Below are 144,179 nucleotides of genomic sequence, written 5' to 3' on the forward strand. Positions count from 1 at the left end.
ATCAGATGGCAGAAGGAAAGTGATAGATCTTTGATAGAGGAGTTGAATGGAAAGGGTGACCGGGGGTATGTGAATGAAGCGGTGCCAAGGAGCGATCCGAAGCAGAGGGAATAAATGCACGAAGAAAGGAAATAAGAAGAATTGGGTGGGTGCAGTGTGGTGGCAGTGATATTGATGAAGAGGAGGGTGGTGGTCTCGCCCCGCCCCCCTTGGGACCGCCCCTCGAATAAAAAACTGGCATCTTTTGTGGCGCCGGCCAATGCCGTGAGCCGTGGCGACTGTCGAGTGGCACAGCAGAGGCCAAGGAAATTAACAATAAGCGTGTCGCGGTGTATCTTGACTGTCAGCAGCAGCAGCAGAGCGTCGACTGCCCGCCCTCCTAATAATCCCCGTAACTTTTCTAATCGCGTCGCGGTGTACCGCCGTGGTTGTCGTGGCCAGGGTGGGAGGGGGTAAAATGGCAGCGACCGCCTCAGTCATTCCGCGGTGTCCGTGGTCTTCGCGACTCCACCTCGACTAGCAGCTCTTGTGATCGCGCGTGTCTCCATCAACCACGTGTCGCGACCCGCGGCATGTGACCTCCGAACCGCCACCCGATGGACTGTGCCGAGCGCGACTGCAGGCTGCGCCAGTGCACCGCCACCGACTTCTCCATAGCCGCCATCATGGCCCGACCCGACACGCGACCCGAGGATGACGACGACGACGACCGCGACTCCACCTCCGGACGCGATCTGACCGCCACCGTCACCGCCCCCACCTCGCCCCCAACCAACAACAATAACAACTTCCCCTCCGTCTCAGGTCAGTACAACTAGTCAGTCTACTATCTTATCAGTATTTTGTGAAACACGTGGTCACTTAGTTGAAATGAATTCAATATTTATTTTGTCAACTCTGCAATAAATTCATGTAGCCCTACGGTACTACTAAACAGATTCCACAATATTATGGAGAGATTCACATCATTATTAATAGATTTTACGATGTCAATCATTGTTCGAAAAATTTCCCAACGAGACCTGCAATAATATAAGGAAACAGTGGATTGATAAGAACTCAGTTTTTATCATTACATTCTCTTAGATATGTCTTGTGGTGTATGGGCCCATCTTGAATTTGAAGATGTTACATATCAAATCTTTTCGTTTCGATCAAAATGTGGGATCCGACAGATAGTCTGATGTAGCCACAGAACCCTAATTTATGACTCCAGTCCATGAAGGTGATCTCCTTTATCTTCTTCAGGTGAATAATTATAAATCTATTATTGATAAGAACTATGATCATGAGATATCCTGTAAGGAGGGACAATCAGTAGAAGTAGAAGTAAACTTAATAGTAGTAGTAAATAGTAATAGTAGTAGTAAAGTAGTATCTCTATAAATCAGAGTAGTTTTGTTTGAGTAGATTTTCTAGTAGCTTCTTTGAAGATGGAAGGGAGGATCCTCAATTCTATTTATTGATGAAATTTGAAAATTAATTGCTTTTAATAAGATTCATTCTAGGTACTGTGGTTGACAATATTGCCTGGCCTAATATTGGAAACTGTTCACTGGACAGGATAACATTAACATAATATTATAATACAATGAATGATCACAACATTTGAAGTGAATTTTCCATTTCCAAAATCAAAGAGAGCTTAATTTATTGTGATGTCTTACACCCAAAAGTGATTAAATGAAACTTATTACTAATCTATGGAACTAATTCTAGAATCAATAAATTATTTATTGGTTTTAAAAAGGACACTCGAGAGTTACATTCCTTAAAGTTCAAGAAATTATAATAATGCTCCAAATATTGCATTCCACTAATAATTCACTCAATAGGCTACTCTCATCAGTCATTACACTTGAAGCATGTGAGCACGATAAAGTGATAGAAAGGAGTGTCTGATGGATGAGTATGATGAATAACTGAGTTGTAATGATGAAAAATCTATTTTATTTTGATAGAAAAAAGACATAAGGACATTCATATACATTTATGCATAAACTGGAATACTTACAAGAAAATTCACAATAAGAACGTCAATACGTGACGACAACGTGAATCGACTTCTTTTTAAGTTATAATGAAGCTAGTACTTCAAAAAAGTGTTATCTTTGATAAGTGTTAGGAGGACTGTTCTATATCGATGATGGAAAGCTCATTTATATCGATTCAAGCTACAAGACAAACTATATTGATGAAATATAAATACATATTATTTGATTCATATTTTTAAATATTTAAACTCTGATTAGTTATCTATATATACATACGTGAACTATAGATACACATAAGATCTTAAAGTTTATTAACATTTTATCTATTATTCATTCATTTATGATATGCCTATCTATGTGGCTGTTCACGTTCATACTTTTCAAATTCAATGAAATGTAAGAGCTTCCAATCCTTTCCAAATGTGCCCAATTTTTCGTGAATTTGATGGACAAGGTATATGGAAAGAATTGAGGATTTTTCGTTCGTGAATTGTATTCAATTCACATAGAATTCCTAAAATTGGATAGGATGAGCATGGTTGCAGAATCCAAAACAACCGAGTAATTTAGCAATAACTTGGATATTGCAAGTGGGCCTATTTCAAGAGAATTTCATCGCTCTTGCACATATGTATCTTCTTATCTAATTGATTTTCTAATCTTTATTAATATCTCACAGAACAATAAGTTGATGAGCTTTAAAGGCTTATTCAAGCTCTGGAGATAGCCTTCTGAAAAGTTTTAGACTCTTATTACATACATCAGAATATTAATCAGAATTTTAATCATGATCCCAGATAAATTACCATAGTGATAATATTGCATAGTACTCTTGATCTCAACAATGTTGAAACAGTACCTTCCTTACAGTTACGATTTCAATGAATTATTGATACGCGAATCATTATAAATGAAAAATAAGCGAATTATTGATTCCCCTCTGCCTAGAACCACATTATTGAGTAATTTGAAATTTGAATGTTTCCATATTTAGATAAAGATTACAATATTATTGTAAATTGATATTTTGTGATGTATACAATCATTGGTATTCAATAGAAGCATAGAAGCATATCCCACAAAAGTAAGTTTATTTTTGCGGGTGCTCGTCATCAGAGCATTTCTTCCATCTTTATTCATGGAAGAAATTACGAATTAAATTGAATAGCTTATCAACCCAATAATTGAGTAAAACTATAAAACAAACAGTAGTCTTTAAACTCGCAATCAATAAGATAATATAATATATGAGTCTACATTGATGTTTCTACTAGAAAATCAGTTCAAAATAGGTTATGAGAGTGATAGTAATAAGAATATTGATTGACAGAATATCAATTATTACAGGCTTTTGGCTTTTTAAAAGGCCAACAGTCTCTGTTGAAATAAATAATGACACATATTACTTTTTCTATGTCTTTTCCATACGTTTAGGCCGTTTCACCTTTTTAGTTTTGAGTAAAAAATGAGTGGGGATGGTTAAAATCTTCTCAAGAAAATAAAGTTTATGAAAATAATTTCAAGGGAATAATGTTTCATATTCAATCAAGAGTATGTTAAGTACTTCAAGAAGAGGGAGATAATTAGATCTTCCCAAGGAGCATTTACATTGATAACTAACTGACAACTTGTTGAAATTGAACAGTCAGTTGATAGTGATATAATAATCAATATTGGAAAAATCTATTGATTAATAATAAATAATTTTAATGAGTTATAATGTAATTGAATAATCAATTCAATATAGTTAAATATATGATATTATTGATATGCAGAATACTCTTTTAGCTCTCCTAATATAATAATAATACACTGTTAACTGTTACTGTGAATAAATAACATGGAACGAGTATCGGTGAGAAATCCGGATTCAATGAATACGGTACTCAAAAATTCGAAATAGATTTTGAAGACAATCCAATAGAAATTGAGATAAAGTTAAAAAGCAATTTACACTAAAACATACATCTTTTCTCTTTTAAATCTGCATTTATGTGTACTGAATTAAACTTTGGAATAGTTACTGAATAGTATATTTATAACGTGTTGCCCTGCTGGATATGGATGTGGATAGGTGGAGTTCACCTATTCATAAAGTGGAATGAATAGTCAACCCATCAAAAAATCACACCAATTTGAACACGAGCTGCATTCAATTTCATAGTACTGTAGTGATATGATGAGAAAGGAAACATTATGTAACGCCCCCGGCAACAAATATTAGTTCAGGCACATTCGTCATTCGAGTGAAGATTATGTTGAGGGCTATTGTTGTTGATGTAGAAGCACTCAATGTTTAATATCAATCAGTTGTTCTATTAAGTACGGCGTTCAATGGGAACTTATAGGCGTGACTCGGCATTCTGTGCAGGACTGTGCCTTTCGGCTTGCCTACCAAGTAAGCCCGGCTATTATTTAATTCCAATAATACCTGGGTACTGTATAATACCCGGGTACGCAGTGTGAGCAGACCGTACAATACAACACCCGTCCACTGGAACCTATACATACAAGCCGACAATACTAACAATAGTAGAGCCAGATGGTTGATATATCTAATTGAGGAAACCATTGTTGTGTTCATCAGAAGGCTCTGTGTAAGTGGTTATAATAATATTATATTGCGTTGAATGTGGTGAAGAGAGGAGTCTACTGGGGAATGAAATATGTATTAGCCAAGTGCGTTGATCACGCTATTCTCAGATGAGACTGGCATTGGGAAGAATAGTAAGGAGAAGGAACGCACAATTTACAAGAAGTTAAGAAAAGGAGGAAAAGCGTATTGTTGCGGAGTTTGGTGTGTGGATAAGACACTTGTTGCCGCAGTGGCAGCAGGCAGCAGACGTGTTTTGTGGTCGCATCTTTTGAATTTCATCCAACCAACAGCCGAAACTATACAACGTCCAAATTTGCTATATATTTGCACCTTCCATGTTCCATATGTGTTCCGTTTCCATCAACCACTTTGAAGGATTAGTTTTTCAAGTTTATCTTGTTTGGATTACAATCTACTCAATTCACTCATATAATTATGATTGAAATCACTCTACTGTATTATTCAACAGAACCTTCCTGATTATTCATTCTAAAATTGGTGGTACATTATTCAATTAATAGATCAGTATGTTATGTAACTAGAAAATCGAATATTTCTCACTAATTATCATGCAGGTGAAATTAGAAATCGTATTTATTGGATTGAAATCTGATTCGAGATGCGCAGAGTCAATCATTTGTTAGATGAAACTTATTACAAGAAGAGTTTAGCAGAACTATAATATGTATTGTTATTCATTAGAGCTCTATAATATTTATTATTTGAATTTCAAGAATTCTCTTTATTGTAATATTGGCGTATGAAGGAGGCTCCTTTTTCCTTTTATATTATCCTTGAAAAGCACAATTTCCAAAAACCTTGTATATACGTAATCAACCTTGTATAATCAGGACTCTCAGATGTTGCAGGAGGAATTAGACAGGTTGAATGAATGAAGTGAGAGAAACAATCTGGCACTAAACGTAAAAAAATGTAAATTCATTGTTTTCACTAGGCAGCAGCTGACAAATCATTTATACAAGCATCTTGAGAGAGTCAATGTGATGAAGGATTTGGGTGTCAACATTGTCTCCACCCTTACCTACAGAGATCACATTAATTACATAGTTGATAATTCAAATAGGATGATGGACTTTATCATGAGAAATGTTAAACACTTCACAGATATTGATTCAATATAATTAATTTACAGCTTCAATCGAGGAGCTGTATCTGACTATGGTGAGAAGTATTGTGCAGTTATTTGGAGTCCATATTTAGAGGTAGTAGTATCGAACGCATACAAAATAAATTTCTAAAATTCGTATATAATGAAGAGTATGAACATTCATGCCCGTATGACTATTCTATGTTGTGTCTGAGAGTCAGTTTTGGAATTATGTAATTGAAGAACAGACCAGATTTATATAATTAATTGTACTCTCCGAAATATTAAATAACCATTTAGACCTCCCAAACATAACTCTTTAGTATATTTGTTCCATCAAAATAGATCTAGATTTAATAAGTGTTTTGATTTGGATAGAATATAATTATAATTTACATTTATAATTTACAATTTTAGAGAAAAATGCAAACAAGCTCTTAAATTCTAGATACTTAAGCTGGGTTTACACCAAAGTTATTAACATTTGTTAATAACTTAATCCTTATAGATTCTATTTGATTGAACGGAATTTGACAAACACATGTTCATCATGTGTATGATAAGTTATGTTCAATCTAATAGAATCTATCAGGATTAAGTTATTAACATTTTGTTAATAACTTTGGTGTAAACGGAGCTTAAATCAATTTTGCAAGTCGAAATACTTTAGTTTCATTTATTTTCTTATTCTTAGAATAGGCTTACTACCTACTTCATTTTGTATTACTAATGTTTGTTCCCGACTATTCATTGGTATTTTTCTCTTTTCTTTCTTATTAATTTAGTTCTGTTTGTGTAATAGATGAATTTTCAATGATTTTGGAAAAAAATTGTTTAGAAAGTTTGTTTTAGAAAAAAATGTCTAGCTCCTATATATTGTATTCTTCTATTGATGTAAGTAACAAATGAATAAAATAAATAATTACCTGATTTCATCAATCTGGAGAGCTTATAGTCTCCACTAATTGATATAATAAAGATTCATAAGCATTTCATAGAAAATACTCATACTAGAATTAATTGATAATCACTACATTCATGTGTACTGAATTAAACTTTGGAATAGTTACTGAATAGTATATTTATAACGTGTTGCCCTGCTGGATATGGATGTGGATAGGTGGAGTTCACCTATTCATAAAGTGGAATGAATAGTCAACCCATCAAAAAATCACACCAATTTGAACACGAGCTGCATTCAATTTCATAGTACTGTAGTGATATGATGAGAAAGGAAACATTATGTAACGCCCCCGGCAACAAATATTAGTTCAGGCACATTCGTCATTCGAGTGAAGATTATGTTGAGGGCTATTGTTGTTGATGTAGAAGCACTCAATGTTTAATATCAATCAGTTGTTCTATTAAGTACGGCGTTCAATGGGAACTTATAGGCGTGACTCGGCATTCTGTGCAGGACTGTGCCTTTCGGCTTGCCTACCAAGTAAGCCCGGCTATTATTTAATTCCAATAATACCTGGGTACTGTATAATACCCGGGTACGCAGTGTGAGCAGACCGTACAATACAACACCCGTCCACTGGAACCTATACATACAAGCCGACAATACTAACAATATTAGAGCCAGATGGTTGATATATCTAATTGAGGAAACCATTGTTGTGTTCATCAGAAGGCTCTGTGTAAGTGGTTATAATAATATTATATTGCGTTGAATGTGGTGAAGAGAGGAGTCTGCTGGGGAATGAAATATGTATTAGCCAAGTGCGTTGATCACGCTATTCTCAGATGAGACTGGCATTGGGAAGAATAGTAAGGAGAAGGAACGCACAATTTACAAGAAGTTAAGAAAAGGAGGAAAAGCGTATTGTTGCGGAGTTTGGTGTGTGGATAAGACACTTGTTGCCGGAGTGGCAGCAGGCAGCAGACGTGTTTTGTGGTCGCATCTTTTGAATTTCATGCAACCAACAGCCGAAACTATACAACGTCCAAATTTGCTATATATTTGCACCTTCCATGTTCCATATGTGTTCCGTTTCCATCAACCACTTTGAAGGATTAGTTTTTCAAGTTTATCTTGTTTGGATTACAATCTACTCAATTCACTCATATAATTATGATTGAAATCACTCTACTGTATTATTCAACAGAACCTTCCTGATTATTCATTCTAAAATTGGTGGTACATTATTCAATTAATAGATCAGTATGTTATGTAACTAGAAAATCGAATATTTCTCACTAATTATCATGCAGGTGAAATTAGAAATCGTATTTATTGGATTGAAATCTGATTCGAGATGCAGAGTCAATCATTTGTTAGATGAAACTTATTACAAGAAGAGTTTAGCAGAACTATAATATGTATTGTTATACATTAGAGCTCTATAATATTTATTATTTGAATTTCAAGAATTCTCTTTACTGTAATATTGGCGTATGAAGGAGGCTCCTTTTTCCTTTTATATTATCCTTGAAAAGCACAATTTCCAAAAACCTTGTATATACGTAATCAACCTTGTATAATCAGGACTCTCAGATGTTGCAGGAGGAATTAGACAGGTTGAATGAATGAAGTTAGAGAAACAATCTGGCACTAAACGTGAAAAAATGTAAATTCATTGTTTTCACTATGCAGCAGCTGACAAATCATTTATACAAGCATCTTGAGAGAGTCAATGTGATGAAGGATTTGGGTGTCAACATTGTCTCCACCCTTACCTACAGAGATCACATTAATTACATAGTTGATAATTCAAATAGGATGATGGACTTTATCATGAGAAATGTTAAACACTTCACAGATATTGATTCAATATAATTAATTTACAGCTTCAATCGAGGAGCTGTATCTGACTATGGTGAGAAGTATTGTGCAGTTATTTGGAGTCCATATTTAGAGGTAGTAGTATCGAACGCATACAAAATAAATTTCTAAAATTCGTATATAATGAAGAGTATGAACATTCATGCCCGTATGACTATTCTATGAGGTGTCTGAGAGTCAGTTTTGGAATTATGTAATTGAAGAACAGACCAGATTTATATAATTAATTGTACTCTCCGAAATATTAAATAACCATTTAGACCTCCCAAACATAACTCTTTAGTATATTTGTTCCATCAAAATAGATCTAGATTTAATAAGTGTTTTGATTTGGATAGAATATAATTATAATTTCACATAACTTTGCATTTGAAATTCCCAAACTCAATTCGATTTACTTTATGGTGGAGTAGAATAAACTGGTACTGATACTAAATCCTCATTATGATAGTGTCATTGTCATTTGAAAGTTGACAATATTATCGATATACTTATGATGTTTCATAATCGACTATTTTAATATGAACATATCTAAAACATATTGATTGACACCCTTCTGTGTGTCTTCTGATGATGTTGATGGATAATCGTAAAATGCTTTCTTACCAACTCTTCAACGTTACACGTTGCAAATCTTTCTTTAATACTTATTTTTTGGCTCATTATGGAATTATTCATTATAGAATATTTGGATAACTCTTTAACCTAATATTATCATCATTTTAGAATGAATTGTTGGTGTTTGGGATAGGTCTACTTGAATTCATTGCTTTCTATATTATAGAGCAGTGGTCGCCAAACAGTCGATCGCGAGCTACCGGTAGCTCGTGGGGTAGTTTTTGGTAGCTCACAGAAACGCTCGTGCAAAAGAATGTCGTCCAGTTTGAATATATACACTTTCCCAGTCTGAAGAAAATCAATGACGAGAAAAATCCTCCACAGCACCGCAGCAATAACCAAGAATATGTTACAATTTTTTCAGACTTGAGACAACAGTTCGATCAAAGATTTTAAAAGCATAATTATCAAATTTGGTACAATTCATCAACTCTCTTTTCTAGAGATCTATTCAGAAGATTTTGCAGTTTGTGTTGTATAACATTTTGGTGGAGATCAGGCTTCAGTTGAAATGGAGTTTGTGGATTTTCAAAATGATCTGTCTCTCAGATCACAGCCTCAAGTCCCCAAAGAAAAATATCCAAATATTATTCAAGTTGCATTGAGGTTGAAAGGTATGTTCAGCTCTACCTACTTGTGAGAAGCATCTTTTCAAGTATTAAATTCATAAAAAATCGATATAGGAACAGACTGACTGATGAACAATTGGACAACTGCATCAGAATGGCGGCTACAACGTACACTCCAAACATCAAGAAAATACTTGATGACCAAAAACAGTTCCACTGCTCTCATTGAAATGTACCTTTCAACTTCTGTTATACTTTTTGCTATGAGATGAGTAGATTACAACACTAGAAATGTATCTTTATAGGCAAGAAAATTGTGAAAATTTCATTTTGAGTAACGTACTTTCTTCAGTCTAATATTCCTTGGTAGCTCACTAGAAGATTTATAAATGCTATATTCTAGCTCACAGGCTCATAAGTTTGGCGACCATTGTTATAGAGATATGCTGTCGACGAACTGCATTGTTGTTGGCGATCACTCAGCCGAATGATTGTTTCTAGGCTATCAACCACAGTATTTAGCTCAACTGTCACCAAACACCATTTAATTAAATTTATCGACATCCAGTTGGCTTCCTTCATTCATTAATCCTATTGCTGACTCTGCTATTGCACTATCACTCCTTCATTTGAAGTCATTGATCCGGTTTTGAGTGGCAGGTCAAGTTGTTCACGTGTCAAATCAAAGTACAAGTTTCCATTGAATTCCGAAACACCAGGCGTTTCAGGGAGTTCAAAAATTTTACTAGATCGACATTTTTGCCAATTACGAGCATGTCTGAACAGCCGTCGTGGAAGTTTTTTGTCCTTAGAAAAGTTCAAAGGCATGTTCGATCAACTTATTTTGGTTGTAGTTGGACAAAGACAGACGACAAGTATCAGCTAAGTCATGACTAGTTTAGCTCAAGCTAGCCAGGCGGTCAGCATACCTTCTGTGGAATGCTGAGAACGAGGCTCGACACTCTTTGGAAGCCATTACCCACTTCATTTGTCGTTGGGTTAAAATTAACGACGGCCCGATGTAGGATTAGAGCAATGAACGAGCAGCTAACACTGATTATCATGGCTTAATGAGGTAGAAAAACTGCTAGTGAAAATTGTCAATAGATATCAATAATATTTTGTTGTCAAAGAATCGAAATATAGTGACATTCTATTTACGTTTTTATCTCAACAAATACAGTTCGATGTTTATACCCAGTATTGATCTAGTTGATAGCTGTTTCCAAAATTCAGAACGCCAATCTTTGTAAATAAGAATTTCTCTGGATGACACAAACACATGAGCTTACTGAAAAAGTTCTGAACATCACATGCCATAATCACTTGAAAGACACTTTTAACTTTTTCATTGAAAACCTTTTAAATAAGATGATATTTCATTCTTATAATAATTATGTGATATTCTGCTATAACGTCATTTGGCTTAATGAAGATGACTCTATTGTCCAATCAAATATTACCAATCTCACCTTCTAATAGGAATAATTCTTAACAGAATCCTTGTCAGATTCGCGCCTTGCATGGCTAATTGAATAGAAGTAGATCTTCGAATTCAAAATCTGTTTAGAATGCATTTTCATAACTAATGATTTTATCAATTTGTTCGTGAGCTGTGTAGAGTCTCATCTGCCCCTAACCCTCCTATCCAGTGGATTAGCCATTAATTGCACATCTCTTTCTTCTGTTGTTTTGTGAAATTTCTATAAGGAAATAATTTTTGATTCAAAGATCTGAACAATTCCACTTGTTCACACATGTCAAGTCGTACATGGAAAGATGAATTGTCTTATAATTTTATAATTCACTACACACTCAGAAAAGGAAGAGCCGAAGTGAGAATGAATCAGAGGAAATTGTTGATATCGAGAATATAGATTCAATGTGAATTCATACTAGATGTGGATGTTAATGTTTCTCGAATTAGGAGCTGAAATGAATTACAGCAAACAATAATTCGCATGAATGTAGTCTTCTATGTACAATGGGAGGAAATAATAGGGTTAGAATTCCCAGATAGTAGCATATCCATCGATATCTTGTGTATGGTATCGAATTAACCAAATTCTGACACGTTGAAGCTCTCCTGCTGCTTGAAAATTAGTCAACGATCAAAGAGTTGTTGCTCTGGCAAAGACAGCCTCTATTCCATCTCACCGCCCGCCCATCAATAATGAAATACGTGATCACACCTCACTGCTCTCTGTAATCAGACTCCGTGCTGTTGCTCGTCCCAAATTATCGGTATCGTGTGAAAACCTATAACACAAGTCAAAAAAGTGAGACAATCTTCTTGTTTTCTTGACAATTCTTCTTGTTTTCTTGTTCAGAAATCATCCTATTCCCATGTATGAGAACACACATTGACGCAATTGAGCTACCAACAACATCCTACGACATTTTAAAAACATGGGATTGAAATAGGATTGGAGTAGTGCGAATAAAGCTCGAATCTTTGAAAATATATTGAATATATTGTTGTATATACATTATGTGTTGTATGGTTTACCCCAAATCTCTAAAAATGTGACTGGATTCAATTATCAATCCTTCATGTGCTTATTTTTCAATGTAGTGAATGGCTGAACCTTTGTAGGAAAAATTGAATTGGAATTTGAGAGGGAGCAGTATTGTAAATTCTTCCTTAGAGCTTATATGTGAATGTTCAATAATTGTTTCCTAGATCTCAAGACCGAAGTTTCATTATAGATTGTCTTATTCTCAAAAATGCTCTAAGCCAAATTCACCTGTTTTTGTAGACGACTACAAAATATCAAAATATACTTTGAAAATTATTCACACTCACTCTAGTTGAATAATATGATAATTCCCAACACTGCACTCATAAATAATATTATACTGATTGGAATTTTAGAAGGTTTCATTCTCATACTAGATGGTATTTTTGAATAAGGGAGAAATTAATTTCAAATATTAGCTTGGTTACCTTTTCAATTGTTATAGATGTCAATCTTGAGAAAATATTTTAGAGAATATCGTGTTCCAATTAAGAATCAATGAAATAACTGTTATGCAATGAAGCCATGAAACTGTCAGTGTTCTCCATTCTACAATTTGTGCACGTACATTTCGCTATACTCATGCGTTCCACAGCATCACATGTGTCACTTTTGCAGTCATGTTTGCAAGAATTATTCCATCAAGATAATTGGATAGAGAGAGAACTGTGATAAAACGGTGGTGATAAGGGAGCAGACGTGGAAGTGGGAGGTGGAAAAGGAAGAGAAGGAAGCAGACCAAATGAGAAACGACTAAATAAATGTACGTAAAAGTGCATTATAAATAAGAAGGACCATTTATCCAATCGACAGACGGGCACGAAGATAAGGACTTCCATCCCTAAACAACAATAGGTGATAAATAAACACAGATCTGATGACCAATTATGTATTGCTCCTTCACCGTGAGCGTCCGCTTCATGTCGCTATAGCTATATAAATAAAACGATAAATAGTCGGGATTGATCGCTCGCTTGATGCTAGTCGAGTGTTACCTCAAGTCGTTGCACTTGGTCCACTTGCTGCTTCATGCTTTTTGCTGTTCTGCTATTGTGATTCATGTGACCCTTCGACTGTTTCTATCATTGTATGGCATTCCAAATTATAATCCTATATTTACCAGTACAGTATGTAATATGTAAACTTCTTCTTCTGTATTCAGCCTAATGATTAATCTGACGCCCACTGACACCAAGTGGGTCTAGCGTTTCTTAAATTCGAATAGTGTCACGATTATTTCTTTTATGAATTCGAAAAATGCCACCTTATGAAAGAAACGCCTTCTGAACTGCCTTTCTTGCAATCACCAGCTCATAGATTTGTGTAGTTTCCACATTCAAAAAGCTTAACACTCTTTAGGTTATACTTTGGATAATACTCAAGATAATAAATTGATCCATTGATTATGCGATAATAATAAATAAATCAATCAATAAATAATACGTTAAAAAATATTGTATAAATATCTTTTTAGTAGTATTATATTATATTACTAATATAATGTATTAATATTGTATTATTCATGCCTAGAATATTATAAGATCATTCGTGTAAATTATTATGATCTTACAGGAAGAGTGGAATCTGATCTGATTTATTTTAAGCCCAATACGACTGATAAATACTACAGATTTACCGTACTTCATCTACTGTATGAGATTATAAAGATTTACTGATGAATAAAATAGCTTTTCACTGGAGACCATAAATTATTTTCTACATCCAATACCTCTCTGAAATACACAACAGCTAAAAATAAGTATAGTGATGAAATCGGAATTGGGAATTTGCTGTGAGGTTGAATTGAAATATCGAGCTATTTTATAATTGAGAGTGTTTGTTCCAATTCGAAATTATTTTTGGATGATGGATATGGAGAATACATGGATAAATATATTATTCAATTTATATGTATAGTAGAATGATGATTTCTATACAGCGTATGAAAACACAATCATATTGGAATCAATCTCGTGACAGAGGGAAAAATCACGATAGACCGGTAAAGGTGTCGTGATTCGATGAAATTTATTGAGGTTGCATGACTGAATAGAATAGGCAATATCATATCCTGATTCACAGCATTCAGTTGAAAGATACGGATTTTATTGATAAAAAATACTGACAATGAGTTTGCAGTAACTATATGTCTGACTGTAAAGTTGAAATAAAATTATGATGAATTACGCAATTTATTAAGTGAATATTATTTTTTATAGTTGGATCATATGAAAAGCCCAGGGAAAAATTTCAATTCAGGCGAACAATTTTAACCTAGTCGAATTCTATCCATAAAATTAAATTCATCATCCTAGCTCTATTCCATTTCATAGGCATACTTGTCTATTGAATTTTATAAGTTTTATTGAAGCTCCTGCGTATGTTTCTTGGAGAGTCAGAGAATACTGAGTTTCAATTTCATTTTCTGTTCTCATTTTCAGTATCATCTATTAATGTATGTACGATATCTTGTTACATTGATCTTCTCTATTCTTTTTATGCTACGGTTTTTATTCCATTGATCACAGAACTTAAGTTTCAGATGTTTGAAAATGTGAGTTTTTGAATGGCTTTTGATGTTCGCAGATGTGTCGATATCGGCAGCATCCCGGAGGAGAAGGTGTAGTCCTGTTGAGTTTAAAAGGGACCGGGAGACACCTCCTGAGATATCTTCGTCGACTCCCTGTGAAGAGCCAATACCAAACCCCTTGCTCCAGGAACGGTGCAATTGTGAAGAGCTGAGAAACGTCACTTGTCAGCTCGAAACTAAGGACCTTTGGGATAAGTTCAACGAATTAGGAACTGAAATGATCATCACAAAGACTGGCAGGTGAGAATCATTGCACTCTATTTCTTGTGATAATGGATTTTCTCCCACTTTTCTATACAGTTGGCTGTATAGAAAAACAGTTAGCTGTTAGTTGACAGAATATACTGTAGTATTCTTATGAACCACTTTCTGCAAACAAGATAAGAAGATATACGAAAATATCCAGTACAGATCAGAAATCAGTACATGAGGAACTGTGAAATTGAGGAACTCCTTGAATATCATATTTCCTACTAATGAACACTAATATGGCAAATAAACTAAACTAAAATTCATATATATATATATATATATATATATATATATATATTATATATATATATATATATATATATAAGCGAGTTTATTTTACAGCTCCAGCCGGTTCTCGCATCCCATCTGCCATTTATTGCGATTATTCCAGTCTCCCTGGACCAGATTTCTATTCCTCATACACGTATACACCTGTTTGTTCCACAGTTCGGGCGGTCTACCTCTCCCTCTTTTTCCAGGTGGATCCCAATTCAGTATCTTTTTGGGCCACCTCTCATCTCTCATCCTCTGTGCATGTCCTAACCATACAAGGCGCTTCTTTTCAATCTGCTCCACTGTTGTGTCCAGTTTCCCTATTCTGTTCCTTATCTCCGTATTCCTCACTCGATCCATCCTTGAAACACAACAACTCCGGCGCAAGAAATCCATTTCCACAGCATTTATTCTTTGAGTGTCTCGTTTTGTTAATTCCCATGTTTCAGAGCCAGAGAGCAATATACTCTGTACAATGGAATCATACATTTCTATTTCTGTGGGGTTTGTAATATTTTTGGACCAAAGTATGGAATTTAATGTTTGTGTTGCCTGCCTGGCCTGTCCAATTCTACTTGTGATCTCTCTTTTGCAATTGCTCTCTGATGATATTACGCTGCCCAGGTATTCATATATTTATATTCATCACATTGCATCACCTTATGATCTCTAACTTGTAGATCCTTAGCTATACCTCCTGAGACAAGGTTTTTGGTTTTCTTGAAATTTATTTTCATTCCATTTCCTTCATAAGAATCAGCAAGCTTCCTGATCATGTAATGAATATCATGTTCATCACCAGCCTTTATTACTTGATCATCAGCGAACAAGAGTGAGTAAATATATTCGTTATTTATTGGGATACCCATACATTTACATTTCCTTTTCCATTCTTGTAATATATCCTCAAGGAAGATTTTGAACAGGGTTGGAGAGAGGCAACAGCCTTGACGTACGCCCTTATTTGTACCAAATGGTTTTGACACTCTGTTTCCGATTTTTATAACATTTTCTTGGTCCTTGAAAATTTCTTTGACAGCAGAAATATAATGTTCGTTAATAGCTGATTTGTCTAGAATAAAAAAAAATTCATCATTTTATAAAATCAATCTCCATAAATATTCTATTGCAATCTCAGTATCAATAGTTCAGTTTATTTATTGAAGATTCTATTCAATATAGATTATTTAATGAGGATGAGAAAGTAGCTTCATCAAGGTTAAGCTTTTCGGCTCGATATAGAATAGGATAGAATAGCATAAAGCTTTATTAACAATCTACTCTCATAAGATCAGGATACACATTTTCATGACAGTTTCCTTGTATGGCGCAGTTACATATGCCATCATTACTAGTTGGGGATTCTATGATATAATAAAGGATAGAATCGGCTTATACATGTAGGGAATGGGAAATTCACGAATGACGAATTCACGAATGACGCATCATCACGTCTGAACTACTTGACTGATTAACTTGAAATTTTGCATATTGATTCTTAATTTATCGAGCATGGTTATAGGCCTATTACCATTCTTCAAAATTCCAGTAGGTCAAGTTTTCAGTTTGTCATGTTTCGATAAGACCCTTGCGGAGCACGGGTTACCAGCTATTTATTTATAAAAATTTCGACCTCAAGAGAAACTATTGCGTGAGCGTGAGTGGGAATTGGAAATAACGCGTTGACTCCTTTCAATCATTGTAAGGACTTGAATAATAGGCTAGCCGTCGGTTGATTTGAATGAGATAGGAAATGTTGGCAGTAGTAACTGATTGACGGACTGGAATGACGTGAAAAAGTGAATTATCGACAGATGGAGAAAGTCTCGCTCACCTATCCTTCGAAATCAACAGGCACGAAGATATTCGTCGCTCATGCACCTCTCCCACTCATTTTCTTCTATTTCTGTCAAATCCAAACGATACGAATGTAGCTTCAAAGGAACATCTGGTTTTTCACAGGTATCGTAATGAATTATAAAGATTCCCAAAGCCACCTGCGAAAGCCATGGACATTGCTGCATAATATTCCAATATATGAGTCTCTGTGATTGACAAATTGATTAAAGCTGAATATCTTCTACTGAATCTTACTGAATACTTTAATATAGGGAAAGTTCGCTATTTCCTTGATCAAAGCTCTTTGTTTGTTGTCAGTAAATAATGTTGAATAAGGAGTTTCTATGACATTTGAAAATTGATTGAATTGATCAACAAATTGATTATTGATATTTTTATATACCGATTCAGAGTACAACTTGAAAATAAACGAGAAAAATAAAACTATGAAAATGAAATAAAATACGAGAAACTTGTCTTTCAATCATTGTAAGGACTTGAATGATAGGCTAGCCGTCGGTTGATTTGAATGAGATAGGAAATGTTGGCAGTAGTAACTGATTGACGGACTGGAATGACGTGAAAAAGTGAATTACAATTTATACAACTTGAGACATGGTTCATGTCATACATACTGGACTTGACAAATACACCAAGAAAAAATATAGCTCCACTTTTAGTGTATCTAGAGCCCTCAAATGACTATAGTTGAAGATTCCAACTATAGTATATTGAAGTATGTAGCTGAATAATAATGATGCAGTGTAATAGAAAGCATATTAATATCATAACCATCATCAGTACAAATTAATTCTACACAGATTTGATGGACACATTGATTTTGAATCAATCGTGTTATATTGTTCCGATCCTTGTGCTATTTCCTTGTTATTCATTTTTGAAATTATAAGAATTTGACGAGAGTACAAGAATTGACGAAATCATAATTATAATTTCGAGTCACTTCCTTCCATCACTCCCAGCATTTCCAGTCACCAGTATCAAACAAGTAAAATAATACAAATTTATACGTTTATTCCTGGGTGAGTAGAGATTCTGTGTACGTATTAGGGGCTCTTCATACTTTCAATTTTGAGCGATTGATACTTAGTAGCCTTCGGTAGAGATGTGCATCAGCCTCGATGCTTATTATAATTATTAGATGCTTATTATAGCAATGATATACGATGTTTATTATCATTGCAATGTTCTATAATAATGCTTCAATTGAGGATCCTCAATAATTGATATGAGGATCCTCATAGTTGTAAATTATAAATTATCTTGTACTTCATTGATATCCAAATCGGAAATCCTGTTCTAAACAGTAGGATGAGAATAACTGTAATATTGCAAAACGGATAAAATGACATATTTATGTGATCTTCATTGATGAGGAAAAACGTTGAGAGTTCCATCGAGTAAAACGCAAGAGGGTAGGTGATAAGATGAATAGATCAATAGGTGGATGAGTGGATGGACGTTCTGAGCAAAAGGGAGCTCGTTATAAGGCTAACTAGAAAGAGGGAAACGCAATAGTCGCTGCTGAGAAACAGAGTGGAAATTGTAGAATTGAATTTATAGTGGAGGGGTGAATCGAGAGATTTATTTAATAGTCAAATGTAAAGTTGAAGAGGGATGCAAACTATGAGAGTTAGTAGGGGCTGAGTAAGGAAAGGAAGCGAGGATCGTACAATGGAAAATGGATGGGATATATATTTATTAAATGGAAGTTGGAGAGGGATGAAAGAGATGGGAAAGCGGTAGAAAATAGGAAGTGTGTGAAAATGGATAGGTTGCGAACGGAAAAGTTGGAGAAAGAAGGTGAGGAAATGGATGTTGCAGGGTTGCGGTGTGTTGAATCGATGGCGGGATGTTATTAGGCGAAACAGTTTACACGCTGATAAAGAAGTTGAACCCTTGGCGGCCTCGGTCACTTTGATCGTGAAATGATGGGCGGGCGGAGGCGGACCCACCCTCCAGTCGTCCAGCCCACACCCAGCTCTGCTCGGATGCGAACAAAGATAACGCCACTTGGATCGAGTATTTATTCTGGGCCAAGCAGATCGCCGCTGCCCGATAGAGATGCTCGCCGCGATCTGTTAAGACCCGCATTACCGTATTTCTCCAATTCACACGGGCCAAACTAGCTCAACACCCGCCAACATCCACGTTATTCGATACGCTCTTTAGTCTCCTTATCACCCGCCTCTCCTCCAGCACTGAACAATGTTATCATCGGCGATTTGTCTCTACAACAAATCGATGTTGGCCAGAGAGCGAGTTCAGTATCATAAATATTGAAAATATGAGAATGAGTGCGAATAAATTGTGAAGACCGTTATCAAAATTCATCCCGTAATATACTAAAATGGAAGAAAACTACCTAATACTAGAGGAAAGCACTTGTTTCTGGCAAAAATTCACTCAATTCTTCGCAACTATTGTAATAGTTCTGAACAAATAAATCTGGATAATTCAGTTAACGACTGAAAATAATTACTCCAGAGAGATCGATAGTTTAGAAAGTGCTTGATAGGTGTGTGATCAATATTCATTAAAGTATTTTCGTTCGTAATCTAACTCGACCCAGGTCGTAAGGGGTGCCTAAGGGTTGCTACAGCCCCCGCTTGTTGATGTCTAATTTGTACTAGATAGAATTATACTTTTTAATACAAATTGACGATACTTTATAATACAAAAATTGACATAGACGGTATGTCCCGGATGTGACCCCCTGTCCATACCTTGACTTAATCCTGAAATTTTAGTTATTGTTGATTATATCAATAGTTTGATCATTGATTTGAAAAAATGTACAATGAACTATAGATATAGTTATTTAATGATAGTTGTATATGCAAGCTGCAAAAGTATGCATATCGATCGCTTCTGATAAATTTTTTACGCCAATTTCTCTCTCACTTCCTTAAAATTGTGAAAAAATTGACGAAAGGAGAAGTTGAGCAGCAACCTCGTAACGTTGTTAATTTCGAGAAGTTTGGTAACTATCTCAGTAAGTGAAGTCACGATAGGAGGAGAAAAGTTAGTGCGTTAGCCAAGTTTGTGAAATATTCCACCGCCAGTGAAGTCTTTCGCCAAGTAAAGAGCCACAGTCCGTTTAGCAACGCGTTTGCAAGTTGGTTTGCAGCTCTCTCTCACAACGTTAAACGTAGACTATGGATTTTTTCAAACCGCCCTGCTTTTTTCCATTGTTTCCACCCTCTTTATCGGTTAGTCCCTTTTCATTCTCTGTCGGTTATCTTTCTCTGTCGTTGTAGTTCTTTCCTTGGAAACGTTGTTTCTGTTTTTTCGGTGTGTTGCGTCGCATAGGTGTGGAGGCAGTGCCTGCCACCGGCCATGTACATAATTCAAAAGTGTTGTCCCTCCCTGCCACCGCCCGCGCGGAATTCAGCTCCCGTTGCTGGGCAACCCCCTCTCAGGGGGCTTGAATGCCGTCTCGGGCGCCCTCTCTCTTCACAGTAGTCAGCCGCCGGTAATCTGTTCGCTGTATGCTGGCTAATAGAATCACTCTGCTTAAACTGCTAGCAACTGGTCCCGGAATATTGAGGCTCGATGCTCAACCCTCACCACACCATTCTTCTATTCCCCATCTGCCAGACGTCCGTCAAACGACACAATTCATCTGCCAATCAACGCAGCGCGTTCGGGGAATACACACCACGCCACGCCACGCCACGCCACATCACCATTAAACCAAACTTGTCCTCCGCCAGAAACTCACGACAAGATCAATCAGATCGTTTAACTTGTAAATAGACGTTGCCCAATAGGAACAGGTTGAGTGCCAAGGGTATTACATGATGTCGCTTTTCCTCCATCAATCTGGTTAAGAATACACGATTACGACCCACCAAGCAAAGCTGTCCAATAAATAAGCTCAGCCCAACATTCCAGTTTTTTCTCGTACAAGCAAACAAGTCAATTAACAAACGATGTTTGTCCGAATTATTCAATTTGAATTCGTCCCATGAGTAGTTGAGAAATAATTGTGCAGTTAACATTACACTAAAGATACTGTTCGAATGGACCTTTGTGAATTATGCTACACTGGACTTCTCGAAAACCAGAATGTGTAGGTTTTCTCAATCAGATAACTTTGAATTAGGGATGAGATTTTGATATACAGGCAAAAAAAAAATTCACTGACTTTCACTTATATGAAAATTCCCCTCTCATGGAAAAAATGCGGACAGCGGTGGCTCAGTCACATAAGGTACTATCATTTATCACTATTTCATTTTCTGATTGAAAAAAAAACCATCGGTTCAAAGTCTACCAAACGCGATGATTCCAGGCACAGTCGGAATATGTGAAATAAAATAATTGAAGGATGGAAGATGAAAATGATAGAGCCTGAGGTTTTAGTGAACATTGCAACTTTAAATGAATATGAGGATTTCTAGCTGTATATGTGAGCATTTGAAACCACATAGACAAAATGTCACGCGAGATCACTGAATTTCTATACAGATCCCAAAATATAGATTCTTCTTCATTCATTGTTTTAGAGAGAATGTGACTAATGGATTACCTTTCAAATGTCATTCAGAAATATTACACCATTTTTCTTCTATGCAGTTGAATTTTTTCCAAGAACTGACTAGATCTGCGAATCAGTGAATGAGTGGAAACTTTTGTTGACATGTGGTGCAGAATATTAGATTGGAGGATATTCGCCTGTTAATGCTCGGATGAGGAGTTCTATTGAGATTAGAGGTGCAGTTAGCTAACAATAAGATGAGTGTCGTTGGCGGCCATGACTGCGACAGGGAGATTAGAAATAACTTTGCTGGCGCATAAATCCCTCGTCAAATTAGGAGGCTTCACAGCGGCGGCAGCAGCCAGCTGATAAAGTGCGTCGAGGAAATTTGTCTTCCAATCTTCTGCCTAGCAACGCACCACTTCAAAGCAAATCACTCGTTTCCGCAGCTCACCAGGATGTAAGCCTTGTTTCAGCTGCCCCTCTCCTGGTCTCCAATAATTAATCACCTGAATTTCAAAGAGAACTCTTGATTGATATGCTGAGCTGAAGTGCTACTCGCTCATTATGCGAGAGAAACTGGTAATTAAATTGTTGGCACTGAATCTCTCACTGTTATATCTGGGAATAAACAACTACGAGTAAAAAATAGTAACGAGAGAGACTTTTATAAAATAAGTGCTTTTATCCATTTGCATAAAATTGGATCATTTATTCCAAACACATTCTTAATACAGCATCAACATACAGCTCATGAACATAATAATCTGGAGATTGAAGAAAGTACATACATTCAGTCATTCATAGCCTGCATTAGAAAAGTAAATTGAATTATAGAGGTACCTCTCAATCAAAACACCCTCACTTTATATACTTTTTAATACTGCTTACACATACCTTACATTTTCGTGGAAATTAAATTTTATTGAAAATTTTAATGAACATTAATTATTTTTCCAGTTCATTCGAAAATTAGGTTAACTGTAAATACACTGCTTGCTTCTACTGTAGAAGCCAGCTGTGACATTGTGAGAAGGAGAAACCGCTTGGGAAAATTGAAAAACAAATAACTTAAATAAGGTACTACAGTTATTTTCAATAAAAATAGAATTACGATTTCTTGTGGTGCAAGAGAACAGGACTTACATTATGAAAAGGACTCCTGTGATAAAATACATGCTGAATGATAATACAGTACTGTATAACTATTGATGAATCTTATGATTCAAACTCCCATCAAATTAAAAAGTAATACAAATTTTAATAGCAATCCCTTATTATTGGCCATATTCTCTTTGTGACTAGTAATATTCCACTTATAAGTAATATAACAGATAAAGCAAATGATATTATTTGATTTTTCCCTGGCTTCATTACAAAATTATGGAGAAGTGGAGACAAAACTGTAATCGATTATTGCCAATTCTTGTCAATACTGGTTCATATTGATGACTCAAGTGCCAATAATGATGGATCAGCCAACAAACTCATTAGTGCACAAGCTACATACGCTATAGGCTGTATTGAAATTTCATTGCAGTTTGAAGTGGTCTCGAATATTCCGGGCTGTAGACTCAACTACAAGAATATAATTATGACTGTTCAAGCTTGTTAGAATGATGAAACGTCTATTTTCGAAATAATTTTTACAATTGGCGTATGGCGTATCACTGGAGAGTTTTATTTAGCACGTTTCGTTGTGGCTGTTGAGTGCTTTTTCAAAGAGACTGAAGTGATTTCATAGCTGTAAGCAGAGTGCAGCAGCCGTAGCTACATTAGTTTCGCTCAATAAATTGTCTATTAATACAAGCTATATAAAATATAATCATATAGACAACATTAAAATGAGCATCGGGAGGTATGTCAGATAAGGAGATCTGATAAACAGAGGATTGGTAGGCGGGCCCGTGAAACGGAAAACATTGAGAAAAAGAGGTACGGACATAAACGGACGTGGATTGAGAAGAAACCAGAGCGAGAGAGAAGTATAGTGTGTGAAGAGGTCGAAAGGTTAGTACTTTTGTTGATGGGGAGGGGGTGGCGGTAATATGTGCAAGGAAGAGTGTTGGTTCCGTGTTGAGCCGTAGGAGAGCGCTGAAGTCGCGTTTCGAACGTTCAACTAATTATTACAACCCTCCCTTGCTTGGTTGCCGTCCTACCCTTCTCCCTATCCGCTCAAATAATGGAGCTTAACAGTGAATTGTGCTCAGAATAATAAAAAGCAAAAGACTCGAACCGGCAGGCGTACATAACTTTAGCTACACTCTTCCGTCGCATGTGTTGTTATAAACATTTCTACAATATTAATAGCCGTGAAATCCTGAAAAGTGATTTACTATCAATTAATCGAGATATTCGTTTGTATAGTTGGATAAGTGCTTTGATAATTAGCCACGGATAAATGAGTTGCCCCCTCCACCCTAACTACCCCACTCTTACCCCACCATAACTACCTTGGCCAGTCAAGGGGAAAATTGGAAAGTAAGATGAATTGTATGTTGGTAATTGCGCCTTTTGAGTACTTTTTGAGTACTTTTGAGTACCTTTTGAGTACAACATGAAATAAAACACAGCATCAACAAAGAGCTTATGATAAAAGTTAATGAATGATTAATTATGCAAGACATTATAAAAAAGTCAAGCTGCTCCTATCTCGTATGACCCGATGCTCGGGGCCCAGGAATCAGCATCAAAAGGATATTAATAAAAGGGCATACGTTGTAGAAATGTGATTATGAAATTTTTAACATTGAATAATCCTTTGATTTGGATTTTGCTGTTTATTATATATAAAACAGAGATATGATAACTCGATATTGTTTTCGGAGGAGAACCGCCATTAGAATTCACTGACATTTTTTCTAGACTTCATTTCAGTTTTCTTTTTTCAGACTTCATATCGGGGACCGAGCTTCGCTCTGGAGTACAAAAGCATAAAAAATTTATTACGGAAGAAGGAATTATAATAACATTCATAGTTCATACAGAAATGTTCTATCTGATCACAGTAAATTGAGATTAATCCCTAGAGGAGTGCAAAAATTTCCCTCATAAAGGCCCGGTTGCACAAAAGCCAGTTAAATTTTAATCCTGATTAATTTCACGTGAACCAAATCAGAGAAGACCATTTCAAAAAAATTGATCTACTACTGGAATTAATCAGGATTGAAAATAACCCGGCTTTTTGCAACCGGCACTAATTACCTGATTGAATGATTACAAAAGTTCAACAGCTGAGTCATAATTTTGACACAGTCCACCACACATGAACTCGCTCACTCACTTCCATCACCAACAGACGACGAAATAATCATTATCAGCTGTTTTTCCAAGGATGGATAATAATTATCCTTTAAATGTCCTTCAGCGAGTTTTCCCAGGGATGAGACCTAGTGCAATCAAATCTTTATATTATAAACCTACTATGTTCTGAATTTCGGGAGAATCGTTAGAGCCGTTTTCGAGATCCGGTGAATAGGCTACAAACAAATAAACAGAAGTTGCTCGTTTAATAGTGTAGGATTATAACAATTGAATTTCAATTTTGAACCCATTAGATATTTTTTGGGTTCAGTGTCTTGCAGGTTCAATAGAAATTGAATTTGTCTATGCCAATGAAACTTACAATGTTGCAAGCTGGAGGAGCCAAATTATCGCTGAATTATTCCACAAGTTAATCCATTTTTTTAGAAAATTGCTTCCTACTGTTGTAGTGGTTATTTGGTGTATGAATAAACATAATTTGAGCATGAAAACCACTAACTATAGCAATTGTTCTGTTATTAAAGGGTTATTCCTTGTTCGTGGAATTTACATTATGTAGCACATGTGCATATCTGGAATATTTGCTTTACCATGTGAAAGCATTCTTCATGCACTCTATGCAATTTTTTCCAATTGCTAAAATGTAAATCTAAAGCTAATTCTGTTATTCCAATATGCAAGAAATGTTTCCACATGATGTGTGATGATATCCAATGATGGAAGTGCATGAATACATTGAACCCAATATAATCTCTTGAAGCATGATACTTAAGACAGTTTAAACTACAACCGTTATATCAAGCAGAGTGAAAAATTAATGATACACTTATTTGTGCTGACACAAATACAGTTACTGAGATTCATGATAGTTTTACTTGAGTTATGTCCTCGATTATTCTAATATTTTTAAAACTGGTGATTTCCAGTTGTTTCAGTATGGCCAGAAAATAGTAGAAAATCCTCATGCTATTTTTGTGTAATGTCACTGTAATTGTTTCTGTGAGCAATCTAATGCAGAAATGCAGTCAGCTAAATTCTGAAAAGCTCTCACACAAATTATTTTCATTCTCCAATTTGACAGCCGTCAGGAGACATCACTGTCGAAGTAATAACATGTTGAATAGGTTCTAGAAAATAGGCTCAATTAGGTTACTTCTGGTTATTGCTTATGGCCGCCATGATGAATAAACAACGTGTCATGTCATGTAGGCGCTAGTTGATGGCATGTCAAAATATGGGAAAAAACAGTAATTTTTTCGAGAATAGTGTCATCCATATCTGACAACCGACGTGCAAGCTCATTGTAATTGTCGTTACTTCATAAAATTCCTTTTTCATGAACAGGAACAATAAAAACGACGATACGAATCGTGTGGAACACAATATTGTTTCCATTCCAGAAATTAAATTGTCTATGATTGAAGTCAAAGTGACTATGTTCACCAGAAGTGAGTACAGTATGCAACAACAATAGATAAAAGTAGGTTAAATTGGATTGCAGTGAGTTAAAAGTAGGCTGAAAGTTCATGATTGTCTGAATTATAAAAGTTTATTCATAATATTATTCCAAATGTAACAATTTGAATTAAATTACATCACCACATTTATATATTCCACATTTTTATTCGTAAATAATGAAGATATAAGCACATTATGAGAAAACGTTGAAAATGTTATCAATAGTCTTCTGCTATGATTGGTTTATATCAATGATAATGATGAAACAATAATAACAATAATCATCTCAAATTTTGTTAGTCTCTTGAACTTGCAGAGCTTGCACTCTTATTTAGAATTATATTAATTCTCTAGCTAATATGAACAAATCAAGCTTTTGTGAGTATTCCTTATTGAGAAATAAAATAAACATAAACTCGAAAAATGAACTATCATGTTTAGTGCAAAATGGATTATTAGAAAGGTTGCATGGCTTCAATTCTACTAGTTTTTCGGCCGTGACCCAAATTTGTCGACGATAGTCCTAGATGATCATGAGTAGCGATAATGATGAAGTCATCTAGATCTTTTTGGAGCTGGCGATAATGACTCATTGAGGAAAAAGGAAAATGGGATGGAAGAGAAAGATAGAAGAGTGCAAGAGTGCAAGGTACAAAGCTGAGATTGGTTGATCGAGGACAAAAAACCGAGATGGATTCAGAGTGGAATAGAAAAAGAAATACTGCAGAGTAAGGAGCACATTGAGTGAAAAAGAATACCAGATACTCTTTAATGTAGGAGGAAGAGAGAAAAAGTACGATGGTAAGAGAATGATCAATCAGTCGGTTGTTTGACAGAGAAGTACAGTAAGAGGAGCAGTGACTCCTTTCTTCTCTTTACAGTTGAGTGGTTTTAAAAGACTGTTTAATTTTTCAGAAATGTAATATACAAAATAATGACAGCGGGACGTTCCGTAACCACAGTTTGTTTACGACCCATTAAGGTGGTCGGGGGGTGAGGAGGCAAGGAGGAGTGAAAAGAGAGAATGAGTATGAGAGACGTGTTTCATTTCGATTTCAGTATCTGAATCACGAAATCTGCAATGGTTGGTAGGACGGTGAGCGGATATCGACGCGGCGGTGGGGGTGGGGGAGTCTCCTATTATCAGGCACACTTTATCTATTTGTCGGTGCCCGCCCGATAGAGGTGAAAAGCAGCCATGCCCATGAGAAGCAGCGATTGCAATTGAAATATTGACCACGTAATAAAACGAAGAGCAAGAGGAGACGACGACGCCACAGTCAAAAAGAATAAAACTCGGGTACTTAGCAGAAGTAGAAGAAAAAGAAGAGCTCGATAGATGTTTATCTTGGTTGTGTTGTTCGAGATAGACTCGAGCGAGCTCAGCGGCCCGCATTTGAAGCAGCTCATCACAACAAAATACTATTTCACATTCGTGTCCGTATCTTTTACCAATCGTTTCTTGAACTGTTCAATCGGCGCTTGTAGCATCTCTGATTTCTCACCGTCGTTTCTGTTTGGCGCCGCCTCACTTCGTGTTCAACGCACCATCTCCAACTTTACTTGCATTCTTCTTATCTTCAGCCATCTCAACTTGTCCGTCGATTCGACGAGAAATGAGGAAACTAGCGAATTATGACTTTTGTAAGTTCACTAAATATTGCTGTTTCTCGTACGCTGGACGGTGTCCAGCTCCAAGTTGGAACGTTTTCGCTCCAATATTGGTGAAGTACAGTATATTAGTTTATATCTTCTCATGTTATCTGGCTATATGCTATTCGTTTCAAGTTTAGTGGTGTGGATCTTTTTACCTGTTTCCATGACTTTAAGACTTCAACTCAAGTGCATACGACGAAAGGTGTTCGCTTACGTCACTTTCAAGAAATTCAAAATTTCTTTATGAGATTCATTTTTACTTTCCTTGCCCTATTACCATAGGTAAGGAAAGTATTGCTTTCCGAAAAAATTAAGGTACCTTAATTTCTAAATTTCTATACGTTTCAAAGTCCCCTGAGTCCAAAAAAATGGTTTTTGCGTATTGGTCTGTGTATGTGTATGTGTATGTGTGTGTGTGTGTGTGTGTGTGTGTGTGTGGTGTGTGTGTGTGTGTGTGTGTGTGTGTGTGTGTGTGTACACGATATCTCATCTCACAATTAACGGAATGACTTGAAATTTGGAACTTAAGCTCAAAAACGGCTCCAACGATTTCGATTAAATTTATACCAAAAATAGTAATCGATAAGCTCTATCAACTGCCACAAGTCTCATATCTGTAAAAATTTCAGGAGCTCCGCCCCATCTATGCAAAGTTCGATATTAGATTCCCAATTATCAGGCTTAAGATAAAATTTAAATAAAAACTTTTGAGTGGAAATGATCAAGCATGAAAATCTCTACAATTAATGTTCAGTAACATTTTCACCTAAAATTGATAATAAGCACGAAATTCGAGAAAATGTTATTATTTCAATTATTGCAAACTGTTGGCAACTGTTGATTCTATTAAATGATTCACTATGAAGAGATAGCAGAGGGGGCGCGACAGTCGAGACCGACGACATTCGAGGCCTGCGACAGTAGAGGACTGTTTTACAGTCCTCTACGGTCGTAGGCCTCGACTGTCGGGAGTGTACGAAAATTAGAGTGGCCTCAACTGTCGCCTAACGCAGGCGACATTTGAGGCCTCTTTTTCAGGTGTCCTCTACCGTCGATGGCCTCGAATGTCGCCGGTCTCTACCGTCGCTGGTCTCAACTGTCGCAGGACTCTTCTGTCGTTTGCCTGGTTTGACATCGACCCATAGCAGACCACGTATGTCTCCAGCGTTATTGTCCTGTCACCAGCTGGCTCAGATCTTTGTTTATAAGTAGACTTGAGTTGCGCGTGCACACTAGCGTCAGGTGATCATTTTCATAACGGCAAGGAAAGTTGTGTGAGTGCGCCACACCAAATTTTTATATTACGAATCTACACTCATTTCTCAACAAAGTACAGAGCTGGAAAATGACATGGTTCTATTTCTTATTTTTCTCCATTAAAACACTTTTTATCAGCATCTATAGTTTTCTTGTTATTGGATACTATTGCTCTCAAAAACGAGAATCAAATAATGTGTTTGGTCCAATAAACTTCACTAGCTTTGAGAGCACAATAGATCTAAACGGACATGGAGTAGTGGTGGCTCGACTGGTCGGTTGTTCGATGTTCATCTGTGAAAAACACCTGCTCAGTGCTCAGGCCGGCCGCCGATACGAAATGTAGAATTTATGATTGCGCTTTCCGCTTATGAAGCGAGCTCGGAGCGGTGGCTTTCGCACGTTTTTCATATCGCTCCCCTCACCTGAAAAACACCCTTCCAGCAACAGACCCTCCACCCTCTACCCTTCTCAGCCATCACTTCTTTACACCTCCGTTTACTGGAATCGTCGCTACGTGAGAGAGCGTAGATAGTGCTGCAGGGTATGCTCAGCTGCTGAAGTCAACCTAGACATTGGCTCTCCTCCTCAAACCCTCACTGAGCCTGCCTGCCCCTCAGCTTCAGCTAGATTGATAGCGATAAATTCTCCGCTGAAGTGCCCCTTCCACATTGCCAACCCTTTCGCTTCCCTTTACCGTCCCATAAACAATGGCGGATTTTCGCGCCGTCGCTTTTTTTACAAATTGCTTTTAATTTTCGCAGATGACCATACAAGAATGTTCAGACAAGCAATGCGACTCCCTTCTCAATACCAGGCTGCTCGCTTTGAGTTTATACTAGTCCTGCCTTTCAGCTCTGATTACATTACCAAATAGTCACAAATTCAATTCCTATTATTGTCTACAATTTCTCGGAAGAAGACAGAAAGGCTCTAATTTCCAGTTCCATGAAGTAGAGCAGTTTTCAGATTGAATGTGAATTATTTTTTTCTAGCAATATTCATTAGAATGTAATATTAAAGCTGGGATGGATGATCACATCGTATATATATATATATATATATATATATATATATATATATATATATATTATTATTCTCTGTATTGGATGGATTTCACGATACTCCTATTATAGGAATCTTCAGCACAAACCTTTTGTTTCTGTTTATGTTTATTTCTGGTAGTCTGCTTGATTATGAGACCCAATTAGTTGATTAATTGACTGGATTTTTGTCTAAATCGACTGTAATAGATACTATGTATGTAGCAGAGAAAATCTGATAACCTGAGATGATGGACGTTAGTAATATTCCTACATTCCTTGTGATCGAGAACTTATGAAAGACTAATTTTTGGGTGGGTCGATAAGAGATAGACAATCAATTAGTTCTTTTGAAGATAACTTCTAGAGAAACAACCTTCCCGAACACTTGCTGATAAACTGGTAGATTTGAATAGCAATTTCACGCCGCAAATGTAAGTTATTGGTGATGTAAATTGCAGCGTCCTCAATTCTCGGTAGACTTGACTGAGCGGGCGGGCGATTGTCGGGGGTGTCAATAATTGTGATGAGAAATGCGGCCTGGACGAAATTAGATTTGGCCGCCCCGAGGCTTCTTGCAACACGTGTCTGAACACCGCCACCCCCCACCCGTCCACCGACAACTCCTCCCGCCACCCGCCAAATCGCTTTCAAGACAGACGCGCGTCGTTCATTTCCAAAAGCTGGAAACAAGCGCCCTCCAATGCAGTTTATTAGGTTAGACTGCTTGTTTCCCATTCAGTCAATTCTACTCCAACCGACGCTAATCGAACGTATTTATCATTGCATGTACTCTTGACACAGTCCCACGCAATTTATTCGTTTGTAATCATCTGGTGGTTATGGGGTCTAAGGGCTCCATTCATAAACAACTATTGAGAATCTTTGTAGAGTGGAGCGCTTAAGGAACCTATTAGAATCGTCAATCAAGCAACTAGAATCGTGCTGTTTGGTTTCTGTTAATTTTTTCTTGGCAATTAAAGCATGGTCAACTAGGAAAGTTTCTTAATAATATTGTAATAAATACAGTTACAAAAGTCTTATAGATGGGAGTAATGATCTTTCTTCGCGCCTTCAAGAAATGCATGGCCTCTAATGAAAAACATCTATTTTACAGTGTATATTTTACTCTTATAGGGTAATGGACAATGCATCCTGCTAAAGAGCGAAAAAATCTCAGCGCTTCTGAGACGCCCGTATAGTTGGGGCCTATTAGAATAGAATAGAATAATATCAACACCCAGTCCAGGAAAGAAAGATTCGGTCATTGTGAATTGTGTTGGACAAGGCTGTCTGAACAACGTATTTAATATCACAATATATTTTGTCTGTGTGGGTGCACCGTGCCCTAACGTAATTCTAATACACTCGATTAAGGATTAATCTTGCGTTCGATCAGACGCTATAACTAATTTAAAGCTGATAGCTTTTATATGCGGCTGTTGTTGCTACGAGGGGCTGAGCTCCTTCAGCAGAGAGATCCACTTGGAGCGCCGCGCTTCTTATTGCAGTGGATGAATTTGTTGCAGTCAGAGCAGCTAGAAAACTCCTCAGGCAAATCTCTGTTCCGCTCTCAATGAATCACGTCCACTACAAAGCGCTTGCTCCACCTCCAACTCTACTAATTCATAAAATATTGAGTAGCCACGATACTGATGGTTTCAATAAATGTTGAAATAATAGTATGAAAATAATTACATGACGAAAAGACATGTTGCTAGTTGAAAAATTTGATGTGTTGGTCACCTATTCAAAGATAGATCTCTATTTGAACAGCAATTATTTTGTTAAGGACATTACGAAAATGGGAAGACATCGATGTCATTCTTTATACATGATATTTCTACACGTGTCAGTCATCAATATTCATGATGCTGTCATCACACAGTACTCAGCCCTTCAAACTTTTATCAAGCAGAAAATATTAAAAATTTTGATCTGAAACGGGGGGAAGAAGATTATAGACCCAGTCTGATACCATTGGAAATGGCTGTTGAAATACAGGATTTCCACAATACAAATTCACTTCTCAACTATTTCTAACTGGACCTATTCCATTTTTAGCTTCAAAAACTAGACTAGAGATGAAAAATGTGAAGGTTCATCTACGTAATAACGGAATTTATCTCTACAGCTTGGCGAGTATAAAAAGTTGGCAGTTGAAGATGGGGAAGGATAGATGTGAAATGAAGGCGCGATAAGAGTCGGCAGAATACAGAATTGGACGAGTCGCAGTTGTTGATGTGCGGCACTTGAGCGAAGTAGGGTAACTACTCATCGACCCTTAAAACTTGTGTCGGATGAGCACAAGTGCTGTACTTTGCCATTTTCGTTCCGCTCTGAAAAAACAGCATCAGTTGCAAGTAACCGACAAGCTTCGCCATGAAGTGCTAGCAAAAGCTTGAAGGGAGTCTGGAGATGAGCAGCGCTGCTCCTTCTTGATGCCAGCCCATTTCCGACATCCCATAGCAGCCTGGTCGGCAGTGTCGTAAACCGCCCGTTCTCAGTTTGAAGAGCTTCTCGCCGAAGCTGTAAAGTTCGCTGCATAAAACATGCGTTCTTACAGGTGATACTATGCCCCCACCTAGTGCCTGCTGATGTTGAGCAGGCTCTTACTAAACTGCCAAAAAGTCAGCCATAAGCCGAGAACTCATGCTTTCAACTGAGTTCCACTTTGAGAGCTTTTTTGCAAGTGAAATTGATTCATGAGGAAATTCAATATTACTTGGATCAATTATTAGAGGAAGAGTTGGACTGATTAATCAAGTCTCAAGATAAGTTGGTTATAGGGAAAATAAGAAAAATTGTTTTCGGCAGATCATACAACTTTTTCTAGCTGTGTGAAATAGCAGTGAAAGTTTCAGGTTACTAAGTGATAATTTATCAAGCTTAACATCGATTCAATGCTAGAAACAATAATGAAGAAACATGGATCACAGCTCATAATCATTAATGTAGGAAGAGCAGAATAATAATTGATCATGTAGTAGCAAAACGTCAAATTAGGAGAAGATAGGCTATATTGTTTATTTTTCTCATGACGATGAATCAATGAAAAAATGGTATTGAAAAGTGAATATGGTTCAGTCATGATCCCTATCGATGAATACTTTATAATTCATCATCACTCACCTAATATATACTTAAACACCTTATGCAGAGTTTTGATTATATCGAAATTGCTGTTATAATTTCTCCAATCTTATAAGCTGTAGTTTAGACAGTACGTTTGTTCAGTTTAGAATATATTATTTCTGAGGTTCAATCTTGTAACTTGAATTTTTTCTCGGATAAAAGTTGATAAGTGACGTTGCAAAACATTTCAAAAATTGTTTATGAGTAACCCAAAGTTTATTTTTTATATTGAGACTACGGATCATGAATTTCAAGAATCAACGCTCAAACCTGAAAAGTTATTTTGGATGTTTTAAGAACAAGGGCGCGAAAACATCGACCACAAATTTCAATTCGAGTGAAAGTTGGTGAGGGTGAGTTACAATTCCAATGAAAGAGGACAGTGGAGTGTGGCAACTTGGAAGTAGCCGATTTTGATTATTGGGCGATGTAACTCGACTGCTGACGGCTAACGTGCGCGTTTTTTGGCTTGTTAATGGGCGAAGAGAAGGGACCTACAGATAGACTGAGTTTAAAGTTTACGTTATGCATGGATCCTTTCCTTTGAGCCGTCAACTTCTCACCAGGTCTTCTTGTCGGTTTGGCAGGGCGCCCGTGCTTGGCGGTGGAGGCTTCTTTTTGACAACATTTTTGGATGGGGGAGGAGTGAGGGTGTCATCGTAGCTCTGCTTTGAAGCGAGTCGTCGCAAGTAATTGTGCGTCGCGTCTAATTACGTTGTTACCAGACGGGTGCTACTCCAAATGACGGCCACACTCCTCCCTCCAAATTACCGGACCACACGCCTTCCTAATAGCACCCTCTCCCTCACTCATCTCTATCTACAGTTTTTTGTCTCGTATTATTTGCCAGCGCCCGCGCTACCACCATGAAATAATTAATCCGTGTTTATTTCGGCTGCCATCAATCAGTTCACCTTATGCGTAACTAAACGCGGCTGCACGCTATGCGCTTCCAACTATCATTTTTCTTCTCGAATAAAAGTCTAGAAATTCTTCTTCACCAAGCTTCATGACATTTGTCTGTCTATCACTGGTGGTGCAAACCTATTACTATCAAGCTCTGCTGAGAATTCTTTTTGGAAATAATATGATATTGGGGAAAGAACTGAGGAAGCATGTAGGCTTGTTAAATTGGAAGTGAATATTTATTATCAGTCTTATTTAGTTGTCCAATTTTCCAATAATAAATATTATCTACTCCTATTCACAATAAGGAATATGCATATTGTACAAAGAGTATTGAGCACTTCGCTAACACTAATTTTGAGTGAGCAAATATGAATAAGTATTTTTCAAATTAATGGAACGCAATTCCAGTAATGGTATAATACAGTCAAAATACAGTATTTAATAACACAAGTACATATTAAGCCCATCATTGCTGCTCTTTTACAGTAATTTTCACAGCCATATTGAATTATTGACAATAAGTTCTCGAAATGTATGCAGCTATCATGTAGAAGTTGGTGTATCTTCCATGGTTCTAAATTTTCTTAGATAACATTATTTTCTTTTTTCAAGTGATGAATAAAATATTTCTAATTCATTTAGTTAATAAAATCCGTCCAAATTCAAAATCTATAGTTTGCATGTTAATTTTGAAGTAAAATTTTAAAGAAATTAGGTGTGAATACCAATTTTAATTTTATTTGTGTCATCACCTGAATTTAGGAGAAAAAATATCACAATACCAATGCTATTACATCAGGCTCATTTTCAAAATGAATGAATAAAAATTAGCAGGTATTCATTTTGTAATGTGTTTAATTTACAATTTAGCTGATTATAGCTCTTCAGATCTCAATATGAAGTATATTCGGTGAAGAGTTTGCCGTGAGGGAAGTTGTGGGATGTGGTTGCTATTCTCAATGCACTGACAGAGTTAAATCCGTACGTCTAGCCCACTAAGCTTACACTGTGTTGAATTCTTCTTCAAACAAAGGATCCTTGTTGGTTACAGAAATTTCTCACGTTTCATACAAAATAATTATTCCAATGTATTATTTCGAGTTTCACAAAAGATTTTCACAGAAATCTCTTACTTTCTTGTTACAGACGAATGTTCCCCACGTTGCGAGTATCGTTCTGTGGACTTCAGCCGGACCAAAGGTACGCGGTTCTAATGGACATAGTGCCGGTGGATAATAAACGGTACCGCTACGCCTACCATAAATCGTCATGGCTGGTGGCGGGCAAGGCGGACCCCCCCGCCCCCTGCCGCCTCTACATGCACCCCGACTCCCCCTTCACCGGCGAGCAGCTCAGGAAGCAGGTTGTCTCCTTCGAGAAGGTCAAGCTCACCAACAACGAAATGGACAAACTTGGACATGTAAGTTTCAATTCCTCATTCTCTGATGAGGTGGTATACAATAATTTCTCTTCAAAATCAAAATAACTTACATTGCAGTTGCAGAATAAACTACATTATGATGGTAAAAATGCAGGGGTCTCTTGTGAGGTTCATTTTGAACTATTTCCATGTTCTCAAATATCCAAATACCTTGGATCTAAGTTGATCAAGGATCTGAAAATAATGTCATCTTATGTATTTAAGAAACAGTTCTGATCTCACTAACAGCATCACTTCAAATTATTCCAGTAGTCTGTCAGAATGAAACATTCTGATGTTGTATTGATCAGATAAGCTTTCAAACATAATTTTTTTCAGTTTTATCTTTCCTCCTTTCGTATCCAATCTTAATCAATCGGAGAGTTTAGATTCTCTTTCTTACAACATATCAGTGTGATTCTCAAATTGCGATTCTTAGTTCTTCCTATTCGAATAGCAATCATTAGATGATGATGATTCTGTGAAGATTTCCAATGAATATCATCACTTTAATAATAGGACTCATATCATCTACTTCTGAGCGGCGTTGAAAGAGATTGAAAGATTTTATTGATTGTACAGTACAAATGTTATTCAAGAAAATGAAGATTAATATCTCATATTTAGTATTTTCCTGATATTTTTCAATAACAACTATAGATTATTAGATAATCATTTCAACAGAAATTACATCAGAGAATAACGGAAAGTTTTGAAAAGAAACACGTCCAACATTTCAACAGCAAAGGAAATCGCATTGGGAAGGGTCGGTTTAGAGAAGCCTTAACATTCATGCTGCAGGGTAAATATGGGCAATGCCAGTTTATAAAGCCGGAAAAGCCGAAGGGACAGAAAGCTATTGGGAAATACAGCGATACGGTTTCACGTGTGTGCAGTATGTGGCTCTTTAGCGTAACAGCAGTGAGCAGAAATAGAAGTGGAGGAAAGCTAGCAGTTGCTGAGTTATAGTGTACATGTGGGATGGTGCAAGATGGCCAAGTGCAGCATCAGATCCTGTAGCGTCGCTAAGTTTCCTTTTTTATCGGTGACCGACGGTTAGGACGGCGCTCGAACGGCCCCACGGCTAAACACTATTTCCGAATTTTATATTCGCCGAAACTGGAAACAGTTTGTGATCTCTCTTTCATCCTGCATTTGATACATCCACAAGTCATACATATGGATAAACAGTAAAATTTTATGTTTAGCAACATCTCCGCTGTGCTACCGCAGGGAAACAGACGATCGGTGCCTATCTCCATATTTCCCCTCAGAATGCTCCCTCTCCCCCCACCTTTCAGCCCTCCTCCAACAGGGGGCAGCTTGCGGCACATAACCTCGTCTCTTTAGTATTTTTACATATGCGCCTCAAAAAGAAAATACTATAAAGGCTGATGACGGGCAAGGCGGACCCCCCCGCCCCCTGCCGCCTCTACATGCACCCCGACTCCCCCTTCACCGGCGAGCAGCTCAGGAAGCAGGTTGTCTCCTTCGAGAAGGTCAAGCTCACCAACAACGAAATGGACAAACTTGGACATGTAAGTTTCAATTCCTCATTCTCTGATGAGGTGGTATACAATAATTTCTCTTCAAAATCAAAATAACTTACATTGCAGTTGCAGAATAAACTACATTATGATGGTAAAAATGCAGGGGTCTCTTGTGAGGTTCATTTTGAACTATTTCCATGTTCTCAAATATCCAAATACCTTGGATCTAAGTTGATCAAGGATCTGAAAATAATGTCATCTTATGTATTTAAGAAACAGTTCTGATCTCACTAACAGCATCACTTCAAATTATTCCAGTAGTCTGTCAGAATGAAACTTTCTGATGTTGTATTGATCAGATAAGCTTTCAAACATAATTTTTTTCAGTTTTATCTTTCCTCCTTTTGTATCCAATCTTAATCAATCGGAGAGTTTAGATTCTCTTTCTTACAACATATCAGTGTGATTCTCAAATTGCGATTCTTAGTTCTTCCTATTCGAATAGCAATCATTAGATGATGATGATTCTGTGAAGATTTCCAATGAATATCATCACTTTAATAATAGGACTCATATCATCTACTTCTGAGCGGCGTTGAAAGAGATTGAAAGATTTTATTGATTGTACAGTACAAAAGTTATTCAAGAAAATGAAGATTAATATCTCATATTTAGTATTTTCCTGATATTTTTCAATAACAACTATAGATTATTAGATAATCATTTCAACAGAAATTACATCAGAGAATAACGGAAAGTTTTGAAAAGAAACACGTCCAACATTTCAACAGCAAAGGAAATCGCATTGGGAAGGGTCGGTTTAGAGAAGCCTTAACATTCATGCTGCAGGGTAAATATGGGCAATGCCAGTTTATAAAGCCGGAAAAGCCGAAGGGACAGAAAGCTATTGGGAAATACAGCGATACGGTTTCACGTGTGTGCAGTATGTGGCTCTTTAGCGTAACAGCAGTGAGCAGAAATAGAAGTGGAGGAAAGCTAGCAGTTGCTGAGTTATAGTGTACATGTGGGATGGTGCAAGATGGCCAAGTGCAGCATCAGATCCTGTAGCGTCGCTAAGTTTCCTTTTTTATCGGTGACCGACGGTTAGGACGGCGCTCGAACGGCCCCACGGCTAAACACTATTTCCGAATTTTATATTCGCCGAAACTGGAAACAGTTTGTGATCTCTCTTTCATCCTGCATTTGATACATCCACAAGTCATACATATGGATAAACAGTAAAATTTTATGTTTAGCAACATCTCCGCTGTGCTACCGCAGGGAAACAGACGATCGGTGCCTATCTCCATATTTCCCCTCAGAATGCTCCCTCTCCCCCCACCTTTCAGCCCTCCTCCAACAGGGGGCAGCTTGCGGCACATAACCTCGTCTCTTTAGTATTTTTACATATGCGCCTCAAAAAGAAAATACTATAAAGGCTGATGACGGTGTGCGCGTGGCTTTCCATTCCAGCCAATAGCAGACCACAACACAAATAAGAATAAGGAAAGCGATCGATCATGAATGCACCACTCAAGTGTAGACAACTGCTCTTACCACCAGTCATGCTCACATTCCGCTCAGTTCATTCCCACCATGATGATTCAACATCCATTCTCGTTCATTCATCAACACTAACACAATATTGAATTTTCCAACTCGATAGGTACTTTTCTAGAAATTCCTTTTATTCTTTGAAATCCTATATAAATATTTCGACAGTTTGTAGTAAAATCCACTGATCAAGGAATAATGATCAATAGATAAATCCTCTATCATCAAAGTCGAAGTATAGCATACTCAGTAATTGATCTATCTGGATATTATGATTGTAGTTTGAATAAATTTTTGCTTCTTCGAAATTGACCATTTATCCCATCAATAAATGGATTATGCCCGATATTGTAAATTAATGCGAGTTGCTTGCAAATTCAAGTAAATCCTGCAGTCCATTTTCTAATTATTATTCGGACAGAATATAAGAATCGTAACCTTGGAAGTTTTTAAATTCAGTTCGGAAGTAAATCACACCAAAAATTTTCAAATTAGGTTGATAATTGTTCCAAATATGTTCAATTTGGTGATTCAACAAGCAAAGGATTATTCACATAATATCATTATAAGCCTTAAAAATAGTGTACTATACGCCAAGGGAATCAGAATTAATAATCTCATAGAATCTAAAACCTACAATAATGAACTCCAACTAGAATGAACTTGATAAAAAGCTAGATTGGATTAATTCGATTTATTTTTTGTTCTATTCGATTCTCCGATAAAGACTGCTTAGTATAGTAAGAAACTAATACTGTAGTAATACATCCAGTGATCACATAATACGAGTGGTTGCTGTTTGTTGATAAGCCTCTAGAGTAAATATCAGAGACACTGTAGAGATTAACCATACTTTTAGTGGTTTCTATTCCTTCTATATCAACTAGGCATGCTATAGAAACTAGATATTTTTATCTCTGCTTCCTAAACTATAATTTTTATTATAAGAAATCTACAGTTTACCAATTTTGATTTTCATCATATTATATGTTCTCAGATTCTCCACTATTCATGAGTCCTTCAATCAACCACGTTACAGTTACAACTTACACCATACTATGAAAATTATAGGAGTAGTGATGAAACTGTTCTAATTGTATTGTATTGTGTTGACAGCTGGTGTTGAACTCGATGCACAAGTACCAACCTCGCATCCACCTGGTGAAGCGACCCGAGCATTTGGTCTCCACAGCCATCACCGACCTCGAGGCTGAGGAGTACAAGACGTTTGTCTACCCCGAGTCTATATTCACCGCTGTCACCGCCTATCAGAACCAGTTGGTCAGTACATCAATCAATCACCCATCATTAACGTGCATCGAAGTAAAACTAACTTATAATTACTTGTATCAGTCTACATTCATTACATTATTAAATCTAAAATGGTGATTAGAGGAACAAAAGTTGTTTGTGATACGGAACATCACACTATCATCGTTCCACCTATTCTCTTCATATCATTGTTTTGGAACAGAACACAGAAGAGGTAAATTTTGGTGTGAGAGAATTTAGAAAAATGGTTGAGAAAACAACTCAAGGTACTTGAGAAAAGAATTGGATATGCATAAAAAACATAAAGAACTTGTAGTATGTGTAGTCAGAAAAAACTTCTATTCTGTATTCTGTTGTATACTTCTGTATTCTGAGAAGTCTATTTTTTGAAGGAAATGATAACGAAGTGTTGGGATCTATGATTCTTTCATCTGTTTGTATGGGTAAATTCATCACTCCAGTGTAAATGATTGTCACGAAAAATTTGCTGAATACGACATATATATAAAATATAAAGATGGGATAGCCAGTTAATAGCCCTGACCTTGATAATTGACCACGCATGTTGACAAGCTCATGTGAGAAGCCTCTTGCATACTCTATTGCGTTCCCTGTTATGCGGATCTTGAGAGAAAGGGATTTTGTTCCAATTTAAAGCATATGAGAAATAGCAAATGCTATTGAATTATCTCAAGCAAATGTGGAATTCATTCGAAGATATAAAAATGAAACAACTAGTGGATAGGAAGGGTAATCGAATAGAAAGTGGATGGATACCAAAGGACAACGAAAAGCTATAATTTCTCAGATCGTAACTGAACCAGACGATGAGTTCTCGTACTTATTTTCAGCAGTCACTAATTGATTGTGAAAGCAAGAAGATGGTGATGATGGCACTGAAGGTGACACAACTTGCTGCTCCCATATTATAACTCTGTGAGATACAAGAAGCCAGCAGCAGAAGTCCACCGGAGCTTGCTTCCTCTTTTCGCACTCAAATATTCACAGTTGGAGTTTAGAGCATTGTCAGGCGTCTCACGACGACGGAATCCTTTGTGACGGTCGACTGTTAATGGCGTTGTAATTTTCACCGGACGTAAATTATATTTTAATTGGTGACGGAAAGCTGGCTGTTACATCGCGTAAGCCGCAGCTAACCTACAATTATTTTTGTCTTTTACGCACGCCCTAAACACTGGTTACACGACGGAAGTAACGCATCTCTTTGTGCTATCAACGAACGCTGTCCCCATGATTTCACTCCTCTTCAACATCCTACCATTCTCACTTCTGATGTCCTTGTTGCTTTCCCACTCACCTCTATAAAATAGCCTACTTCAGATATCATCTCCAAAAATGGTAGTCATGAAACGAGAGCTCTCATCCGTCACCTGGAGACAATGACGATTTTTAAAGGTGCTATTTGTTGACGATCTGTGAATTTTCACTTCTGAAAATCATTATTGAAACGGTTAACTCAACATAAGTACACCTACCAGGAAGCTTCAATGGTATGTGTCGGGTGATTTTTGGTCCGATTGATTTTTATAGCACACAATATTATAGCTTGTGTACCCTATGATCACCATAACACTTTTGAACCGCCTCAGTCAAATAGACGTATGGCCCATATATTAAATGATCAAGATGTACCAAGCTATTGTTCGATGAAACTATCCTATGTGTCCTACGTGGGAAAAGAAAAGACCACATAGCCTGAACTCCAATGGATATAATGCTTTCTTATTTTCGAAGTTTTCATGACAAGATCTTCATTTTTTATGACCCTTACAAATATTCACTTGTAATCTACTATCTATTCAATACAATTCAAATTATTTTCCACATTCGTTCAATCGTAGAGTCTAAAAATCTAGAGTGTAGATTGAGATTGCGTCCTAGGCTTACTTTTCTTTTGACTAACCTCGTGAAAAGAGTGTGCAGATTTCGCTGCAGGCTCTTTTTTGAGAAATCACAAATTCACTCGCCGAATTACTGTGATTAAGATGAGTTTGAATCTAAAATAAATGCTGCAGGACTTTCAGTTGTGAGCTTGGTCTTTCAAGACAATGTCATCGGTCTGGATCTGAAGGTACTTTGTTTGTTAATGACATATTTGGGTCGAAAACGACGTATAAATTCGTAGCTGACAGAGATGAACATCATAAGGATGGCGATGATGTTGAGAGTGAAGGAACGGTGATAGCGGTGACAGGGGGCAGCAGTGGCGGCACTATTGTTTTGATAGCGAGTATCGAAATTAGAGTCGGAGGCGACAAAGTCTGGCGGCGTGTTTCAAGACAAGCACGAAGCTAGAAAAAATGAAATTAGGATCGTGGAAAAAACACTCAGAGCAGCATGATTAGGGGTGGGAATGGACGGATTGTCTCTTTTAGCAGCCATTAGCGTAGTCAGGTGATGGTGAAGGAGAGCAAGTCGAGAAAGAAGAGAGGTTAGCAGCAGCTATTTGGGGCAGAAGAGGAGGAAGAACGCGAGAAGACAAAGCCTAATGTTTCAGGACATTACGTGTCTGAGGTGCGGATGCGTGTTGGGGACGCAAACACTAATGACAACAACTGAACTGCCATCAGCTGATGGTGACACCCTGAGAGGAATTAGGATGCCGCCGCCGCCACCGCTAACCAAAATACACTGCAGACGAACTGGCAGTTGTTGAGTGTCGAACATTCGGAAGCATTGAGTGACAGCAAAGTAGGCTAAGTGAAGTGAAAACAAAAATAATATGATTCAACGGCATCACGATTGAAATCGATAATCAGTGATAGCCAGATAATGAGCCAGATAATGAAATTTACTTTGAACTGTTATTATCCCTCATAAAGAACATGAATGCTTCAACCAATACTAACAGTTCAACGTTAATTCCTGTTTATTTCTCTGTATAAACTATAGATAAATAGCTCTTGTTATCCAAAAATAATGTTATTCATGTTAAGCCGCTTTTACACCAAAGTTATTAACAAAATGATAATAACTCAATCCTAATAGATTCTATTAGATTCAAAGGAACTTAAAAAACACATATGATCATCATGTGCATGATAAGTTATATTCAGTCTAATATAATCCATAAGGATTAGGCTAGCTTCACACGCTTTCGGTTTCATTCGGTTCGGTTCGTTTTCGTTTCGGTTCGGCTCGTTACCGAAAACGAATGAGGCTTTCATACATGTCAGGTTTTAATTCGTACGGTTCTAATTAGGTATTTTCTTCTCAAACACAGCTGTGTTTGGATTTTTACAGTTCATGCTGGTATATTTAAATATAACAGTTGGTCTTAAATTGTAAGATGTTATTTCTTGAACAACAAAATTTTAAAGTTAATTGAAAATTTGAACTATTTTAATAGTTTCTTTTTGATTATGTTAATTTTGGAAGTTCAGTGAGATTATTTTTTTAATTGAAAATTTGTTCCTTGTTTTGACACATGGTATAAAAAACTTCATCTCTTCTCTTCATTGATGAAATCATGTAACTTAATATTCGTGGAAAAAAAATAGAAATCCTCCCTAAGTTTTAATTTATATCTTTCATATTCTTTTAGCAAACTATTCATTGAAAAAAAATGTTTCTGTGAACTAACAGAAATGAATTGACCATATGATTTTGACTTGGAAAATTTTGGAACAGATAATCACGATATCAGGTTAAAATAAAAACAAAAAAGGCAAACGTGTGTAAAAGACTTTGTTTTTTCCTGTTTCCCTAGCAACGAATTCGAATATAATGAAACCTATTCGTGTCGAGGGGGCGTTCGGTGATATGCGGTTGCTATTCGGTACCGAATTCAAACCGAATCATCGTTTCACACTTATCGGAATTTGCCGAAAACGAAACGAACCGAACCGAACCGAAAGTGTGTGAAAGAAGCCTCTCGCTAGCAACGAATTGAAACCTGATGGAATTTATTATAGTCAAGTGGGCGTTCGGTTCTATGCGGTTTCTATTCGGTACCGAATTCAAACCTAATCATCGTTTCACACGAATCGAAAACTAAACGAACCTATTGAGTGTGAAACTAGCTATTAATATTTTGTTAATAACTTTGGTGTGAATGCAGCTTAGAGAAAAATACAATTCAATCAATGCAATTACATATGATTAGTGTGAATCTAGTGTGCATTTTATGGGCTGCGTAAAATTTGACGATCATTGAAATTCACCTATGATTTGTAAGACGGAGGAAGGACGATACATTTAGAATAGTCGAGTGCAAAAATTTCCAGGTGTTGATAGTTTTATTTCTAAAATAGAAAATTGGAACAATGACAAGGTAGAAACGTTCACAGGTCACCAAGGTAGACCAGCACTGAATAATGGCAAGAACGAAAATAATTTGGTTGCCAGCGCTGAAATGCGGCACCGGCGATGACAGAACCCACGTTGTATGCTCCATCATCACACCTTGCAATCTGCAACCTGCTACACGTGTTGACTGAGTTGGTGATGGAGGGCATGGACACATCACAAGTCAGAACAGCAACATTTTCGCTCGATCACTTGTCACCACTGTTTTCTCTTTTCAATCAGTTAATAGAGCGTAACCGATGTTCAGTTATTGATATGTATGAAATTAACGAAACTCTGACTGAAAAGTTGATGATTTTTGACGGGAATGTTCTCAAACTGAGTAATCAATCAAACAGTTGTGCATACTGAAATGTAAGGAAATATTGCTTATGCAAGGAATACTGTTTATGCTTTATACTGCTGTATGCAAGGAATAAACTAGCATTTGGAAACTCATCGCATCAAAATACTAGTTTGCTACTCTATCGTGGAGTCTATCTGTACAACATCGATCTCAATCGAGCTGCAGTATTAACATCAGAGTTGTTTGAGTTTCCTTTGAATTATTATAAGAGTGGCAGAGAAAATCCATAAAGTGAAAACCTTTCACTCTATATTAACAAAGCCAAGTTCATTATCCACGGTTATCTATAGATGTAATTGGATTCCATTACAATTTGTTACTATAATCACAGTTTTTACTGGAAATACTGCAATATCACTTACAGAAAGAGAGATTTATCAATCAAAAACAGGCCACCTTACATGAGGATAATAGTTTTCACTATTAATATATTGTGACAATCTATCAATATTGCTATTAATTTCGCTTTAAGACATGTTTTCTAGATTGCTCGATAATTTTATTCATGAAAATCCATTCGAAATAAATGGTTCAAAACTGATCAATTGATCATATTTCTTTTTCATAAATTCATCCGTTAGTAATATAATATTACCTTTCAAGATGTTAAAAAACTCTAATTTTATTGTTATTCAGAAAGCGTTTGAATGCTAGGCTTTGCTTTGTGGGTTGTGTGTTTGTGATGGAGTGTAAATTTTGTCAATAATTATGAGCCCCTAACAAAAAATGAGCCTAACAAGAATACCCTCAGCCTTTTATTATTATCCAATGCCAACTTCAAACAAGGAAATTCATCACTCACGTTTTGATGATTCTCTCAGTTTTTTGTCTCTTGTCACCGCAGTCATTCTCATCTTCAATTAGAAAGCCACCACTGCAAAATAAACTCACAAAGCTCGATAGCTCCAAAACTTGAAATTTATCTTCCTGGTATTCAAAAGGAATTAGTTCCGAACTTTCGTCTCTTGTGGCCAACACATAATTATAGTGCCGTTAAAATGGTTCGCCGATCACATTTCGTTTGGTTATAATTTCTGTTTTATGAGACAGTAAAACTTTGGCTGGCGCCGTATAATTAATTGTCAACCATAAACTTGACGACAGCATGTGTTTCTCCAAATTTTTGGGGGCCACCATGATGTCTTTACAGCTACAACTTCAGTCACAGTGGCAGTCTTCTAAGTCATTAAATTTGTTACACCTCATTTTTTTGGAAACTCAGAATATATTCAATAACGTTATATCAATAGACAAAACTCTTCTGTTGCTGATTATATACACCTTGAGGTCTTAAATGATTAACTTTGTTAATGGTTATAATTTTGTTTGGTATTGAACAACTGTATTAATATGCTATACATTTTGCAAAAAAAGTACTGTGATTGATTTTTGCAATGCTGTAAAGCCATAGAGGAAATTATAGATTATTTATTCTTTTGTCAAACTAACAGAAAAATCAAGGAATTTTAACAAAAGATTTTCTCAATATATAGCTCAATAAAGATTTTCATAGGATGATAAGCATTTGCTCCAGATACTATTTGATTTAATTCCTGAAAGCTCCAAATCCCTCAAAGATCAGAAAATTTAATATGATAAGATATTGTAATGTGATCAAAGATCAGAAAATGTAATATGATAAGATATTACAATGTGTCCAATAGTCCAAGCAAAGAGAACTCGAAGAAAAAATAGATTGAGATGTTACCTTTTTCAGTTTCACATTCTTATTTAGTTGTTTTGTCATATTATTCTTGAGAGCTTGAGATTAAATTTCACAAAATCTTTGAATATTTGGTTCTGATTAATTTGAATGATCACTTCTCATAATAATGTATTACCAACAATACGTTCCAAGTATATAGAGTAAAAACCATCATTCAGACATCAGACTTAGACTCTGCTTGTATTTGGAATTCGAATATCAAATTTCATCTGTGCAAAATTTCATCAAATATATTTTAAAAATTCTTGAACCCGTATTATGTTCCAATCCAACAATAGCCGATGCATCCCTCTTTTCAGACAAAGAAAGATTCATTTGAATAACAATCTGCTGTATTATGCCCGAGAAAGAATTTGTGACGTTACTTCTCAGTATAATTCTTAAAATTTCCTTAGCTTATACCACTGGCTCTATTGTGCTCTACTACATAGGTTATTTGAAGCGCAATTTCAAGCTTGTTATTCTCAATTACTGACGCGTTGCTCAAACATTCTCCTCAATGTGCATTCCAAGCGTCAGCAACTCAATATTTCTACCAGTTATAATTCAAAGTTTTTCAACGGATATCTGTCCTATCGAATTCTGGTCACGTACCTTGTTGGAATCTTAATAGATTCCAAAGTTCATTTTCACACAGAATATTCTACCAGAATTTATTTTGAAAAGCTACTGCGCTTGGAAGGGTATTTTGTCAATTCCTAATTAATGTGATAAATATTTGTCTCAATAGTCTCACAGTATTGGAAAATGTATGTGGGGGGATGGGAATTCAATTTCGAAACGCATATCATGAATTTATTGGAATCAATAAATTTCATTTCTCATTCAATCAATGTAGTCTTCTCATTCAAATAAACTAATCCCAAAGTGATTTACTTCATTGGACATACCTTTAGAATCTCGGAAATACGTCTGGGGAATATATCTGGGAAACTCCAAAGGAAAATATCTTTGGAATCTGGAGTGGATTCATGGAGAATTTCTTTGGAAAAAAGCTTTTCCAAAAATTTACTTATAACTATATACTATCAATACATGATTTGACTAATTCACACAATAACCCAACGGCTATCTTATGTGTTTTCCAAATTATAAGAATTACAAATTAATAAAAATAACAATCTGAATAGAAACTGTGAACTGTTCAAAATGATAAGTTTCCAGTGAAGAGGGAGAGTGGAATTTGTAATGGTTCATAACAGACTGTACAGAAGTAAGATATATAAACCCTTAAGATTAGTGTGAAGCGTGGTGGTCTCTACTGACGTTTAAGTGACGTTTTAAGTTCACAGTCGTTAAGCAAGGATAAACGAGAGAGTAATCAATGACTTGAATAGCTGTCGTTTCTCGGTAACGTACTATGGATACCACATGGGGCAATGAGAAGAACAAGGAAAAGAAAAAAAACCTGCGTCGATAATGTTGTGGTTTTGGCCTTTAAGGATGTCGCTAGAAATTTCTCGGGATGCTGTCTCAGCCACACACGCACTGTATGTGAGAATGACTCCTCTGCTGTCTCATTTAAAAACTATTATTTATGTTTTTCGAGCCCTGCCCGCCCTGCTATGCCGACTGTCACCCGTCAAGGAAGTGTTAAGCCGAGAACTTCTCTCAGTTATTATTAGCCAAACGTCAATTCGAGTGAAGAGCAAACAAAAACAGGAGAGAGATGCGCAGACGGATATTTGAGAAAAGGACAAACTGTCAGTGAAGGAACACAGTGGAGACTGATACGTTCCGAGCGAAATAATATGTGTCGTTCCATTCCTCTTCTTCACTCATCTTCACTCCTCAAATTGTTGTCTCTCTCCCACTTACCCCATCGCACACTCATTAGTGCCAGTATATCACTCATCTCCACGGTCTTTCGCATGTTCAACCAAGTGTACCAAGAGATACGTTTGTCGGCGTACATCATCAAGTGAGTGTGTGTACGTGCGCTCGCGTCTGTGCACTTCATCCCTTGTCTATATTTTGATACTTGCAATGGATACAAGAAGATACAGTTACATCTGTATTGGTGTGTTTGTGTTTGTGTGTGGCTAAGCCAGCATGCCCAGACTGCAGTGAGTCTGACAGATACAAATAGGTCCACAACACTAATTGACTGAAATTTAGTTCTCAAGAATTTGTTAAGTGTCAAATAGCTTCTTCCATTAATTCGTTCCTCCCAGTTTTTGAATCATTTCGTGCGAAAACTATTGATAGATTTTTCCACAATGATTTTGAAATACATTTCTGATTTATCAATAGTTTACTCATAGATAATTCATTCTCAGGTTTCTGATATACTCAATAAACATAAATAAGCGTTATTGTGATACACATTTTAGGCCTGATCATACTAATTTAAAAAATCAAAAAACCTATCCAATAAATTACATTTTCCAATAATTATTAATCTCTGATTAATCACATTCCCACCTTCTCCAAACAATAGTTGAATAGCGTTAACCAATAGCGTTCGATTGTGGAAAAATAGGAATATATTAAAGATTGAATTGGAAAATGATAATTTTTTACTCAAACATTCTCTTTCCAGTTACCGTTAAAAATTCTCGTTCTTATTTTTCCCTCTCAAACTAAAGCCCTATTCTAAAACATAGAAAATAAATGCGCCATTCCGATTTATTGATTTGTAGTTCTGAAATTTTTCCATCATAAATCGACTCAAATTCATGTTAATTAATGTTTGATCCTCCTCCTCATCACTCTTTTTTCTTTTCTTCTCTTTCTCTATTTATCTTGTTCTCATCTTCCCCATAGGTGAGCCTAAATTCCCATCCTCTCCCTAGTTATCCATCCATCTGTCATTCCGCGATATCAGTTGCCGTATCTTCTCTGGAAGCAGTGTAGCAGTCACATCCCAGCTCGTTAGCTTCTCCTCTCCATTCACTCTGTCTTACTTCACCACTAGTCTTCAATTTCTCCCACTCACTTCACACAAACTTCTTACAACATCTCATTTTTCTCTTTACTCGTCTATCTTCTTTCATCGGACACTGTCTTCTACCTCCTTCTCACATATCCCCTGCCATTGAAGAAATACACCACCCACAAAGCGGGCGCGTGAATAATAAACCATCATCTGTTACTGTTTTTTCTCCGAAAACGAGCACTTCTTCTCATATGTACAGACATCTTTCCTGGTATCAGGCCTGAAGTGTTCACCGCACATAACCACCAAAACGTAACTTACCTACCGCAAACTGGTTTCCCCGTGAAAGTTATTTCACCAATAAAAAGTAAGCCACAATTTGATAGTCACATCATTCTTCTTTATTCGATGAAAGTGTGAGTCTACAATGGATAAATCAATATTTTGAAGACGCTACAAAGATTCTCGATAAGAAAAAATGCATCACAAAAATCCAAGCATCTTTAATCCTATTATATTAGGCGAGCAATTTCTGTATATCTGTTTATATTTTTATATATGGTTATCTGGTTATCTGGTTATATGATTATATGGTTATTTATGTTCAACGGATCTCGAAAACGGCTCTAACGGCTCTAACGATTTTCACGAAATTTAGAATATAGTAGGTTTATGATATGCAAATTCGATTGCACTAGGTCTCATCCCTGGGAAAATAGCTGAAGGACATGAGAAGGATAATTCATCCTTGGAAAAACAGATGATAATTTCGTCGTCTCTCGATAACAGAAGATGCGTGTGCCTGTGTGGGAGAGAGACAGAATTATTATTACCAGCTGTGTAATCATAATCAATCAGCGAGAAATGTTATCGAGCTAGACAATTCAATCGACTTGATTAACATAATCTGATTTGTTGACATGACATGATAATCCTCCTGAACTAGAGTATTTCATAATTCTCAAAGTTGATGATTATTTGACAATTTTATGTGATGAGTGAGTGTTATTTTGTTATTCAATTGGTTTGTAAATAATCCAAATTAGAACTTTTTTGCTTTCAAATGTTTGAACAGAAAATTTAACCTGAATTCAAGTGTATGGAACATAACCTACTTTCTGGACTATTTATAGTGTATAAATCAAAATCCTGGAAGAAACATTTTTGGGCTGTGCCTATTAGTCCTTCCCCAATCATTTAAAGAATTGTGTTCGGTTTATCAAAAGTCAATAAATAAATAACGAGCGAAGCTCGGTGCCCCGATATTTATTATTGAATACTGCTTGCTTAACTTCCAGTTCAAATAATCTTATACTCAATAGAAAATATAAACTTTCCATGATGTTTTGTTTTACTTTTTTTTGGGCTTCTCATTTATAATATGTATTTATATTAGATTTAGTGACGATATTCAACTGCATGATGTTTCGTTTTGCTGTGTTGAATAAAGAAAATATTCTATTCTATTCTACTGTACATCTCCCAAGCCTCTTCTCGTTCAAACAATTCCAAGCCGATTATCTCACATATAATGCGTGTATCATCATAACTTAATTATTCAGTTTTATTGAATTGGAAATACATTAACGAATTATAAAACAGTAAATTCCACAGACACTGTCTCTCAAGTTTCTCTACTGGTAATATTTGATCATAAAACATGATACCTATTGAAGATTGAATCACACAAAATACATGGAGGAATACTCCAATAATATTTATTATTGCACTTGGTAGAATAGAAAACTGAATCAGTCAATGCTGAAGAATTATTTGGAAATATCTTTATGCATTCTCAAAATTCTAATAAAAGATACCTGTCGACACTTTTAATGACAATTCCTTTTCTCATTTTCTCCTCTTTTAATTTCTGTTGACAATTTAAAAAATGGTTATTTCAAAAGCAAGAATGTCCTGTTTCATCCATATCACTTCTTGTTTACGTCACGTAATAGGTGCTCCTCATTAACAATGTCCTGTAGTAATGGATTTATCCTTATTGCTCTCACTAGTCCGGATTAGTAGAAGCTAGTATATATATATTAGACTATCTATCAGTGAATAGGTCAGGTTGTCAGGTTTGTTGTATTGACTACAAGTTGCGCCTCTAGCTGTGCTGAGACATGTAGCAGCAGCAGCAGCAGCAGCAGCAGCAGCAGCAGTAGGCTGAATTGCCACACACGCAGCCAACTATGGACAAAGAATGATAGCATTCAGCAGCACCGCCAACCGGCTTCTACCTTCTTACCTTGGTTTGTCGACTCCTTTCATAGCTGCAAAGACAAAGCGCGCTAGCCCCGCCCAACATTGTCACCAAACCACAACTTCGTTTTTCTCTGTTTGGATAACCGGCACCCGGCTCTCTCACACTTATCTGGCTACTTTTTCATTGCTATTCAAATAAGCTGGCCCCTTTGCTTGGTACAGTCCATTCAGAAATAAACTCCTGCGTGGCTTTTTTCATTCCATTCCTTGTCATTCCTACCCTTTCCATGCTCATTCATCAACTCCACCACTGAGGACTTCTTTCTTCCTCGCTTTATCACTACGTATTCATTCCTCTCCACTGATCATGTTCTCTACGTCAAATTATCTCATATTCCAACGCTTCCTCCAGTAATCTACCAAGCTCACCAACTCAGTTCCATTTTTGTTCCATTCGTCTTGATTTTCCCTACGTGCTTGTTTCCCAATTTCTTTATTCTCCTTCTTTCTTCTTCAATATCAATCTTCTCACTTCTCATTCCTTCTATATTTTTCATTCCTCTTCTTTTTCTTATTCTTATTCTTCCTCTTATTCTTCCTATTCTCACTTTTCTTATTCTTCTTATTCGTCTTTTATTCTTCCTATTCATCTTATTCTTCTCACTTTTCTCATTCTTCTCTTATATACCTTTACTTTTTTCTGCTATTCCTCTTCTCAGCATCTGGCTTCATTCTGCATCATTGTATTATCTTCCTTCTTGATTTTTCTCCTTCCTCAGTATTCAATATCCAATTCTCTTCTTCATATTCTTTCTCCTTGCCATCTCACCTTTCCACATTGTAACATTGAAGCCAGCATATCTGTCAAGCGCAGGAGAGAAGCAAGCAAGAATACTGTTATGCTAATAATGTCGCATGTTTTATCAGCTAGTAGACTGCTGTGAAACATAAGTCACCGGTGCCTCTCTATAAATCATAGCATGATGAACGTTTATAACGACGGGTTGAGCCCACGTCCTCCGTGTTATTATTTATTCAATCGCTCTCTGATACATCCGTAGTCCCGTTGAACACTTCTCGAGAAGGTATCATTCATTCAAAGTGGCCACGAACTCGTTTCCATTGTCTAACTTTTTATTGCACTTTCTAAACGTCGCTGGTTGCTGCCCGATGTTTGATTATGACTGTTGCTTTAACAATCAATCCAGAACATGGTTTATTGAATTTATTCCATCACACGGTTTCAAAGACGACTTGCATCAATCATGTCAAAAACAAGAATAGGGTCTATAAAAGATGATGATAGGGATGATTAGGTTCATGAAGAGAGGTGTTATAAAAACAAAATCATCCATTAAACTCCATCAGCTTTCTAATTGTAAATCACCATCTCAGCCTCAATCAAATATTTGATATAAGTATGAAGTTTGTACCAGTTATTTACTAGTAGTTCAGAGAACAGTAGAATTCGCTACACTCACTAAAATCACTATTGACACACGCCCGCCTATTCACTCACAAACACACATACAAATTGGATTTAGAGTATGATATAAATGCAATAGGATCGGTGGTGGACGCTGAGAAATAGCGTTGTTCTTAACATTTTTGAGCTAGTATGCACGGTTATAGAGATAAAAAATCTGAAACTTGAAATGTGGGTCTTTGGGGGGGGGGGCAATTATCGAATTAAATTTTTAAAATTTTGAACATGTGATATATGAAATAAGACCACCTTGGAGCGCTGAAGAATAAAGTTCCTCTACACTTTTGAGCTTGGAAGCAAATCTGAAACTTGGATTGGGACTTTGTTGAAATTTTCAACATTTGATGCATGAAATAATACTGCTTTGAAGAGCTGAGAAGAATGAGCCCAATTTGAACCTGATCTGATAAATTATTGAAAAGTTAGGTTGATTTTTAGGGTAAAATTTCCGAATAAAAGGCCGCCATCTTGAAACGGGGATGAACTTAAAAATGTTGTATACATACGTTTCTGCGCCTTGTTTCAAAGTACTTGTATACCAAATTTTATCTAAATCGGACAAAACTGCGACTGTAACTGCGGTACAAGCAAACAAACAGACAAACGCTGATTGACTTGAAACATAGAATTCGCTTCGCTCATTCAATAATCGAAGTTAATTTATCAATCGTAGATAAGATGCTGGACATAAACCCACTTTTACCAATGTTTAAAAATAATTTTTACCAACAAAAAGAGTTATTCCATTGACATGAAGCTTGAGGTTTAATGAATAAATAAATTGAATGACTGGCTGTAAATGAAAAAGTATTGTGAAATATTGTGTAATATTTTATTTATTTATTATTGTGAAATATTTTCGTGATGGATGAAATCGAAGAAAACCTTTTATAAACCGAAGTGTTAGTTAGTATGGATTCAATAATAGAATAGGTCTACTGGTTGCTCTAAAAAAGATTGTTATGTGGGTTGCATACCCGTCTAATTAGCTTTTGTGAAGTATCACGATTAGTGGTGGAATAGGATGAGAGCATTTTCAATAGAGAGGGAGTAACGGAAGTTGGCCTGGTTGCTTTGCCAGACTCGTTCAACAGCTCACTTTTCCACTGTCACATGTGCTATGCGATCTATCTTTTGTTTTGCCTTCTTTCATATTCTAGTTTTCCCCATTGCAGATTAAGCCTGTTGAAGTCTAATTCTTCTTATGAATTAAAACAAATCATTAATCAGTTAGTTCAGTCATATAATTAGTTCATTACCACTTCAATTTTTATAGGAAACATAAGTACTCTCAGTGTAACTTATAAAGTAGGGTAGATAAGGATAAAACTAGTACTCGTTAACCAAGTTTGATAAAAAAATTATGTAACCTATCACTATGTAAAAGATTATTTCAACAAATAATATCTACAAATACAAAGACGCACCACTCCCTTGTCATGATCCAACAAATAAAATTGCGATATTATCTGATAATAATAGTTGTATGGATTAATAATTTTTTTTTTTTTTCAGATCACAAGGTTGAAAATAGATAGCAACCCCTTTGCCAAAGGCTTCCGAGACTCCTCCAGATTAACGGAATTTGAGAGGCAAGTACAGTTTTGAAATAAGCATTGTTGCATTTATTTCATGACAACTCCTTCAGATAATAAATCGTTGAATTATGTTTCATGGAATATAGCCTAACGATGCAAATTGAATGTATTGAATTATTAGTTTGGATTGAACTTCCACTTATTGAATTGAACAACCTAATGTTAATTAGAAGGATAGGTTATACAAGAAATTATAAATGAACGACCTAATGTTAGATTGGAAGGATAGATTATACAATTGTGTATAAGCTCTATGTTGACAATCACTTTGAAGTTGTTATGCTTCTTTATGCTCTTCAAGGAAGCTGTTCACTAACTGGAAGTTCATCAACAAATTAATAGGTAGGAATAGAATTGTTGGAATTTGTGAATTTAAATGTGAAATGATACTCAAGCAGGGAATACATAATAACACTTTTACTCTTCAGGGAAGCTCATTTTGAGATGTTGCGAAATTTGTGAAAAATAATCAATTAACTATTGAGAAATTTTAAAATAGAGCAATAATAGTCATCGACTCATGTGAATGAATCTGAATTAAGTCCGATGTAGAATATTTGGCAGATGTGCCACTTCATCATCTCTCCAAATACCGTCCTATTAATCCATCAACTTCGACTTTCAATACAAACAATAACCAATTAGCACACAATTCCGCCAAGTCTTTTCAGTTCTACAATAATAAATTTATTCTCATAAAAACTTATGTCGTCTTCATCGCCATTCAATTGGATTCTCAATAATTCAATCACTCCATGAATAATTTATACAATATTATTTCACAATGATTTATTATTGTTTGTAGGTACTCGTTAAATCAGCAACTTGCATTAATTTTTCATTTCTCCCACACCTCTATCATCCTCGTAATTTTAAAATTTTCTTGAAAAGTTTTCCCTTTCATGATTGTAGAATTGAAAATACCACTTTCATGATCCAACTGGATCTATAACGATCAAAACAAAAACCAATATTCAATAATAGTAATTCCATATTATACATAATTTATTTTCTAATGGATAGTTATTGCATAGTATCTCAGATTTGACCCAGATTTACCACTCATTTGTTTATCTAGTCTATGATACTAAGTTATTTCATGATTCATTCATTAGAACAAAACATTTTTTTAATGATACTTTCTACGACGATTTCAATAATATTGATTTGTTTGTTGAACAGGGAGACGATGGAGAGCATCCTGACGGAGCAGCATAGCTTCATGCGACCGTCAATGTTGGACGGCGGCAACCTGTCGATGGAGGACCGCGTACTGTTAGCGGCACGCTCGCACCTGTTCCTGCAAGCAGCAGCCGCAGCACCCTACTCCATGCTGGGTCCGATGGGATCGCTGTACGCGGTCGGCCAGCAGTACCCCGGGGGCGGCCCTTCGCCGCCTTCACCGCTCTGGAGCCAGCAGTGGGCCTGCCTCACCGGCCGCCTCGCCGCCCCTCACCTTCTGGCCACCCAGCACCTGGCAGCTGCTGCCGCCTCCACCTCAGTGCCCGGCCCGCTCTACCCCCGCCTCACACAGCAGCGCTTCAGCCCCTACTGCCGCCCCATGCCCCTCAACCCCACCACCGTCTCGCCCGTATCCTCGCCCGAGATGCTCAGAGACACCTCCGATGCCTCTCCGCATAGTCCTTCGTAGGAGGCGCATTTCGCACAATCCATTCAAGCAGTTGTTATGTTCTAGGGACAAGTGCTACTGAGATACTCTAGTGGAGTGATATGTTCTAATCAGATTCTTGAATGCTTTTGGATTGAGTAATTAATAATAATTACAATTGATTAATTTTTTAGGTGGTTTGAAAATTTGATGTAAATTAATAACGAGCTTTTATTCTTCCAAAGAGCGAGGTCATTTGAAATAGCAATATTTTTGCCAAAAAATACGAGATAAAAAAATAAAAAGTTACTATATATTTGGAATAAATTAGGACAGACAGCTAAGTGGACTTGAGTAATAGTTAGTTGCTCTGACTAGAAACTCTTTGAAGGAAGGATAAATTGAATTATGTCCACTTCTTGTAAACTGGTGAATAATTTTGAGATCTCGATGAAAGTAGAAAATTTTCAATTTTAGTTTCTAGAGATTTCTAACAACTTATCTAAGAGCATTTTGGAAACTGAAACAGTGCAGTGTGGAAATTATTGTTGTGATGAAGTGGAATATAGTAGCCTGAATACTGTTTGAGAGTTTTCAAGTGATGAACTTTTCTACATAATATATTTATGTTAGCGTCACTTGTAAAATGTCGAAAAATTGTTTGTAAATATAGTGCTTCGTAAGAGTCTACCGAGTGGAAGGAATTTAAAATTCGTTTAGTTAGCTGTGATATTGAGTATGCTTTATGCATTTGATAGTTTTTCTACTTCAGTGATGGTGATTCAGTTATTCACACAAACTACCTTGGTTTAGATCCAGGAAACAACATCCTCATTAAAAAGTCTGTCCAAGATCTTTTCACATTTTTAATATTTTTCTCATTATTCAAACGCATTGTCACTGAAACTTAACTCAAAATAAAAGCTATATAGCCCAGTACTGAGAAATATTTCCAATTCCTATGTGTGTGAGTTTGAGAAAGTTACGGAATTCTATAGACTTTTATTCAAAAGAGATCTTGAGGCACCTTTAGAAATGAATATGTTAACGACCCAATGAAAACTCAGATTTCTCCACCTTCTTACGAATAAATTTTTATACCTTGATGGAATTGACAATTATATTCAGAAATTGTGTTGAGAATTTTCTTTAGTTCCTCTTCTCAGAAGAGTAGCTTTGTATTTATAATTTTATAGCAAATTTTATCAGAAAGTTCAAAATTTATTAGAGTTGAATGGTAGCGGGTGGAATAACTGACACGGAATAAGTGAATAACTTAATATATTAATGTAAATTACATTAAAATTGTGACTTGTATAGAGAAAAGTATAATGTTTGTGATTCCGTTTAATTAACAATCTATTTATAAAAAATATACTTTACAGAAATACAGATTTGTAACTGCAATAACTGTTGTGGTGTATTAATGGCAGTTCCATAATACGTATTTTGACTGTATGGAATCTTGTTGTTTGAGTTGGTACATGGAAACTGGGTTAATGTGATTTTCATTCTATTTCAACATAATTAAGATTGTAACTATTATAGTATGATTTGTTATATTTTTCGGATAATGTTCCCAGATTATTATCTAATTGTAAATTTATCTTGAATGTTCTGGTATAATCTTACCAGGAAAATTAGTTTCTTGAGATAAACTGCAGTATTATAAATGGATTAAAATAGAATATTAAATATCGCACAATATTTGTTGTTTTTCCATACTATCTATATGAAGTTAAAGTTCCCCATGATATATATGGAGTTGATTGTCATGAGTAACTCACATACTTCATTCATGTATCAATATTATTTCTACTTCATGAACTTCCCTCTCTTCGCTCCTTCTACCATCCCTTAAACCAAGAGAAACCCATGAAGAGTTAAGAGACGTATCCACACTCTATTCTGTCTTCTCTCTCTAATTTATTTCCACCAAATTCTGCATATTCCATTGAAATGGATGAGTAACATAAGTACTCTATATTATTGAATGAAAAAGACTGAAAAATTGTCATGTATCATGTATCATATACTCTATATTACACTAATATCATAAGATATAGGGTACCCTAATAAGAATTTCATTCGAGTTCAGAAACTTGTGGAATTGAAGTCGAGATTTGGATATTATTTACTCACTAGTGAGCCCCCTGTGCTGAAAAACTCGCTCATATCATTCTGATTTTAGAATCTTTGGGAAATGAGAATTATTGAGCTTTTCCATAATTCTCACAAACAAGCAAACCCACAGATGGACAATGACTTTAGCATTGAGTCTTAATTAATAGCATCCGCTTTTTAAATGGATGAAGAAATCATAGAAACAACATGCAATTAATTCTAGCTAACTAAATGATAAATTAAAACAACATTTTTTCCCATGCATTTTCAATGTTATTCTTATATCCTCAGAAAGGACGAAGGAATGAGTCAATTTTGTTGTCCAACGAACTTGACCTGTAAAAAGGTTTGAAGAATACGTTCTCAAAATTTGAAGCTGATTGATCAATTCTTTCTAAAGTAATTGTAGAACATACAAACAGACAGGAAACGACTTTGGCCCCTAGAAGTCATAAGTGAGAACTCGCTAACGCTCGTTCAATTACTGCGATCGATTCTCCCATACCGAATTGATTATACACTTTTCAGAATTCCAATATTTGATGAAAATAATAATTTCAATTAATAAAATAATGACAGAGAATTGAGACTCTACACACTCAAAACATTGTTTTCAACTCACTTCTTAGTTGAGTAGTAAGTTCAGATTATCAAAATGTGACCCGGAGTCATCACAGTTCATCTTCAGATAGAATCATTGCTAATGATCATTGACTTCATCAGAGCTGTTATTCTTCTTCGCATTAAGTGACTAATATTCAGTCCACATCTGGTAATAGAAACATTATTTTGAAGATATGAAAGGGAACAATCAGCCACTTCCACCCCTCAGATGTGCATTAATTCCTCTGCACGAGAAATCGTTGGAGGATATTGGATGGGGGAAATTGTGAGGTGGGGGTGAGTGCTTTTCAGGGTGATTGAAGGGTGGAAGGGTAAGGGGGAAAGGGGGTTAGCTAACGTCTTGCGCCGTCCCGACGGCCGTAATGCTTGCTATCTATCAGGCTCCTGGTACAGTCCCAGCCAATGTCAACACTCACCACCCCTCCCCATCTCATCGACTATTCTTAGCAGTCCCAGCCATCGAATATTTCCATTCTGAGGCTGCTTTCAACCGCCATTATACATTTATTCTACTTATACGTCTGTCTACTGTTAATGTTGAGTTGTTAATGTTTGGGCCCATGCTGCCATGTTTTGGAGTCAGCAAACTGCAATAGAGCTCTAACAGTTGCCACAATAAGATTGCAAATGTAAACTAACAAGATTAACATCTTACAAATATTGCAAAAGTAATTTTCTCTTTGGATTATGTCAATGGTTCAAGAATAGTACAATGGTTGTGTAATGAAAATGAAATCTACTTTAGGTAATTTATAAATTAGAAAAAGGGTTGATGATCGTGTATCCAGACTATAGGTAGAACTAGGGACTTGGTAAAAGTAAAATTAAAAGTAAATGCCGAGTGACCTGGCTGGCTAAGGTCTGATGTCGGAGTTTTCAGGTCTCACCTAATTTGGACATCTGACAATGACTTAAGGACATCTAAGGACATCTGACATTGACTTAACGACTGCTTTTCGGAAGCCGGAACCGTAGTAATATCGTGTATATCCGAAACACAGAAAAGTAAAGGTAAAGTTGACCTACTACTATGTAATCCCTGGGTGAAGATAGAACTGATTTTACACTTACAATTTACACAAAATTCCTATCTTCAATGCTCAAACGCTGATATGTTAGTGTTTCCAGTGTATTTACATGACACGTCGTGTATGCGACAAGTCTCATTGTCAGCGTCACGAGTTCTTTATGAATTCATCTAAAAAATTACAGTTGCGATTGATGATACCTTGTGAGTTGAAGTTTCCTTCCAAAAATACATTGAACTAATTTTGAAAATAGTTATGGGTGTTTATGTTTCTTTCAAGGCAAAGGAGAATTATTTGAGTTCCAAATAAATTTATATTCAAATCTTTTCCAATTTGAGATTTCATTTTTCAGAATATAACTGAAGAACAATATTTATAAGATACCAACTCAATACTCGATACTATAGAAATAGATAGGAATATTCGAGTAACATGTACTCGAATGTCCAATATTTATCTCATAGAATCATAATTCATTGTTCGTTCAGTTATAGTTGTCAATTTCAGTAGAGTGCCACCAAATTTCATTCCCAATTGCAGGCTAGTAGCTGAAGATAGCTGAGTAGCGAGAAAACAAGTCGACGTCGACGCCGCAAGGCCGACGCCGCTAATAAAGAGGCGACTCGCTAATTTAGATAAAAAGCTCGTGACGCTTTCAGGCGGGCGTTATAGTAATTTCATTTAGTGGGGAACGGGAGCGACGACGACTTTGCAGATGGTGGTGAGGTGGTGGATGAGTAGGTGGAGGAGGAGTAGGAGATGCAAGATGACGAGGAGAAGTAGGAGGAAGAAGAGGATGAATGGAGAACAAAGAGGAGGTGGCGAAGAAGGAGGAGGAGGAGAAGAAGGAGGAGTTGGTGGAGGAGGAAGAGGAGAAGGAGGAGATGGTGGAGGAGGAGGATTGTGATAAAGAGTGCGACCACCGCCCCTAGGAGTGGAGAGAAGAACATCCGTCGCCTAGGCAACGTGCGGAGTGCAGAGTTGAGCAGAGCAGAGGGGTTCTCGTTCCTCGGCCCGGAGAAGTAATCCTTCACACGTCTGGCGCGAAAATTCTCGACGCTCTCCTCTTTTCGCAGGCAGCCAATCGCAGCTCGACCTTCTCTGGGGGCCGATGCATTATTAAGATAGACCGAGAAATATGGGAGCAATTTCGACGCGATAAGACGCTAATGGTTTCAACTTTGCACTCTATAGCCGTGTGCCTTGGATGCTGCCGGGAATTGTCTGCATGATATGTCGAATAACGCCTCAACTCAGCGAACGCGGCGAAAACACCGAAAAAAGCCTGGCGCCACCACCGTCATTAGTCACCAGGGAACCGCTCTCTCAAATTATCTGTCTCAAAAAACTCGGCCACCATTCTCGTCGCGTACTCTATCGCTGCTAATAAAACATGTGCAAAGTGTTAACATCGACGTATACTTGCCGTCAACCCATTTAACATGCTGAACATGCTCAACCGAAATCAGTCCATCACAATTACTGGCACAAGTCATCATAGTAGTAGATCCAGTAATATTCACACTTTGACTAATTGTTAAAGTTCAGCAAAAAAAACCCGTGATAATCTGAGACTATAATAATCAACAACAGGATGGTCAATATGGTAATACCTACGTTTGAATACATAGCCTTTCAATCAATAGATCAATGAAGCCCTCTGATCAATAGATCAATAAAGCCTTCTGATCAATAGATCAGAGGGCACTTCTGGACTTGGGTCTTTCTCACATTGGTCAATTGATCAGTGATTCTTCTATTACCCAACATTTATTCGAGTGCTCAAACGGGTCATTTGTTGCCAAACTATTTTGAGTGAATTTTACAACTATCATAGTATCACCACATACGTTGGTTTTTATATTATAATTTGACCTATTAATATATAAAAAATTCATAGTGATTCGTTTTACATACCACGTTCAGTAATATAGAACCTCTAACTTGTACAATGGCCAGGTTTGCGCTACACCTATGAATGACATATTATTAAAGTTATCAATTGAGGGTTTGAAAATCAATCTAGAACTATGGTACGAATGATTTGAATGTATATTCTGCCAACAATATCATGTCATGTGACAACTGACAACTATTGGCTTATGTCTCACTCGCCAGCGATTAACAACAACACTGATAGTGGCACTGATACTCGCGACCCCAAACATTAACAACGTATTAACAATAAATGGAGGCTCGTTTAGGCTGGATAGTCACCGTGTATTTGCGTGCTAGCTCACTGAGAGTGTGTGAGAGAGAAAGAGTAAGGGGTGATTGGCAGAGTGAGGAAATGTGTAGAGCTTACCAATGGAATGCATGTCTGGATGTGGTCCACCGTCAATCGATGTGATGCGATTCGGCTCAGTAATATTCAATCGGCGTAACATAACATCGGCTTGCCTTGCCTAATTCCAGTCAATATACCTTCAACGGTTAAATACAATTTATTTCGCTTAACAGGATTATCATTAACCTGGCACCATCAAATTCCAATCAACCGAACCACATGTGCGAGTCACAAATTGCCCTATTGAATTACTTTTATTACCGACTGGATTCGGCCTGTGAGGACAAGCAGCCAAAATCGTGATGAACAGAACATCCTCAAACATCATTAACATATTGAATCCGCAACATCTTCCCATCATCCGTGAAAAATTGACCCAATTATCTTTCCAAATTCGCTAAATGTCAATTTATCTGGCTGTTTTGAGAATCGTTCGGAGAATTGTTTCACCTCGACTCGAATTAGCGAAATCGGTAACTGCGTCCTATTTATCAGTATTGCCGAACGCGTGAAATCATTAATTACTATTCCACTCAAGAGTTAGTTCCATCCAATTTTATTTATTGCTTTGAAAATCGTAGTGTTATCATGAATGTTAAGGAATTAAACACGACGAGTAGCTATATTCTTGAAGCAATATTCCTCTTCAAAATGTAAAAACTTCAAGAATTATTTTAATTAAATTTTTACTCTCGTATCCTGAACTATTGACAGCCTTGCATGTTCATTTGAATTTTCCAATCATTAATGGCGAAAGACGAATAGAAGTGATGTGTGAGCTTGGGAACAGCTTTCATTTGATTAGTCAGAACGGCATAGCTCCGTTCGCAGATACAAAAGACGAGTCTTCTTTAATATCATCAAAAAAAATAAATAGTCATCTCTTGTGCATTCTACAAAGTTTCATATCATTTTCTCAGGCGATAAAGTTTTGTTAATATGAAAATGCGATGTTGAATAAATAATCGAGTGAAAGCTTAAAGTATCCGAAGTCATTTTAGAAGAAATTTTCTACTCATTTCATCTTCATAACTGAACCTACAACGATGTCGTTCCATATTGGAATTTCCGTTCAAGGAAGAATACCATTACACTTCAAGGTATTGATGGAATCTGTTTTAGGCCCGCCGCAAAGTAGACCCACGCTAATCCACGAAAAGCAACCCACGTCGTGGGATTTTTTGTAAACCATTGCTATAGAATTATTCATATCAATCAGCTGACAAGTAGTGGATTATTCGTTTTATTATTATTCATTTGTCTGGAAAAGCCTAGCAATTATTTACAAAACATCCCTCGGGTGGGTTGTTTTTCGTGGATTAGCGTGGGTCTACTTTGCGGCGGGCCTTAGAATTGACCATTTGATATAGCTACTCGCAAAATTCAAAATCAATGCTCTATAATAACATCGAACTGTTTTGAAATTGATATGAATTGAAACGAAAATTAAAAAAATATATATTGGTTTTTGATCACACACTGATTAAAGAGAATTCGAATTATTGATAAAAACAATTTTCAAACTCTCTCCAATAAAAAATAATATCATAATTGATTAGCCAGAACACTCATGGAATAGCCTATATCACAGACATTGTTCGAACACCAATTCAAGATTGCTTATAATATATTATTATTTTATTCCATCATTTTTCGACTCATCTTGAGTCTCAATTCACCACTAATTTGTCTTGCATATGTTGTTTGAACACAGCACGACAACAATATATCACAATAAATCAGCTTCAAAAATCAGTTTTGTGTGAATGAGGAGGAGTGTTGTCCAATGTTTGTCAAGTAGATGTACTATAGTGAGGTCCACGTCATAATGACAGTATTTGATCAACTTTGGTTTTGCTATCCTTGTCTATCATCCGACAAAGCCGGTTGTACTATCCTTTACTAGGTCCACAACGATGACAATGTTTTTGACAGTGTAGAAATATAATTAATTAATGCAGAAAATCGGCATCGCTATTATTCTATCTTTGTCCACTGCCGTGGACCACACTATAGGTAATCTAGAAGTTTGAGTCTCCGATTCACAGTAAACTATGAGAATATTCACTTGTGGTTGGTATACCACCAACATCCACCCATGCAGCTTAGTAATTGTACAGATAATATCAGTTCGACCCTCCACCGAGCAGTTAAACTATAATTTGGATATGATGTTGATCAGTGGTCGGATGAGCTTAGGAGACAAGAATGGGAATTCTGGACAGGGGTGGAAGGGCAATCTGCGACAATTGAAGAGTGGCCGTTCACTCCCCCTCCACTCCTTTTCATCCCTTGGGAGGCCGATTTGAGATATGTGCCGACCACTTTGGAACAAATTGACTTTCTCACCCTCGGCGACACAGTCCTTCCATGTATAAATAATGTCGCATAAGCTGATGGAGTTATTACAAGTGTAGGAAGCAGATATTGAATACATTATGTTTCTCTCTTGTTTCCCTCCACTGCTACCGATCCCTCATACCCTATCTCTCTCCTCTTAGACTACTTCCCTTGGTCGATCCCCTGAACTTAGTCCCTGAGCAGCCCCTGATAGCTTATTCCCTCTCAAGTCCTCCTTTCTCCTCTCACATTCTCTTTCCTTCTCTGTTTTCTTCACCCTTATCGTTTTTGCGTGCTCGATTCCCGCACCGCCGATATAAATTCACCCTCAAACATGTTTCGCTCTGACTGTTATTTTTGTATAACATTCGAGTCCCTTTTCTTACTTTCCCGGCCGATTTTAACTCCATCAGCATTATTTCAGGGAGATTTAGTCAGCCATCAAGTGGCGACCAGACCCTTTCCCTATATACCTCCTTACCAAGTCAAATCTAATTTTATCATCTGCGCCGTCTGAACTTCATCCCTCACTCACTCGTTTTATGAACACACTGCAAAATATACATTTTGCAAATCGTCTCTCTTATCGTGCTGCAAACTCGTTTTACATTACTCAAAACTGGAATTCCGTTGCAATTGATTATATGAGCAGTTTAAACTGTAATTTGTAAATTAATGTCGATTGGATTGAGCTTTAAGAACACTTTTGTCTTCTTTTCCCTCTTCTTTCAATCAGGTATTGGACTATTGCCTGTTCCGACTCAAATTTAGCATAATTCAGGATAATTAGAATAAATTTTTAAACTAATAACATCAATATATTAATATATTGTGAGCTTTATAAAAAATGTTCCATTTTCTCTGTCACAGACTACAATATTCCCTCTGCTGTCTCAATTTTTATCCTATCTCACCATTTTCAAGAGATGGACCTTTTTGGAGATAACCTTGATAAATCACAGCAGACTTGTGAAAAGTCTGTTCTTTGATTGATCGCAGTTGATTCAAATTTCATATGAAGTTTCGTTTACTGTTGAGCTTATGACTGAAGCAACTCACAATATTTTGGGTTACACAACTCTTCAATCAGAATGAATGTTAAATTCGAGAAAGTTATCAACTAATTCATTCAGTAACTCACAAAGACACATATTATTGTAAAAAATCATAATGTTTATGATTTTATACAAGGTTCTTGATAATTTTTTCATTACTCAGGACACATTCAAGCATATCTAATTAGTTTCATTTACAGTGCAGGATAACATTCAGTAGGTTTGCCCTAGAAGTCCTTATCTTTTGTAAATTGAAATGAGTTTTGAACCTACCTAATACAGTACACTCTTCAGTATAGAATAGATGATCAATTAAGAAGTATTTTTTCCGCATATTAATCCATGTCCGGAAAAAAGATGAAGAGATCTTCTGTGCTATGAATCATATTTAGATTTAATGATGGGAGATACGAAACTGATATTTCAAAGTACTTGAGATTCTGTATCTGATTCTGTCAACACACATGAGTTCCTCTTCCACATAAACTCAGTAGACAATGAAATTGAAAGATGCTAGATTCGAGTTCAATGACTTTGTAGTCAGCGGATTTTTCATCTCTATTTGTTTCTCATGTATTTCCTTTTAATTTTCCCATCGCATCAAATTCATAATATCCAGTTGAGTTACTCCGAAAGAGGGGGATTTCAAATACACTTCTATAGTCGATATTCGTGTCGCCTTGGGCAGCCAACAAATTGTTGTTTAGGTAAATATAAAATTCTCAAAAGGTTGTCAAAGTGATGCCAAAAGAAAATTGGAACTACCAAATTAAAGTGAATGAAAGTACATGAGAATGCATAATACTTATATTCAGCTATTAGCTGGTGAAGTATGCGTGTAAATAGGCCAAGGCATGTATAGGAAGTAGCAATGTACTTGGAATACATTGGAATTGTATTCTAGGTACCTTGGAAAGTGGGCTATCGGAGCCGTGAGAGAGTAGCCTAGTAGCCTAATAGTTTTTATAGTGAAATGTAAATGTGATCCGCAAAGTACGAGAGGTTTGTAGTTGATTTTAAGTGCAGGAAGCTGTTGAGAATGTCGTGATGGGAGAGATGTGATCACAAGGTCTACTTGTTGATCCAATATTGTGATCAACTCCTGAATAGAGTGACGCTCTGATTATTCTCGCAAAAGATTGCAACTTTTTTAGAACACGTTAGAATAATGTGTTTCAATTTAAAAAAATGAAGACAGCAAGATGTAAGATTCAGTACAATTTCGCTTCTATGTGAACTACATAGAGCAAATGAATCCTTGTTTCAGGTATTTAGTTTAATCGCATATTTTTATCAATCTATAGCTAGTTTTAGCTTCAACAGCCTTGATTCATTAGGTTGTAATGGAATTGATTGGGAAGGAACTCTCAACTCTCTTTGGTTCAACATTTTGTTGATTCTTATGGGAGAATTTCGCTGATTGAAGATGACGCAACGGGAGACGCAGCATGCTTCTGTCAGAGCCGAGCAGAGCACAACATTCTCAGCCATGAGATGAACTTGCTCTTTGTAAACGAGTATGACAGTCGAGAATACACAACAGAATGTAAGAATCAGTCCTTATCGATCGAGCTCGTCTCTCCGTCACCAACGATAAGCCCCTCCAACAAGACCCATTTTAATAAGATATAATCGGATCAGAGCCTAATCCTCGTAGAATGCGAGGCATTCTACTTCTTGATTGGCTCTCGGTTGGGCGATTGGAGAAGTCAACCGACCTCTCCAGACGTCAACAGCTTTGTCAACGTGACACGCTTCTGTAGCTAAGTCCCTCGACGCATCTACCCACACCCCTTCCTTCCTTGCTCAACCACACCCCCCCCCCCTAACCATCGCACAATCCACAATATATGTGTCCTGAAGACAGCATAAATAAACTCTCCCACGCTATCAAACACCTTCAGAAACGATTTATCTTCTTTTTAACACGAATCGTAAAAATCATCCCGATCACCCAGGAGCCTCCTGTCCCCAGAGATTCTTACGATTAATTCCCTATCGGGTTAACAAGCTGAACAAGAGGTGGGCCAGTCGCAGTCAGTGTGCGATCGTTCTGTCTTATTAGCTTAATCCCCATCTGTGGCACCTCGCGATCTTCTGAGCCAGGAATACCAGTGAACTGGATACACTGAGCTTCAACCTGAAATTTCCAGGTTGGAATTTGAAGATGTTTGTGGACATTGGAATGTACTAAATTTTAGATTATTGGGGAGTTTTTGTATCAGTGAGGCAATATGCATCACAGTGATTTGCAAATACAGGAACTTGAAAGACGAATAAGTCTACTACCTAACACCTTGAGATCTTGAGGTCTACTACCTACTACCTAAGATCTTGCAACATGATTAGATGTTTTTCAATCCCTCTAAACACAGATGTCTTGATCTTACGATCAAATTTCCAGTCCTGCGAGAATTTTTTGTATTGATTATTCTCTTTCTTGTAATTTCTAAAGAAATAAATAATTTCAATTTGAATTTTGAATTATGAATAATTATTACAATTAATATAATTATTATAAATAAAAATTATATTAATATAATTTTATAATTATTATAATATAATTATTTGAAGGTAAATTTAGTTTCGATTTCAATCGAGGTGAGATGAAATGAAGCTGGACAACAATATTTAATTCAATGTCTGGAAAGTAGAATAAATTTAATATTCTTCTTCTTGTCTTCAAGGATTAGGCAGATTTGGCATATTTACCTTTCCCGACTCAAAATAATTAATATTCACAATTGATATGAAGTAATATTAATATATTCATATTACTAGCTATGTAGTAGAAAAAATAATATATCTCAAACTTAGCTGACTCTCAGAATTCGTTTGATAATATACTAGTAGTTCTGTGAACAGTAGACCTCGCGCAGTTATAACCCACAGCCTCCTCTTATACTGTCCATCAGAGTAAATCCTGTCTGTATGTCGTGTCGGCGAGATATCGGTGTGAAAACACAATAATAAATAATGGCTGTTGGGGTTGGTGTATCAAAAATGCTAACATCAAAAGCTAATCTCTTTCAAGACATACTGGCAACAGGACACCCCGAGTTCAAACCAGAGAAAAGTCGAGAGACAATACTATGTTATTTTAGTTATTAATTGCATGCGTTATTGCATGCAATGAATAGTCCACACAGCAGCTGATTTTTCAACAAGTTACATTGAGATATTGACTTGCATGCGTCATGGCATGCAATTTATAATCCACTCGACAGCTGATTTATGATGAATAATTCCATAGTCTGATTTTTACTCTAATATTGGCGTATGAAGGAGGCTCCTTTTCCTTTTATATTATCTTTGAAATTCAAAATTTCCAAAAACCTTGTATATACGTCGACGCGCAATTTAAAAAGGAACATATCTGTCAAATTTCATGAAAATCTTTAGCTGCGTTTCGCCGTAAATGCGAAGGTAGGACCACAATGTGGACATCAAATCGGTTAGTGAATAGCCTGCTTAATATAAGGGAAGGGTGAGATGTGAATACAATCTCGTAAATTTTCTGTTCCTTCATGTTATTGATGATCACCTTTTTTCTACTGTATTGTTTGCTTATGTGCATGCTATTCTCACGAATATTTCATGCACTGTAGCTCTAGTAGAGTAAGTCATTAGCTATATTGTTTTTTATTTTAATTATATTTTCTATAGTGGAACAGAATGATAATGTAAAATACTGTTTGCTTATGTTGCTTTTACTAATTTTCACTTGTTTTGTATATTTTTACGCAGAAATAAAGTCAAATTTATTATTAAGTTATTTATTGTTATCAATTATTAGAGCAATTGAAAAGTAATTTGAAAAAATGCAATATGCACGAGGATGAAAAGTTATAGGACTATAAGATATTCATGATTGTTGAGAAATGTTTTAGGCTCAGGCTGAGTTGTAGCACAGAGGCCACAAATATAAAATGACAAACTGGAATGACGAGTGAAGAGGTGAGAAGGTGAATGAGTTGCAGGAGAGTGGATGTTGTCTAGAATGAGATTATGATCAGTAACCAAATTCAACTATGGAAATCGATAATTGACGAAGAAAGAAAGAGTCATGGATTTGATAGACGGTTTTACTGGCAGATGATAGATGATGGAGGGGGAGGAGGTAGTGGTTGGAATCTGAAGTGGACCTGTTGGGCTGATAAGGGGTGGGGAGGAGGATGAATGTATCAAGTAATGCTTGAAGTATCAAGCTGAGAGCAGAAGCTGGGTTATGGCTGTGGCTGTGGCGAGTCGTGCCCGGCTACTTATGTCGCTGGCATCTGATGCAATTACGGTAATCCTCGAGTGACGGGCGGAGATTGATCGCCAGAGGCCCCCCCGCGGACACGGTAGCCCCCTGTTTCTTCACTCCATCATCCGGCCCACCTAGGCAGGCGCTGGTCTGGTGGCTCGACTCCTAAATACTCTGACACGCCACTTCTCGCTCCATTCATTGCGCCGCGTCTATCATTCATCGTAGTGCGATAGCGTCTCCATTTTTTATTTCTTTCCACGTTTGTCGCCCTAATGAGCTGGAGGACGCCTGGTGCGCCAATATGAATGAGTCTCATGAGGCCACCCCCCCTCCACTCCTTCTCTCCTCTTTGTTTCTTCAATGAGAGCCACACACGGATCTCTCGTTGACAATGTCCTACCTTTCAAAGTGCAGCCCATTACCATCGGAATTTGTCCATGTTCTCCTGCATGTAACATCCTCCACTCACACACCCACTCGATTTGACACAGACAAAAGGCGCCTCACAACACCAATAAATATCAACACACACATACACAAGCAAACAATTCTCTCGAGCCTGAGTGAGAATGATCTCAGTTCCAATAATGGTGATTAATTGTGAGCAAATCACCTCAATTTTGGTCTGAGTAATATCAAGTAAGTAAATCAAGGAAGTAGATCAAGTCAAACACGAAATTGATTATTCAATTTTCTATATTGTATGGCATTCAGGTAGTCTACATTAATGCATATCTAGTTCGTATAGTTCAATTATTAATACTATTGTTGTGATTGAATGTGTATAGAAAAACGTATCGATAATAATATGATCACTCTTGTTTGAATGAAGCAGTGTCCTTTTATGATAAACAACATACTCTATTTAGTAGAATTAAGTTTGGACTGAATTCGAAACGAAATCACTATACTGAAGTCAAGAAATAATGATCAATTAAACTGAAGAAAAATGATGACTTAGGATCGGAAATTGCTATCTCCTCGATTAAATGTTGTGCCTATTGTGCATTCTGCATTGAGGAACCTAGGTTCAATTGCAAATTTCAATGTGTAACTTAATATTGTAATGATCGAATTCCAAAATTCTAATATTCTACCACTTTAATTCATCCCTTAAAGTGTCAGCAATCCTGGAAATACTGATTGAGTAGATTTTTCTTCTCTGTGGGTGGTATAATACACATCGTATTACCACATAATCCACATCGTTTATTGGTTATTGGTAAGATTACTATGATGATACGACATGTGCCCAAAGTTTTGGTTGGGATTGAAACCGTAGGCAAGCTATCATGATACGTGATGATCAGTGAGGCGGTCACCCTACCAACGGCAATTCCCAAGCGACCGTTGCTTGTCCAATCAGAGAGATAAGATTAATTGGAAATGCTAATATTCCAGAAAGATGTTCCCTAGTTTTACTGTTCTAATATTCCTATTCACTTATGATTCTAGTCCTTTTCTCTGTTCAATTTTTCAACTCTTGATTTTCCTCAGGCTATTTCTATCTCGTATCTCTTTTTTCTCTCTCTTCTGGCTAGCTACCGAATCCCCAGGAGCGTTGTCTCTATTAATCTTCATAAGTTTGATTATTTTTTACTCTCACTCTCTCGTCTTTCTCTTTCCAATATATAACCGCTTCAGTAGCATACGTTTATCTTTGTCCTAGCCCAACCACTTCATAATACCAATACTCGTAGTAGTCAGGCTGAAGCTCATAATCAAAGATGTCGGTTTTATTCATAGCCAGGTCAAAACTCAAGTCATTTCAAATTGATACCTTGCCATCTCTGTCTGTCACTTATATATACAATCTGTCAACTGTGGTAACCAAATACTGCATGTAATTTATTAGCTCTGCACGCATTTTGAAATCTAATATTGATGACTCTGAAGAAATATACAGGTATGTTGAATTCTTTCTCCCCCTTATCTATAAACAACGTCATTTTTCAACTCCGTTCTTATGATTGTAATGAATAGCGATACTAAACTTGTTCAACTTAATTCGTAGATTCTGCTCTCAGGCATATAGTTTCATTCAACTTCGAAGCATCGATCACAACCCTAGGTTTCTGAACTTCTTTCTTTCCCCAACAATATTGTTGGATCAGTTGAACACTTCCTCCACTCTAAAAACGTACTAATAGTTCCACTATTCATTATTATACAATAGAATTCTAATAAATAGTAGAAAAGTTATACCATGCATTATATCAAAGTTACTAGGCATGAATCAATATATGTTTGTATAATCGATAAAGTTTATATAGTGGATATTGATGTTGTGGAACTTTTCCATAATTATTGAAGATACTTGAGATATTGCCAAAAATCAACTTTATTTTAATAGAAAATATTATTTCACAGGTTCACAGGAGCATGCTTTCGTGTGTACTCACACATAATTAGTTGTAAGTTACTGTTGGGAAATAGAAAGTTTGCAACTAACAAAAAAAGAAGCAAGTGCTACAACTTGATAATTCTAACTAATTATTAATTTCTATTTTAAATTCAAATCTGATTTTATTAGGAAAAATATACGATATCACTATTCTAGAATAATTTCTGGTAGCTCAGAGTAATAAATTGATGTCTTTGAAAATAGTGGTACTTGATTTCCAAAACATTCATTGGTCATGAATAAGTAGAGTTGTTAGAATATTTAGGTGATACTTACACTTAAATTTTCTTTTCTTTTGATGTCATGACAATAATAGGGAGAGAAACAACAGGCTAAACAAAAAAAAAAATTGTTTCCCAAATTTGGTTTGATGAAGTACAAAATTACTTGGTAATAATGTAATTATCCCAAAATGAGGTTATTATTCCAATTTCTAAGAGGTTATATGTCATAGAAGATTGAAGTCTCTTTATAGGGATATCAATATTGGGATGAATTCATTCCACGAACCCAATTTTTTGGACCCCAATATATGTGAATATAATCCTGATGTAAGGATAATTTTTTCATGGAGTGGAGGATCTCCCGAATTAGAGGAGGTTAGGGACGAGCAGTGTGACAGGACCACCAGGCCTGTATTCATATGGAGATCGGACGCTAATCCATCAGGTCCTCAATAAGCTAAGCTGACTGCTGTTGTCTCTGCTCTCCTATAGTGAGATTCACTTCAAACTCTCAGCATTCCTCATTTTAAGCATTAATGCTTCCCATCTAGCTAATGCTGACAATTCAGCTGCGGCTACCACAGAAAGACCCCAGCTCAATTAGAAACAAGCGCGCAACTTTGTGTGCTCTGCACCTCTGCACCTCTGCACCTCTGCACCTCTGCACCTCTGCACCTCTGCACCTCTGCACCTCTGCACCTCTGCACCTCTGCACCTCTGCACCTCTGCACCTCTGCCACACACACATACACAAACAACACGCGCTTCTTGTATCTACTAACCACAACACACAAAAACAGCCATAGACCCCAGACAGAGTGGGCTTCGAGTTTACATTATCCAATCTTTCTGAGGGTTCAAGTTTTCAGCATTCAATCATTTTCCTCTCAATCAAGGAAAGTGAAAGTGATACCTTCTGTAACTTCTATGAATTGATGTGCTTTTGCAACGAATTTTTGATTCGTGATGGATTTATTAGGTATGAATTGAAAATTTTGTCCAAATAATATTCAAATGTATTTGTACAGAATATTCTGATGAATAAATTATTTTCTATTCTAATTAAATTGTCTCTTACACTGATCAATATTCAAAATTTAATACGATTATTAAAAAAGGATGGAAATTAGTTATAGACAGTGGGAAAATATGAGAAGCAGTTAAAATGGATTACATAGAATATTTTATCAATTATATTGTTCTATAATGAAACCTCTTTATCTAACTATTATACATTATGCACATTGAGGTAAATTGTTTGAATTTTTGTAAATCGTGTGGAAAATTAAGAATCAATTCCCTCCGCAGTAATCATTACTTATTTAACTATCAACAACTGCTATCGATCTGTAGACTTATATTCATTTCAGACTACCTTCTCGCTGGAATCTACTGGAGAATGTTTTTTTTTCTTTAATGTATTCTCATGGTTGAAATTTCTAGAGACCGCTGATAGCCAAAAATATTAGAATAGCAGGGTCTGGCTGTAAAATTTGTAACACGATGCAGCTTATCAGATATTATTATAATTCAAGTATCTTTACGACCTGAGCATTAACAGTTTGGGTGTCGGTGAACGTTGTAGGTCTTCTGATCGTTGTTCTTCTTGCACTTGTTCTTGAGGTTGTTGTTGAATTTGGTAATTTATATTCTCCCAGGGCGGTTCAAGGAAGCAATTCCGGTAGCGGTTAACATGAGATGGATCGCCAAATTGGTAGTGACTACTTGCCTGACATGTTTCTATAATATTAAGCAATAGTTTCATGGACGGCAGGCAATGTCGCATTATTCCAGGTCAACACCTTCCACGTCTCCTAAAGAAAAAGTGAATATTTCGCTCACCTTCATTGTTCCCAGCTGGTCTGCCGGATTGATTTATTATTTAATCAAGTCTTTTACATAAATTATCTCGTTACAAGCCTGATGCAAAACGCTAGCTCCAGAACTATTTCCAACTTTTCGTGTTAAATTATTATACATAAAAGATGGAGCAAATGTGTTTTTCACAAGTAGAATCGCAAACTTGCATGAAAAACGTGGCTGAGTTCCGAAGAAAGCATTAATACAAACGGTAAAATATTCGTTGTGTTTGTCCCTGCATAGTTTCTCGAATTTTATAGTCTCGCTCACGCCCAGAATAGAGCTCTGAAAAATTTGAATAAATCCTTGATAAACGCTAATGCTAACAGGAGTTAGGATTGGATAGAATTCTCTATCCGTTCTCAAAGATACTTAAATTGAACAAGTAAACTTTTCTCCTCATTACTGGAACGAGTGACCACTGATGACTGCACAGTCCCTATGAAGCACATATTCAATCTTTATCAAGTCTATGTTATGTGCTATGTGTTATAAGCCTATAAGCAACCCAAGAGATTGAAACTGAAGATTGTAAACTATTGTATCACAGTGTGATTTTTAAATTGTTGATTGAGGACATGTTGAGTTTTTTATTTTTTATTTGTGATAGGTTTTATCCATAGAGATATTTTGTTATTCCTTTCCCTGCAATGAACATTTTTATGAATTCATATTGAAATAAACTTCGCATAATTTTATGCAAATTATTGGATCGTTGGTGATCGTATTCCTGTTGATCAATTTTCTCCCATTTGAAGTAAGTAGGACCCAAGGATAGTATATAGCTATATACTATGACATGAAGATCTTCGGACTTTACAGATTTTACAGAGAGTTGACTCCTAAACTGACTTGATAAAATACTCCAGAAGCAAACCTTTTAGCACTTCCCAGATCATTCAATTGAAAAGGAGAAAACTTCCATTGAATATAGAAGGACAACGGTATCATGGATCGGGAATTCAGAATTTTGTATATCTATATAATAATGCCTGAACTAGGATAACATCTCTAGCATCCACTTCTAAGCTAGATAAAGGAGCTGTGCTATCATTTCTAATGATTCTTAATCATGTGAATCAATCATCATATAATTTTTTAAAATAATTAAACCGACAACTCTCAACGCTGAACAGAAGGTGGTCGTATTACTGTTAATCAATTTTCTCCCATTCGAAGTATGTAGGACCTGCTTGGAGCTTGAGCGGAAATATGGCTTGATTGGAAGAAAAGTGATTCTCTTTCCGCTGTCTAGCAAATCCCATTAATCGGTCTCGGTGTTGCATGGCTAACTTGAATGATGTTTAATGAAAAGATTGAAGATATCATTACATCTTTGGTTATAAGTTATAACCTATTTCACGGGTAGGTATTAGTTCAGTGAAGGAGAGAATCGAACTCAACGGAATGTAAAGGGAGAGCGGAGAGTGAGAGAGAAGAACTGTTTATGAGTCAATGAGAGAAGTGAAGTGAACGAATGAGACATGAAATGACTGTGATGTCTCTAATTAGCCCTCAGATCACGGTGAGATGGAACATTTTTTTATAAATTTCATATGAATCCAGTAGTTCTCTAACGGTAAGAGAAGGTGAGAGAAATAAGAATGAGATTGACATAGAGAGAAAAGTTATTCTTTGAGAAGGGTAGCACATCAGCTATGCAATCTTTCACCCTTCTGCTGACTATAACACAGTTAAATGATGGAAAGTCTTTTGTTTCTTAATTAATTGACACAAACAAGACAAGTGAAGCAGAAAGGGGTAGTGCATCTTCTATCCAATCGTTGGATGACGAACGGGGGTGTGGTGCAAACTCACTCGACCTGGCAAGCGCTCTTTCAGTCGACCATTCTCTGTAATGACATCGTCGTTGTTCGATGAACGAGCCCTATAATTGCTACAAGTGAATATCCGTCTCTGAATTCACACTTATAAATAACTGGCGAGACTGTAGATTTCGGGGTGTCAAACGGAATTAACTGGCCGGTGCTTTCAGGCTGCCCTGGGGTCGCGACTTCACGCTACGCACACTTCCGACAAAGGATGCAATTAGGAGGAAGCCGAGCTGATAAAAAAGAGAGCCCGATTGATATAGAGCGAGATAGAGCCGAGAGCCGAGTGACTTATGGCTCTATTCCCTCTTGCGTTAAGCTCTAATCCGTTTGCACCAGTAGTTCGAGTGAAATCTCGTAAAATAGACTCGCTCTCTTCCCTCATCATCCCCTATTCTACGACCCTTTCCTCGATTTTCTTTACTCCAGTTGGCTGTTAACATGGCATGACGCCTGCACATGTCACGGCGCCCCCATCCACCCTTGTCACGGCTTATATATTTCATCCGAATTATACCGTGTCTTTTGTAATGAAACTGTAATAAAGCTGCTAGTCGCAGTGCTTCACATCGCAGGTCCTCCAGCACTCCATTTTCACGCTAACTTGTTAACATCCTCACAGAAGGCACTTTTCTACTGTCACGCTTGTCACAATATTAAATAGCCATTTCTCCAGCTACAAGCCACTTGATCAATCGATCCATTCACTTATAAAATTCTCCAATTCGCGAAGAAATTTAATTTTTTTTTCAGAAATACATGGTTTCAAGGACCGTGTTTTCGAAATATTGTCAACCATTTCAATGATTACTGATTTAAGAAGAAACTCCAATTCCCTCTATTTATATAACCATTCATTCTAAAATTTTATCCTTCCGTTATTTTAAGAGAGCTGGTAGTTCATACTGTTTTGAACAACATTCTTGTTATCTCTTCAAAAAGCGATATGATGGAGATGGATTCACATCAATATAATATCTATTGTCAATGAGACTTTTTTCGATAATGATAATGTTAGGTAATGCTTGTTCCATTATATTACAAACATAATTGAACAATTTCTTATATCACTTGTGAAATGTTATGCTATTATTTTCATTCATTGATTGGACGAAGATGTTCTTACATGTTTGGAGTTATTAAATGTTTTTCAAAAAATGTTGCTTCAGCAACTGCTTCATTTGCTTTAATAAGGTCATCTATATTACAATAATTTATTTCCATGTTAGGACAGGTCAAGAGGTTAGTTCTGCAGCATTCCGCATTCGTTTGCTCATCCTCACTAGCCCCATCGCACAAGTTCCGACTTACATCTGGTTAGTAGCAACCAGGTTACATCTGGTTACATCTCCGTAGTCTATGCAATGACTTTCATGTTGTGTAAGGCAGCTAAAATCCGGCAGCTCCTTTCCTTTTGAGCTCCACTATTGGGTTTTCCTTCTCCATTATCGCGAGACTTTAGGCTTCTAGCGATATTGTCAGTTCATGTGTAGCTTTTATGAAGCTGTGCCGGGATTTCAGTCTCCATAGACATCAAATCTTTCTCAATCGCAAGACAAAGGAAATTAAATATGTAATATAGTCATATGTTATAGCAATATTATATATTATAGTCATATATAGTTTATATATTGCAATATAGTCACTAAAAAATCTTAACCAAGTATGTCATTTATAAATATTATCTGTTAACAGTTTTTAATAAAATATATATTTATATTAACAGTTTTTCAATCATAGCTGTAAATCAACCAATTTGTGTAGAAGGTTTTATTTGATCACTGTATGGAATAAACAATAGAGCCAAGGATAAGCTGAGTCACTAGTAAAGTTATATTCCGGTGTCATCCACTTTTACATTTTAATGTTGGGTAAATCCAGTTTGATCCCGGCTTCGACTTTCTAAGATGCCGCCTCCGATGCTCATCCCAACCCTCAGACTTTCTGCGACAAATTAACAGCAAACGAAATTGGGTTCTCGAATGCAGAGCATAGACAACAGTGGGCCATAGTTTATGTCGAGGGCCTTGTCACTGCCTGCGACTCCATATAAGAGCCATACAAAATAATCCCGTCATCTTTCACTTTCAAGCCATTAAGTTAATAGAGTAGATCCGAGAATTATTTAATCCAGCTGGCAAGCATCTTGAGACTCGCAAGTAGCAGTTGAAGCCCTGTTTGTTAGTGCGTTATCGCAATGCGCTTAATCTCCCTACGTCTTCATCCCTCCCATCCCATTACGCGCTAACAATGCTTTTTATGGCAATCATTTCTCAACTTTTATCCACAAAGCGCAGCTCAAGATACAAAAGATTATTGAAACTCGTGAAACTGGAACTACCGCAACTAGCTCCAATCATTATCTTTGTGAAAGTTATCACTACTATCAATGCTATTCTAGTATTAGTCAGTATTATTCTATATAGTCACTTATGTTACATCAGATAGTTTTAAAATCAATATCAGGCTGTTTAGAAAAGCATTTAAAAGCATTTGGAATGAGAGTTCACAGCTCTCATTTCACCATTCCAGTCTTACCATTCAATTTTTATCTGGTTCAATAAACAAGGGTTTTTGAGTAATATGGTTCTAGTGTCGTGATTGATAATAATTAGGAAGTGTAAATCCTACGGCTGTTCAACAAACTTAATAATTTTACAAAAATGAGTTGTTCTTTGAAATAAATGCAGAGAAATAAATGGAATAAATGCTATCTAATTCTAAACGATTGAATGTACAGTATCTCCATTCTTCTTATGTTTTCTTCCTATTCTATTACCATACTATCATCTAATGCTTTTGTATTAGAATCTTGTATTGAAAGAGCTTGCTGTTCTATTACCATACTATCATCTAATAATTTGTATTAGAATTTTGAATTAAAAGAGCTTGCTGTTCAGATACAAACAGCCATTGATTTATTAGAGTTCTCAAAGTACACAAGATATTAGTAATATAGGTAATTTTAGAGATTTGGTAATAGATGATAATAACTATCTCTACCATATTGGCATCAGATGAAGTTTAGGATAACTGACTCCCTCATAACTTCTTGAAAAATTTGGTCAAATGAAAAACAAAACTCTATGTCAAATAAATTACATTAAAGCATAAAATCACAATTAACGCTAAGAAAAAAATAGTTTGTATCCATTATTCATGTTGTATGAAGAAGCATTGTAAATTTATGAGAATAAAAAACCTCTTTAGGCGGCGCACCTGATAGTAGATAAATGATGCATTAAGTTATTGAAAAATTTGTTCTTGAGGAAAAAGTAAAAAAAGTATAAATTGATAAACTATTGTTTCCAGTTTAAGACATCCGACAATCTCCCCAAGAAAATCATTTGAAAGATATAGTGGAAATTTTTATTCCAATTTATACAATGCATCCAGAATAACCCCTTTTGACCGGAGTGACCAAGCCCGGTCAAGACATTTGAACATGTTGTACAAATCAGGTACGGTTTACAACGTGTGCACTGGAACATATATGATTTCTATGGCCAATGATACACTATCGATATAATTTCAATGCACATTTGTGAAGCGAACTCGGCTTATACTTGACCATTAACTTTGACCATTCACTATTGACCATGTGAACATTTGAAAATGTCTTGACTGAGGTTGGTGAAACCGGGCATGATTATGAGTTTCATCTCCAAATAGCTGTGCATTGAACAGATTTAGTTCAGTGACATATCAATAGAGTAAACGCTCCACTGATTAACCAAATATTACCTTGTCTAGTGTTCAGCAGTGACCTTGATCATTATTGTTGAGCCCTCTTGAAGATGTCACCCTTTGCTGGAGTTCTCTATCTCCCGTGGACCCGATCAATCACTCTGTGCTTGACTGCCAGCTTGACAAGGCGACTTGAAATAGGCCGACCATAAACTGCATCTACTATTATGTTCACTTGAGCTCATCCTATTCAATCCAGATTCCCTCATTTCTTCTCCCCCTGTTCACTATTTCCCTGTTCGACTGACAACTTGCCTGCACTTATTTACTCATTACCCGTCAAATGAACTCGGATTCGCAACGGTGCTCTCCCCTCCACTTATTCTGCTGTCCATTATACCAGCATGCTAATTCAAAACACCATCCAACAGTTCTACTCTCCTGAATCTGATCATTAATAGAATGAAAGTGAGCGAAGTTAACATAGATAAACTAGAAGTTGAAATTTAACATAGCACAGGCTCTGTTATATTTTTTCGGGCACTATCACTTTCTCATAAATTGTGACAATCATTTCATGCTGATTTTGTATAAGTGACTGGTTCATCCGATTTCCACCTCCAATTTTGCTTGAAACATTTTCTCAGATCATGAATCAAACCCTTAGATACACTCGCATCAACATTAGTTATTAAAATACTCAAAATACTAAATCAATATTGCAGTTATTGAAATACCTCACGGCTCATTCCTATCATGAATAATTTTGCCAAAATTCAATTGGTTGAATCATAATTTTTCGGAAATGGAGCACAGTTTTCAATTCGGTATTACTGATGATGTTTGAAGTTCCAGTTTCTTTTTTGATTATCACTAGATTTTCCAATGAGGTCACTGTCTCTCATTTCCTCCGGCACAGTATCCGTAATTTGTTTTGTTCTACTTTTCTTATACTCCTATTCACACTCTTAATTTGATGATAAGTACAATGTAAATATGACTTGTTGATTTTGGAAAAATGGTTTCCTGTTTTCTCACTTTTGATTTAATATAACCTTGTCTTTCAAAATTAGTTATTATGGATTAGTTTATATCCATGGAACTTCAAGATTGTTTATCTGTTTATATAGCCTATGTCATAATTAGTTGCATAACTGCCTTTCCTTCTGTATAATAACCACCAGCTCAACACTTCGGAATGGAAGAAAATAAGGGATTCCTGGTGAAACGAATGTTCTACTAATTCTTTATATTCCGCTTCATTTCCTCTGGGGAATAGAGTGTTTGTGCCACCCAGCGAGCGAGGGCCAAAAGCGTGCTAATTGGCATCTTCTGACTCAATCCGCATTAACGACCGCCAACTTCTCGTTTTGTAGGTAAGAGGCTGAGAAAAGGAATGACAGATTACTAAAACAGAAATTGATTGAGAATGTTTGCCAATGATGGAGAAGACTGAAAGTGACTAATGAAAGTGTTGCAGAACAAAGAATATGCACTTATCCATACTACAAACACGTAAAAAAGGTCTATGAATACCTGTACCTGTAACTATATTGAGAATTGGTGAAAATGCCATTTTATGAATACTGTATATATTTTTTATGAGACTGGAATCGGCTATACAAATATGAATAGCAACTCACATAATACAAGGAGCATGACTTCTTCAAGAAGATCAATGATTCTAATTTGTAAGAAATAATTTTCAGTGTGGTGATTATTAACGAAAGACAATAACTTAATTATTTTTGGGGAAAGATCTTCATAGAAAATCTTAGATCTCACCAGATCTATGATTTATTTTCTATTAAATCTCATCATCTCCAATTTTAAAAACTGTATTTGATTCTAAATCTTCTTTCTTCTAGTTCATATGTTCAAATTGAGTCTCTTCAATAACATCATCTTCCTCCACCATCTCTTTCAGCCCTTCCTTGTACTCTTTATATTTCTCGACTCTCCCACTTTCCTATTACCCCTCTCCTGCTTCTCTAGTCCTCTTTCCCCTCCTTCACTCAATCATTGATCTGTCAATAATGGACAGTTGAGAGTAGAAAGCTATTTAATCACGATTGACTTCATAGGGGATATATTTTTTGCAAAAATCATGAGCTTAATCCTCTGTTTTATCTGATATCATTTTCCAGTGAAAGTTTTTATCAATTTTGGTCATGAGAAAAATCAATATTGGTGTCTCCATAGGAAATTGAGTGACATATAAATTGGTGTTCGGGTGTGCGAAAGAGAGGATGCGAGAAAATGAGTAAGCGCGCAAATGGGACTGGGACCTGGCAGCCAGCCCCGGGGGACCTCCGCCACCACCGCCGCCCAAAATCGGACCCGGATTTATGACCTGGCTCGCAACTAATTGAGTAACGATCGCTTTGTGTTGGTGGTCCAAAGTGTGAAACTAACCTATTACAACCACTCCACCCTTCCCACCCTGCTCCCACCAATTCAACCAAGTCTGTCTTCTTAATCTCGCCTATCAACTTCTCAGCTTCAAAACTCTCTCCGTCTCGCTTACAAACTCTCAAACATTCCTTATTGGAATTATTCATAGGAAGCAATTATCTGTCAAGGAATGACATCACTCAAACCAACACAACTTTGAGCTTTCACAAAAATATATTTCGGAGAGCTCATTATCAAGATGTGGTTTAGAGTTTCCAAGAAGGTAAATGAAAACGATCCATTTCTTCTATCATATCTTCACAATATGGTTAGTGGAAAGGATATACAGGTAGTTGTTCTAATTCCTACTATTGTTAATCCCTGCCCAATTTTCTATCTTCCTGAGAAAGTTTAACTAGTCGATGTAAAAGTTGGTAAATAAAGACATTGACATCCATTCAATTTCAAAGAGAGTTACTTCATACAAGAGATTATATTTTATAGAATATCTGCGGATAATTAAATTGTTAGCATGACAATTTTTATCGTAATAGCTGTGGTACCTTCACTACAATTCTATAGTTTATGAGTCTTGGCCCTCCATTCGAAGAAATATCAGGGTTGCCAAAACGTGTAAAATTGCAACTTTCTCAAGCTTCCAATTTAATGTCACAGTACTGAAACTTTTTTAGAGAGTTGCAATTCTTTCACGATTTGACAACCCTGTATTTCCTTAGGATGGGGAGCTGAGTGTCAACTTATTTTATACAGACTATAAGACTGAATATCTCGCCTAATTCTGTTTTGCAACTCACAATCCAATTCACAGTGTGAGTCCTATTGAAATTTTATTAAATTAGCCTAAACAAATAAGCCTATTAAACATTTTTTCAAATTGTCGATATATGATTAGGCTTGAGCTGTTCAGTACACCAAGCTAATCACCCTCATTCTTACTGAAAAATCCAAATGATTATGGCCTACTGTAACTCAGCGCTTAAAATATTAGGTGTACAATACATTTCAAGAAATACATCTAATTATACAAACTGTATTCGAATGTTGAGTAACAATTGATTAATTATGATGTGATTTGTGATCGGTAACAAAATACTGCCACCACAAACGTATCAATTACGTTTCTATAGCAATATTTCAATAATAGAAGGTGACAGAAAGCCAACAATTGGGAAAGGTTAGCATATATCTGACAGCCTACTATTTACCTATCTTGTCAGAGTTGTTGTGAGGGTGATACATCAGGAAGCATCGATTGAAAACATGACATAAATAGATGATTAAGCATTTAAGGGGTGAGAATAAAGCGAAACGAATTAGGGTGCTTGCTGGAAAGCTAACACTTCAGCTCACATGTGTTCCTGATTAGACATTTGCCGGATAGAGGATACCGAAGCTCGTCTTAGCATGCAGCAAGCAGATAGCGCTTCTTGGGAGGCCCTAGTTCAGTCAAATTGTTAGTGTCATGCTCTCTTACTACCCTAATAGTACGATCCATCATCTCTCCTCATCCTTACGCCCTGTTAGCCCGCTAACTAGATCAACCGTCAGGAGTTGTGCAATTATTGTCACCCTCGCACTGACTACCAGTTCCTTCAATTTGATATTTACATGCTATATTAAGAAATCATCGTTTCCACGTTCATCAGCTGCAACTGAGCATCATTGACATCATAATTAACTGCACTGCTATAGAATATGGTACAAGATAGTCAGTAAATATCATAAGTTACAACCTAGATCCTACCCATCTCATGATTCTAGTCATAAGCTAGACTCTTTATTGTAAAGGCACACGCTTATAAGTTGTAACTTCTGACACTCCAAAACTGATTTATTACACATAATTTTTTATACATCATATGTTATGAATAAAGTACACTTCATAATATCATGCAATATGTCTCAACAAGATTAATAAGAACAATATAAAAACATGGAGTACTATTTTATTTAAAACTTTAAAACATTTCAAACAACTAGTTTCGGCCTACTCTGGTCATTTTCAAGTTTAATGCCAAAGTTTAGATGTCTCAACAAGAGTATCACTTGATCACTCTCAATTGGGCCGAGTGTACCTAGAGTCCTAGCTCCGCCATTAAAAAAGGCATATAACCAATGAATCTCTTCAAATGAGGATTCAAACGGAGACATATTTACTTTTGGGAGGATAAATAAATATTGAATTGAATATTTTTGCTTATAATTTTCCAACCTGTTCAATAGTGTAGATAAAAAATATAATAATCATAGTACAGTAGTTCCAAATCTTATGTAACCTCCATTGTGCAATATTCTCCAAATCATACTTTGTTATTTTCTTAAAAATTTAGCTATGTTGTAAGTTATCGCAAGCCCCAAGCATCTGCGTAAAAGCCTGTATAATATGTTGCAATATGCTGTGATATCCTGCTCCAGGGGGAACATAGATAACACGGAAAAGAATAATCATATACTTTTAGGTTAGGTTATGAGAACATATGTTAAAATTATAGGTTATGTCGACATTCGCACGGCTATGCAATGGCATAGGCGTCGACTAAGCTATGTGATGTGATCTAGGTAGAATAAACAGTACCGTATATAGTAAAAGATTGATTTGAAAAAATAATTTCCTGAATCGGTAGGTTGACGGTCTAAAAAGTAGCTGAAGTTGGGACTACAATTTTCTGAACTATTGCTGTGGTTGGGAATGTAATATTAAATTGAATTCGGTACCAATATGCAGTTCAATCTGAATCTGCCTGTTATAATCAATGCTGTCGCCAGGACTAAGCAGAGATTTAAAATTTTGAATGAATCCACTCACTAAATAATAACGAGAACACTTAAAATCGAATACCTGTTTTACAATTGGAGGAGATATTAGACCGCACAAGACAATAAACCGAATGGCAACCCCATGCGAACCAGGTCTCTGACAAATACAGGCTACAATGTGACAAAGTCCTAAGCCAAAATAGTAGATGTTTCAAGTACCGAGTCTAATATGGGTGCTGTCTATGCCATCAATTACCTCCCCTTGGAGCATTAGCTGGTTTACAATGCTGGATCCAATACACCTCGATATGGTAGGTTGATGGCAGTCGATCTGATTTGATTTACGAGGATATTTCCAACAAAATGTTCTATTAATTGATATGAATATCGAATAATCAATCAATCAATAATCAATCAATAATCCTTTATTGTCATAAAACACAAAGTGTTGTAACAAACGTCAATATACAATAAAATTAAAAACAGTCAAAATATTTTTAAAATAATAATAATATAGTCAAAGTAGTATTTTTGTAAAAAAAATTTACAACTAAATTGGTAAATAGTAATTAACAACAGCAATTGATAAATAGCAGGTATTAAAACGGGATCCAACACAAGTCACAACAAAGCTGTTACAGTTAAACAGATGAACACTGAAGCTATTCAAAAAATTCTCCATTAGAATATAGACATCTTTCTGTAAGTAAGCCTTTTATGTGTGACTTGAATAGTGAAGCACTCAACAGTCTTACTTCAGGAGCAAGCTCATTGAATAGCTTAATGGACATGTTTCTCCAATTCCTATGGGTACTCGCGTATTGGTGAGAATCAATTCTGAGATTTAACCTTCCTCTGGTATGATAATTATGCATGTCACCATTTCGACTATATTCATTAAGGTTTTTTTTCATGTACATCAGACAAGTAAAAACATATAAAGATGGGAGAGTCAAGACGCCTAGTTTACGAAAAAGCGGCCTACATGTTGCTAGGGGTGGTGCCTGACAAATTATCCGAATGGCCTTCTTCTGGAGTCTGAAGAGTTTAATAGATGCCGAACAATTTCCCCAGAGCTGAATCCCATAGGCCAAATGGCTGTGGATGAGAGCATAAAAGACACTCATTAAAACTTCATGATTAACTATGTGAGTTAACCTACGTAGGACAAACAAACCCTTACTTAGTTTACCAGCTGTATAATCAATGTGCTCTTTCCAATTTAAATTCGAGTCAATCATGATACCCAGGAATTTGAGGGAATCTGTGCCAGTAAACCTAGGGTTGAAGCTAAACTGTAGGTCACAGGTTTTCAGGAGGTTGAGACACAAATTGTTTGAAGCACACCAATCCATTATATTTGATGTGCACAATTCAACAACTGTGTCAACATTTTGTTTTCCCATCCCATTCATCAATAAGCCCAGGTCATCGGCAAAAGGGTTGGGTTTGATGACAGCAGTTCCTTATCACACCTGACAAATCATTTATGTAAATGATAAACAACAGTGGACCAAGTATTGAACCCTGGGGGACACCATATCTAACCAGCTTACCACTTGAGAATTCGCCGTTTCTATAGACAAATTGCATTCTGCGACCCAAGTATGAACCAATTAGATCCACAGCTAACTTGTCAAGGCCATAAAAAGAAAGCTTTTCAGATAGAATATTATGCTTCACTGACTCAAAAGCTTTAGAAAAGTCAAATGCTCTGAGGTTCACAAGTCTCTTGTGCTCTAAGCTACTGATGACTCCCTCAATAAGATTCAAGACATTATCAGAAGTACTGAGATTTTTCCGAAAACCGTACTGATCTCGAGAAAGTAGACTGTTGTTTTCAAAGTAATTGACAAGCTGTTTATGAAGGAGCATTTCAAACAATTTTGATATTATTTCTATGATACAGATGGGTCTGTAGTTTTCAATGTTGGCCTTATTACCCTTTTCGAACACGGGTATCATTTTGACTCTCTTTAGTTTATCAGGGAAAATACCTGAAGCTAGGCACATATTGATCAAATGGGTTAGGACTTCTGAGATATATGGAGCTGCTATTTTTAATATTGAGGAGTTGAGTCCATTCATATCTAAGCAATTGCTGGGGTTCATTTTATGAATTGTGTCAAAAACCTCCTCAACAGTGAATTCCTGAAAACTAAACTTCGTTTCTGGTTCAGGCGTTAATGATACATAGTGACTGAAGTCAAAACTACTCTTAGGGATATCTTTGCTTCGTAAAATTATTTTTTCCAAGAAAAACTTGTTTATTTGATCTACAGACAACTTGCAAGCATCGTCCAGAGATGAATTATTTGAACCAAGGTGCTTCTTTACTACTACCCAGGCTGATTTATTCTTTTTTTCACTCTCATTAATGAATTTACTATTGTAACTGAGTTTAGCCAGTTTGATTTTAGACCTGTAAGACTTTCTAAGATTGTTATACTCTAACTTGATCACTGTTGAGCCGAGAATGCTATATACATGAAACAGTTGTTCACATTTCACTTTCAAGTCCCTCAATTCATGTGTGTACCACTTACTCCAAGCACCCCTTAATGTACTTTTGAGGACTAGTGGATAAGCCGAGTTGACAGCCCACAAGAAAAGTTCATAGAACATGTCAACTTTCTCATCTAGGTCAATCAGTTTGTAAACAGCTATCCAGTTGATTGATTTCATACATGCTAAAAATATACTAGTCCTACTTGAGCTAATTTGTCTTAAAAAAATGGACTATTGCGTGTCTTACTGACAAAGGATTTATTATCAATTTTTATTTTTAGGGTTAAAGCTAAGTGATCGGAAAATGCCGTATATAGAATTGCACTTTCCCATCGAGTATAATGGATATCTGTGACGATATTGTCTATGCAGGAACCTCCGGCTTCTAATCTGGCGGGTCTTGTCATCTGTCTTGTAGTGATGGTTAGATTGAAACTGGCCAACAAATTACAAAGATCATCTCTGAAGCTACTCTCCAAGTTAAAGTCTACATTGAAGTCTCCGCCTAATACAATACAACAGTCGAAGGCCGATAAATAAGTCAATATTCTATCCAAGGTGTCCAGGAATTCACTAAAAGTACTTAATAAAGCACTACATGGCCTGTAAATGGCAACAGCTATCAAGTTCAATGAAGGCAACTTAATCGCACAAGCCTCGCAAACCATTTCAACAGATAATTCTTTCACTCTGTGCATTTCCTTGAACTCTATTAAATCGTTTAAGAATAAAGCTGAACCACCATGAATTCTATTAGATCTACTGAAATAAGAACCTAATTTGAAATTATTTATATTTACATAATTCAAATCGTTATTTCTCAACCAGTGCTCCGTTATCATCATTATATGGATTTTATTATCATCTACAATAGTTTCAATATAATCAATTTTATTCCGCAACCCCTGAACATCCCACGACAGGAAACTCAACTCAGTGGAATGATTACCCCCTTTATTTCTGAAAGTACCAGAACGAGCAATACTACTATTATATTATATAATTACTATTTACCTTATGACTAGTGTGTACAAGTCGGCTGGCCGAAACAAGATCGTTGTCATTAGTTATTAGTTTAAATCATTTGTCTCAATATGAGAAATGTCATTGTCAATTGTTGCAATAGATGAATAAACAGAAGAAATTTCACTTGGATTCACATTGACATCAACACATGTGTGGGGAGCATCAGAGCAGCTTGGGTTTGGCGTAACAGGACAGGACTCCATGTGACGAAAGATAGGAGAATCCGGCGCTCTCGGGATGCCCGACTGTATTAACTGCATTTCATTTACTACAGTCACAGAACGATCACTCACAATCTGATTGTGAGTATTTTTTACATATTCGCTTATCGACCTTCCCAGCAGTCTCTTAGCTGAGATCCTGTAGTGCAGTCCATGTTTCGTGAAGTAATTACGCGTCAGCGTACTGCTAACACCATAGAATTTCATTGTCGATCTTCCCTCAGAGTTGACAAGTCGATTTTGAATAGCTGAGTTGGCGAAGCAAATGTCGTCATTCACGGACGGCAAATCGTAGCGGTAAGGAATGGCACACAACAGTATGTTAGTGTTTAAATCAGCAGCCTCAATCACATCAAGTCCCTGCATTACGGTGAGATGACCTGGCTCAAGTCTACCGAAATCATTCGGAATATCCACCGCCAGATGGAATAGCGTTCTAATAATAATTATGATACTCAATAATATCTGACTACTATAAAGCAAGTCATGTCTTGCACGATCGATATGTGTCAGTTGAGGAAGAACCGATTTGAAGGTGCAGTGAAATAAATTCAGAGAAATAAATGGACAACATAAATGTATTGTTGAAATTATAATAAATACCCAAATATCAAAAGTTGAATTTGTAGATAAATAGGTTATGCAAAATGTATATAGGAACTGATAATGAATAATTACTAAATGATGATAAAATTGGATATTAAAATAGTAATCACTGTATATGAATGTAGTGATTTTAAACTGATTAAATAAGATAGATGATAGCCCTTGGAAAGGGTCATAAAACATCCAAAAAATAAGTAGGTCAACTAGGTTTGTACGAAAGTTATGGTTTGATAATATTATAAATGGATAGATAAAATTATTACATCAGGGTTTGGTTCGCCAAAGGAAATAGACCTTTTGACTGAGTACAGCATGAATATTGAATTTTACTTATTGAATAAAATTTATTTATACAAATTCCGATACCCTTAAATCTACAGTCATGACTTTTTCCCAAATGACGGATTTATACGCTGTATAATTTTCGCAGAGTAGCGGGGATTCCCTTTGATATATTCGAATAACTTACATAGTCTTTTGTTTCCGTTTTGGTAGTTGGAATATATTCGGCCGTAGAATATTTCGTACCGGCTGGATCTTTCACGCGTGGTGAAATTCGTTGATCAGACCTCACTATTTAGATTTTAGGGACTCTTTGAAAGAATTCGCAAAAAAAATATCACATATGATTTTAGGAACTTAAGAACAACTTTTAAAACATAAAGAACAAAGATTAAAATACAAGATCAAATAAAACATTAAAGTCCATTAAAACAGGAATTAAAGCTTTGAAAATTTAGTATGTGGACCAGGTCTGTATCCTACAGATGATTTGTCAAAAATGGCCTTGAGTTCTCCTCTTCCAATTTCCACCTGGGTTTCTTCTAAGAAATCATTGCTCTCCAAATTTGCATACTAATTCGGGATTGGTCAGATCCCATGACGTAATAAATGCGCCACTTAAGTAGTGTAAATAGATCCAACTTTAAAGCTTCTAATGAAAAAAAATCTGTATTATAAATGTTGTTCTAAATTATCAGAAGGTTCCTTTAAAACAAAATTAAATAATATAATCACGTCTACAACGATATACGTTTGTTAAATGGGGAAATGGGCTGGGTAGTTCAAAAGAACTTGTGCTGGCGCTAATTTTGTGAGCTTCAAATAGCTAATACGTAGATTTGTGAAACATAGACGTATTTTTTTATAAAAGAAAGTAAAAACATAGATGATATATAATAAACATGCTTGTAAGAATAATAATGAATATTTCTTTTGTTTACATTGTTTTTGATGTGATTAAATGTCAATCCTAAATTACTACACATAACCAAAACCATATATAAAAGTTTTACAAATAAATTCAGCTTAATGACAGCTATGAATAAATACTTGGTCCTATTCGGCATACAAATTGTGATATTTAAAAAGAAAAAACTTAATTATATTTAGATGTCACAAATAATTACTAAGCAAGCTGCCTTCTAAATTGGCAAGTTGTTTATTTGGGGTTAGGTAGCTGGTTTATATATCCAACCTCAAAATATTTGGTCTACCATTCAAAAAGATAAACACTATGAATAATATGTGGTTTTTTTAATTAATCTATTAATTCCTAAAAAAATATTATATACTCGATTCGCTAAGTGCAGCCTCTATAGGTCAGATAACAGTTGTTTAGGGAAAGAACCCTAAACTCCATGTGCATCTTCTCAGGACGAGATCACAAGCCAGAAGAAAGTGGTTTTCAGAAAACTTTTATCTCTTCCTTGAACAATTTGTAAGCTTCTTTTTGATTGGCTTTTAATTTAGTAAACTCAATACAATTGGTTGTTTCAGAATCAGGGCTTCTTCAACTTTATAATAGAAAAAAATATATAAAAGTTTTTATATAAATATATGGAGTGATTGTCTTAAACTATTTGATAAATAAATTGCGATATACGATTTTAACATATAATATACATTTAGTTTTTTATATGAGTTTTGTATACTCTTGATTTTCGTGCTTTTTAGATTGTAATAAATATTTATACAGCAATAATAATTGTCTGTATTTCTATACATAAACCTTCCTCAATATATATAATACATCTTTTGTGAGTAAACTTTATAATTCAACCTATTCTGTTTGATCGAACAATCAGCTGATTTGCTGGGTATTGATTCAAATAACTATCGATTTATTCTAGATCGATTGATTCATTTAAAAGTGTAAACAAATAATTCTAACCTCAATGTACTTGCAAACTGTTATTTTTTTATGATCTGCCAATAATAAATGAGCCACTTTATAATTTTTAAATCTGCCAATGGATCCTCATTTGTTGTTGAATCACAGTTATACTTGTTTTTTTCTTATCATTTTAGATAATATGATTATTCTTTATCGCTAACAATATTCGATTTTATTTGAGTGGTTCTTTGACTAGGTTAACTTTCTTTTCCATTTTATAATTCTATTAAAATTCACTAGTTCATTTCAAAATATTTTGTGGTGCTAAAATACCACGTGACATAATGCGCCCTCTGATTTCTGATATAAAACGACAATTCGAGAATATAATATAGTTTTATGATCCTGTTGGTTTTGGATCAGAAATCATACATGTTACAAAGCCTGTTGATAGATCTAATGAGAATCGTGTCTCGTAACATTTCAACAATAAATATAATAACAAATAAATTCAATTTGAATATATACACCTTACATCGGCTAATCTCCTACTACATACAATACATAAATATAAATCATCTCCACCTCTATACACAACATAAACATCTTTTTCGATTCATGCTTCCGCCCTCAGGCTGGAAGTAAATTTGAACGTTAGTGCAAAATCATTGCCAACCTAACAACACTATAGTTCTCCGACTTGTAAAAATATAACATTTCTTTTCCCTCGATACAGAACAGTGGCTTGTACATTTGATTTCTCTCTCTTGATTAATTTGGGCTTTATGCTTACACAATGAGTATCTTTAATAGCTAATCTTTGGTAAATTTTACTGACAAGAACTTCTTAGTCATTTATACATGAAACTTTGGCTTAACATTCTTTGGTGGAAACAATGCGGTTTTATCATTTATCATTTGGCAGATAATTTTATTTATTTTCTCCCTTTGATTTACACATTAATAATAATAATAGAATACTTTTTACAACATGTTTTACATATAATTCACATTCTATGACACTTGAACTTTTGGGGATAAGTCATTTTGGGCGATTCAACAGGCATAGGCTACTTGGGTTCTGACAGTAAACAAACGACTTTTGTTGGCTTTTATATTACCCAGCTGTCGCCATTTTGATGTCTTCAATTCACACGGTAAGTTGGTTTTTAAATTGAATGTTATTTATTCTATTGGTTTGTGATTGATGATGGTGTTACAGATGGCTTCTAAATTTTCTATTTCTTTATTTCCAGGTGTTGCTGGTCAAAGTGGGTACTTATCTGCTGAATAAGTGTGTTGTTTGGCGTTTGTTTGGTACATATTCATTGAAAGGTGAGGCAAGTGAAATTCCATCAAAATATTATTATTTACCTCCTTATCTCTTAGTGTCTCGATAATATAGCTTGAGATTATAAGTATTGGATTTTGATTCTGTAAATTGTTTTGCGGTTCTGACGACCGGTTCTCTTATCTTCGATAGTCTAGAGTATTTACTTTGTCTATCCTGAACTTTTCTGAGTTTCAAATTAGTTTTGTAAATTTAAGAATCAACCTTCTCGATATAAGATATGCCCTCATTCATCATTACTTTAATAATATTTTCTTTAATTGATATCACAGCCATACTAATAATCATCACAAGATAAATCAATGTATTTACTGTATTTCTCACAACATAACCTTTCAATAAATAACAATCATATACTCCCATTTCCAATAAACAATTCACTATTCCATTCAATTTTATTTCACACGTTTTATCATCCATCATTATATTTGCAACATATTCTTTAATTGACATCATAGTCATACCAAAAATTATAACAAAATAGATCAACATACTTGTTAAACTCATAACATAACCTCTTAGTAAGCAATAACCAGATATTCTTTCCTCCAATAAACAATTCATTCCTTCTATCAATTTTAATGCACACAATTCATCTTTCAATAATTTCATATAATAATTCCTTTCTTTATCTTCATCTAGGCCCGTATCCATTATTAATTTTTCCTTGTTTTTGAGCGTGTTCCTTTTGTTTATCCTGTAACTGCCATCACTACGGTAAGCTGTTTGCTTGAACTGTGTGTGCTTCGGGTGCATGTTAGTCCAATTATTCATTTCATCCTGGTGCCGGTATTCCTCCCTGCATGCTGCCTTCCTTTCCTGGTTGCTTGGTTTCTTGATGTCCTTGCAGCGCTTGAATTTGGCATGCAGACAGTAACCTCTCTTCCGTGGCCTCCCTTGTCGCTTTCTCCGGTGGGCCTTCCGGTGTTGGACCCTAGGCTTCACTCTGGCTTCGTCCTGCCGGTCACACTTTTGGCTTGCCTTGGTGGTGGTTTGCTCCTTGAACCTAGTGTGCCATGGGTGGATCCTACGATGCTTGGGTGGTGACTGCTTGAACCAGGTATGTTGTGGGGGTGTTGCATGCTGGTACACAGGTTCAGTGCATGAAGGCAGTATATCATTTTCTGATTTTATTATTGGCAACTCTTTAATCATTTCGGTGTTAATGCTGTAGATTATTTTCGGTGGTGGGCTGTTGTGGTGGTGGATTTGTTCTGGTTTTTGGTTATCTGCATGTTTTTGTTGATTTGTCTTTGTTGTATGTGCTACTGTGTAAGATGTATTTGTTCTGTTATGATTTTGATGTGTTTCACTTTGACTCTTGTGACCTCCATCATGTTTATAATTATTCCCATTCAAGCGATCTCTGCCATCATAATATGCTCCTTTATCTTGTTGTTTACTATTGTAATATTGGGATCTATTTCTGGAACTATTTTCAAATGATTGACCTCTGCTATTATTTTCAGTGTATTTTGTATATCAAGCATTTGCTCCAGCATTTGACATTTGATTTTTATTGCTATAATTTTTTCTGAAATTATTATTATTATTTTGAGACTGAGTAAAATTTCCTGCTTGACTATTCATGTAATTTGGCTCAGAAGTGGCTGATTGGATACAATGTAAATGTTCTATCAGTTCTTTACAACTGGAAATAGGAAATACTGCCAGTGTCATGCGTACACGAAAAGGAAGTTTTTTCAATAATATGTGGACCAGTGATGAGTCAGTTAGGGATTCGTCTAACTGATAGTTTCTACTCATCAAACCTGTTACAAACTCAGTGTAGGATTGTCCATTTCTGCTATCATAAGTGCAAAAAATAATTTCTGATAGTGCGTCCATCTGTTTATGTCTGTTCCAATATTGTTGCAGGAGCTGGGAGAGGAAATCCTCCTGGCTCTGAAAATCTCACATCCGGCTCTGGAAAAACATCAGCGGCTCGCCGAGTAATAGACTGGACAGTTGGAAATGCCACATTAACCAAGAGGTGGGTCTCAGTTCTTGAACGGCTCTTATTTGGTCCACAAATGGTTTGGGTTGCATGTGACGGTAGGAGTTATCAAATTTTCCAAGACTTTGGGAAAGTTGAGTGCCGTTTACTACTTCAGTCGGTGTATAATGTATTCGACTGACTGGGACACTTTCCATACGTGTCTCTATTCTGGAGACTCGTTCTTCATTTGCGGTCCATTTATCATTCATAATTTTCTTATTTGCATTCACTTCATCATACAATCCGGTTAGCTTCAACTGTTGTCCGCCTATGGCATTTTCCAACATGCCGTATCTCTCTCTTGATTTTGTCCCCTCCTCCTCTAGGTTTGCTATGCATGTTTGCACATTACCCTGTTCTTTGGCTATTTTTGCTATTTTATCATTACTTTCCTCCACTTTTGACTCTATCTCACCCTTATTTTCTAACACTTTTTCCATGATAGTTCCCATGATAGTGGCGCCTAACTCTTTACCCAATATGCCCACCTGTTTTCCAACTTCCCTTGGTACCTCATCCAACCGCTCATTTACTTGACAGGTGACATCATCTATACGGGTTTCTAACTTTTTGATGACTGTAGATTGCATATCTATTTTAATGTCTATCATACTTCTCACTTCCTCTTTGAAGCTAGAAAATTTTTCATCCATAGCTTTGACATCCTGCTGTACAGCTTTGATATTTTCATTGATAGTTTTGATAGTTTTGCTGTTTTCCCGTATAGTTTCTTGGGTTGTTTTCGCTTCTTCAGCTTGTCCTGCTAAGAATTGACTGATCATGAGTTTGAATTCGTTTGTAGAATCATTTGCCATGAGATAGGTAGCAGAACCGACTGAGGAGTCTAATGTGGTGTTGCATTTTTCTAGGTTGGTGGTGGCGGATGGCGGTTGACTGGCTGCATCGGATGGCGCTTGGGTGGCAGCGTTCCCTGTTTCTTCGGCAATGCTTGGGGCGATCTGCGGAGACGTCGGCACTGGGTTGGACGCCCTCACTCCTCCATCTCCACCAGCCAGACTCTCATCGGAATTTATCACATCAACGACATTATTGATCCCAGTAGAAGACAATTGGGCCAGGTTTTGCGGGTCGAAATTGATGGAGCATACGCTGCCTCCCTCTCTCTCCCATGGAGTCTCCGCTGTATTGTCCTGGTGTTGTTGATCGGTTGATGTCATGTTCATAGGGTTTTGGGGGTTGTCGCTAAAGTAGGAAATTTGTGAGTTAGCTGACGACTGGCTCATGGTGATGATATTATGGATTACTTCAAATAAGTTGCCGAGTGTACTACCAAATTACCGGAATATTTAAATGGATTTACTGACAGTGCCTATTCTGGATAAAATTGTGTGGTGTTGGAAGTTTCAAGTGTCATGTACATGTATTACGAAAAGACCTTCTAGTGATACAGGTGTGACTGTCAATATGGATAAATTACATTAATATAGTTCTTAAAATTTTAGGTAGGGTCTTATCTTCCTTAATAATAATAATGCTGTTATGTTTCAAATAACCTATAACCCTGGTCAGCATACAATATTTAGATTCACAGATCAAGATCGAAATTTTGTTATAAAATTTTATGGAAATTTCCATCCAATTTTTCTCTATTATGAGAATTATGTTATCAAACTCGTGTGATACAGTTTTTCTGTATTTATGCAGCTTAAAAGATTTCAACTTGAAGAGCAACTCAATTATTTTAGCCAGAAACTTACAAGAGATCATCAGATATATCTTGTTGAATCAATTTTAGATTATACTTCTTGCAGCTTTCAGTTCTATTAATACTTCTATTTATCATTGATAGTAAGGTTGAGTAGGTAAGCTTCTCATCATGCCCCACGTTGGGTGCCATAATTATGTGAAATGGTGCTTTTGATATTTGCAAGAGCTGTTGCTAACGCCCCTAATTTGTGAATAAATTCACAAATAGTTAAGGCTGTCTGGCTCGCAAAATTGCTGGGTTCAAACCGCAGCTTTAGCTCAGTGGTAGATTATAATTAATCTTATAATTAATATAATTAATCTTATAATTAATATAATTAATCACCACAGGGTTCAATGACTGGTGATTAATAATTCTTACCGCTGCTTCTATGAAGTTCTTGAAGAATACCAATGAGGAAATCAAAAGAATAGTTGATGACTGATTATCAGTAACCATGTACACAATAGAGAATAATGAAGACCAACTATGCTTTTTTCTAGTTGATCCTTAAAACGCTTGTCATGAATACAGGTATTCACCAATTTATCCTTCTGAAATTACTTAGAACTTACAACGCCAGTTCTTGAAGCTCTTAGATGCTTACAGCATCTTAGATTCAGGTTTCCGTTTAACTGAGGCCTGGCAACAAGCGTGGTCAGCAAAGCAGAACATTGACATCCCATCTGTGGCCAAAAGGCCACCAGGCTTCGATTTGCCTCGTAAAACATGGTTGGCATTGAATAGGGTACGAACTCATCATGGTAGATGTGCCTATCTGATGCATAAGTGGGGGAAGGCTGACTCCCCTTTCTGTGAGTGTGGAGCAGTCCAGACTGTGAGACACATAGTGGAGGAGTGTCCCAGATCAGCATACACGGGTGCACATGGAGATTTCCTGGTGGCTAAACCAGCATCAATAGCCTACTTGAATACCCTGGAAGCATGCCTCTAATTTCCAGGTCAAAAGTGACTGAGATATTTTCATTCGTTTTATATATGAATTCTCTATTGTTTTCTTTTTTTTTGAATTTTGTGATCATAAATGTGTTGCGTATACTGCCATATGCTAAATAAATCTGGATCCTTATATGATATAACTGGAACCTTATTAATATAATTATCAATATATTTTTTCTGGCAGACCAATGTGACTATCATCAAAGGATGATAAGTACTGAATGCTCTTAACAAGATCAATATTAATTGATTTAATAATTTTATATGCTGCAGACGAATATTTCTTGGTACCAAGACAGCTCAAACTGTATATCATGAGATGAATTAGGATAAAATAAACTTCTATGATTTTTGTATGCTGACATAAAACACAAAGTATATTCCCATAAAACAATATATATAAAATTTTCTTATATTTATAATTTACCTTAAATAAATTCTTTTCTAAAATCTGAATAATTATCACAAGGTTTACTAGCATTCACAATTATGAGCTTTAAAATTTATAAATATATTATACTTGATACTGATGCTTGGACTTCCAGTCAATTCAGAATTCTACAATTTAAAACCTGTTTGGTTTATAGATTCGATATGACATACTTTGATCAATTAGCAAATAATAATTAATAAAATTGATACTTATAAAATAAAATCTCAGGGTTTTTAATGAGTTCGTGCCGTGCATGGAAGTAAGCTTCCTACATATATCGAATAAATTCATAAAATGTCCTTATAAACTATATGATAGCACTCAACATGTTGCTAAATTTCCTTGTCTTAAGTTAATTAATTGACTAATTCCCCAACTATGAACAGAAAGGCCTTATAACGAGCTCGTTTGATCTACCACTCACATTAATGATGATCTTGACGGTCTCGTAGAATGAATTAATTATTTCCAATAATTAATTATGCAGGTCCCTTTCGTCTCCGCTGGGCTCGCGCGTGGTCCAGGTTTCTTATAGATTTCTTTCCGAATTAAAGATAAATTTATGGGAATTGATTACAATCACAAACTCTTCAACAATACTGAGTTCACAGATAAATACACATTAATCACAAATATTTCACATTTAAAAGAGGGATAGGCTTGATAATTTTAAAATTTAAAGGAAGAAAGAACCCTAAACTCCATGTGCATCCTCTCAGGACGAGATCACAAGCCAGAAGGAACTGGTTTTCAGAGAAATTTTATGTCTTCCTTGAACGATTTGTAAGCTTCTTTTTGATTGGCTTTTAATTTTGTAAACTCAATACAATTAGTTGTTTCAGAATCAGGGCCTCTTCAACTTTATAATAGAAAAAAATAAATAAAAGTTTTTATATAAATATATGGAGTGATTGTCTTAAACTATTTGATGAATAAATCGTGATATACGATGAAGAAATAGCAGACCGCATGTGTGTCTTCAGCGTTATTGCCCTGTCACCAGCTGGCTCAAATATTTTAATAGTAGACTTGAGATGCGCGGGAACACTAGCGTCATTGATCAATTTTCATAACGGCAAGGAAAGTTGTGTGAGTGCGCCACACCAGATTTTGAATTTGTTGATCCCAGCTATTGATAGCATATGGCGGCACACCATTCAGCCGCTATTCTTGACTTTGAAACTCCTGAGAGGCCAAAATACGTTCTTCCGAGTACGTTTGACATTTGGAAAAATAATTTCAATTATTTCTGAGAAACTTTCTCGCTATCACCACCTACTTATCTTTTGAAACGAAAAAGTTTCTAGCATGTCGAAAATTTCATGTTTTCTGCTCGACATTGACGAACATAATTATTAATTAAAAAATAACTATGTTTTGGATAAAAATGATCCAGACACCAATAGAAAGGAGCCAGTCTCCCCGTTCATTTGATATCAAATTATTACGCATTACGACGCTACATGATTCTGAGAGAAGTGATATTTAAAAGAAAACAATTTTCGGGATGTTTCCAATGTTATCATAAAAGTAAAATTTCCGTTTAATCCTTCAACCCTGAAACTTTTTTAGCACTACTAAGATATCGGGGATGATATTCTACATCCAATTCTGACGTTGAATTGGGAATTTGAGAAAGTTGCAATTTTACATGATTTGGCAACCCTGTAATTTCTTTGGATGGAGAGTCAAGTCTCAACTTGTTTTACACAAACTATTGATTTCATTCGCACTGATTGACCGAACGTAGTAGGTCTATGTTTTAACTCGGATTTGCTTTTGTCTGTCTGTAGGTAACGCGATTACGGCAAAACGCGTTGATAGATTTCGATGAGATTTGGCAATTCGTTTTTCAACTGCGCGTCGATGTATAAACAAGGTTTTTTTGATAATATGAAAAGAAAAGGAATTCCTCCATATATCACTATATATCATCTACTCCGAAGATAGGATTGATCAGACTATAGAATTATCCATAATCAATCAGCTGCTGACAAGTGGATTATTCATTGCATGCATTACACTGATGTCTGGCCGTGTCCATAAGGTAGGGTTGCAATATTTTTCATGAAGCGTGCCCATCAGTAGCAATATTCTCACATTTGAAAAACAAATTTAATGGGTGATTGAAAAGAAAATAAGAAATGAATAAATGAAGTAAATAATGCTGAAGAAATTATAATATTCTTGATTGAAAAAAATAATTTAAAAATAGCTGAGAAGTTTTTTACTTTCCTTGCCATATAAGGAAAGTATTGTTCAAAACACTGAACAATGATTGGCTCATTCCGCTACGCAAATCCAATCGTTCCAATCTCTTTTGCTCAGTGTATTTGAGGAATGTTATTTAATTTTATCGGATTCCCTAGGCGGGGTTTGTATGGTAATACAGGGAGCATCGATGTACCATGACTGATGTTTATACTCAATATCTTGTAGCACGTTAAACTGGATCCACTTCACAAGAAGCTAGACCATTGGTACTGCCACTGTTCAGGATACCCTTCACTCACAATAATTAATCGCTCTCTATGGCTCTTGCATCTGTCTGGTTACCTATTAATAGTGCACCCCTCAACCAGACACGTACTCGTTCATTTTAAATCGTTGTAATATTATCCCCCAAGCAATTACCATTCTTATTGTTTTATCATCGTTTCCATAACCATTACCATAATTATTATTCTGTTGCCCATTTCTCCAACATTGACTTTCGTTCCATGCATTTCAACCAAGCAAGGCTGCGGCGCTTCCTCTTTGATATTTTTATGACACTGGCTATACTAATTTTCTTTAAACGTCATATTAATCAGGGAAATTACTGCCCTTTGCCATCCAGACAGCAGTTTTTTTGCTTTGAGCATCAAAAATTGCCAAAGGATTTCTATTTTAAGTCGAGAGATATAGCGCACCAGTTACTTTGAGCCTTTCTGTAGCATTTCAATATTTACAGCGATTATTTTTAACTTATCTAAGTTTACAACGTTTTAGATGTTCACTGTTATCATGCGTCAAATGATTGTATAAATTTTAACGTGAATAGTACCATAACCATCTACTGAAGATAGTATTTTGAAAGGTAAGCTTGTTGATTTAATGTGGTAGCCTATTTGCACATTTTTGTGTGGGTTTTGTCATGCTTAAAAAACTATCTATGGAATTAGTCATAATGGAATCACTCCTGGGTTTTCATGAAATAACGCCTCAGATCAATTGGATTCCTAGGGTAACTCATAAAAGATTTGATCACGAATATGAAGCCTGCGAGAAATACCCGAATCATTCCAGTTTCAAGTATTCTTGAGAAGGCTTCCTTAACAATTTCCAAATTCGAGAAAAGATATTGTTGTCTCTAATTCTTATAATTTTCTATATTATCTATTGCGTCATTTTTTATATTCAACAGAAACGTTATCTACTCACTTGCATCACTCAAACCAGTCATACAAAAGCTCTCTAGTATACGACGAGCTATTGGTGACCTCTGAATACCACCATACTGAATCCACAGAGCAAAACATTTATTTGATTTGAAAGCTGGATAATTGACTACAATTTCAATGTGCCTTAGAAGCCCAATTTTCTGGCAAAATCCTACTTCATACATTTACGGTGAAAGTGACAAATCTGGATCTGACAAATGATTTCAAATTGAGAAGTAGACTAGAATTTTCAATTTATGTTCTTAACCGTGAACGTCTGTAATTAGGGGCAAACATGTAGTCTCTGCAGAAAATAGCAACACATGAACACTGAGCTGAATATTTAGCGGCTCCGAAATTATCGGGAGCTGTTAATATTCAGTGGGAAGTGCAAGGGCTGCAGACGGTTAGGCTTGCTAGTGTGGGCTGCGTGCTCTTGATAGGTGTTTTGAACGGCGGGGCGTTCGGCTGGGCTAATTTCAGGGTCGGGGAGCTGTTTTGTCGGGTTCAGATGGAGAGGGTCTTGTGGGTATGCGATAATTTTGGCGGTAATTACGATTGCCACTTATTTAGTTGCCGCTACAGAGCGCTGGCAGGAGCAGGATGTGACACTATTCTGCGCTGATCTCGCATACTCGCCGTCTCACTCCTTCTCTTCCAAACATACTATAGCCTTCTCTCGGTTGCGCTCGCTTGACTCGCTTTCAGCGATTTCCGTTTATGAGATAATCAGGCGCGACTTGTCTTAATGGTGGCAGTGTCCCTGTTCCCTGTTCCCGGCCGCCGAGAAGGCTACGACGCCGACAGAATATTAACGAGGGCATGTGCTGGTATTCGGCGTCATGTAATCCATATGTCGCCTTTGCTCCAACCCTGCACCACTTCAAAGTATCCTCTCTGCCCTGTGCTTTGTTCGGTGAGAATTGAAAATTATTCTGCTTTTTTGCCATCTTCCCCTGAGATTTTCTCTTTCCAATCATCAATCTTTGTTTAGTCAATTTCCAAAACTCACTGAAAAATAAAATTGTTGTTCATAAGACATATCAAGCTCGTTGAAGGCGGATATTCTGGCTGAAGAATTTGAGAGCATGATTCCCAGTATCCCCTTTTTTAACTCTTGAAAATACTAAATAATCATTGTCGGAAATTGATTAATAAATTGGAAATGATTTTCAATTTGAGATGCCTATTTTAGTGTCAAGTTCCGAGATGGAATGGAAATGTTCAAAACTCGTAACTTTTATGAGCATTGAACTACTGTGGTAAGTGCTTTTGGCTCTTAGTCCCCTAGAAATTTGGAGAGAAGAAGAAAAGGGAACCCAATGACCGCGAGAAAGGCTCAAATCTAACTTCACTCACAGGACTCTTGCTAAAGAGAGTTGATAAGGAGATAGGGGAGCCGTTTATGAGGATGATTAGCAGATATTGTTAAGTTGGGGGGAGAGACAAAGAGAAAGAGAAAATTATCTTTCTATTCATGAAAATGACAATGAATGCTGATTTATGAACTAATTTATAATAATAACACTGAATATTCTTGATTATACAACGATTATTACAGAATATGAACCGAAGAAATTGGATGATTTGAAGATGAATGCAATTTGGAGTGTGCTAATTTGAATCACTGTTGTATCTACATGAATCAACGCAGCTTCAATGGATAGCCGTTCATTCTTGGAAAATAATTTACTACGATGAACATCCAAACTTCCAAATGAGAGAGTCAAATACTAATTGAACTGGATTTTGAACGATTTTCTACTATTCTCTTTGTGTCTGAATTCTAATCTCAATTCCTCCCCACAACTATCAAAGTAGTCTCACCTCCACAATAATGAGGGGATGTTTTGTTTTGTGAAAATATTCCCTTTTGTCCAATAACTGCAATTACTGTTCGAAAGAAATGTGCATACAATTTCAAAGATAAGTTCAACGATTAAGAACATACGCCTACATCATCAGCAGAAGAAAACATCACAGATGAAAGTGGGCCGGAATGTTAATGATTCCGCAATTATTCCCCAGTATAAACGACCCGAAATTACATTCCCTTTCAAGCCCTTCGCACATTAGCCCGACTCAATCAATCAACAGCCATGCATTTGAACTACTCAATTACTACTTCAACAATTGGTCACGAGAACACACTATTTCCGTTGGCAAGACCTTTTCCTTAAAGAGAACTCATTAGTCATTCAGCCAACAACTCTTTACCATTGTCATAATGAGCACAAAGTCGAAACCCTTCTCCTACAGGCGATTATCGCCTGCAATTGAACCCTTGAATAACAAATGGTTGAACCCAGCAATAAATAGAGTTCTCTACTACTGTGGAAGCATGCAGGTGTATTCTAATCACCATTAATACACCTATTATTTTATAGTTTAAGAAATCTTTTGGTAAGATCTTGCCGTAAAACTTTATTTAGACCTTGGACCTAATCTTCTTAAAACCGCTTGATGGATAAAGTCGACTAAAAGTCCAGGCAACGAATTCTCAAATAAAGGTATAGAGGGAAAAGTTTGGAAGACAATTTCCAACTCCACAGCTCTTTTAAGGATAGTAAGAGGATTAACATATCAAAAGTCCTCACCCCTATCCCCTGTGCTAAAGAGGTGGTGGTGGTTTGAAAGTACCATTTTTTCATTTTTTGCTTATATCTCGGAAACTTTGCATCTTATAAACATTTGTATTCTGTGCAAAATTCAAGCTTACAAAATTACCAACAAGTCTTGTCCTTCAATTTTTTTCCATATTTCCTATAGTTTCTGAGATATCTGCTCTTGAAGGTGAGACATTTTTTGAAAAAACGCTTCTGCCTCCAATTTTCTCATCTTTTCGGCCTTATACTTTTGGAACGATTGATGAAAAAAATCCTTGCTGATTATGAGTTAATAGAGCATCAAATTATCTTCAATTTTATGTATATTTTCACTATTTTAAGCATTTCCCTACGACTGTTGCAGCAGTTTTAGTGTTGAGAGAGAAATTTTCTGTTCAGCAACAATAGATCAATAATTGACAATGAAATTTGGAGGTAATGTTTGGAACACAATTTTCGATTTTGCAACTTTGTTGACACTAGTTTGGAGGTGAGCATATAAAAAATATCAACCCCTACATCATGTGCTGAAGGGATGAGGGTGGTTCAAAAGTTGCATTTTCCACTTATTACTTACATGCTTATATCTTGGAACAATGTGTTCTATTGACATAATCAACTGCATAAAAATGAAGCTCGATGAATTTCCTACTAGTTTTGTTTTGTAGAGTTTTTCGATAAATCTGATACCTTTGGAGATATTTATGTTCCAATTGATGCATTTTCGAAAAACCTCAAAACTAAAACTTCTGCAACAGTCGTTTGGGAAATAGTCTATTTATACATGAAATGAAAGATAATATAATGCTATACAATCTTGTAATTGGCACATTATTGTTCCATCAATTGTTGAAAAGGTATAAGACTTGAAAGAGTGAAAAAATGGGAGAAAAACTGGTTTTTCGAAAATGCATCACTTTGGAACATAAATATCTCGAAAGGTATCAGATTTATCGAAAAACTCTACTAAACAAAACTAGTAGGAAATTTATTAAGCTTCATTTTTATGCAGTTGATTATGTCAATAGAACACATTGTTCCAAGATATAAGCATGTAAGTAATAAGTGGAAAATGCAACTTTTAAAATAGTGAAAATATACATAAAATTGAAGATAATTTAATGCTTTATTAGCTCATAATCAACACGGATTTTTCTCATCAATCGTTCAAAAATTATAAGGTCGAAAAGATGAAAAAATTTGAGGCAGAAGTGTTTTTTCAAAAAATGTCACACCTCCAAGAGCGGATATCTCAGAATTTATGTGAGATATGGAAAAAATATAAAGGACAAGGCTTGTTGGTAATTTTGAAAGCTTCAATTTTGCACAAAACACAAATGTTAATAAGATGCATAGTTTCCGAGATATAAGCGAAAAATGAAAAAATGGTACTTTCAAATCACTCCCACCCCTTTAGCACAGGGGGTAGGGGTGAGGACTTTTGATATGTTAATCCTCTTACTATCCTTAAAAGAGCTGTGGAGTTGAAAATTGTCTTCCAAACTTTTTCCTCTATAATCTTTCATTGACTGGATTATAATTGATCTATCGCAAAACTTGCATCAACTCTGAGCTCTCTTATGCAATGAAGGACTGTGCTATGTGCAAGATTTTAAGATTGTTTAAAAAATTTTCAAATGAATTATGATAAGAAATGTAAGAGACAATAATCATGTTTATGTTTATTGAATCACACATCAAAAATTTAAAAACCCAAACACTCGATTACGTTAAACTTATTCTACAATCTGAAAGCTGTTCGTGTTCTACTTGACAGGACTATTCTCCAATTTATATCCTATTTATTATAAGCTTAATATTATAACGTTATTTTTTGATGAATAACGATTTGCCTCGGCTTGGCTGCAATCGGTAAAGCATGAGAGTTAAAATATATAAGTCTGGTCGTGGTTTTCTAGAATACAATTTCGATAAATCTTTAAGGCTCGCTCAGGAGTTCCTGCAGTTTACTGCTTTTGAACAATTTATAGAAACTCTTTGGAATGTATTGTTTCCAAAGAATTTAAGTAACAATTCAATATACTGTTGTGTAAACCAGCTTATTCCATTACTGATAAAATTGGATGGTAACTCCCTTAATAATTTAATACTGATAATTAATAATAGATATGAGATTTGTCCTGCGTGGTATTAGGGAATAAAATAAATGGTACACCATAAATAATTTGATACATATATTGTACGAATAATATTAAAAAGTCGGATAAATATGGAAAATATATAGAGCAGCAAAACATATAAACAAAATAAGAATAAATATATCAAGATAAAATATCACAGACTAGTACACTATTCTATAGCTCTTTAGCACGAAATATTACCATGTGCTTTTTTAATTCATTGATAATATGCATTTATTTGTATGCAGCTTATGGTATCGACTTGCTGTTGCTTGTCGATTTAGGCAATCTCACTTTATATCTTATTCCAAAAATCATAGAATAATAAATCGATAAATCAAAGATTATAAATATATTATTTTCTGTAGTTTTCAGTATATTTCTTAATAATAATAATATATATATATATATATATATCTCAGGGCATAAGGTTCGGCCTCTGATGGAAATAGATAAATCAATTTATCCAGTGAACAAGAGCTACATTATATTATTACAAATTATTATATGAAATCAATGATTGAGTGAGCGTTAGTATTACAAACTTAGAATTTAATATTCCTTTAATTTGTGTACCTTTGGATATGTAAATTGACTTATTCTTATTTAATAAAATATTTCTTATACCTTCTTAAGACTTGCGCAAGTTTTGTATTAATTTTTAATATATTTATGACCTTTCCGACGAGCTAGCTTTTATATTTGTCTCACTCGAAGCACTGAGGGCGCCCTAACTTTATATATTTCGACTATTTATCACTCACGTGCTGAATTTTTATAAGCTGTTGGCGGCGATCCGAATTTCCTGGTAGTCCTGGATTTTTGGTGGCCGAAGTCGTCTTCTCCAAGTGATTAAATAAATATTTAAATGACTTTCGCTTTAATGCAGCATCACTAAGTCTTATAGAAATTTAATAAATGGATTTAAACTTTGAGTCTTTAAAAAGTACAATATAATAAAGGGTTTTGTGCTCTAGAAATTTTAGTGTCCTTTCATAGTGGTGTCTCGCAGGCAAATGTGCAGGTTCTTCTTTTATTTCCACAATTTTCATTTCCGACTTGCAAATTTACATAAATTTAAATAATTTGCTACTATGCCATTTAAAGGTTCAAATAGTTCGTGCCAATCTATTAAATTATTACTTATATCATATATGTGATATTTTATATTTCCTCAGGCCATATCTAATACATAAACTGAATAGTAAAAATTTACAAAATCTTATCATTTATAGAAATATTTATAAATACATTTGAATCGGCTCTCTATTGCCGCCCATCGATTACTACAATTTGATTGGTTCATGCAAATTCACTACGGTATACATGCGCCTAGGGACATCCTACTTCCCTAATACTCCAATTTATTTTTATTTGGTGGTTTAAGTACATTTATTACACATAGTATATTTTTATAAGGTTTATAAGTTGTTTCTCCCTCTACAACAATTAGCCATGTGCTTTTTTAAAGTCCTCTAGTTGCATACCATTTGTTTACAATAAATTGTTGCCAAGGTGTCTGGCTAGATTCTACGTTATGTGACTTGATCGATCATTAGGTCGCCGATCAGTAGGTATTTTAAGCCTAACCTCAAATTTTCCAATACTTTATATAATATAATATAAGTAGCAAAAAACTTTCTATTTCTATTCGGCTGTTCTAATTTTAGCCATGATACCTGATGTTATCTAATCTTTTAATAATCATTATCGCATTTGGCAATACTAGACTAGCTATTTCACTTCAGACCTATAAAATTCTTCCAAATAGGGATTTTGCTTGCCCATCATATTCTAATATGTTACAATGTGCATATGGTTTCGGACGTCGTTCAGTTATAAATGTGATTTATTCTATTGTTGAAATTTTTGTTCATTATTTGTTTATAGAGGTATTCACAATGTTGGAGTTAGCTGGCTAAGTCGAGCTATTCGCTATCTCCAGCTATTTGCTAAGTCTGTGTTAACTCAATGCTATAGTGGTACGTTAGAAAAAAATTAACAGACGAGATAGTAGATAGCGCAGGTTTGAGTCCGCTAACTCTACTCTGTTAAAACGTCAGCCATATGTTTATAGGGGAACAGGAGAAACGCCGACAGCGCGCTCGTGGAGAAGATGTGTACTCCTCAAGGGGAACATAGGCTGAGCGGTTATTATTTGAATGTAATAATACCTCACTTGCAATACAATCATTTTATAAATTATTCGACTAGGAAGGAAATGAAAAATACCTTGAAGCTCAAAGAATATTAAGTGATATTAGTTACAATAAGAAATATCATAATACTGAATTTAATAAATAATAATCTTCATTGATTTCCTGGGTGAAGAGGATTTCTTCAGGCTTTACTATTGAAAGGATTGAGTGAATAATTTTGTTATTTTTATTACTTAGATACTTATTGATTGACATAAAAATATTGCCAAGATTTTTTATAGAGGGTTACACATGGTATTACACGATTTTCTATGTTTGGAACGATTTTCTATCATGTATTACCATGAATTGTTTCAGACATCCTTACCTAAAACAGGTTATCCTGTTTTAATGTTTTTCATATTCATTTATTGATCCACATGTAGCATTTAATGAATTACACCATTATGATGATATACCGTATTAAAGCAGTGTATAATAAAAACTATAGGCAAAATAAACTACCAGCAACTGAACATTCCATAGCAGTAGGTCCAAGATAAGGTCATAGAATTATTGTCTTCGTGATAGACTATATAGCCTACTACAGTTAGAATCGAATTATTTATAATATTTCATTTGAACTATCATGAAACATGTATGGACTTGTCACTTTCTCTTCAACAGGCAATTGGAGCTCTATAGAGAAATAATGCTTATAGTGGGCTATCTCACATGAATTCAAACTTGATTCGTAAAACTATAATAACTTACCCCACTAAACAAGAGGAGCTTACTTTAATTCCTTCAGAGAGCATGTAAATTGGGTATAAAGAAGGGTTTTTATTGTTATAAAACATCAAGAACGATCACGTTTATAGGCTATTAACTTATTATGGATTTTGTTTTGATCTGTACAGTAAATTATGCAGACGACGCTGACAACGTTTGTCTAATCAGTACCGTAATCAGTATCCTACAACTTTTCACCTCCTTCCTTTCAACAATATTAAATAAATTACCACATACAAAAAGGTTTTTCTTTTTCTAAAAGTAGAGTTTCACATTCAAAAATCACATTTTATGTGTTTATTAAAATCAGTTTCATTCACTACTGTTCTATCTTGGCCATTGTAAACAAAGAAATGATAAACCCTGACGTAGTTCATATTATTTTGATCACCAGAGACTGCATAAGTCGAGTCTTCAGCCAACAGCTGTTCTTACTTCTTCAAACTAACTTTGAGTTACACAAATTATCCGCATGGATCGCTACTGCAGTTAGCTAATAGCAGATGGTTTTAGATGGGGCGTTCACAATCCAGAGTTATCAAATAGCACTTTAGCTGGCTAAAACAACATTGTGAATACCCCTATTCTTTAATTTTTATAAGTTTTGGAATTATGAATAGGTACTCAGTTTGTTTTTTTTTTTTTTGCTTTTTTCATAAGTATTTTTTCTTTGTATTTTTCATTTTTGAATTGGGTGGTATTTTCGTTGTTTGTATTATTTATTATTGCATAAGTTCGTATTATTTTTAACATTATTTTTCTTTTTTCATTTGTATCTGTACAATTTTTATTGTTGAGGAGACATATTTTGGGAAACCCGTTGTCTCCATTGTGAATAAATGAATAAATTAACTATTGATTTCGTGCAATAACGCATGTAATTAATAACTAAAATAACATAGTATTGTCTCTCGAACTTTCTCTACTTTGAACTTGGGCTCTCCTGTTGCTAGTATGTCTTGAAGGAGCAGGCCCGGCCCCAGGGGTGGGCGGACCGGGCGGCCGCACAGGGCGGCAGGTTTTGGGGGCGGCAAATTTAAAGGAACGGAAAATTTTAAAATACAAATAAATAATAAATTCATAATTTCAAATGTGAATGGTAAAATTATATAAGAAGTTTTTCAACCTCGAGCTAATGAAGACTTTTCTAAGATCAACAATGTCCCAGGAACGTCTGAGTGGTCTAGCGAACATAAAATAATTCAGTCCCCAGATCTTGAAGAATTGGTGAAGGAAGTCAGACGAGTTCTACTTAATTAAACAGGTGTGTTAAACAAACTTGTAGAAATTGTAGTTTATTTATTCTATTTATTCATTTATTGTATAAAATACTATAATTTATCCTTCTAATTACTTAGCAAGTTAAGTAGGCCTAATACTATGTTGCAGTGTACGTCTTAAGGCTGTGCAAAGGCTAAAAATAAACTTTCTTGTACTGGTGATATTTTTCAAAGTTTTTCGATTTGTACCAGTATATATCAAAATGAAAAAGTTTTCTTAGGAAAACATTCTCTTCCAATCATTACTTTTTGAGATATGAACGCCTAAAGTTTAAATTTTTGGGACAGGACATTTCAAATTCAGTAAGAGATAAATTCTTCATGGTATTGTTGATTGAATAAAACAAGAAAATTTTGAAACATTTTCTGAAAATATCAATTTTTTAAAAAGTTATTCAATTTACAAAAAAAATTCAACACTATTTTTGGTCATTTTTAGTAAATTGAAAAACTTTCTCAAAAATTGATATTTTTAGAAAATTTTTGTTTTATTAAATCAAAAATACCATGAAGAATTTATCCTTTGAATTTTATGGATTCATCTCGTACCGAATTTGAAATGTTCTGTCCCAAAATTTTAAACTTTAGGCGCTCATGTCTCAGAAAGTAATGATTGAAAAAAGAAAACTTTTTCATTTTGATAGCTTGATCCTTAAGCGATCCTTGATCGTGTCCTCGCGCGCCTCTCCTCTAGGAAATACTGAAATGAAGTGCAACTAACGGTTGATTCTCATAGAACATGATCTCATGAGCTTATATCATTGTGCGAAATATCACTGTGAGGACAATATAGATGGTGATGATGGTTGATGCTAAAAATGCCCAGAGGGATTTTGAATTTTACATCTAGATTGTAATCGGGATATATTGTTGATCAAATACTAAATATGATCAAAATTGATTTTTTTCCTTAAAATATCACTAATATTTGAAAAATCATAGCTCAGTACTCATTGGAGATAGAGAGTTCCGAATGATCTCATTTCATTCAGAATTTTATGATCTTAAATAAAAAAGGCAAGAGCAAATTTTTCTGTCCGATCACTGATTTTGCCGGAAATAGCTGAAAACTGGAAAATGAACCTAAAATACGAACTGTTTGGGCCACTCTGTATTAGCACAAGGGAATTTTACATGAAGAATTTGGTTCTGAACCTCTCTCATGTATCCAAATAAAATATTAAAAAATCAGAACTACACGGTATAAATTGCAAGCAAACCCCCATTTTTACGTCTATATTGACTGGACTTTACTGTTCCCCAATATTTATAATTGTCAAATATTTGTTTAAATGTCAATAACTAGTGTTAAACATAATTTTTTTAGAGTTTACTGAGACTCTGTGGTGTCGCATCACAGCGGAGACACAATAGTAACGCTGGTTACAGACTGGGCGGTTTCTGCCGCGGCGGCGAAACTGCCGTCGCAGCCTCGAAAAAAAGTCAAGCTTACACATTCAGTGGAAAAAATACCGCCAAACATCGAGCGGCAAAATATGATCAGTATCATCGTATGATCGTATGATCAGTAGCCAAAATAATTGTTGTAGTTCTTCATCGCAAATGTGTTGTGACTTCACTGTTTCATGAGTGTTCAGTTAATTGTATTTTGCACATTTTCCAAAAGTATATATTATTAAGTGTTTAACTTAAAATGAAAAGGCAACAACTTTTACCACGTTTGTTGTGCCGTCGAAGAAAAAGAAGACAGCAGAGAAATCGCCTTGCTTGGATTCATTGAAATGAACGTTTTTATTAAATCGACAGCGATATACAACATATTACAGTTTTTTTCTTGTCATCCAGAGTTTCAAAATCCCCCCTAATCTCCATACACACTACCTTCCACGCATTCCTTGTTGCATCTCGATCCTTAAATATGTCGAGTGTTTTGTCCCACAAAACTGGCCTCTGTTCTACAAATGATATTAACAACTCATTGTCTATTAACTTACTCATTTTCTCACACTCGTCAACCACAAACACTTAAAACAATAAATAAATGTTATAAACAACTTACAAACTTTACAACAAGACACAAATTAAAAGGCAGATTTTCAAAGACCTCTGACTTGGAGCAACTGGGAATGTGTTAACGCCCATTTGGTCACGTACGCCACTGCGTAGACAAGAGCAGCAAAACACCGCCAGCCGCAGTGGCAGTGGACGGCTGCACAGCTGCCGCCAACGGCAATATAGCCGCGCGGCGTTTCTGCCACCCAGTGTGTAAGCTTCCATTCAAGTTCATAGACTACTGCTCGAACGGCGGCGACGGCGAAATTACCGCCCCGGCAGAAACCGCCCAATGTGTAACCGGCGTTAGGCGATCGCTCAAGGAGGGGTGGAACCCGGGATTAACAATTAAAGACGGGATACTTGCGGGGGGGCGGCAGTTGCCGATCTCGCCCAGGGCGGCAAAGTCCCTAGGGCCGTGCCTGTGAAGGAGATTAGCTTTTGATGTTAGCATTTTTGATACACCAACTCCAACAGCCATTAGCCGTTTTCACACCGATATCTCGCCGACACGACATACAGACAGGATTCACTCTGATGGACAGTATAAGAGGAGGCTGCGGTTTATAAATGCGCGAGGTCTACTGTTCACAGGACTACTATTTAATTAATGATACAATTAAAAAAGAAGATACCAACTACAGAGAATCTGTAAGTAGCAGAGAACGACTAGCTGTCTGCTTAAGGTACAGACAAAATAGTGATGATAGTATATTGATAGTTACTGTTCATTTATCATTGTATTAATTATATGCTAGAAATGAATATATTATTGTAACATTTTTTTGCATCGTTTGTTATATGATCTATACTTCAGGAGTAATATTTCTCTAAATTTTCCTAATTAATCCACTGTTTGAAGTACTACGTAGTGAGTTTCTCGATTGTTTGAATTAATTGGGTATTAGTAATTCATAATAATCGCAGCAGTCAACAAGTAATTGCTGACTAGCCTGCAAGACAGCAATGAAACAGATATTTTCCGTGAATTGTTATGACATGTTGATAATACATTAATGAACGTTCATACAAAGGAAATTACATAAAGTTGAATAAGTGATTTTATCTTGTCTATTGTTAGATACCATTCAGACTGATACGATCATACCATAGAAAATTTCAGGCTGTATCGATCTCCATGACATTAAAGGAACGAATAATCGAAATAAATCAGGCCTCATCTAACATAATTAATGTGAATATATATATATTTATATTTTTTCTTGAAAATTTTAAATTACAATATAAATATAAATTCATAGCGCCCTTTTGATATAGATTTTACAATAGCATGTTTCGAAATCTTCTGTCATTCTTAAGTGATTCAGACTCTTAAGAGTTCAAAACATGATGTGTTAAAATACATATAATATATTTAATTTTTATTGTATATACAAGTATCCCTAAGGCTACTTTCACACGATAGGCCAGTTTCACATGGCAGAGACCTCGCTCCTGGAATATCATATTACGGAAGATCATATTTCATATTTTGCAGCTCTCCTGTACTTTCACATGGGGATCTTACGAATAAGCCGACAGATCTAACAACTACGCCGACGTTTGCTCAAAGTATGACTCATCACTTTTTCTCAAAGTCTAACTTCCTTAAAAATATAGATAGAAGATTTCTGATTTTGGATTTGGATTCAGCGACCCCAAATTCTTTAAAGCATGAATCCCATTTTCAAAAATACCCGAAAACAAGGGAGTTATAGCTGTTTTTAATATAGCTTTTCATTATCATATGATTATATAGTACGTACTAAGATAATAACACTCCTGCCTCACAAAGGGACAGGCAAAGGTTTTAAGAAGTTTTTGAACACCTGAGAAGTTTATACATAAACATTTTTAATTTTTAAAAGTTCTAGTTTTCCAAAAAAATATTGAACTATGAAAAGATGAATCCAAATATGAAATCATAAATCATCTCCACTCATCACCCAATAAAATAGGAGGAAAAGGAATGTTGTACAGTAAAATTCACTGAATTTCAATTGTCATTCAACAATCCAATTTATCAGGTTCAAATCGTTGAATATCACTTTAAATTCCCAGCAATTATTGACTATTTCTTTTTACAATCAGAAAAATCTATTATGAACATACAGTATAAACATTGTGCTGATCTGAATCGATCTATGGTAATAATAGGAATTGAAAGAATAGAAAATGTCATGGCATTCCAAGTAGTGATGTCTGTGTATTAGAACTGCTGAGTTGATAATGCATACTGGAAAAAAGTCATGAATAGCTCAGACCAGCCTGGCCTGTGATGAACCTGTATAAACAATTCATAGAATTCTTAGAATTCATAGGAATGGTGAAAAATCAATTTTACGAAAATCGATGTACATGTAACTGGATTTAGAAGATCAATACGATAATGTTCTCTATCACAATTTAATCATAGAAATGTTTAAGTGAAAACGTTGGGTGCAAACCTTCTGCCATGAGGAGACAAATAAATTTATGAAAAGCTTGATAGCTTGAATAGTGATCTGATATTTGTTACACGTTTTTATTCTAAGACATAATATGTCTTAGACTAATTTTTAATGTTTCTTCAATTGGCAGGGAAACTTTGGTTTTTCAAAGTTATCTTACTCCCTTATTTTGGGGTATTTTCAGAAATCAAGATAAATAACCTACCAAATTTCCTACAAGAATACAGTGTAAGTTGTATTATAATAGCTACAGTACTTACATACTGTATAGTATAGTACCGTTTTTACCGTATAATTATATGATAATAGAAAGCTTTATTAAAAACAGCCATAACTTCCTTGTTTTCGGATATTTTCGAAAATGGGACTTACGCTTCAAAGAATTTGGGGTCGCTGAATCCAAATCCGAAATCAGAAATCTTCTATCTATATTTTTAAAGAAGTTAGACTTTGAAAAAAAAGTGATGAGTCATACTTTGAGCAAACGGCGGCGTAGTTGTTAGATCTTGCCTCTGCTTGCCTCGAGGGGAAAAGACGTGACAAAACGAGGTTCCTAGATAGGAGTCACCATGTGAAAGACACGATTTGACTCAATGTACTTCGACAAAAAAAACGTGAACACTGTTCAGTGTTCAAGTTGCACGTCTCCTATCGTGTGAAAGTAGCCATGGTAGTGCAGTTAAGAAATTGACTTTCGCCCAGATTGTCTCAAAAGAAAATAGATCGAAATTGGAAGAGCCAAAAAGTGAAGTAGAAGAAGGCACCAATAATATTTTGCAGCTAATCTTCGCAAAACTGGATAGACAAGAGCAAATAATCTCCTCACTAAAATCTAAATTTCAGAAGTTAGAACAGAGTAGACTACTGAAATTCAAATGATTCAATCACTAAAAATAATGGAATGGAACGCGAATGGATTGTTACAACGGCAACAGGAGTTAGAAGCAGTTCTAGACATAGGAAAAATAGATATATGTCTTATATCTGAAACTCACTTTACAAATCAATCGTTTATCAAATTCAAAGGCTTTAAGATCTATCATACTTCACATCCCAGCAATGTTGCGAGGGGTGGGAGTGCCATCATATCAGAGACAATCTACAACATCATGAAGAAGTGAAACATGAAAGTGATAGAATTCAATTGATAGGTGTAGCAGTTCAAGCAGTAAATTATCACTTCGTTGTTGCAGCTATTCACTGTCCTCCCAGATATTCCATCAGAAAAGAGGAGTATTCCACATTGCTTGATATGTTAGGAGACAAATTCATTCTTGGTTGTGATTTCAATGCAAAGCTTGTGCATTGGGGATCGCGCTTAACAACTGACAAGGGAAGACAGCTCTTCGAAGCAATGCAAGAGATGAGGTGCGAAGCTCTTTCAACTGGTAAACCAACCTACTGGCCCACTGATACGAGGAAAATCCCAGATCTTATAGATTTCTTCCTGACAAAAAATATATCAGTTGATTATTTGCATTTAGAGTATAGTTTCGATCTTAATTCCGACAACTCATCCATCATTATGACTCTGAGTGATTCAATTCTATGGAAGGAAAATACTTGTCCAGCGAAAAAATAGCATCCAGATGCTGGAGGAAAAAATAGAATTGAACTCACAATTGAGGAACGAAGAACATATTGATCGGGAGTTGGAGAAGTTTGTGACTGATATCCAACAGGCAGCATGGTGTAATACCCCACTAATCAGAAGAAGAACCACTGGAAATAATTACCCTGTGGAAATCAGAGAATTGATTGTTGAAAAACGAAGAGCTAGAAGGAGATGACAGCAATCACGTTCACCCCAAGACAAAAAATTTTTGAACAATCTAACTCAAGAACTAAGGAGAGAGATTCAATGTATCAAGGATGAATCAATTAATAGTTACTTGAGAAACTTGACAGCAGAATGCAGTACGGACTACTCACTCTGGAAGGCGGCTAAAAAAATAGAACGAACAATTCAACAATCTCCTCCTCTCAGAAAGCAGGATAGACAATGGGCAAGGAGTAGTGATGAAAAGGCACAGACATTTGCGGATCATCTTGTAAACGTTTTCCAGCCAATCAACTCAGGTGAAGAGGAAAACCCCTGGATTTGACATGATAACCGGCTCAGTCCTCAAACACCTACCAAGGAAAGCAATAGTGAAATTAACAATCATATTGAATGCTTCTTTCAGACTAAAATTCGTACCAGGAATATGGAAAAAAGCAGAAGTTATAATGCTACTGAAGCCAGGTAAAGAGCCACATGAAGTATCATCATATAGGCCAATATCTTTGTTACCGGTCCTATCCAAGTTGTTTGAAAGGATTCTACTTAGTAGGCTAAAACCAATAATTGAGAGACAGCTGATAATTCCAATTCACCAATTTGGCTTCAGAGTGAAACACTCAACAATAGATCAAGTGCATCGGATTATAAATGTAATAGAGAAGTGCTTAGAAGAGAAAAAAGTTTGTTCAGCAGCTTTCCTTGATATAGGGCAAGCTTTTGATAAAGTATGGCGTGAAGGTCTCATTTTCAAGCTCAAAAAAGTGCTACCAAAGCAATATACAGATATATTACAATCCTATCTGACTGACAGATACTTTAGGGTCAGGCATGAAAGTTCATATTCTGATTTGAAGGAAATTAGAGCAGGAGTTCCTCAAGACAGTGTTCTGGGACCAGTTCTTTACCTACTCTATACCAGCGATATTCCCAGCCTTAATGAGAATACTACAGCAACATTTGAAGACGACACAGCCATAATATCAGTAGACAGTCATATCCATATTGCAACAGAGAAACTTCAGAGATCCATCAACAAAATTCAAGATTGGACTAGAAAGTGGAGAATGAAATTGAATGAAACAAAGTCGATTCTCATCAATAAGTTGTACCATATGCTAATGATGCCAAGTATCTAGGTATGACCTTGGACGCAAAGCTTTGCTGGAAGGCTCATGTCAAGAAGAAGAGAGAAGAGCTTGGAATCAAATACAAGAAGCTGTATTGGCTGATCGGAAAAAACTCCATCCTTTCAATCCGAAACAAAAGTACTTCTGTACAAACAGATATCAAAGCCAGTATGGATGTATGGTATACAACTTTGGGGGTGTACCAAAGACAGCAACATCAATGTCATACAACGTTCTCAAAACAAAGTGCTAAGGAACATTGTGGATGCTTCTTGGTATGTCAGGAACAGCGATCTTCATAGAGACCTGCACGTCGACCTGGTGTCCACCGAGATCCAGAGGCATGCGGAGAGGCACGAGGGGCGACTGCACCAACATGACAACGTCGAGGCGATCCAGCTGCTAGACGATGGAGGGTTGGTGTGGAGGCTCAAAAGGAGGAAACCGTAGAGGAAAGAGCAGAGCAGTGATTGAGTGAATCTAGCTTCTATAGTGCAGTCAATAAGTGTACATATTAATTAAACAATAGCAGTAAGAGTTCCTAATGAGAAATTCACTGTTCAATTTTTCAAGTAGTAATTTAGGATAGAAAAAATTAGCTCATTAGTCTTTAGGCTAGATGGCTCTAGTAATGACCAATAGAAAAAAAAATCATTAATGGTACATACGGTTCCATAAAAAATAACCAAATCATATGATGTAAAGTGGTAAATTGCAAATCCTTCACAGGTGATGCGGTATTTTTGATATTTATAAGAGCGGTTGCTAAAATCCCAATTTTGCAAATAAATTCGCAAAAAGTTGAGGCCGTCCGGCTCACAAAATTGCTGGGTTCAAACCGCAGCTCTAGCTCAGTGGTAGATGCATGAATTTTCCAAATATGATTAATCACCACAGGGTTCAATGACTGGTGATCATTAATTCTTACCGCTGCTTCCGTGAAGTTCTTGAAGAATACCAATAAGGAAGTCAAAAAGATAGTTGGTGACTGATTACCAGTAACCATGTATCCAATCGAGAATAATGAAGACCAACTATGGTTTTTTCTAGTTGATTTTTAAAACGCTTGTCATGAATACAGGTATTCACCAATTCATATCCTTCTGAAATTCCAACGCCAGAACTTGAAGTTCTCTGGATCCTTATATGATATAACTGGAACCTTATTAATATAATTATCAATATGATTTTTCTGGCGGACTAGTATGACTATCATCAAAGGATGATAAGTAATGAATGCTCTTAATAAGATCAATATTAATTGATTCACTAATTTTATGTGCTGCTGACGAATATTTCTTGGTACCAAGACAGCTCAAACTGTATATCACAAGATGAATTAGGATATAATAAAAACTTCTATGATTTTGTATGCTGACATAAAACATGAAATATATTCCCATAAAATAATATATATAAAATATTCTTATATCTATAATTTTCTTTAAATAAATTCTTTTCTATAATTTGAATAATTATCACAAGGCTTAATAGCATTCACAGTTGTGAGACTTAAAAATTATAAATTTGTATTTAATACTGATACATGGACTCCAAGTCAATTCAGAATTCTACAATTTAAAACCTGTTCGGTCTATAGATTTAACATGACATAATGACATCAATGAGCAAAGAATAATTAACAATTCAATGATCTCAGGGTTTTTATGAATTCGTGCCATGCATGGAAGTAAGCTTCCTACATAAATCAAATAAATTCATAAAACGTTCTTATAGACTATATGATAGCACTCAACACATTGCAAATTTTTTAAACTTGAATTAATTTATATAGCGCTTTGATCAATTCCCCAATTCACTATTAAAAGGTCTTTAAAACTGAGCTCGTTTGAACTAACACTCACAGTAAAGATGTTCTTGAAGGTCTTGTAGAGTAAATTAATTATTTCCAATATTAATGCATTATTAATGCAGGTCCTTGTCATCTCTGCTGGGCTCGCACGTGGTCCAGATTTCTTATAAATTTCTCTCAGTATTATAAATATATTTATGGGAACAGATTACAATTAAGAACTCTTTAACAACACAGAGTTCACAGATAAACAATAATAAATAAGCGGCTTTATAATTTTTAATTTTGCCAATGGATTCTCATTATTGTTGAATTACAATTTTGCATGATTTTCTTATCGCTTTAGATTATGAATATGATAATCTATAATCGCTAATATGATTACTCCTTATCACCAATAACATCCGATTTTACTTGAGTGGTACTTTGACTAGGCTATCTTTCCTTTCTATTTTATAATTCTATTAAAGCTCAATAGTTCATTTCAAAAATATTTTGTGGTGCTAAAATACCACGTGACAATGATTGAAATTAAAAAAGGAACATCTGTTCTATTATTGCTTTCTACCTGATACCACTCAACCTCATCATCATCATCATCTTCTTACAAGGATTAGGCTCTATTGGCCTGTACCGGCATCCGTTTCTTCCTTGGTCTTCCTATGCCTCGCTTTCCTTCGGGTGTGTACTCCCATGCTAATATTGGGAGCCTATTGGATGGCATTCTGAATGAATGAGTAGGCCAATTTTGCCGATATTTCTTCAGAATGTCCAATAGCGGTTCTACATTCAATTCAGCTCTTATGTTGTCATTCCTTATTTTATCCAGTCTACTACAACCTTTGACCCCTCGTAAAAATCTCATTTCAGCAGCTTGTATACGAGATTCAGTTTGTCTGTTTAAGACCCATGCCTCACTACCGTATGTTATTAACAGTATCGCCATTGTTTTGTAAAACTTCAGCTGTGTATCTTGTCTCGTTCGCCTTCCTATAGCTCGTCTTGTAGTGCCACAGACCGCACTGAATCTCGCCACTTTTTCACCAACATCTTCATCCTTATCGAATGAAATGCGGCACCCCAAGAAGCTGAAGTCTCTCACTTGATCTAATGCTTGATTGTCTATCATGATTTTTAATCTGACTGGCCACTTTCCCCTGAATGCCATTATCTTGGATTTTTGAGGTGAGATTTTCATGCCAAAGTCCAATCCAATTTCGTTTCACTTGAAAAGAGCATATTGTAGTTTATCTTCAGTGTTGTAAATGATCACAGTGTCGTCAGCATATAGTAAAGAATTCATAAAAACATTATTGCAGAGCTCTATCCCTGCGTCAACATATCGATTCCAAATTTCCAGAATCTCGTCAGTGTATATATTGAAGAGAGTAGGCGACATTGGGCACCCTTGTCCTACACCTTTATTTATTTTGATTTTTCTCGTTTTACTTTCCTAGGTAAGGTAAGGAAAGTATTGCTTTCCGAAAAAAATTAAGGTACCCCAATTTCTAAATTTCTATACGTTTCAAGGTCCCCTAAGTCCAAAAAAGTGGTTTTTGGGTAATGGTCTATATGTGTGTGTGTGTGTGTGTGGTGTGTGTGTGGTGTGTGTGTTGTGTGTGTGTGTGTGTGTGTGTGTGTGTGTGTGTGTGGTGTGTGTGTGTGTGTGTGTGTTGTGTGTGTGTGTGTGGTGTGTGTGTGTGTGTGTGTGTGTGTGTGTGTGTGGTGGTGTGTGTGTGTGGTGTGTGGTGTGTGTGGTGTGTGTGTGTGTGTGTGTGTGTGTGTGGTGTGTTGTGTGTGTGTGTGTGTGTGTGTGTGTGTGTGTGTGGTTGTGTGTGTGTGTGTGTTGTGTGGTGTGTGTGTGTGTGTGTGTGTGTTGGTGTGTGTGTGTGTGTGTGTGTGGTGTGTGTGTGTGTGTGTGTGTACACGATATCTCATCTCCCAATTAACGGAATGACTTGAAATTTGGAACGTGAGGTCCTTACAATATAAGGATCCGACACGAACAATTTCGATCGAATGCGATTCAAGATGGCGGCTAAAATGGCGAAAATGTTGTCAAAAACGGGGTTTATAGCTATTTTATCGAAAACGGCTCCAACGATTTCGATCAAATTCATACCTGAAATAGTCATCGATAGTCTCTATCAACTGTCACAAGTCCCATATCTGTAAAAATTTTAGGAGCTCCGCCCCATCCATGCAAAGTTTGATTCTAGATTCTCAATTATCAGGCTTCAGAAACAATTCAAACAAAAAATTTTGAGTGGAAAACATTGAGCATGAGAATCTCTACAATTAATGTTCAGTAACATTTTCACCTAAAATTAGAAATAAGCTCGAAATTCGAGAAAATGTGATTATCCAATTGCAAACTGTTGGCAACTGTTGATTCTATTAAATGAGTCACCATGAAGAGATAGCAGACCTCGTGTGTCTCCAGCGTTATTGCCCTGTCACCAGCTGGCTAAAATCTTTGATTAGTAGACTTGAGATGTGCGGGAAGATCAATCGTCAAGTGATCAATTCTCATAACGGCAAGGAAAGTTGTGTGAGTGCGCCACACCAGATTTTTTCTATAATTGCCGGACGTGATAACGATATCTGTATTGGTGTATGCACCCGCAATAGCAGCAACAAGATGTTTGGGATATCCTTTTACGAGCATTAGGTCCCACAATTTGGCCCTTGAAACGTTGTCAAATGCTTTCTGCCAATCAATAAACGCCATGTCAGTTTCACAATTGTATTCACGATTTTTCTCAATGATCTGCTTTAAGGTGAATACAGCATCCATACATGAACTTCCTCGGCGAAATCCCATCTGCTCTTCTCCTATCCCACTCAACCTCAATAATATTTTTTTGATAATTGATAAATTTTTTTAATAATAATGATAATATTTTTATAATAAATATAATAATAGTATTGTTTTGATAATTAATGAATATTTCCATTTTCACAAACTGTTTAATAATATGGTGAATGTAATGTGAAACAGGTGCATCAAAGAAGTTATCTCAAAAACATCTGTTTAGAAAAAACATAGGCCAGTTGCACGTAGGTCTGTTAACTATGGACATTAACGCCGATTAACAAGTCAGCGTTAGTTTTACGGATTCATTTCTGTTCCACAAAGATCGGTTAGTTTTTAATCCCGATTAAGTTTTCCGGTTAACTAACCAATATTTTAACGGTTTCACAATCCGGCAACTCTGTAGTTTAACCGACAGATGTTATTATTCTGAACCTCAGACCAGTTATAGAACTATTATTCTATATTTTATATTATTTTTCTATAACTTATTCTAAATTTTATATTATTATTCTATAACTGGTGCAAGTTCTGAACAAATGACACAAAAGTGAGATTATGTTATTGGAGCGGTGACTATTCATTATGCATGCACTATAAAAATTTCATTTGAGCACTGCAAAAGACATTCACGTCCAAGTAACTTACACTATTTTTTGTCATAATAATCTATAAAAGAATAATTGAGAAACAGAAAACATTACCTGCTTTTGCTGACATTACTACATGCATTCTATAAACATAACCTAGTTTACAAGTTTCGAATCAGGAATATCTTGATTGTAGTTGACAAAACTTCCGCCTGGAGTGCTAAAAGGCGGTTTTTGTACCAGTTTCTAACTCAGAACTAGGAAACATACTCGACTGTGAAGAAAACATATGATTTTATAATGTAATGAGAATCATTTGTTTATTTGTTCTACAATCAGCTGTTTACCAGCTTGATTTCATGAATGTGAAACCGCTGAAGTTGAATGACTATGACAAAAATAACTATTTTCATTGTTTATTCAGAGAGAGGGATGAGAGCGTGGGATAAAGAGAGAAAGGAAAGAGAGGAAAAGAAGAAGAAGAAGTAGAAGAGGACATGGAGACGAAGGAGAAGGAGAAAGAGGAGATGAAAAAGGGAAAAAAGGAGAAGTCGGAGAAGTGGAAGAAAAAAAAGAAGAGAGAAAAAAGAATAAGAGGATGAAGATGATGAAGATGATGAAGAGGAAGAAGATGAAGAACATGAAGAAGAAGAAGGAAAAAATAGCTTAATAAAGTCGCACGTTCGCGCGACCCGTGATGAATTGCATTCTTCACTTGAGTACCGGTACTGCAGTAGCAAAGCTCCAAGTTATGACTGTATAGGACAGTGGTCGCCAAACAGTCGATCGCGAGCTACTGGTAGCTCGTGGGACAGTTTTTGGTAGCTCACAGAAATGCTCGTGCTAGAGAATATCGTCTAGTTAAATATATACACTTTCCCAGTCTGAAGAAAATCAATGACGAGAAAAATCCTCAACAGCAGCACAGCAATAACCAATAATATGTCACAATTCTTTCAGACTTGAGACAACAGTTTGATCAACGGTTTCAAAATTTTAAATGCATTTCAAATATGGTACCTACAATTAATCAACTCTCTTTTGTAGAAATCTATGCAGAAGATTTTGCAGCTTGTGTTTTAAAACATTTTGGTGGAGATCAGGTTCCCGTTAAAATGGAATTTGTGGATTTTCAAAATGATCTGTTTCTCAGATCACTTTCTACAACTGGAAATATTTGGCCTCAAGTCCCCAAAGAAAAATATCCAAATATCATTCAAGTTGCATTGTGGTTGAAAGCTATGTTCAGCTCTACCTACTTGTGTGAAGCATCTTTCTCAAGTAAGAAATTCATAGAAAATCGATATAGGAACAGACTGTCTAATGAACAATATTGTACAACTGCATCAGAATGGCCGCTACAACCTACACTCCAAACATCAAGAAAATACTTGATAACTAAAAAGAGTTCCACTGCTCTCACTAAAATGTACACTTCAACTTTTGTTATACTTTTTGCTATGAGATGAGTAGATTTCAACACTAGAAATGTATCTCTATAGGCAATAAAAGTTTGAAAACTTTCATTTTGCTTACCGTACTTTCTTCAGTCTAATATTTCTTGGTAGCTCACTAGAAGATTCATAAATACTATTCTAGCTCACAGGCTCATAAGTTTGGCGACCATTGGTATAGGAGAATCCTGAGGATACCATGGACTGACAGGGTTAGTAATCAGGAGGTGTTGAGGAGGATGAATATGGCCACAGAACTGGTTAACATAAAAATTCAGGAAGTTGCAATACTTGAGCCACATAATTCGCAATAAGGGCAGAGTTTATGATCTATTGCAAAGCATACTGCAGGGCAAAATAGAAGGCAGGAGAGCCCCTGGTCGAAGAAGAATATCCTGGCTGGCCAACCTGAGAGCCTGGTTTGGAAAAACCTCCATTCAATTGTTCCGGAGCGAAACAAAAAAAGTCATCATAATAAGTCATATGATCGCCAACGTTCGAAACGGACAGGCACCCTAGGAAGAAGAAAAAGAAGAACCGGCACATATATTTGAAAAATTAAAACCAATTCAGTATGCTTATGAAAACATGACTGAATCCAATTATAATTTGAGGGATATTTTCATATTTTTTCTAGGATACTTCAACTATTTCTCAACGGAGTTGATTATTATTCTTCAAGCTTCTTTAGATACTTTAAATTCAATGCTGCCGCTTATTTGACATGAAACTCATGTGATTACCCGTAGTTTTTTAGACCAGGCTAAGTCTTAGTTAACAAATAAAACATGTGCTGTAATTACCCGTAGGAATTGTCCACCGATAACAATACATACTAGATAGCTACTTATGATTTAATGGTGATTCATACTAGTTTTGTTTACTGTGGAAGGTTTCTCATTACATGCTCAACTGCTTCTAATTGTTCATTGTTCTTCCAACATAAGTTCCTCGTTTCCACAGCTTGAAAAGTGTTGTTCAAATAGTTTCAGAGTGATATTAATGGTGGTGTGGGTATTCAGCATTCTCTGCACATATTGCTGGATAATGCTTGTCCACATCCCTTCATAGCGTATGTAGCCAGTTCCATAGTACAGTAGTACAATACAATCGTGTAGCGTCGGTAGCGTGTGCATATGGTGCACTGCATCAGTACAGATACGAGACGTGTGACTTAATAATGATAATATCGTACTGTAATATAGTAGTGGATGAGGATGAGTCTCTTTCCCTCCAGTTATTTCCAAGAATTTAAGAAGAAAATGATACAGAATATCCAAAATGAAGCTAGCTAAGATTTATGAGTGTACATTCTGAATTCTAGAATCTAGATTCGTGTTATGTATACTTATATTTCCACTCCACCAATAGATACAGATGAACAAGCAAAGCTTCTTTTGCATTACCCACATAATAAATTAATACAGTTGATAATATCACACAATTTGTTCATTTGGAAACATAGTTTTTTCCAGCTCTTCTACTGTGGAGGTAATCCGAAATAACATTATTGTAATTTATTTCTCAAAAAATAATTTTCAACGTTATTCTGCATTCGTTAAACCAAGATAACAATACAAAATAGTTTTCAACAAAACAAATTAATGTAAGTTTGAACATTTCATTGATATTAGTGAACAATCTGGTACTTTTGAAGAAATCCGCGGGAGCTATCCTATATATTGTTGCAAAAACTAATCTCCAATTACATCATTGAATTATTCATTGATTCAACCACTGTGTATTTCAGCAGTCGATATAGCTGAAAACTGGAAAATGACCGGAAAATATGAGGTTTTTGGGCCACTCTGTATATGGCAAAAGGAAATTTTGCATGAAGAATTTGGTTCTGGACTTCTCTCATGTACCCAAATAATATATTGAAAAATCAGAACTACAATATTAATTGCAAGCACACCCCCTTTTTTATGTCTATATTGACTGGACTAGGTAGAGAGTTAGTGGAAAGGATATTTTTAATATCCTTTCCGAAGAATGGACATTGATATGTCCAAAGCTCCGCCAATTTATGTAGATGCATAACAATATAATTATCTATTACAAATAATTGCTTTTTCATATATAAAGTTCAATAATTATTTTCTTAATCCATATTATGTAAATTCATCTATAATTTTGCTGTATTGTAAGCTATTGTATTTAAGTGTATAAGCCAGTATATATTGTAATCTACATAAATAAAGTACTCAATCAATCAATCTTCTCTCTATTCACTCTCTTCTCTCTTTTCTCTGTCTCCCCTCTCTCACTACTCTCTCTTCTCTTTCTCCATTCTCATCTCTATCTTTCCTTCCCTCTCTTTCCTCAGTTTCCTCTGTTCCCTCAATTTCTCATCTTTCCTCTCTCTTATCTGTTTCCTATCTTTGCTCTCTTTCCTTTCTTACCTCTCTTCCCTCTCCCTCCTCTCTTTCCTCTTTTTAATCTCTTCCCCCCTTTCATCTCTTTCCTCTTTTTAATCTCTTCCCCCCTTTCATCTCTTTCCTCTTTTTAATCTCTTCCCCCCTTTCATCTCTTTCCTCTTTTTAATCTCTTCCCCCCTTTCATCTCTTTCCTCTTTTTAATCTCTTCCCCCCTTTCATCTCTTTCCTCTTTTTAATCTCTTCCCCCCTTTCATCTCTTTCCTCTTTTTAATCTCTTCCCCCCTTTCATCTCTTTCCTCTTTTTAATCTCTTCCCCCCTTTCATCTCTTTCCTCTTTTTAATCTCTTCCCCCCTTTCATCTCTTTCCTCTTTTTAATCTCTTCCCCCCTTTCATCTCTTTCCTCTTTTTAATCTCTTCCCCCCTTTCATCTCTTTCCTCTTTTTAATCTCTTCCCCCCTTTCATCTCTTTCCTCTTTTTAATCTCTTCCCCCCTTTCATCTCTTTCCTCTTTTTAATCTCTTCCCCCCTTTCATCTCTTTCCTCTTTTTAATCTCTTCCCCCCTTTCATCTCTTTCCTCTTTTTAATCTCTTCCCCCCTTTCATCTCTTTCCTCTTTTTAATCTCTTCCCCCCTTTCATCTCTTTCCTCTTTTTAATCTCTTCCCCCCTTTCATCTCTTTCCTCTTTTTAATCTCTTCCCCCCTTTCATCTCTTTCCTCTTTTTAATCTCTTCCCCCCTTTCATCTCTTTCCTCTTTTTAATCTCTTCCCCCCTTTCATCTCTTTCCTTTTATTGGAATTTGGAGCTCATTCATATCTTCCTCAATCTTTTTAATTCAGCGGCGCTGAGGCTTCCGGTTTATAAAGAAATTTACTATTTGTTTGGAAATCCTGGAAGAATCAGTTCTCAAGAGATATTCTCCAAAGAAAGATATTCTCTTTTCCCTCATCTGATCAACTAATGGTTACTCTACACTTCTACCTTTAAAATAGGTTTCCAGAAACATCTCTTGTTCGATCTATACTGTACTATATTGTTGATCACATACTAAATGACATAGACATGTCATAAATATCATCAAAATTTAGTTTTTTCTTGAAATTTCACTCATTTTTGGATTTTGAATTTCACTGGATTTAGTGGAAATAGCTGAAAACTGGAAAATGACCGGAAAATATGAGGTTTTTGGGCCACTCTGTATATGGCAAAAGGAAATTTTGCATGAAGAATTTGGTTCTGGACTTCTCTCATGTACCCAAATAATATATTGAAAAATCAGAACTACAATATTAATTGCAAGCACACCCCCTTTTTTATGTCTATATTGACTGGACTAGGTAGAGAGTTAGTGGAAAGGATATTTTTAATATCCTTTCCGAAGAATGGACATTGATGTGTCCAAAGCTCCGCCAATTTATGTAGATGCATAACAATATAATTATCTATTACAAATAATTGCTTTTTCATATATAAAGTTCAATAATTATTTTCTTAATCCATATTATGTAAATTCATCTATAATTTTGCTGTATTGTAAGCTATTGTATATAAGTGTATAAGCCAGTATATATTGTAATCTACATAAATAGAGTACTCAATCAATCAATCTTCTCTCTATTCACACTCTTCTCTCTTTTCTCTGTCTCCCCTCTCTCACTACTCTCTCTTCTCTTTCTCCATTCTCATCTCTATCTTTGCTTCCCTCTCTTTCCTCAGATTCCTCTGTTCCCTCAATTTCTCATCTTTCCTCTCTCTTATCTGTTTCCTATCTTTGCTCTCTTTCCTTTCTTACCTCTCTTCCCTCTCCCTCCTCTCTTTCCTCTTTTTAATCTCTTCCCCCCTTTCATCTCTTTCCTCTTTTTCCTCTCTTTCGTTTTTCTCCTCTCTTTCCCATATGTCCTTCCTCTCTTATATATATTTACTTCTTTCTCCTCTTTCCTGTCTTTTTATTTTCTGTTTTCACCTTCCCTCAGCATTTCACTTTCCTTTCTTCTCCCTTTTCCTGCAACAGGGCTCTTTGCCGAAGCGAAAGGCGTGGATTAGGTGAGCGGCATAAGCTTTACGCACTCAGACCGTGAATCATCATCATCCGTTCTACGAGCTGGGCGTTCATGGACACTTCTGCTTGCTTCTTGTCGCTTGCGACTGCGTTACTTGGGTCTTGCGCGCGCACACACACACACACACACACACACACACACACACACACACACACACACACACACACACACACACACACACACAACACACACACAGACTGCTTTGCTTCGCCTTGCGTCTCTAAACGAAAAGGCGTGCGAGCGAATTTCTTGTGGACCTTCTGTGCAGTGCTCGGTTCAAAACTCAAGCATGAAATTTTCTTTCTTCAGCTGGCTTTGATCTGTACTGCATTCATTGCTTTTACTGCAGGCTGCAGGAAGCAATAATTACTCAACCTCTTTGAGCAACTTGGATAATCACCTTGGCCAGCTCTTCAAATCATCCAAATATAAACTTAAAGTCAGAGATATCAAGTCAATGATTACATAATTATAGTAAGAACATAACCTATTTTTCCAGACATTCTATTATTTATCAAAATTTGGGAACAGAATAGTTTTGGGCTATGCCTGTTGTTCTATCCCGATCATATTCATATGATTTGTAATTGTATCAAAAAATAAATTACCTGAAATGTGAAATAGATCATACATTCCTATCATGAAAAAGAACTCATGAAAAGTAATATAGACCTAATAATACATTTGAAGAACGAACCTTATCCAATGAAAGCAAGAGGACTATCACAGTCCCAATAATCTTGGAATATCTTCACAGTATATAGTAGCCTCTTTTATTTTATTTTTAGATAGGTTATAAATTCAGTCTTATCCTGGTGAACCTACAGAGAATGGACAGTGTCTGTAGTCGAACTATTGCTTGGCTGGATTGGTAGTGCTATATTCTATGGGATGGAAGTTGACACCCTAAAAGTATTATATGACAAAATTGATGAGTATCATCTTTGTTGAATCATATTCCTGAGCACCTGAAAGAGGATGGCAAGATATGCTTGCTTAGATGATGAACATGTAAAGTTGAACCAATACTTATATATGAGCTCATTCATCATTGATATATCAACTCTCACAAAATTTAACTCTTATTAAAAATTTGAAACAAGAACTTTACCTACATTAAGAGCCAGTGGAAGGTATAACTAATGTAATCAAAAGTGATAGTTTGTATATAATATTGGAAATCGCGATATCCAAAAGCCTCAATATGAAACATGGATAAGTCCATGAGGACTTGGGGTATTCTAAATGTATTTTCAATTCCTGAAATTAAATATAAATTTGTTCAGTAATAACAATATATTCTATTCTCTTTATGAATTAATTCTTTTCATTTGAATCCTTTTAAAAATTATAGAGCTGTGAACTTCCATAAGTCATGCGATAGATTTGTAAGTGTAAACTCAAGATATAGGTCCACTATCGCTGGTCTAGGCTGTTTGAAAGTGCTCTCATTAGCCGCAATCTGCGGAAGTGGCTGGCTATTTTGAGTAGTGAGTAGTGAGTGTATGAGGAAGCAGAGAATCGGCTCCTTTTGGAACAATAATAACATGTGACCAGCAGCAGCATGCAGCATGCAGACCGCCCCTGTATTGCTGTGCATTTGTCACGCCAACAATGGCTACCAATGGCTCAATGCTTTAATGGCTTATGGTTGAGCCAACAATGGTGGCACTTCCGAGAACAGGCTCGCATGATTTATGACAGCCAGACGGATTTTCGCGCTGTAAATACATATTACATTACACCTAACCGCTGCCTCAAAAACAGTTGTCCCGTCTCTAAATGGATTCGCGGGAAGTCCTCACGTGTCAACACAATGCTGACGAGCCAGTCGTCAAATTTTCTATGATTTATTCAAGATGAAACTAGAAAGTCAAGTAGTTAATTTTCCTCGTCTTACAAAAATCTATTAGGCCACTTTCACACGATAAGAGACGTGCAACTTGAACACTGAACAGTGTTCACGTTTTTTTGTCGAAGTACATTGAGTCAAATTGTGTCTTTCACATGGTGACCCCGAGCCAGGGACCTCCTTTTGTCATTTCTTTTCCCCTCGAGGCAAGCAGAAACCGGCTTGGATCGAGATACTAGCGGACAAATCGCCGCTTTCACATGGTGATTCTACGTCTCTCCGGTCACTACTTTTTCTCAAAAACTATTTTTCTTGAAAATGAAGATAGAAAGATTCTGATTTCGGATTTGAATTCAGCGACCCCAAATTCTTATAAGCGTAAGTCCCGTTTTCGAAAATATCCGAAAACAAGGAAGTTGTGGCTGTTTTTAATAAAGCTTTCTATTATAGTAATTACGGTAAAAACGAACACGTACTGTACTAAACAGTACGTATGTACTGTAGCTATTATAATACAACTTACACTGTATTCGACTAGGAAATTTGGTAGGATATTTATCTTGATTTCTAAAAATACCCCAAAATAAGGGAGTAAGATAACTTTGAAAAACCAAAGTTTCCCTGCCGATTGAAGAAACATATAAAAAAATTAGTCCAATCTAATTTTTCTAATTAATCTTATTTTAGTCTAATCTAAAAAAGATTAGTCTAATCTAAGACATAATATGTCTTAGACTAAAACGTGTAACAAATATCAGATCACTATTCAAGCGATCAAGCTTTTAATAAATTTATTTGTCTCCCCATGGCAGTAGGTTTGCGCCCAACGTTTTCACTTGAACATTTCTGTGATAATTATTAAATTATGATAGAACACATTATCGTATTGATCTTCTAAATCCAGTTGCATGCACATCGATTCCCGTAAAATTGATTTTTACCGTTCCTATGAATTCTACCAGGTTCAGCGCAACTTGTATATCATTATGTTTGATTCAACAGAATTCATAAGAACGGCAAAAAATCGAACAACAAAAAAGCCGAAGTTTGTGACGACGGTATACGACATAGAAAGCAAAAGCTCGCGCTTGGTCCATAGTTCTACGACTGAGGATTCAGCTCAGCGACTAAAATCGACAAGCCATGATTATGTTAATCAATACTCCTATAATAATACAAAGCATAGAACTGCTTTCCACTATGATACATGGTTTTCATTCTTTAATAAAAATAAAACGAGATTCCGGTGTCAAAAGCATCAAAGTCGCCAGGCTGGTCTGGACTATTCATGACTTTCTCAGTATGCATTTATCCACTCTGCAGTTCTAATACAAACACAGACATCAGTTTCATTGGAATGGAATGACATTTTTTACTTTCCTTGCCCTATTACCATAGGTAAGGAAAGTATTGCTCTCCGAAAAAAATTAAGGTACCCCAATTTCTAAATTTCTATACGTTTCAAGGTCCCCTGAGTCTGAAAAAGTGGTTTTTGGGTATTGGTCTGTATGTGTGTGAGTGTGTGAGTGTGTGTGTGATGAACCTGTATAAACAATTCATAGAATTCTTAGAATTCATAGGAACGGTAAAAAAATCAATTTTACGAAAATCGATGTACATGTAACTGGATTTAGAAGATCAATACGATAATGTTCTCTATCACAATTTAATAATAGAAATGTTTGAGTGAAAACGTTGGGCGCAAACCTTCTGCCATGAGGAGACAAATAAATTTATGAAAAGCTTGATAACTTGAATAGTGATCTGATATTTGTTACACGTTTTTATTCTAAGACATAATATGTCTTAGACTAAAACGTGTAACAAATATCAGATCACTATTCAAGCGATCAAGCTTTTAATAAATTTATTTGTCTCCCCATGGCAGTAGGTTTGCGCCCAACGTTTTCACTTGAACATTTCTGTGATAATTATTAAATTATGATAGAACACATTATCGTATTGATCTTCTAAATCCAGTTGCATGCACATCGATTCCCGTAAAATTGATTTTTACCGTTCCTATGAATTCTACCAGGTTCAGCGCAACTTGTATATCATTATGTTTGATTCAACAGAATTCATAAGAACGGCAAAAAATCGAACAACAAAAAAGCCGAAGTTTGTGACGACGGTATACGACATAGAAAGCAAAAGCTCGCGCTTGGTCCATAGTTCTACGACTGAGGATTCAGCTCAGCGACTAAAATCGACAAGCCATGATTATGTTAATCAATACTCCTATAATAATACAAAGCATAGAACTGCTTTCCACTATGATACATGGTTTTCATTCTTTAATAAAAATAAAACGAGATTCCGGTGTCAAAAGCATCAAAGTCGCCAGGCTGGTCTGGACTATTCATGACTTTCTCAGTATGCATTTATCCACTCTGCAGTTCTAATACAAACACAGACATCAGTTTCATTGGAATGGAATGACATTTTTTACTTTCCTTGCCCTATTACCATAGGTAAGGAAAGTATTGCTCTCCGAAAAAAATTAAGGTACCCCAATTTCTAAATTTCTATACGTTTCAAGGTCCCCTGAGTCTGAAAAAGTGGTTTTTGGGTATTGGTCTGTATGTGTGTGAGTGTGTGAGTGTGTGTGTGATGAACCTGTATAAACAATTCATAGAATTCTTAGAATTCATAGGAACGGTAAAAAAATCAATTTTACGAAAATCGATGTACATGTAACTGGATTTAGAAGATCAATACGATAATGTTCTCTATCACAATTTAATAATAGAAATGTTTGAGTGAAAACGTTGGGCGCAAACCTTCTGCCATGAGGAGACAAATAAATTTATGAAAAGCTTGATAACTTGAATAGTGATCTGATATTTGTTACACGTTTTTATTCTAAGACATAATATGTCTTGAACTAATTTTTAATGTTTCTTCAATCGGCAGGAGAACTCTGGTTTTTCAAAGTTATCTTACTCCCTTATTTTGGGGTATTTTCAGAAATCAAGATAAATAACCTACCAAATTTCCTACACGAATACAGTGTAAGTTGTATTATAATAGCTACAGTACTTACGTACTGTATAGTACAGTACCTGTTCGTTTTTACCGTAAATTATATGATAATAGAAAGCTTTATTAAAAACAGCCATAACTTCCTTGTTTTCGGATATTTTCGAAAACGGGACTTACGCTTCAAAGAATTTGGGGTCGCTGAATCCAAATCCGAAATCAGAAATCTTCTATCTATATTTTTAAAGAAGTTAGACTTTGAGAAAAAAGTGATGAGTCATACTTTGAGCAAACGGCGGCGTAGTTGTTAGATCTTGCCTCTGCTTGCCTCGAGGGGAAAAGACGTGACAAAACGAGGTTCCTGGATAGGAGTCACCATGTGAAAGGCACGATTTGACTCAATGTACTTCGACAAAAAAACGTGAACACTGTTCAGTGTTCAAGTTGCACGTCTCCTATCGTGTGAAAGTAGCCTAATTGTTAGATCCGTCGGCTTATTTGTAAGATCCCCATGTGAAAGCACAGGAGAGCTGCGTGATATAAAATATGATCTTCCGTAATATGATCTTCAGGAGCCAGGATTCTGCCGTGTGAAAGAGGCCGATAGCCAACTCTTTCCTGATAATCGATTGCACCAGCACTTACTTGTTAATTTGGTGTATTTCATTTACTAACAAGCTTGCGAATAAATCTGATGTGATAAACATGTAATCTTTTTTTATATGAAAACAAACTAAAAAAATATTTGGAGTTTGAAACTATTTTTGTCAATTCTCAGTTGATCATAAATCATGTCGACATAAAAGTTTTCAATTTGGACTTGGATTGAATGGGGCTAGTTTGAGTTATTTCGGGCTATAGATATTTTTAAAATATCAAATTAACTTTTACAAATATCCATCATTCCAGCATTAACTTTTAAAGAGGCCGAGGATCTACTGAAGAACGCCTATAATTATTGAGAATCGAATGACAATTTCAAGAAGACTGTAAGTTCGCTTAAAATGATTAGACATTGTATTCGCATTCGGTAGCATAATTTTATATAACTTGTATAAGACGATTAAGCTTTCTAAACTTCCTTTCTAGCCAATCTTGAAATATCAAACTTTTGACTGGATACAATCATGCAGACAAGAGCTACATTATGAATGCACTATAAGTGTACGAGCTCGGCTTTATTCTGACAGGCCATAACACCATAGCTGCATAATATGACCTGCCAGATAATTGTGAGTTTTAAATAGTCAGTGACTTTCGTATGAGCATTCGAGCAATATCACAGCTTGAAAGAAAGTCAAGGTTGTAAAAACGATTTGATACACTTATTGAAGAGATACGCTAAGTGATGGACATTAAACTTTTTGAACAAAGAGGCAGCTGTTTTGAAGTAATTAAAATTCCTATCTCAGGTTTCTTCTGTACACTGTGAGATTAACTACACGTTACATTAAACTCGTTAATTACACTAATAGCCTTATTTTCATGGCTGATAAACGTTAGCACTCATCTAAAAATGAAAGCAGCAGCGGAGACTTTTGTTCTATACTTCTAGAGCTAATTCAAAAGTAACTGTTCTATCTCGAAGTTTTCCTTGTTCAGCATGAGCGATCCAAGGTTGACACAGAATAGTGATTGGAGAGCTTGAATAATTTCTCTAGTTTTGTTGACGAGATAATGAATATTATTCTTCAACTCTAAAGAGTATTATGATCACCCCGACACATATTATTAAAGTGGGTATCTTAATTGGGACTAAGTTTATTATTAGCAACATTTTAATGTATATTATTATAATTCTGTATATGTTTTGTCAATAAACTCCTCTGGTTGCAATTCATCGGCAATCAGAGAAATTATTAATGCTAGAAAGTCCTCCCCCTAGAAATGTAATTCAGCATAATAATTGCTCAAAGTAGCTTGTGGAATTTGATTCATCATTCAATTTTCAAATTGCATTCCATCTGTTATCAATAAAAATGCACGATTCCTCGAATTTGTAATTTATTATTCAATGAAGAGTCATGCAGTCATGCGTTTTATTGTACGAGATTCTAATGATCCATCCTACTGACTGTCAATAGTTATCAACAGAAGACATTAATTAGTCTTCAGTCTATTAAAATTTGAAATACATGCTTCTCACGTGAGCTGGATCTCCAAAACTTGACTCTGCATTGATTTTCGATTAGACCATCACATGAATGAGAATGAGCAGCAAACAAGAACAATCATATTTCGGTTTATAATTTTTGTAGTAATAAGCACAATTTGTACCGGACTTGTTTTCAAAACAGCACATTACCTTCAAGCTGAGAAAATTGAATGTGAGAGTGCAAAGTGTAAAGTAAGAGTGTAATTGAAGAGTGTAAAAGTAAGTGTATTGAAAATGTGAGAATGTAATTGATTCACTCAAACTGAAATTGGGTCAAAGTGGCTTATTTTTACCATCACAGAAATATGATGAATGACTGAATGTGAAAGATGTACCCGAGACAGGAGGAATGCTTGAGCATGGGCATTGGCATGGGCCGATTGCATGACGCGTAACCATTTAATCGCATCGAGGAAAGAGAAGAGGAAATAAAAGAAACGTTTTATGCTTTTTTGAGCTGTCATTGAATTTCGAGTACGTTCGTTAGAATAAAAAGAAAAAAAGGTGAGTCGATGCGTAAAATGACGAATTAAACGGTACGAAATTCAGCTCGTGTCTGGTGTGAGCGTTGGGCGATGATTTAAGATAGGTCTCTAATTGAAAACGTTAACTTAGCTCCTGTTATCTCTTTCTCACACACTGCTTCTCTTCTTTTGTCTTTTTTCTTGACAGAACAGCTGCTGTCCACTGAACGGCATGACGATTTTATCAAGGGGACAGCTTTTGAGAGGCAGGTTTGATGAAAGCACCTGCACTCACAAGTTGCCGACTCCATCCTCTTCTTCACTTCCCTGAGCAAATAGCCGACTAATGCTTGCTTTATGAATAAATAATTGCTAATTTCTTCATTAACAATGAAGACCCCAGTCCCCTCATCCAGGATTGACGAGTCTTAACTCATCTACAAGCCTGCAAAAGCTCAGACAGCTGGAGCCTTGAAGACGAATAAACTCGTTTCAATTAGACTGGATGATTAAAATTTTAAATTGAAACGTTAATTCTCGTTTTAATGTTGTGACAACAAACAGTTACGATCTTATTCTGAGACAATGTTGAATAGCCACAAACTTGTACTTCTCCTCCATTTATAACTTCACTGGAAAGCCAACAAACTGAATACCAAACGATTGATTAACCCATATGAACTGATGCTAACATAATCGTGCAAAAGTGGGCTCATTATTTTGCATCATTGGAAAAATTATATGCACTTATCATTGTAAGTATCATTGGAAAATATCCTAATATATTCATGATTGGATCATGAATCAATTTCCATAGACTTTTTATAGGCTACACTATTAGAGGAGCTGTGTGCATGCACTACACTACTCTTGTTGAATTCATTCACAACTGATAATTTGTAGAAAAAATTCTCTAATTTTTTTCTAAAAGTCTCTTGTTATTAGAAATCATAAAATACCCACACTAACTACAAGAGTCGTCGTGTCGTTAATCTACCTCAAATTTACAGCTTGAGTTTAGCAATAGCGAACTATAGTTGTCTCTCTCCCTTGCATTACCAGGCTAAAGTGATAAAGCCATTCATTCATTAGTAGCTGTTCAATACTGGTAGACCAGTGTGCAATTGCTGATTCAGATAGGGAATAACATGATTGCGTGAATGGTTCAATTGGTTTCCCATTTTCTGGGCATCGACATTGTCAATAAATCAAGGCAATAAAGGGTCGATGGATCACACAATCTGGATGGGGCTCAGCCCACAGAATAAAGCAACACAGTGTGCTGGTGAAAGCTGGGGCGGGTCTAGGCACTATACTAGTTATCTCCTATTGTGTCTTCATTATTTTTGTGTTTATACCTCAACAGTGTTTGATCCACAACTGCTCGTTCAACAGATTATCAGTTGCTTTGTGGCTCAACATTATGTTTACTTGTATCAACATCATGAATTGAAAACTGGAAGTAATTCCCAATCCATTATCCATTCCTCAGGGATTTTCATGAATAGAGGTTACGAAACATACAAGGTTACTAACAAAATCTCACTTTCGAAATTTCGTTGATTCCTCTAGTGTTTATATAGTTTTACGAAGGTTCATCGATATGATTACCACTCTGAAACTCCTTATCCTATGCTAGCCTAAAACTTTAATCCTACTAAGAGAATCATGTGTGAGAAAGTCACAAACAGAAAATGAATATCATTAAAAACCACTTCCATTTTTTTCAATGTTTCCCATAAAAAGCATTTCTTTCTTTCAATCCTTTCGCGAAATATTAGAATTTTCATAGCGTTTCTGGCACTGTCAATTCGAGGAGGAGATTAGATTCCTCCAAAAAATGGATTTTGTGACTTATCCTTCGCAAGCCTTCTTGATATCTGATTATCTATAGCCCATGCTAACTCTGAGTTATATATTAATGAATTTAGTCCTCCTCTCTCCTCATGGGATAGGCTATGGTTTGTTATGACCAACCTTGGAGGCTAGAGCGAATGTGACGAGCTATGAATCATATCAACATTTTCAGCATTCGCGTCTCAATACTATTTCACGCCTAGATTCAAGTGATTTGTCATGATTCATTGAAGTTAATATCAATTATCTGTTGAATATGTTCTCTCATACTCCTAAAATCGTTGAATTGTGGTCACAGTAATAGTTGAATAGTCACAGTTTGATTATAACAGTATTAATGTCGCCATACATTTGAAATTTCTTATTGATGAACATACGCAATTAATTTGTGCTTGACTGATTAATAACGCTCTATAAATTTCTCATGGTTTGCAACGTATCATTTATCTTTCTAATTTGGGTGCCTGCTGATAAAGTTAGTGAAAACAGATCCCAACCCAACCCACAAAATGTGTTTTGGGTTTTTTATTTCGTCTTGTCTATAGTTCCCTAATTGATTCATGTTTTGTTTCCAGATTGGAAATGCGTTTCACAATAAAAGACAACCTTTTCCATAGTCCATAATAATTAGTAGTAATTGATAGACCTATCCATAATAATTAGTAGAAATTGATAGATCTATAGATGTAGATTAAGGAGATCGTAAAAGATGTCACTATACTGGAAATCACGTTTAGGAAAGTTTCCCTTATCCCTTGCTATCTTCAACATTATGGCTTCCTTTGAAATACCTTAACTGATAATCATGTTTATCTCTCAAAATAGGGCTATTCTTTCATGAAGGGTTTTGTGGGCTACAAGAATCTCTATTTATTTTTTTTCTCAGTGGATCCCAATTATATTTTCCCTTCTTATCATAGTGTTTTTCATTTTTCATATATAGTGAGATTTTCAGAGTACTACTATTATTCAATAAGCAAGAATTTGATAATAGTTCTGTCTCATCAACACCCGATCGAGAATTGCTTTGGATGGATGTATAAAATTATTTTTTGCGAAAAAATTCGCATATAGGAGAATATAATTTATTGCAGTATTAATATTAAAGCTATCGTTCCTCCATTCCCTTTCATAATTATTCATATAATCCTCATTAAAATAGAAAAGTGTGACACCCAAAAAAGAAGTGGTCAGTTAAACTGAGCGATATTGGAAAAATCAAATGGAATCAGATCATGGGATGGAAATATGACCAAGGAACCAAAAACTATAAGAAGGTTCAGAAACACTGTTCAGTCCACACGAAATATTGAGATCAACTTGCTTTAAAAATATTATAATCGATGTGTTAAATGTATTGTTAGATCATCATCATAAGATCGGCTTCCGTGGTGTTAATTTCCGTATAATGCTGGAAATCTACGTTTGATAGCTGGTTAAGGTTTCAAATGTAGATTAAACTTGTATTCGAAATGCAAAAAAAACATGCGCTTCTTAGGTGACTGAATGTTAGATAATGCAATGCACTTGAAAGTAGGTCCAATCAATTTGGGTAAGAAAGGAGTTAGCGATGTGGAATGATTGCGAATTGAGTGCACTTGTGTGAGGGCTAATGCAAGCTCATGCACGTACGTGCAACAGGAAGCTGCGGCCAAAGACAATGGTGGGTGGTCCGTGGTTGTCGTCCGTCTCAAGTCGGATCCGTCACTCACGGCTACGACGTGATCTGTCAGTGAGTCACTCCATCAGTCTGTCTTCTTTGACTGCGATTCCTCTGGGTGCCGGAATCACACTTCTGCACCCAAGCTCAGCAAGCATTCAACAGCATTCGAGTGCTAACCTGTCGGGCGGAATAGAGTTTGTACTCCAACTAACATTAGCATGCAAATTGAATCCAACGAAGCATGTTACTGACCGGTAAGTTGTTTGTGAACTGAGTCAGGTGTAAATGCTCGAACATTAAACTCGAACCAAATCTCTTCATGTTTTTCTGAAGGAACTTCTTTCTGTTTCAAGGAACGCAGAGGATGAGGGTAAGAGGATTTTTGAGGATACCAAGGATAATGACTCACCAATCGAATTAAATGGATCGAAATTTATATTATATGTTGAGGAGTATGCCCATATGAGCAGACTTTCACGTGCTTGGTGAGATGGATCATAATGTGGCATGATAGAAGCTAAAGATTCATGAGAGTTCCGAACCACCTGGAAGTGAGTTACCTGTTATTTTATCAAAAATGATCACAAGCAGACACCTCTTAAACGGAAGAACCAATAGAATGGCGCTTATCTCAATCAGTACTATAATCAGTACGGTCTTGCCTGCTACGACAACCATACCCTCTATGTGACAATCTGATCAATCTTAGGCTCGAGTAAGTGGCATCATAGTTAATTTGTAAGGAACCGGTGGTATCTTCGTAGATGATACATGAACGAGTCCATGACTGAGAAAAAACAAGTGCAAATAGATTGTCCATTTTGCAGCAGGAATGTGTTAACAGTCTAATTTTCTTGATTTGAATATCATTTTCCACTGGGCTGAACGCATATTGTTAGAAATATATGCGAAAAACCAGAAAATGGTACGTGCAAACCATCCACACCCACTCAGCACAGGGGGTAGTAGTGAAGACTTTTCATATTATGTCTAACCCTCAACTATTTTAAAAGGAGCTGCGTGGTCAACAATTATTATGTTCCAAACTATTCGTTGACTGGACTGTTGATAGAAGTTCAAATCATACAATCGGAATAGGAATTGATTGGGATGGAACAAGTTCAGACCAAGATTGTCTGTCTCTATCCGGATTTCTATAAAAACATTAAATACTCTTGTCCTTGATAAATATCTTACTGTAATGACTATTCAAAGTTCATCTGTCTTTTCAATTCTCATATTTCGAAACATGTTATACAGTAAAGCTATAATTTTTTGTTTCATCCAGTATTTTGGTGGTTTGTGAGCTATCAGAGTAGATACAAAATGAGTGCTATACTCATACAACGATCATGCCGATCAAGCCAATTGGATTGATTATTCCCGAACAATAAACTCTGCCAATATAATTATTTGTCAATGCCAATGTGAAACAGGGGTAGATCCAGACTAAGTAGGTTACAGTCTCAGAAAGTAAGTGAAGGAATTGTCCTCAAGCTTCTCACAATGAGCAACAACACTTCCACACACCTACTCCTAGACTTAAATTAGTTCCGGAAATTCAGGAGCATACTTTTGATTAAAAGTTTTTTTATCAAGAATCCTGTGAAACCACCGATTCACGGTAATGTTTTTTAGAAGCTTCTCTCCCTAAATGTTGCAACGGAAATGCTAACAAATTGTAATTGAATTATAATTGAACTTGATGATACTCAAAATAATATCTCGGCAAAAACAGAGGAGATTAAAAACAATAAAAGGGCCGCCTAGTAATTATTCCGACATCCAGGACAATCTTGCGTTCCTGCTGAGTCATTTTTAAGTGTCACATCTCTCGATCTAAATCTTGAGTATATGAAGCATGGTAATGTCCTATCTTTTCGATAGTAATCTAACACTTCCGAAGATTACACTTGTGTCGAGTTCAATTATTAAAAAGCACTGAGTACGGATATGGATTAGTGAACAGAAAAAAGGTTTGTGTGAGTAGAAGTATCCTGTTTTTCACTAAGAAAACACGAAGAAAAATCATAGGGAGTAAAGTATTGAATGATATTGAAGGGTAGTGAGCCTCGATTTATATGCAAAGACTCATCGAGAGGAGTAACTTTTTTAGCCTTGAAACTCGAACGATAATATTCTAATCTCTGTCTACTTTTTGATCGATTGAGTACTTAGTTAACCGTCTCTTTATTAATGGTGTCAAAAACCTATTGACAACTTCTAAATTTTGGAGTAATACCTCTGAATCAAACACATAAAATAAAAATAAAACGTATTTGAGAAGACAAATCCCGTAGCTTTGTGAAAATCACATTTGTGCTGAGCTCTCAAATATCTCCAATACTCCACACATTTTTTGTTCTCGCAGCAAAATAACCAAAATTTCAATTGGTTGTTCACTCAAACTGAGGGACTTATTAACCTCTTTTTTAAACTATTAAACTTTTTGGAACAATAGATTTTTATAGTTTGAATTAAGATAATGATTGATTTATTTCCCACACAATGATGAATCCCCGAGAATAATCTAAAACCTTTTATATTTGGACAATGAGCAATCTGAATATGAAAAACATGGAGAAATGGTTTCACTTCATCGAGTTTTGTTTCAAATGTGTTGTAGTTTCCCTCGGCTTTTTCAATTGAATTACAAAACTTGACTATTCATTGTTCTGAAAATTACATTGAATACCTTGGATTCAAATGTCTGATATTTGACCATGTAATTCAAAGCTGGACAAAAATCACTGCTTTGGAATGTAGATGAAGTGTGTGATGTCATTTGTGACCCACAATGTAATAATCAAATAAAATAAATCATCTTGGAAAGAGTTAGCGAATTGAAAAACGATCAGCCTAGACGAAGTAGAATTATTATAAAATTGAATCTTCTTTTTGATAAGAGGTACAGCTATTATCGATAAAGCGATAAGAGATCAATGAAAAGATCCTCTTATACACTAGTCTTAATTCTTTGGCAGAAATAAAATAATAAAAATGGTTTAATTTGTTTCTTGGCACACATACGAATATGAGGTTGGAATTCTTGTTATGATTTAGTAGGTCACATGATCTCAGATCAGCCGGCAAATTATTCAACTTATTGCTCGAGTAATCAGCTGACCGACCAACCAATTATTGTCATAAAAATATTTTATATTCCACTATAATTATCCTATAATATTAAGTGAGCAATTTCTGTATTTATATATCTGGTTATTTTCATATCTGGCTATTTTAATATCTGGTTATTTATGCTTTACGGATCTCGAAAACGGCTCTAACGATTTTCACGAAATTTAGAACATAGTAGGTTTATGATATGAAGATTCGCTTACACTAGGTCTCATTCTTTGGAAAACTCGCTGAATGACATTAAAAACATTAAAAGGATAAATTGCCCTTGGAAAACAGATGATAATTTCGTCGTCTCCCGATAACAGAAGATGCTTGTGCCTGTGTGGTAGAGAGACAGAATTATTTCCAGCTGTGTAATCATAATCAATCAGCGAGAAATTTTATCTAGCTAGACGATTTAATCGATTTGATCAACATAATCTGATTTGTTGACATGACATGAGACATGATGATCCTCCTAAACTAGAGTATATCATAATCTTCAAAGTTGATCAATATTTGACAATTTAGAGTGATTAGTGAGTGTTATTTTGTTATCCAATTTGGTTTGTATATAATCTTAATTATAAATTTTTTGTTTTCAAATGTTTGAACAGAAAATTGAACCTGAATTCAAGTGTATGGGACATAACCTACTTTCTGTACTATTTATAGTATATATATATATCAAAATTCGGGAAAGAAACAGTTTTGGGCTGTGCCTGTTAGTACTTCCTCAATCATTTTAAAGAATTATTGTGTTCGGTTTATCAAAAGTCAATAAATAAATAATGCACCGATATTAAGTATTATATGTAAGGGAACGGTACGTAATTTAAAGGCGATTATTATTGTGATACTTCGAATATTTATTGGTATCTAGAAATACCACAGAAACAAGAGTAAATAGAGATCACATACAGATCAATGTATGGAATTTGTACAGTTTTTGCATCATTGTTAAATAAGATTCATTTAATTGTAATTCTTATGGCCTACTTTACAATTTAGTAACCTACAATAAGTGTTAATAATTGATAATAGTTTTTTTTTGTTTATTTGTTGTATAACAAAGAGCTAGGGAAACCCTGAATCTTGAATTGCCAATCATATCACGTC

General features: G+C 35.9%; 1 protein-coding gene across 2 annotated transcripts; it reads left to right on the forward strand.

The window, feature by feature from the left end:
- Positions 1–342: 342 nt before the first annotated feature.
- On the forward strand, positions 343–58,020 carry LOC111046343 (T-box transcription factor TBX20-like). Of its 2 annotated transcripts, XM_039424270.1 has the most exons (7): positions 427–804; positions 14,779–15,022; positions 35,519–35,660; positions 37,199–37,330; positions 39,953–40,117; positions 54,594–54,670; positions 55,859–58,018. In XM_039424270.1, the coding sequence occupies exons 1-7, from the start codon at positions 597–599 to the stop codon at positions 56,325–56,327; spliced, it is 1,437 nt and encodes a 478-aa protein (XP_039280204.1). In that variant the 5' UTR covers positions 427–596; the 3' UTR covers positions 56,328–58,018. The 2 variants fall into 2 exon arrangements, with proteins under 2 accessions (XP_022187561.2, XP_039280204.1); XM_022331869.2 differs by lacking the exon at positions 37,199–37,330 and having other exon boundaries at positions 343–804; positions 35,519–35,792; positions 55,859–58,020.
- The last annotated feature ends 86,159 nt before the right edge of the window (positions 58,021–144,179 follow it).

Source organism: Nilaparvata lugens, chromosome 3 (genome assembly GCF_014356525.2).
Source record: "Nilaparvata lugens isolate BPH chromosome 3, ASM1435652v1, whole genome shotgun sequence".
NCBI classification, from domain to species: Eukaryota; Metazoa; Arthropoda; class Insecta; order Hemiptera; family Delphacidae; genus Nilaparvata; species Nilaparvata lugens.

Excerpts from the sequence above, each read along its gene's own strand:
- LOC111046343 (XM_022331869.2), top strand. The coding sequence starts at position 597 with ATGGACTGTGCCGAGCGCGACTGCAGGCTGCGCCAGTGCACCGCCACC. Across the intron at positions 35,793-39,952 it reads AAATGGACAAACTTGGACAT|CTGGTGTTGAACTCGATGCA; the intron begins GTAAGTTTCAAT and ends TTGTGTTGACAG. Across the intron at positions 54,671-55,858 it reads AGATTAACGGAATTTGAGAG|GGAGACGATGGAGAGCATCC; the intron begins GCAAGTACAGTT and ends TTTGTTGAACAG.